Source organism: Euleptes europaea, chromosome 8, assembly GCF_029931775.1.
Source record: "Euleptes europaea isolate rEulEur1 chromosome 8, rEulEur1.hap1, whole genome shotgun sequence".
Lineage (NCBI taxonomy): Eukaryota > Metazoa > Chordata > Lepidosauria > Squamata > Sphaerodactylidae > Euleptes > Euleptes europaea.
The window spans coordinates 48,448,139-48,592,317 of NC_079319.1; positions in this window are offsets into that span (position 1 = coordinate 48,448,139).

Genomic DNA, 144,179 nt, shown 5'->3' on the forward strand with positions numbered 1-144,179 from the left:
GCATCACATTCCCTAAGGTCGAAGACATCTTCAAAGTCCCGGTATACAGCGGGTAGAGCCGGTGGTACTGGGGCAGTAGAGGTTAACGCTGGAACGGGCGGAAATGGCAGAGCAAAGTTTTGCCGATGCTGGTCGCAGGTGGGACTAGCGAAAGAGATAGTGTTTGTTTCCCAATCAATATTGGGACTATGTCCTTTAATCCAGTTAATTCCCAAGACCACTTCAAATCGGATAGGGGCTATAGTGAAGTCTATTTGTTCCCAGTGGGAACCAATTCCCATTGCCACCCCTATGGTGCGATGATCAACTGGACCCCCCTGGAATTGGCTCCCGTCCATTTGAGCAAATTGGACGGGGGCGGGTAAAGCCTCTGAGTCGGCTCTGAGTGCAGCAAACGTGGCTTCGCTTATGAGAGTGCGACAGCAACCGGAGTCAATTAGTGCTTTGACGGGGATTTGTGGACCTCCGTTAAGTTGTTGTAAAACTGCATCTACGTAGACGGTGGAGTCCACTTCTTTGATTTTGGTAGGAGCATTCGGTTTGATAGGAAGATCCTGAGAGGTCTGTGGAGATGCTCCATTCACCACAGACCGGAGCCGTTTTTTGACAAGTCGAGGGGAGATTCCAGGTTTAAGGCTGGAGAAATCCAAGGGTTTTCCTCATCCGAAGAGGGAAAGCTGTCCCCCAATGGGGCACTTGTAATCCGAGACCCGGCGGGGTCGTTGGAAGCAGGCAGGGAGGCTGGGTCCCCGGCATGGAGTGCAGAGGGTGTGGGCCTTCCCGGAGCTGCGCTGCGGGTGGCCGCGGTGCCTCTGCGTGGTGGACGACCTCGGGCGCGGGTTGTCGTGCTGGGACGAAATAATTCCTGGCGGCGTGGGCAAACGGCTGCAAAGTGGCCCATTTCTCCGCATGTAAGACAGGCACCCCTCTGAAATCGGGCTTCACGTTCCTGGAGCGGACGTGGGGGATTTCGTGGGACGAGCAGTGGTGCCTTGGGTTGAGGCTTTTGGGTACCCTTCTCCTTGTGCTTTTGACGGACGAGAGAAATAAAGCGGCGGCGGCTTTCCACTTCCTCGGCTAATAGGATCCAGCCTTCGAGGGTATCGGGATCGCCCCGCATGTAAGACCAGTTCAGAATGTCAGGATGCAAGGCTTCCCTGAAATGATGGATTAGGGTGGTCTCGGGCCAACCTACAATTTTACTTGCTAGTCGCTGAAATTCATCGGCAAATTCCCGAACTGTAGCAGAGCCTTGTTTTAATTGTAAGAGTTCCGTTTTGGCTCTTTCTCCCAGGAAGGGGTCCTCAAACCTCCTTCTCAGGGCAGTCATGAAGTTGTTGAGGGAACGAATCGCACGAGAGCGGGTGTCAAACTGGAGGACCATCCAGTCAGCCGCTTTGCCTGTCAGGAGGGAAGCTACGTACCGCACCCGGCTATCTTCCGTGGGGAAAAGTTGACCTTGTTCTCGCATATAACTGTCCACTTGATGCAAGAAACAAGGCAAAGTCTCAAGAGATCCGTCATACGTAGTCCTCAATTTGAGTTGCTTCCAAGGACCGGGCGCGGGCTGACCCGGTTGCACGGGTGGTCCGGGCGGAGGAGCAACAGGAGCTCCGGGAGGCACGGGTGGAGCAGGTACATTAGCAGGTGGTTGCACGGGTGGTCCGGGCGGAGGAGCAACAGGAGCTCCAGGAGGTAAGGGTGGAGCAGGCACATTAGCGGGTGGTTGTACGGGTACCCCCTGACCCGGTATCGGAACGGGCTGTCTCTGAGCTATCAGGGTTTGTTGTAATTGCCTGTTCTCGTGAAGCATAAGTTCCATTACTTCTTGGAGTTGATCAACACGGTCGGAGAGCTCCCGATTCTGGGCTCGTAAAAGATGAACCTCCTCACTTGGGCCACCAGTAAGATGAGGCTTACTGGTTCGGAAGCTCGTGGCCCATTGAGAGCTATCCCCATATAAATCCTCGTCTTCAGACTCATCTGAGTCTCGACGTCGGTCAGCCAAACGGCGTGCGCGTTGGGTCGCACGCGACGGGACAAACGCCGGGGAAAAAGTTAGACCTGATAGTCCCAGTACATAGTCCTTGGGGCGCGTGTCCACGTTCGCCTGATTCCTTGCTGCAGCCGCCCTGGCTGCTTCCGCCGCCTCTCTCTCTCTTGCGACCCTAGCCGCTTCGGCGGCTTGCTGATCCGCAAGGACTTTGGCGTTCTCAAGTCTTAGGGCAGCCTCTGCCGTAATGCGCGGCAAAAGTTCTGTCTCGAGGAGCAAGAGTATGGGGTCAGGTTCCCCGCCCAGCAGAGGTTGTACTCGAACCGCCAGTGCGGATGCCTCGGCTCCAAACGTCGGGGTCAAAACTTGAGCCAAGGTGGCTACCGGGGTGTCCTTTGTACATTCCACAAGGAGAAGAGCGGTGCTAATAGCGACTCGCTTGGCCTCAGCCTGGCAGCTGGCCGCATCCGGGATCAGGGAAAAACCCTCCGGCGGGGCTCCCGCCATGGTAGAAAGAGTTTGTCGAGAAATAAGATTATCCAAAAGTCCAGTTAATATTTGTAAATCCTCAGTCGCCAATCGGGCATCGTCCAGTAATTGATCCAAGTCCTGAAGATCTAAACGAGCATCAGTATCCTCCGATGTTAACATCCAGAGACGTCCTGTAAGAGATTGCCACTGCGCGTGTACCAGTCCCCTCAAGCGGCAAACCTCTCGGTTCGTCCGGAAAAGTTCAGCGATTAAGTCCTGTAACAGAGTAGGGTCCTCTGAGAAGGGCTCCAGGGTAGTAGATCACCTGGAGAGCTGCACAGCTCCCATCCAAGTGGCAGGCGAACCCCCCCTGGGCTCCAGCCTGGCTAGGAGAACGGTGAAGAGATAGCTGTCATAATGTCAGCCCTTGGCCCACAGAACCAGAAATCACCACAAAGTCTTATAGAGTCCAAACAGATGGCTTTTACTGATCAAATAGGCATACAGTGCAAACGAATAAAATGACAGCTATGAAAGGCTCACTAGCTGGGAGATATTATAAGGCAGGAAAGGCGGGAGATTACACGCAGGAATACAGTTTCCCAGGAGCTGAGTTCCCAGGCTTAGGCATGCGACCTTGGGGGGCAGACAATACAGCACAGAGACAGAGGCAATAACGAAACCGAGATAGCAGCCTGACAATATGTCTAGTTTAACTAATTAAAGAGAATGTTCTTGAATAAGAAGAAAAAAATGACAGAGACTGAGCAGAGCCAAGTAGGACAGGGAGTTCCATTTGTGTGTCAAAAGCTAGGGCTTTATGTAATGCTTTATGCAATATCTTTTTATTGAAGCTGAGATTATAAAGTAACCTATATTCTATGTAATGCTTGTAAAGGTCACTAAAAGCAAATGGACACAAATCTATGAAACTCTATGCAAAGCTATACTGGCATATCACTGGGTCACTTTAGCTCATCTTATTTCAGATTTTTGTAAAATATATGTAAGTTTACTCTTAATATAAATTTATTTGGGGCATGGTATAATTGAATCCAAGTAATATTTCATCAGTTGTACACATTTCTAGCATACAGGATGAAAAGTCCTTTAATGGTTTATATCCTAAGAACACATCATAGGTCTTTGAACCACAAGTAGTTCTGAAAAACCAAGTGTTATATTATGGCCACAATGATCAAAAAACAATATTAAAATGAGGATTGATAATATCTTTCTAACTCTGTATGTTTGTATGACATTTTATATTGATATATGATTCTTCCATACCATGCATATGATCTTGACTTGGATTTTTATGCATTTGTGTAGATTTATGTAACTGTGTATATTATATTTATGTCTTGCTAATACATTGTGGTTTGGCAAATGTGGTATCTGAATGAATAAATAAAGTTCCATTGGTTTTTCCTTGCTGCTGTTATTTACTATTCATATTATTCTAGCACTTAGATTCCTAGACCAAGGAATTTAGTGCAGTGTGGTACAGAGAAAACAACTCCTGCAGCAAGAATATTTAATATTCACAAAACAAAATGGGAACTGGAAAAAGAGAGAAAGAAGCTTATTTATAAGTGTCCTAATGTGTTTGCTCATTTTTTTAGTACTCAGTAAAAGATCTCTTGTTCACAAAATGAACTTGGTTTACAGTGTTCACTTCTTTTTGCTGAGGCATGTTAATTCAACCTTTGAGATACTTTTTGACCAATTGGAAGTGGAAAATGGATGTTATATATACATGCTAATTAACCAAAACCTGGTAGTCGGCATTTGTGGCTACCTGCTTGAACTTTGTGTGTTTAACGAAGGTTTTCCTTATAAAACACTTCTAAACTGAAACTTTCTCAGATTCAGCTTGTTTTTGACAACAACAACAACAATAGTAATCACATTGCAACTGAATTATGGAAACCCTTCATGGGGTTTTTAAGGCAAGAGGTGGTTTGCCATTGCCTTCCTCTGCATAGCAACCCTGGTCTTCCAAGCTGAGTCTCCCACGTAGTACTAGCCATGGCCAGCCCTGCTCAAATTACAAGCTCTGACAAGCTTGCCTAGTCTAGGTTGTTCAGGATGCTGTTTCTGACATAGGCGCTAAAGCACACCCTGAGATTTGAACTTGGGAAGAGGATTATAGACATTTTATCAACTGCAGGTGACAGGGAGAGCATCTTCCTCCCTAGATTCAGCCAATATGGCTATCCATGCTGCTGTAAACTTGGAATTTGACTATTGAAAGGTTGTCCTTGTAGACAACCCAGAGACTTCAGCTGGTACAAAATGCAGCCACTTGCCTTTTGTCCAGAGCAACTTGAACAGGTAATACTGATTTTGAGATCTCCACTGGTTACCAGTCTATTTCTGAGCTAACCGCAAGATGCCAGTTTTCACTTTTAAAATGCTTCACAACCTGATACAACCTTAGGGATTATCTTTCATTGTCAATATCCTCTCATAGTTCCATATTTTCCAGGGTAGTAAGAATAACAGCTTGGTTGTAGACATCTACAGTGGCTTTGATGCTATGTTGCTCCTGGAGGTCATGGGAACGTATAACCTTTCTGACTAGAGCAAGGTATATAAGGCTGTAATTTTAAAGAATACTTTTAAGGTGATTAGTTGGCAGGTGATTTTTAAAAGTTATGTTTATGATGAGGAGGTTTGTGACAAGGTGCTGCCCTGACCATATGCTGTCACTTATTCTTACTGTTCCATTCGTTCCAGAAGAATGCATTTTCTGTTTTGTTGGTGTATATTTTTATTTTACGTAGTTACAAGTAAGACTTGTTCCCAAATGAATATAATATCATACCTCATTTGTTGCTATAAATATCATCGACAGAAACATTGGGAACTTTTAAAAAAAGAGTTACAATTGAAAACTGCTTCAAAAGGGAAGATGTTGCCATTTCAAGTTCTTCAATTACCGTGAAATATTATCTTCAGTGATCTTGCCCGAAAGTCTGTATTTAATTTTATTTTGGAAAAGCACAGCGAGAAAGAACATTGCTTGTCTTTTTGCTGTTATCACAGTTGTTGCATCTTGAGCTTATCAGCTCTGAAACACACAGCTTGGGAAATAGATAACTTCTTCCGATCTTATACTTCTATATGGTTACAAAGGGATTTTTAAAACTGGTATTTAAATATAGACTATGGATGAGACTGTTTTTTTAAGTATTCCTATTTCAGTTGTTATTCTCCCTTGTCAGTAATAAGCCTTTGAGTCTATTATCTGTCCCACTTCAGCAGATGACCCCGCATACTAGTATTATGAGAGAGGAAGAAAAGCTTCTCCCAGTCCACTCTCTCCATACCATGCATAATTTTATAGACCTCTATCATGTCTCCCCTTTAGCCCACTACTGATTGACACATGAACACACATTGGAGGTTGTACAGCCAATAGCAGCATGGTTGCATAACATTTATTTATGTGATTGATGGGAGCTCTGTGACGAGTTCAGGCCTGATTTTATTTTTGACTATATTTGGAGCCCCAATAATAAAATGTTTCACATAAAAACTGCATTGACTATTACATAAATTATGTTATTGGTTGATTGTAGATGTGTGCATACACCGTATTGTGACCACTGAAGAAGGCCTTATGGGCTGAAGCGTGTGTGGTCTTGGTGGTTTTTATAGTGCAGCCAACTGAGCTGTTTTTTGTGACTTTATCAGTATTTACTTTTTGAGGCTTGATTTTTTAACTTGTTTAAAGCACAATTGCCCTTAATAATGAATATATATTTATAATATTATTTTTAATTATTGTGGCTTGAGCTTCTAGGTTCCTTGCCTGCTTCACGGGTTGGGTATAGCTCCCTTTGTTTTGTTGGTGTCTATGAAAGAATAAAACAAAAGCACAGTGGAACATTTGACTAACAACATTTATTTCTGTATAAGCTTTGCTGAGTCACAGCTCACTTCTTCAGGTATGTAAAAGAAACAAATGAAACATCAGCAACATTGGTGGCGATGGCAAGGTGGCCTGAAACCGAGAACAATTACCATATCTGAGGACAAAAAAGAAATGAAACTGGCCATATCAGCTCATCTCAACTCTTCATCTACCTCTTCCAGAAATCCAGTTTGTTGAGGTCTTTTAAAATATAAAAAAGAGCCTTCACAGGGCCACAAGTGTACTGCTAAACAAAGCACCAGCTCGTTCATACCTACTGAGTGAACCTTCTCTTTCAATAATTAGTGGGGTTTACCAGGTCCCTCTTCGTAACCAGCATGAGATTTTGGGGGCGGAGCCTGAGGGAGGCAGGGTTTTGGGGAGGGGAGGGACTTCAATTGCCAAAGTGGCCATTTTCTCCAGGTGAACGGATCTCTATCGGCTGGAGATCAGTTGTAATAGCGGGAGATCTCCAGCTAGTACCCAGTGGTTGGCAACCCTAATAATTAGCAGCTGTTCAATTTATCTGCTGTCAACAGAATTCAGCTACTATTTCATTGCCACAATACACAACATGGAAAGGAAGGCACTGGGAGGGCTAAAGAAAATGAAGCTTCATGTAATCCCCCCCTGGTTTATTGGGATTACCCAATTAAGATTCTCTATTGCTAGGCATCATTTTTCTCGAGCCCAACAGCATTTGAAGACATGGGGAATTGCACGGTGCTTCTTACATAAAAAGGGGGATTATTTTTAGCTGAAAACTCAAGCGCCCTCAGACATCTGCTCTCACTTCAGACATCTGAATTCTTTTTCTCCATAGGTGAGGATGGCGACACACAGATGGAACTCATTACCTGCTGTGCCACACACTGCTCAGGAGGAAGTTTAATGAGAGCCAGAAAAGTAGTTCAGACTTCTTCCCCCCATTGTCTTCCATCAGTGATCATCAAGACAACGATGGGAGGTATGACGGGCAGTGATGTCTCCTTCTGCAAAGGGATTTGCATGCAGGGGATTGCACTGTCTCTTTCCTCGAAAAGGGACTAAGCTATCAAAGGAAGTTTGCCTGTCACAGAAAGCAGATAGCCAAGTATGCCTATAGCATTAGCAGGCTTCAAGAAAAAAAATGGTGTACCTGGAAACCTATGACATATAATCTTCTTAAAGATAATCTGTTAAGAATGGGAAGTGTTATTTCAATGCTATTGCCATCTGAGGGCACCTGCAAAGAATTCTAAAGCACTTTGTGTTTCAAGGCAGCAGGGACTGAATTTTCCTCTACAGGAACCACACGTACTACACACACACACACACACACACACACACACACACACACAGAGTAAAGCCAGCTTTTAAAAAGTAGAAGCAATACTAAGATTTATTTTTAAAAGAGTATCACTAATGTGTGTATTTGGTGGTTGGGGAAAGCTGGATGACTGAGTCAATACACATCATTTTAATAAAGCCCCTTAGCTGTACTTCCAATACACACTTGTTCTTATTCCTTCAGCCACCAGGATTGATAGATTGCAGTAAGTACACAATAGTGTCTTTTTCTCTTAATGTATATTAATCCAAAGTAGAGACATAACAGGTACTATATGTTATGAAATTTCCTCTGGAAATTGAATCAGAGAATCTGGATACACACACGCTAGGGTTGATCATTCCAGTTCAGCAGTGGTGAAACATGGCATCGCAGCAGCCAATTTGGCCAACCTCATCATTTACCAGTACAGTGATTCATTGGATTAAGTCCTTAAATTTTCTGTAAAGGGGGACTCTGGAGTGCTGTGGCCTTCTAGTATGACAGCAAGAAAAGAACAGTGCTGCTGTTAGATATATGGCCAGTTCACCACCAACATGAGAGATTTTAAATAGTAGCATGGGAAGATATTATTAAGCAATGGAGGGTTGGTTTTAATGAACAGTAGAGATGCTAATTGCAGCTTCAGACTGGATTTACCCTGGATTTACTACTTTTCCATTCCTTTTGCCTATTGATTGACCTTGAAGTTACAATCATGATTGATTGTATGGAACAAATCTCCATTACAATACATCAGATCTGTCCTTCAAAACAATGTGCACACCAAAGACGACCTACAGGAGCAAGGGTTGCAAACGTATCTATCACAGGCTAAACTTCCAAAACTATCAGAAGAGGAACAAGAAAGTCTCAGCCAGAAAATAACTACCCAGGAAATTGTAAATGCCATAAATAATCTGAAACCTGACAAGGCACCAGGCCCAGATGGGATTACACTGAAATTTTACAAGCTTTATGAGCAGCAACTTACACCTATCCTGCTATCACTGTTTAATGATGTAATAGAAAATGAGAAGATTCCGACATCTTGGCAGGATGCACATATATCGTTACTACCAAAAGAAGGTAATGATCCATATCTTTCTCAGGCGTACAGACCAATCTCTTTATTGAATGTGGACTATAAACTATTTGTCTCCATCTTAACCAAAAGACTTCAACGGTGCATTATTAAATTGGTGCACCCAGACCAAACTGAGTTTATCCCTAAGAGACATATGAAAGACAATGTAAGATTGGTTCTCAGCGCAATTAAACATATTAAATCAAAATCGTTGAATGCGGCTATGATTTTTTTCGATGCAAAGAAAGCATTTGACAACGTTTCCTGGGGTTTCATTTCAAAGACACTAGAGCAAATGGGCTGTGGAGGCACCTTTCTTAAAATCTACAACACAATATATTCAACCCAGAAGGCCCGGCTTTTAGTTAATGGTTGCCTATCACCAGAATTCGATATCACAAAAGGCACAAGACAAGGTTGCCCACTTTCACCGCTGTTATTTGACTTATCAATGGAGGTCTTAGCAAACTATATCAGAATTGATCCAAATATCAGGGGACTCAATTTTTGGAAAGAAGAACACAAGATTAAAAGTTATGCGGATGACGTAGTACTAATTTGTCAAAACCCAAGGGACACGCTCCCATCTGTTCAGCATCATATTATGGAATTTGCTAAGTACTCGGGTTATAAACTAAACAAAGACGAAGATAATGACATTTAATATTTCAGAAAAGGACGAAATATAAATCAGAGAAATCACAAGATGCCAAACAACAAAAGATCCACTCAAGTATTTAGGTATCAATATACCATCACAAAACAAGACACTTTTCAAAATGAATTTTGCAAGAGTCTGGGGAGAAATAGAAAAAGATCTAAATCGATGGACAAAGGTGAACATTTCCTGGCTAGGAAGAATATCTACAATAAAGATGAATGTACTTCCACTGTTAAACTTCCTATTCCCATTTTTACCAATAAATATGCCCGATAAAATGATAGACAGCTGGCAGAGACAAATAAATTGTTTTGTCTGGGATGGGAAGAAGCCAAGAGTTAGATTTAAAGTACTATAAGACGACAAGAAGAGAGGCGGTTTAGCATTACCGAACTTCAAATTATACTACCATGCCGCCTGCCTGACATGGATTGTAGATTGGATCAAATATCCCAAGAATAGAAATATCGCTCTAGAAAGAGCAGATCTCCTACAAGGCTTTCATAGAGTTTTATGGAATCCTAAGAGCTTGTCGCAACCAAGCAAACATCTTGAAGACTGTGACATCAAGCCGGCGATCCTAAAAGTCTGGAACAGATACAAAAAAAGAATTAGCCCCTCTCCACCATCCTTAATGTCACCACTTGAAGCATATCACGAGGATATTCCAATGAGAAATGAACCACTTCTAACATACCATGATATGGTAGATTCCATAGGAGAGATCAAAAGCCTATCAGTACTCCAAGACAAGTTTGGAGATATGAATTGGCTGACATATCTCCAACTGAAAGTTAACATAAAAAGAGATTGTTTGGAGTCCGGCATGTTCCGACAACTAACGGCATTTGAAACAATAGTAACTAAGAGTGATGGCCGTCTGTTAGGAAATATCTATAGACTACTGTTGAAATACGACTCGGAAGTAGAACAAGTTAAGACAAATATGATCAAATGGATGCAAAACTTCGATGAGATGGTCACAATGGAAACATGGGAAAAGCTTTGCACCCACGAACTGCAATATACCGTAAACCAAGAAGTAAAAGAAAACTGGTATAAGACTTTCTATAGATGGTACATGACACCCAATATGTTCTCTAAAATGGCTCGTTTGAAAGGGAAAAAAAAGGGCCTTTTTGGAGATTTTATGAGACAGACAGTTCTTATTTTCAGGTTTGGTGGACTTGCCCGAAGTTGCAAATGTACTGGAAGAAGATCCAACATGAAATGCAAAATATGTTCAAGCAAAAAATAAAACTGGATCTGAAATACTTTTTATTAAGTATAACGCCTGTTGACCTGCCTACGAAACTTAAAGACTTGTTCAAATACGCTACAACAGCTGTGAGAGTTGTCTTGGCCAGAACCTGGAAACAAACGTTTTTACCTGACGTATAAGAATGGAAAGATAAGATGCTAGAATATGCAAATATGGCCAAAATGACCTTTATAACGAACTCAACTGATGACGATTCTGTGGAGCAATTCAACGAAAAATGGCAGCCGTTTTACACTTATATATTAATGAATCCATAGATAAATATAACATAATATAAGAAAATTAACACAAAAATAATCCGTTTATAGAACTAACCATATGGAAGCATATCTGAATAATAATACATGTCTATTGTAGCAAATGCTTATTGTAGTAAATGTTCATTCACTGTAGTATGATTCTTTAAAATGTTTTTTGAATTTATCAGATAAGACTATTCGTCTGTTGCAGACGGATTGCCCCTGTTCCCTCCCCTTTTTTCTTTTTTGTATCCTATATATTTATAATAAAAATTTCAAAAACAAAAAACAATGTGCACAGGAATGGGCTGTTAGTTTTTCAGGGACAAAGAAATGGGCTTTTATGTTTGTATTATGCTAAAATATTTTTACCTACAGGAAGGAAGGAAAGGGGGAAGGAGAGGGTAAGCTGGGAGCACATTAGAATTCTTGCATCTGCATTGGCTTCTTCATCCTTGTTGCCTTCCAGGCAGAATTCAAAGGTTTGCTTCTAACCGGTAAAATTCTGAATGGCTTGCAGTACCATCCTAAACAGATTTACAGCCTTCTAAATTACAGCTCCTCAAAAGGGCCAAGATATGGGTAATATGGACAAGGTGTGGCAAGAAGTTGTAACCATCTTAGCTAGGACAAATGCTGGCTGTTATGTCAGTTTATTGAAGTAGAATATATAATGGTAGGCAACTTTTAAGAGATAAATTTAATTTCACTTTGTGTTCTTAGGTTGTTAATAAAATATAATGATGGAACATTGGCCTGTTCTTTACTATGCCTGAGTAATGCCAATTTTAACAATTCCTTGTTTTAAAATAAACATTTTTAAATGGTGCTTAGAATGGCACTTTGATTTTCTGTCTTCCATCATAAGCAACCACAGCAAGAACACTTTCTTGAGTTTCCTTTCTGTGGCTCTTTTCAGATGACAGATAACAAGCGGGTAGGGCAGTCACAGAGGGGTCATGGTGGTAGGCCCCATCTCTGGCTATGTAGCTCTATCCGCCCTACTTAGAACCCAGAAGATCAGGTTTTGTAACTGAATGAAGAGAGTCCTGTGCATGAAGCTGTAGATATGTAGCCATGCCAACCTTCAGATGAAAGTTTGTAAGTCAGGAATGGGATTTTCCATAACAACACCACTTCTTTTTCTCCATAGAGTCTACATATATTGATTGTGGGGAAAAGGCTTATGTGTCAGTTCTAAATAGCAAATGCACGTTTAGAGTTATTCTTGTTTGTGGCTCCTCTAAATAATGGAGTCTGTTTTTCTGGAAACTCATTAAAACCTTTTATTTGAACTTAAAAAAATAACTTCCTGCAGAGCACAGGGATGAGAGGGACTAACACTTATTTTAATATACTCTTTTGAAACATTTCCACAAATTATTTGCTCTGAGCTTTTGAAAAAATACAGAAAAAGAACATAATCAACTACTAACATTCCTCTCATACATTCCATCTTTTTAACCCTTCTTCCTGAAGGAACTCATCATTCCATCCTGATATAATTCATTCCTCTAGGGTTACCATTATCCTAACATTACTCATCCTTAAGCTGTAGAAACAAACTGCATTCTCCACTAATGCTGGATGCAAAAGCTTTATGTTATCCCCAACCTTATATGCTCTATTTTCTAATAGCTGCTCACTGAATCTTTGGGGGAATATTGGGTATCATGCTCAATATGTAAAACCGAGAGCCACTCTACCTAGTCTCTACCTGCTGCTAATTTGGACTCCTCTTACTCATCTGCAGCCCCTTTCTAAATAGACTTTATTTTGATCAACAAGTCTTTACAGAGTGTTTGCAAAGACATGCTGAATTATTAAGCAGCAAACGAAATTTCCTTTCATCCACTTTAGTACCTTTGTCACAGTCTCACACTTCAAAGTTCCTCTTTGATAATGAGCCTTTTTTTCTTTTCCTTGTGTCTACATTTAATATATTTTTGTTGTTCAAACTGTATCCCCACGTGAAATTATTTGCCAGATCTCTATAGTTACGTTTGATGTCAACATCTACAAAGAAGTTTCCCCTTTTTTCCTACTGTTTCCAGACCCCACTTTTGCAGATATATATTTTTCACTTTTATTTAAATTCCAGCTCTGTCCCCACCCTGCTCCTCTTTCTAATTAATGGATGTTTTTCATTCATTATATTAGTTCAATATGATTTTAACTGACTGACTTTCTGCCTTTGAAACTCTTCTTTCAAGGTTTTAGCTCATTTTGAAGGCTTACTTCCAAGACAGTTCTGCTGAAGAATTAGGCTTGCCCGAGTTTTTCTTTTGTTAACAGCAGATCAAGCGTTTCTTGGAACTTGGTGTGACCTTTTCCTACTTTTGATGTATTTTTATATTCCTGAGGTTAGCTGGCTTCCTATCTCTCCTTCAATAGGGAGCTTAGATCAGTAAGAATTAGCAGGGGATTGAAATGATATCCCCCCCTTCTGATCAGCTGTCTAGATAGTATAGCATTATTTTTCACCTGTAATGTTTTCATGTTATAGCATGGGTTTTGTAGTTTATATTTTAGACTTTTCTGGAATTTTCTTCACTTTTTATGCTGTTTTAAAACTCACAAGGTCAAGCACTCTGGTTGCTCATGTTCAACTGATGGGAGAGAACGTTATGGAGGACAAGGCTTTCTTCTTTGCACACAGTGCTTTTCCATCAATCAATCTCACATGAAGTTATATCTCCACACCTTCCTGTGATAACAAGTCAAAAAAGATGAAGTGGAAAAGGGCCTGCCACTTGCCTTATTCACATCTGGCCTCCAGTCCAAGGGAAAGTAATATTGCTCAGTTTCCAGGTATTCTTTTTCCAAACAGCTGTATGTGAGAAATGACATTGATGTCTGCAGGAATGTATCTTCTTACCACCAAGAGTGAGATGGCGGAATCCAGGTTCAGTTCTCTATGCTGCTTCATTGTTTTCATCCCTTTCTCTTCTTCTTTCAGTCTTCTGGGGTAGTCCTTGACATTCAATGCTCCCTGTTCTTTGAAAACAGGTGTAAACCGGCTGTGTACAGGCTGACTGTAAGGAATGACTGGGCTGTATGTGCCACAGATGTCAGATGTTATAGTTCCAAAGTAATTTCCAGGGAAAGTGCTGTCCACACTTTCTTTGACAAACCATTACACAGGATGGGGTAACAACAACAAAAAAGGTGGCTCTTTGACAAGTCCACATGAGCGGTGGACTCTAATCTGGTGAACCAGGTTGGTTTCCTCACTCCTACACATGAAGCCAGCTGGGTGACCTTGGGCCAGTCACTGTTCTCTCAGAACTCTCTCAGTCCTGCCTACCTCACAAGGTGTCTGTTGTGGGGAGAGGAAGGGAAGGAGATTGTAAGCCGCTTGATTCTCCTTGAAAGGTAGAGAAAATTGGCATATAAAAACTAGCTCTTCCTCATCTTCCTCCTCTTCTTTTTACCATGATCTCCAGGGACTGGTTCAGCACAACGATAATTGCATCTGGAATTTCTGAGAAATAAATATATAACTGGGTTTCTTCAGGATATTGATTAGATCTAATTCCAAAAATCTACATGATTTCATTTAAACAGTATGTTAAAGAGTATGGGATAAAATAGTGAGCTTGCTGGGAGCCTCCAGGACAATTCCTAAGATGCTGATTCCTCCTCACCCAGGGAAACACTTTGCCATTCTTCAGACATAAAAGATCAAAATCACTGGAGAGTGATACTGTAAGGCCCCTTTCCTCTCCTCAGTTGAGACACCCCAGTTTGAGCCCCAATCTCCTCTTAGTTGTTTTGAAAGCTACCCCCTTGAAAGCCTAGGGTGCAGTGGGAATCCTTGGGATAAGTTTCAGAAAGTGCATCTTGCCTGCCATGTCCACAGTACATTCCCACACGGAGGCAGGATGAAGCATTTACATACCACCTAGCTCCACGGCATGCATAATACGATCATATTCCCTGCTTCAAAGATGTTTAATCAAAATTGGGTCATTTCCAGTTGATGGGGAAAGTATCGCCTCCAATCAATCCGATCCACCTGGGATGGAACATCAAGAGGACAATTTACCTTCATTTAATCCTCCATTCTTTATGTCAGGTGTCAGTTCCTACTCTTCCTACCAAATTTTGATAGCAGTTACCTTCAAACTGCCCAGCCAAATTCAAACTTTATTTCTTGGACCAATCCTGATCCCAGAAATGTTGGGTCCCATTCCAAACTATGGAATTTCCCCCCATAAAATAAATAGCCCAGGTCTGTGGATGTGTATTCTGGCAAGTTCTGGCTCAAGTACCATCAGAAAAAGAGGGTCAGATGTTTAGTAGCAAGGGTGGCCTTGAGTCATCTTTGGCTGACTTTTTGCATTCAGTATGGTGTAGGCAACAAAGCCTTCTTCTTGAAGGTCATGCCAAACAAGTTGGCACATGCTGCTAAAATGGGCAATTTCTTTCACTGAGAAAGTTCTGAAATCTTAACATGGTATTCCTATACTACATTTACCTATGTAATTTGAGGGTTCTAAGACAAGGCTTTGAGTTCTCTTTACTTGTCCTTGGATTTGGGTAGACTACCCTTGCTTAGCACAACAAAACAATTCTATTTTGCTTCTCCTTTTTATGTTGCGGCATCCAAAGCCCAAAAATAAAATAACAAAGTTGAATGAGTCTGAAGTCATTAGCAAAAAGCTTCATTTGATAATTTGAGACACATTTAATTGATCCCCAAGGGATGAAGAGACAGTATTTATTTACCTGCATGAGGCTAATACTGCGATAAATCATACTGCTTGCACATTTTTTCTTTCTTGCACAGCTGTAAACTTAGCTGCATGTTCATTAACTTCTCAAAGTCTCTCTTTATGTATTAGTTTTGATTGCTGGCTTTCCATGAACAATTAATTCCCAGCTCTTGGATCATGAATTTCAATTGTTTTAGGCATTGTGGGATTTAAGGGGGAAAAAACAATTTAGGATTCTAGAAGGTGAACTTCAAATAGCTTAGTAATGGCACCTATGCAGAATGTTCTTTCATAACTCACTCTCATGAAAAAGCAGTGGGGGTTAAAGGGGCAACGGATGATTTGCTGGCTGGTTTGGGCTTTATATTGCGATAATGGTGGTATGAATTATGCCCATGTGATTGGTATTTCAAACAAGACACTGATCATTATCCATTGTTGTCCCCTCCCACAGATCAGTGTATCTTTTTCTGTACCAAGCCATAAAAATATGATACATAAAGCCACAAAATGGAGCAAGGAATAGACTGGGGAGTTCTCTTTGCAAACCTGAAGTAAGTCCTAGGGGTCCATAAAAATCTGAAATCTTAAAACAACAATAAACAGTTGCTTGTTGTCCTCAAAATAACAAAATCAATGCCTGTAGCTTTAAGAAAAGAATGCCAATGGAACTCCCAGTGGATGTTGGGGAATGCTAGGCAACTACAACAATAATGCCAAACCTTCTCATTCATTGGTTTCCTTAAACAAAACCTTGCTGGGGGCAGGGAATGGACTGAGAGGCTGAAACAACCCTGGCAAAGCACCTGCCATCCTACAGTTGCTAACCTCCAGGCATGGCAATCTCCCAGAATTATAACTGATCTCCAGACTACAAAGAGCAGTTCCCCACAAGAAAATGGCAGCTTTGAAGAGTGGACTCTATGGCATTATACCCAATTGATAGGGTTGCCAGCTCCGGTTTGGGAAATTCTTGGAGATTTTTGGGGCAGAGCCTGAGGGCAGGGTTTGGGGAGGGACTTCAATGCCGTGGAGTCCAATTGCCAAAACGGCCATTTTCTCCAGGTGAACTGATCTCTATCAGCTGGAGATCAGTTGTAATAGTGGGAGATCTCTAGCTACTACCTGGCAACCCTACCCATTGATGTCCCTCCTCTCCCCAAACCTCACCCTCCTAGGCTCCATCCTCAAATATCCAGGAATTTCCAACCCAGAGTTGGTAACTTAACTTAAATGGACCCTGATATTAGAAGTAGAAACACAAATTGAAATGTAAATATTAAAGCTTATGGACACCCTAACATTTAGCCTTGACACAGATATAGCAGTATCTTAGGTGGTCATGTAAATAGTCCTCAATATCATCTTGTACAAATAAACTGAGAATGATGGAAATGACCGCCAGGGCCCGCAGTGACTACCAGAAACTCACTATCCACACAGCTTGGCCTGGCCCAATGCAACTTAGCACAGCCTTGTCCAGGACCAGCAACCGTGCAGCCTAGCTAGACTTTTCCTGGGAGAGGTTGTCAGGGGCGGAGAAGGAAAGTCGAATACATGAGGACAGAAAACGGTACATCAGCTGATGGGTTGGAAGGACAGAAGGAAGCAAATCCTGGGGTGGTAGTCATCATGTGACTGGGCCCTACTTGGCCCAGCAGGAGCAGCAACCACACAACTGGACCCAGCCCGGCACAGTGATAGTGACCACTGGGCCATTAAGCCTGGCCCAGCTCTAGCAGCGGCCACCATGCTACTGGGCCTGGCCTGTAGGGTTGCTAGGAATCTCTAGAAATGCTAAGATAAAACCAATGTTTTTGGCGCTTTCTAGAGAGGCATGACTTCTCTTTGAGGTGCCCTCCGGAAGTGACATCACATCATCAGCCTGACAGCCACTTTTTAATTTATTTCTCTCTCTCTGCCACTCCAAGTGGTAGTGAGAAACTAGAGGCGGGGCTGAGGACGCCCTGCCTCCACTGGGAAACTGTTAACCCTACTGGCCTGGCTTGCCACTTGTGGCCACTATAATGCTGGTATTGGCTCAATGCTAATGATCACCATGCAACTGGGCATGGCCCTGCACTGGTTGCCACCACAAAACTCAACCAGACTTTCTTGGGGAGATGCTCCAAGAGGTAGGGGAGTAGGGAAAGCTGAAGACAGGGGAGCAGATAAAGGGAGGTTGGCTGGTAGTGGAACAGAGAAAAGGAAGCATGGAAAAAGGGAGAGGCTATGAAGGCTGCCAGGGAAGGAAAAGAGAAAATAGTAGGGTAGGCAGATACAGGGGAAAATGAGACGAGCACCTGCAAGTCCCATGGTCCCTCACTTGTAATAATGACACTTGTAATAATGACTTGATGACATGTCATATGCCCCTGTTTCTCTTCACCTTTGGTCTGAACACATGAAGCTGACCTATATTGAGTCAGACCATTGCTCTATCTTGGTCAGTATTGTCTACTCAGACTGGTGATACCATTCCAGGGTCTCAGGCAGACATCTTTCATATCACCTATTACCTGACACTTCCAACAGGAGATGCCAGGGATTGAACCTGGGATTGCTTGCATGAAAAGCAATTGCTCTACCACTGAGCCTTAGCCCACCCCCAAATTGTTTTTCAGTTATTTCTGGTCCACCTACTTGAACCCTAAAATTAAATCTTTCCTTGAACCTGCACAGATAGGCAGCTACAGGTTTGCCTTCTTGCTGTCCTTACCCTTAGTCTCTTACCTCCTTTCTTGAGTGAAGAAACTTGCATAGTATTTGGATGCTTGGAATGACTAGCTCTTCTTGTGGGCTTCTAGTACTGGGTGCTGTTATTTTGAAATTTTGAGACTGAAAATTCTCCAGTCAAGGTATTGCTATTTTCACCCTTAATGATTGTTATTTTTTATTTCACTCAGTACATTTTGCAGGATTTCTTCTAAGCATGCACCTCACCACTTTTTCAAAGATCCCAAAGTGGACAGTATTCCCAGTGAAGTATGCCTAGAGAACAGGTATTTCCTGACTACACATGATTATGATAGATTATGAAGTGCTGACTAGCGAGCCAGGTAGAAAATTGGAGTAACTAGCACAGAAAAAATTAGGTTAAAATCCTAACTTGATTATGACACTGAGTGTGTGACTTTGGTCCCAGTTTTTGTACTCACACAAATGCACTCGCACACATGTTCTCTCTCTCTCTCTCTCTCTCTCTCTCTCTCTCTCTCTCTCTCTCTCTCTCTCTCTCTCTCTCTCTCTCTCTCTCTCTCTCTCTCTCACTTGCTCAGCCAATCTCATTAGGTTGTCTAGGGTTAATATGGGAAAGACCCTTGTATGAAGGTGGAGTGAAAATATCGGGGAAGGAACATTAACAATTTGAGATATGCCAATGACGCCACATTACTGGCAGAAAATAGTGAAAACTTGAAACAACTACTGCTGAAAGTTAAAAGAGAAAGTGCCAAAGCAAGACTACAGCTGAACAGTAAGAAGACCAAAGTAATGACTACTGTAAAATTACACAACTTTAAAGTTGATAATGAAGAAATTGAAATTGTTCAATATTTCCTATTCCTTGGCTCCTTCTTCAACCAAAGGATAGACTGCAACCAAGAAATCAGAAGGAGATTAAGACTGGGAAGAGCAGCCATAAAGGAACCAGAAAATATTCTTAAGTGTAAGGACGTGTCCCTGGCAACCAAGAGCAAGATAATATGTCCCATAATATTCCCCATTACCATGTATGGGTGTAAAAGCTGGGTAATGAAGAAAGCTGATTCATTTGAAATGTTGTGTTGGAGGAGAGTTTTACGGATACCGTGGACTTCCAAACAGACAAATCAGTGTATTCTAGATCAAATCAACCTGAACTGTCTCTAGAAGCTAAAATGACTAAACTGAGGCTCTTGTACTTTGGTCACATTATGAGAAAACAAGAGTCATTGGAAAATAATGCTAGGAAAAGTTGAAGGCAGCAGAAAAAGAGGAAGACCCAACATGAGATAGATTGACTCAATCAAGAAAGCCATGGCCCTCAGTTTGCAAGACCTGAGCAAGGCTGTTAACGATAGGATGTTTTGGAGTCACTCATAGGAAACAACTTGATGGCACTTAACACACACACACAAATGTGACAAACAATAATGGTATACGGTAAATCTAATCACACAGTTCCTATGATGAAACTGCATTTCCATTTTCAGAAAAGGAGGGTGGCAATTTCCTCCTCCCACTGCAAATGGGAGTGGCAAAACTTTGCCCCCTATGCGGTTCCTGAGGGTCCACTGGTGCCCAAGAACAAAATTTTGGGGGACTTAGTAGTCTGCAGGCCCTGACCTGGAGGGCCCAGCCTAGCCTGATCTCATCAGATCTCAGAAGCTAAGTGGGGTCAACCCTGGTTAGAAATTGGATGGAAGACCACCAAGGAACACCAAGAGTGCTATGCAGAGAAAGGCAATGACAAACCACCTCTGTAAGTCTCGAAAACCCCAGGGGTCACCATAAGTCAGCTGCGACTTGTCAGCACTTTACCTTCACACAGTAGACTGCAGCAGACGAGAAGTAGATGGATGAACACATATCAATAAATAATAACATAGCAAAGTCTGATGTCCCTTTCTGTTTCAAGATTTATGCAGAAAAAGTCTGCTTTGGTAACATTTTAAAAAGGGGAAACAGGTTCTGTATTCTTTGCCAGTATATATTCACTGTACACAAAGGGAATAGCAGTAATGTATCTTTATTTAATTCTCTTATTTATTCTCTGCAGTGTTCTAGGTTACACTGATATATACTGATTGAACTACTTTGTATCCATTTAATGTTGTCTGCTCTTTTGAAAAATAAAAATAAAATATGGCTATTGCAAGTATCTGCCTTCACTTGATATTTCGGAATCGACTTTCCATGTTTGGTAAATGTAATTGATTTTAAACCAATGAAAGATAGTAACAATGGAAAGTAAAATGTTGTGTATCACTTTATTATATCACAGAATTCAGGCTGCAACAAATTCTCTATGCTGCACAATCTTTCAGTTTTGTAATCTGTCATGCTTGTGTCTGTTGCTATTTTATGATTTACTGAGTACTCAAGTTTCCTCTGTGTCCTGCAATATTTTTTAAAGTATTACTGAAGTGCTTTATCACTAACCAAATCAAATTCAAAAGCTAGGTTTATCATTCCTGTAAGTTAGCAAGTTGCTTTTTAGTAATTTAGAGGTATTTGCTCTGATCCTTTTTTCAAAGGTTGCGCTCTTCCCAGTCAGTTTCTGAAGGACTTAAAGTGCCCTTTTACAAATGAAATAGTGATTTTAATCTGAACCTTTTCTTCCCTTAAAGAGCTGGATCAAGTGGCATGCTGCTTTTAAAAATGTTGCGGGTGCTCTAATAAGTGTTTTTTTTTAAGTTTGAAAACAAGGTCTTTTATGCATGGGCTGGATCTCCCTGCTTGGACCTGGGTTCATCACACATCAAAGTAACCCGGGTTGGGGGAAACTGTGGTGTTTTATGCACGATCACTTTAACCTCCTTTATTCCCTGTTTCAGCCAGGATCATATTTTTCAGTATGCATGATATCTCATTCCTTGGAGGCTCAATGCAAAACGAACCCGGCTTTTCCCATTCCTCTTTTGGCACGAATTAAACCGTCCATCCTGGCTCATTCCGGAGTCACAGAGCATGCATTATCTGTTCTTGGGTTGAGCTTCCCCTCGCCATCATGCCCCACCCTTTTCCAACCCCTTCTTCAAAGCAGCATGCAGGGGAAAACAGAGAATTGGCTTCTCTCACAACCAATCACAAAGCAGTGCGTAAAGGTGGGGATTCAAGTGCTTCCTGCTACCTTGGAGCTCTTTCTGAGCAAAAGAAAGGCTTTTAAAAAATGAGGCTTGTATCCCCCCCTTCTTTCAGATTGCTCCGTTTTCTGTTTTTTGTTCTTAAAATGCTTTTTTATGTGGCAGTTGGGTTTGGGGGGAAGGAGGGGAGCAATGCGAGGTGAGCCAACTACAGAGCAGCATTTAAAGGGGTAGCACTTTATTTGAGCTTGGGAGACTGCTTTTCTGTATTCATGGTTCGATTAGCACACAGTTTCATCCCTGATCATTCAAGCCAATGCATATAGTTTCCCCCAACCCGGGTTACTTTAATGTGGAATGAACCCAGGTCCAAGCAGGGAGATCCAGCCCATGCATAAAGGACCTGTATACATTGGCTTGAATGATCATAACCCCCATAACCTCTACCTCTTTCCTGATTCCTTCTGTCATTATAGAGGTGCCAACCTCTACATGGGCCCTGGAGATCTCCTAGAATCACATATCCCAACTACAGATATTAGCTCCCCCTTACGGTTGCCAGCTCCAGGTTGGGAAATTCCTGGAGATTTGAGGGTAGAGCCTTAGGAAGGTGAGGTTTTGGGGAGAAGGAAACCTTAGTAGGGTATAATGCCAAAGTCTGCCCTCCAAAGTAGCCATTTTCTTCAGAGAAACTGATCTCTGTCATCTGGAGAGCAGTTGTAATTCTGGGTGATCTCCAGCTCCCACCTGGAGGTTGGCAAGCCTAGTTCCCATAGAGGAAATGACTGTTTTGGAAGGTGGAGGAGTATGTGCCATTAGATCCCTCTGTGGTCCCTCCTCAAACCCCATCCTCCTCAGGCTCTACTCCCCAAATTTCTAGGACTTTCCTAACCTGGAATTGGCAACCTTATCTCCTTCCTACCTAACACCCAGCCAACCTTTATCTGCCCATCTGTCTTATGCTTTCCCACTCCCCGCAGGCAGCCTCTACCTAGGAAAACCATGGCCCAGTTGTGAATTACAACTGAACTCTAGACCACACAGATCTTTTTCACTGGAGAAAATGGCTGCTTTGGAGGGTGAATTCTATGGCATTATATCCAGCTGAGGCCTCTCCACTCTCCAAACCCTGTCCTCCTCAGACTCTACCACAAAATATCCAGGAATTAAGCCTGGAATCTGTGGTCGCCTAGCAACTTACACTGAGAGAATCTATTGCTTAAAGCTGCTGGCACTCTGTTTATTATTTTGGGTTTTTTTAAAATTTTATATTTTCCTGCAAACCTGGGACCTTTTTCAGGTTTGTAGAAAGATTTGTCTTGCCTGTTCACAGCTCCTGTCACCAGATTTAAGTATCCTCAGATTTGGCCAACTTGAATATTAGTATATAGGTGATATTGCCAGGATCCTTTTGGAAAATCATAGTGAAACCCATTCATTTGAACAATCCAATATCAAACATTGCAAAAGTACAAACTTTGAAGATTATTCCATTCCCCCGAAACTCTCAGTATGAAAACTATATATGAATTAAAATTCCTTTGGGGGTTTTATTGAAGAAATTCACTCCCCACAAAACATATCATACAGAGAACATGGGAAGTTTGTAAAAGTGTTTGCACATAGCTAGTGAGATGTAATGGACAGCATTTAATATAGGATTTAAAGTAGAGGACTCCATCTCAGTAGGGCAAGTCACAGTTTGTCAAAAGAGAGCAATCCCAAGCAAGTCTACTTAGAATCCTACTGAAGTCTATTCAATGAGGTCTACTTTCAGGAAATTCTTGTTAGATCACTGTCAGTTATTCAGCTGCAGAATAATATTATCAGAATTGCCACTGAACTGACCTTCCCTGAGCGTCAGCCAGGCCAACTCTTGTGCCTTTAACAACTGCTTAGTCAGTAGAAATCAGCCGGGGGAACTTTTCACAACCTAATGAATCATCAGATCAAGCTGCTATTAAAAGCACAAGAACAAGTTTTAAAAAGTTCACAGTACTTTTGTAACCTACTTCAGAAGACAGTTTTTAAGATGATGAGATAAGAATAAACATGAATCTGTCTTATACTGAGAGTCCTGGGCAGCCCCCCGCGGAAGAGCCCAGCGAGGCGCCGGCGGCCGGGCCGGAAGAAGAGCGTGGCTGGCCGAAGCCGCCCAGGTGTGTGTGTGCCCCCCCCTCTCCGCCCTTCCCAGCCTCTCCGCCCCCCACTGGTGTGTGCCAAGTTGCGCCCCCCCACCAGCCCCTGCGCGGGGACACGGCAGCTCCTCCTCCTCCTCCTCCAGCGCAGCGCGGCGCTCCGGCTCCTCCCTGCTCGCCCGCCCACCTGCCTGCGTGCCTGTGTGCCTCTCCCCGCCCCGGAGCCCCACGCCCCTCACCAAGGTGCCCCGCGAGGAGGGGGGAGGGAGGGGGGAGGCTCAGCTCTGGCTCCCGCCACCCCCGGGAGGGCTCCGTCTTCCCCAGACCCAGAAGCTCCGGGGCAACGGAGCGGCTCGCCCGCCCCGCCAAACATTCCCGGGGTGTTGGGGGCTCGGGGGGGCTCAGGCAGGGCAGCCTGCCAGGCTCCGCTGCCGCCCGCCTGCGTGCCTTCTTTGCGTCCAGGAAGCCCCGTGGGGCCTCCTGGGCGCAGGGAAGGCGCGCAGGCAGGCGGCGGTGGCAAGTTCCCCCCCCGCCTTCCCTCCCTCCACCTACCAACTGACCCGCCAACCCACTGCCCAGTAAGGTAAGCCTGCGGGGGGGGGGGGAAGGGCCTCCTTTCCCACCCTCGGCTTATACGCGGGTGCCTAATTTTCCCCCATTTTTGGGGTGAAATTAGGCACCTCGGCTTATACTCGGGTCGGCTTATACCCGAGTATATACGGTAGATGATCTACAACTAAGCCACGGTCACTTCCTAAAAGAAAGCATTGTACATATTCGGATTAATGGGTTGGATCCAGATTGAATTTTTCATCTGCAGAACAGAACTGCCCTTTCCCCCTCTCACACTGCAGCTCACTGTTCTACATGAAATGGGGGCATAGGGGACCCTGAGGAATGACATGAGGGGGATCTGCAAAAGGAAGAGGAACTGGTAAAATTGTCAATTTAATCTAGATCCAAATTATATGATTGATTAGTAGGGTTGTTAGGTCCCTCTCCCACCGGCAGGAGGTTTTTGGGGTGGGGCCTAAGGAGAGTGGGGCTTGAGGAGGGTGGGGACTTCAGTGCCATAGAGTCCAATGGCCAGAGCAGCCATTTTCTCCAGGTGAACTGATCTCTATCGGTTGGAGATCAGTTGTAATAGCAGGAGAACTCCAGCTAGTACCTGGAGGTTGGCAACCCTATTGATTAGACAGCAACTGTGGTGTAGTTGTTAGAATGTCACACTAGGATCTGGGACTCTCAGATTCAAATCCCTGCTCTGTCATGGAAATTGGTTCAGTGACCTTGGACCAGTCATACACACTTAGTTTAACCTACCACACAGGGTTGTTGTGAGGATAAAATGGAAGAGAGGAGACCTCTGTAAGCCACTTAGGGTTGCCATTGGGGAGAAAAGTAGGGTATAAATGAAGTAACTAAAATAAACATTTTATTTGCATAAAACTGCAAATATTACTTAATGTACTTAATGGGTGCTGTCACGTTATGGTGAAGAAAACACCTGATATAGGAAGGTTTATATATCCCTGCACTCTTATTAAAGTGCTGAATGATAGTACTGAATTCTTTTAACTAAAATGATTATTGCAAAGTGTTAATTAGATGTTCGAAACAGAATATCGTCCATGATTCTTTAGACAAAGTGTCATGCTATGCATTTTAAGAACCCCATCACTAAGTTAGTACTTCTCCCACACCTGCATAAATTTTGTTTCTAAATTAACGTTTTTTTTTTTTACCATCAGGTCCAAAAATACTTCTCATTAGGCCTACGTAAGAAAGAAAGAAATAGATTGGCATTCTGCAGTTCCTATGCAAAGGCAGTTATAATGAGAGGTAATTTTGTCTTGCTTACTGATGGCTGCATTTTAGCTGGAAACAAATTCCTCAGTTTGGAAAGTAGCAGTAATCAATTATTGATGTAGAAACATTCCAAAGATTTTAGGCTTTTTGTTTTGGTTTTTAAAAAGGATTATTTCCCACTCATTAGCATTAGCCAGAAGTCATTAATTTTAATATGTATTTGGGTGACAGTATTTAAATTGTAAATAATTCTACAGGCTCCACTGTTTTAAAGCCATATTTAGCATATTTATGACACAATTTAGTTACAAGATGCAGCAGGACACAGATTGTGAGGGTATCTTCACATTCTGTAATTCTGCTCCAGCATTGCCTCAAAGCTTCTCTGATTGCACTTCAGCTCCCAGGAACATGTCACAGGACACATAAGAACAAATCCCAGCTAAATTAAACAGCAGCACACTGAGAGGCTGTTTTTTATATATATTATTAATCTCAATCTGTTATCACAAATATACCTATAAGATTATGCAATTGCTGATAAACATGACCACATATCAAAGCAATAGCAGAGAGATAATCAACAGATAGAATATTCTATCAGCGAACCTTCTTACAGAGTATTGATGATCACATTATATTTCAGAATAGGTTGCCTACTCCCCCCCCCCCGCCCCATGGGATTCTGTGCCTATTTTGGGCCTGATAGGAGGAAATGAATCATTTAAAGCTTCTCTCATTTCAGCCAAAAACTGGGTAAGTTTCATCTGCTGGACCTTTGCCTCTCAGGTCACTGTTGGAACTCTGCCAGAAACAAAATGGCAAGCCAAGATTGGAGGTGTCATTCCCATTATGATAAAAAATAAAAGGGTGGCTTCTGTTGAAGTAAATCTGTCATATGTGAACCATGCAAGCAGGTCCATGTTCCTTAGTAATCTTCATCTGTGTGTATAGATATAGATATTCATACTCTGCTGTTCTCTGCAATGGAGGCTCAAGGCAGTTTGCAGCATCGAGACCCAAAGCAGCTTCCCCCTGCCATCTCATCCTCAGAAGAAAAATCCTAGGTTAGGCCGAGAGAGAGTGACTGGCTTAAGGTCACCCACAAAATGTCTATGATTGAGTGGAGATTTGAACCTGGGTCTCCCAGAACCTACCCTGACACTATAACCACATAGACTACTTTGTCTATTTGTGGACAATAAGGATGGAAAGTAGTGTTCCATGCCTGTCTCTCAAATATATGGGCACTGTTCACACTTTTACATTTATATCCCAGTGTTCTGTGCAATGCTCAGAACAGCATTTTAGCCTTATAACAACCTTGTGATGTAGTTTAGGCTGGGGGATAATGGTTTCCCCATTCTAGCATCCAAACCTGACTTCCCCTGTCCAAACTCAACACTAACTGTTTTGAGAAGTAGAATTGTGACTGGGTAGAATGAAGTATGAAAAAAATAGGATAATATTATTGAACCAATATTATTGATGCTGGAATATAGTTAAGTTATGCCAACCATAAGTAGGGTTGCCAGGTCCCTCTTCGCCATTGACAGGAGGTTTTGGGGGTGGAGCCTGAGGAGGGCGGGGTTTGGGAAGGGGAGGGACTTCAATAACAGAGAGTTCAATGGCCAAAGCAGCCATTTTCTCCAGGTGAACTGATTTCTATTGGCTGGAGATCAGTTGTAATAGCAGGAGATCTCCAACTAGTACTTGGAGGTTGGCAACCCTAACCATAAGGCAGAATGCTTGAAGTCATGAGGAGGTAGAATGTTGAAGAGTAGAGTTGTGAGACTACTCTGATGCAGTGCGATTTTTAAAATTTTTGATTGAGGTGGTGTGGGATGTCTAGATATCAATATTAGGCACCTGATAAGAATAACAAGATTCTGAAACGACAAGATTCTGAAATGAGTCTGGTGATGTTCAAAAGGCTTTCCCAGAAGGCTCTGGGCCCCAGTGTACACACAATGGTGTCACTGAGCAAATGCTTCTGCCTGAATTCCTTCAGGCTTCTTGCATCTCTCAGAAATGTGACTAACCTAAAAATCTGCAAACATTTTGTAAAATGACCCATGACATTATCTGATGAATACTTTTGAGAAGATTTCAGCATTTTTTTCAGATCTATTTTTCTTCTTGGTTACCAGTGACCAAAATAGATCATCACCTAAGAAAAGCTTGACCAAAAAACTCTAATGAAGAATAACAACAAAAAATTATTTTAAAAATAAAGATAGGTTCTTGTAGGTTATCCGGGCTGTGTGACCGTGGTCTTGGTATTTTCTTTCCTGACGTTTCGCCAGCAGCTGTGGCAGGCACCTTCAGAGGAGTAACACTGAAGGACAGTGTCTCTGTGTTACTCCTCTGAAGATGCCTGCCACAGCTGCTGGCGAAATGTCAGGAAAGAAAATACCAAGACCACGGTCACACAGCCCGGATAACCTGCAAGAACCAATGAACTCTGACCGTGAAAGCCTTCGACAATAAAGATAGGGTTAGATCCCCCCCCCCAACCATACAGTGAGCCCATCTTCCTTTCTGGATTGTCACTAAGGATGCTGTTTTTACTTATAAATCAGAAAGCAATTAAACTTCTGCCATTTTCAGCACTAGAAGCTAGAAATGTATCAAAGGAAAAACAAGCTACATTTAAAGAGACTAATTTAGTAATGCTTGTTGTTTAAAATTTCCAAGCAGTAACTATGAGATCAGAGGTGGGCAAATAATAGGAAAAAGCTTTCTTTCATACTGATAACTTTCACCAGTTTTCTGCACAGATCATGCTTGCTATGTAAATTACTGTTTAAGCATCTGTCATTAGGTCTCAAATCATGCACCTAATGTCAATGTGTGAATCACATGTTCTTTGGGATTGTATTCATGCCTTTTTTTTTTAAGAATCATAATTGACCTTTGTAATCATGATTAACATTTGTAAGGTAAGGTTGCAAAGTACATGATCATTCTTGGGAACAATTTACTCAAATAAGTAGGCACGCTAATTATTTTTAAAAACTTAATTAATGAGTAACTGGCAATCTGTGAGTGTGCTGTTACATAGGCATGTGGCCCAGAGGCCAGCTGTCACTCTTTCAAACATTTTCTTCTAAAAAGAAGATTAAGTTGAGATGTATAAATAAGGGGCAGGCTGTGGGACATATCCCTAAATGAGATTGATATATCCTTTTCCCGAAGGACTGCCATTTGTTTGATTCCAAAACAAACAACTGAGAGAAAATTTTGTTACAATTTTGGATCAGGAATTTGTGGGGGGGGGACTATTTACCATGATTGCTTGTTTTTGAGTAAGACATTGCCAGTTTGGGTTTCAAATCTGTGCATTTTTTCAGGACTCTATGGCATTGAAGTTTCTCCCCTCCCCAAACTCCTCCCTCCTCATGCTCTGCCCCAAAAAACTCCCACCGGTGGTGAAGAGGGACCTGGCAACCCTAACTGAAGAACCCCCCAGTGGGATATTATTCACATAAACTTGGAGCCATCCATGGAGTAATCTGGGCACTCACATTTCAGCACAGATTTCTTCCTGGAAATTCCTTCTCTGGGGCTTGTCTCTGAAGGTGATTGGCTGGCAGCACTCACCTCCTGATCCCTTGCAAGGACCTGATTAGAAGGGAGAAATGCCTCTGCCTGGGAAATCCAGAGAATCCAAGAAAAACAATGTGTCTGGCAGCAAGCACTGAGCACAACACAATAACAGGGGTTGTGTTTTTGCAGGGGTTTTTGCCTAAGAATCCTGTATTTATGTTACAGTTTCAGAATATCATGGTACTGACCCAACACAATTTTTCATGTATGCCCCTAGCTGGAGCCCCAAGGATCACAGGCGCATGGGGATTTTATAAGGATACAGAAATGTTTTCCTTCCCACAGGAAGTGATGCATGCATCTTCCTTAGAAATTGTAATGTAGAGGTTCAGAATCAGCCAAGCAAAGTGGGTGTAACTATATTTATTGCTGATGTACATCATAAAGCCTCAGCTAGGCCTCCATCTTAGAACAGCCCAGAAACGGGAACAAGCAAAGTCCCCACACACACACACGCACTAGGACATGCCCAATGGGATTCCCCACCAATGACTAAACTAGGTTGTTAAGTGGCAACAACTAAACATATATTTATAGAAATGACAGCAGAAAGGTAAGTCCATTAGGGCTGAAGAGTTTGGGGGCAACCCCAGGCTAGGCTGCAAGTCCATTACTTTGATACGACTAATGAGACTGAATGGAATGGGATCAGCAGCAGGGTGATCCATATTACAGGTTTGCACTGGGCCCAGAGAAATGATGCTTGGGCCATGACAAATAGTCAAAACAGTAAAAACAAAATAGTCTTCATCAGAGACAGGCCGGGGTCCTGGGTGGTTGTGCCAAATCTAGGCCTGGAGATTTCCATTCTCATGAGATGAGAGCCTCAAAGTTCAGGTGCTAGATAATAAAATGCAATACAGAGAAAGTGCTGATGTGTTGGCTGGGCAATGGCAGAAAGCCAGGATTCTGGGTCGGGTCATCCCAGAGCTTCATAGCCACATACTCCCTTTCTGTGGCTGAGGTTTTGAGACTTGAGTATACACAGTGTTGGTCAGCTTATTAGGCTGGTTGTAGGGTTTCCAGATACCAGGTAACCGCAAGCAATTGCCCGCCAATTAAGGGGGCTGCCCACTGCCCCTCAGCTGGCCGGCTGTCGAAAGCAGGCCAGCTGAAGGGGGGGGGAGGCTATTAACGTCACTTCCAGATTTCCATAGAGTTTTTGGAGGAATGTGCTAGAGCATCTCCATCACTTCCTGGTTTACCCCAGAGGTGATATTATTGCGCTGATCACCCCCCCCCCAGCCCCACCACAAGAAAGCTCCTGCTGGTAACAAGAGGGGACCTGGCAACCCTAGCTGGTTGTCTTCTTTAGGCACAATATTCCTGTATCAAATCCTAACATTTTTGACATTGCCACCCCAACTATCCCCTGCCTCCTCGATTTCCATTTATTCAAGCATAGTAAGGATTCCTCCATGCAGCAAAGCCAAACAAGGGAAACAAAGGGTGGGGGGACTTCACATATTAATTTGAAGATGCTTTTATGTCCTGTTGAAGTTTTTATTCAAAATATTTACAGAGAGCAGTGGCATAAACAGAAGTGCCCCCTATACCTTGAGGCTTTAAAGATAATCAAATGCTTCTTCAATACAAAGCTCTACTTCTAAAAAAGCATTAATATTACATGTAGAGCTTACAGATACAATTTACATCAAAGTACTTCACATCCCACAAGAAGCCTTAGAAGGCAGAAGGTCTGAAATAAATATATGTAGGAAACTTATCTCAAATAATAATCATTTCAAAGAAATAACCTGCTTATGAATGCAGCTTTGTGTCACTCCATTTTGTATTCAGAAAGCAAGCTCACTGTCACCCCTGCCAATCCTGACTGATAAACGTTCAAAGGAGCCTAGAAGAATATTGACAAACCCCAACTTGTGTATGTATTGGAGATAAGATTGCCAAAATTATATTTGCTGATACTCTTACAGTCTGAGCCATCACACTGTAAGACTATGTGAGTCTATGAAGTATTCGGATTTCAGCTGATTTTCAGCAGTGCAATTAGAAGAATGGCGGAGTGATTAACTAAGAAGTCCTTACTTCAAACCTCACATCTGCCATGGATTGATGGACTGAGGCAAGCCACTATGTCTCAGCCTTTCACCATCTGGTATGGGGGAACAATAACACTTACCTACCTTACAGGGTTAATGCAGATTTGGCTGAGAAAAAGCAAAGAGCTTTTGAACACATTGTATAATAGTATGCACGTGTAAAGTACCATCATTTTATCTAAGCAAAATCTTAAATGATTCTACGCATTTGTGATGCAAGCAGACTAAAACCCAATAGTTTACAGAATAATGGTTGGCAAACAAAGGCTTGCATGGGAATTATACCTGGGGTTCGACACTCTCTTGACCCACACTTTTCTGATCCGAACTCTCAAAATCCTATGTATGGTAGTTGTTTGCCCTGAAGAAAGTCCTGGAGTATCAGGAGTACGTTTTTGTACTGTAGAATCATCAGCAAAAATCCAGAGCATCTGAGTCCCTCCCCCTTGAAAGCGCTGCTTTGTAATTCACTGTAGTGTTACTTGTTAGAGAAACATCCCCCGCCAGCTCCTCTCTGCCTCCAGTGAGTTGGAATAACATGGGCTTACTAATAAGTAGACCACTTCCAAGTCTTAGCAGGGACTGGAGAAATATGCAGCCATATGGCAGCTTACTTCTCCAGCTGCCCTCTGCCGGAAATCAGGTGGCTATGTTCCTCCCGAATCTGCAAATGCTGGCAAGCTACTGGGGGGTGGGGGAATCTCTGTTTATCCAAGCCTGCAAACACTCGCTACTGAAACTGACTAGACAGGATGCTATGACAAGGGGGGGGGGGGATCAGGTGGCTATGTTGGTTCCTGAGTTCGCAAACACTAGCTTCCTCCCTGCCCCTTTCCTCCTGGCCTTAGCATTTCACTATTGGGAACCAAACAAGGATACATTGATCAATTATATATATGCTGAACTACTGTTTATCTGGAACATCTGCATACATTACAGTGGTTTTCTTTGCCTTCTGGTATAATTAAATAACTGACCTTTTCTGCATACTCCTGGTTTTATTCGTAGTCATGCCACAAGCTGCCATTTCAGCTTGGCTGCATCCCTTCCACACATTGACTTCCCCTCCTCATTTTTTGCCTCATGGAGTCAGAGTGGTTCTGGTTTATTTCTTTTGCTCACTCCCAAAATAATGAGGATTTTCCACTACTGGAATTTGTCATCATCAGTGGGTTTATGCCACCACCACCTAAAAAAAATTTTTTTTGCACATGCGCGGTTGAGTTACATAACAGTGATACATGGCGCTCTTGCTTGCCTGTAGCGAGGGCATATACCAGTGGGTTTCCTGCAGTGTGGTGGGTGATGTTGGGGTGATTTTTAAATTTTAAATCTTCTATTTGCTACTTTCCACTGCCATTCTGATACCTTTTGAGATCAGAGAATCATGTTATTTTTTTGTCTGTTTTCTGACCACATGGAAATGGAAGTCAGTGCCATGTTGGTGTCTATTGTACACCTCATTGCACTGTGCCTGAAACCATCATTGAATGCTTCGAGAGAGACTTTGAAAAAGAAAAAGGTGCTGCTGTGCTTTGCATTCTGCTGGAGTGGCAAAATGTATATCTGGCCATGCCACAATACTGAGGAATGCTCATCAGGCCACATTGTGGTGGCATACCCTGCAGGCATGTTTTCTCCATCAGTATTGGGCCTACCCAAGAAGCCCGGACTGATGAGCAGTGAGTGTACATTTTCTGTATGACCTGCCAAATTTCTATGTGGGCAGTCTGGCTGCTCTTCCTAGGAATTCCTTGCCAGGCTTCCAGGCTGGCCATAAAGTCCCCTTTCACTCATTTAAATTTCAACCGGCATAGGTCAGGGGTCCAGCTAGAACCCCTGCATTTGGGACAGTGAGCAACCACCTCACAGATGGACCTGTTTTCATGGTGGTGCTTGCCATCAGGTTCCCATCAGGTCCCCAACATGCTCAAAGCGCAGGACAATCTGCAGCAGCATGTCCACTTCCTCCCGCTGCTAGAAGGTTCTATGTCTCCTGGGTGGCATTTTCAGCAAAATAACACTCCAGTGCTGGAAAAGGAATTTATAGAGAAACATTAAATAAACCATAACTAATTGGCACTGTTTAGTAAGGTGGCCAGTGCCCGGCTTGGGAGCAGTGATCACGTGCGCTCGTGTCCGCCCCAATGCCATCGCGTGACTTCTGGTTTACACCCAGAAGCAGCCATTGCAATGGGCCTTTTACCACTCAAATTCCCAGTTTGAGTAATAAAAGGCCCTTTGCGATGCGGCGCTTCTGGGTATAAACCAGAAGTGATAAAATCACGTCAGCATGGCCACACACAGGCAATCCCTGCCTCAGCTCCGCCCCAAAAACCTCCCACCAAAGCCAAAGGGGACCTGGCAACCCTACAGTTTAGGTAGGGGGAGGATGGAGTTTGATACAGAAAAATAGCACTGCTGAAGAGCTGTCAATTCCTAAACATTTGCCAGAAGGTATGAATGTGTCTAATGTTACACTGCTTGATAGTATGATGGCCAAGTGAGATGGCAGAATGTTCTAAGGCTTGTCTGAGAATGATAAGAAATTCACACAACCAAACTGATATATGGAGTGCACCTGTGCTGTGTTCAGTCTGGAAGTAAAGTGGTCACACGATCACTTCCAAACATAAACAGGCATAGCAACTCCAAGAATATGATTTTGGCCAGCACAGTGCCCAAACAGCAAAGAGTAACCCCCAGTGCCATGGTCTCCCAGAAGTATAATTACATTAAAAGTCTCCATCTTCCAGTGATATAATGCTATAAGCATTGCCTTAAAAAAATAATGGTTGGGCACAGGGGAGGGAGGAGTGGAGGGCTGATTGAAGAGGGATGGTGGGCAGAGGTAGGGTGGGCATGCTTTCTTTAAAATGGTTAGTCCCCAAAACCCAAATGACGAATTCTGAGCAAGCAATAAAGCAACTCCCAATCAGTTCAGGAAAAGCCTTGTGCGAAAAGTGCTGCCAGAAAACCCTGGCAAAACTGCAGAAAAATCGAACCAACTGCTAGAGGCACTTGAACAAGTGCAGAAAACACAACCCCCCTGAAGCAGTACGGGGCCAGAGCTGACAGAAATCGCACGCACGAAAAAGGTCTAATGAATCCCTTTAATAAATTACAGTAGCTTTTGCCTTTAATGTTAAATATCACATCCAGCTTTGTAATGAATTACCCAGCAATTTGTTGGACTTCAGAGTCCTGAAATTGCAAATTAGAGTCTTTATTCCTACTAGATATATATTGCATAGAAATCTGAGTTTCATGTATATTTGAATGAAAACTGCACAGGGGATGCTGAAGAGAGCTCTCACATCGAATTTATTTCCAAGTCAATATTCTGTTCCCTGGATGCAAAGAAAGAGAAGACCTCATTGCTGATGTTATTCAAATTTACGCATGGAGTGGAAATGTTCTAATTCATAGTAATGACTTGGAGAACAGTTGCAAATTAGGCCCTAATCTGGAGTTGATACAATTCTTTCCATGTGTGCTTTAGTGGCTTTCGAACTGTCTGTTGCTGTATAACAAAAGAAATAATAAAAGCAAGGGTACTGAGACATTAATTGTAGTGCTGGTTACTTGACAAATGTGCCTGAGCTTTAAAAACCACAGTTATAACTACATACTTTGCAGAACAATGTGCCCCACAGTCTTAGTAATTCAAAACATTTGTTAAAAAATGCTTGCTCTTCATGTCTTTTAAGAAGAGACAATGCTTGCTAGAATGAAAATACTGAAATGCAGAATTCAGCTAAGTACTACCTGTATTGCTTCAACAGTTTGTTGTCGGGTGGGGTGAGTTATAGATCAGGTTTTCAAAGTGTGGGATTTGACATGGAGTGGTGGTTGTGCAGTATACAAAATCTGCTTTGAATATGAAGGAAACACATTGAGGAGGTAGACAGAATGTTCTGGAGGTCCACATCCTGAAGATGGTTCAGGGGAGGGGTGAAAGTGTGCTGAAAGGTTTTGATTTGGGGGAAATGTGGAGCACTTGTTTGATTTTCAGAAAAGTCTAACATATTCTTATGTACATACTAAAAAAAGCAGTCATAGAATGTAAGCCTAAGCAAGTCTACTCAGATTTTATTCGTTATGGTCTCTGTCACATTGTGGGGAAGACCAACCACTGTCCTTTACTGCCACCACCACCACTTTGGGGAAAATCTACCCCCCCATGGGTTGTCCATGTAACCTTACAGGGGTATTGCTCTATAGTGCACCAGGCAACCAAGTGGATGAGTAAGGGCTTGTACAGACTCTCTCAACTTAATCAAACGTTATTTCTTGGAATGGGTTAAAGATACTTTAAAGAAAACCAAAACATCCTCAAAATAACCAGTAATATTTAATAAAAGCAATAGACTTCACCTAAAGAAACTAAGGAATGTATTTCTAGTTCAGATCCTTATCTCCCCTGCCATACCTGTTTAATATTTACCGGATCTACTTTTTCTCCTCAACAACTCAACTTGGGTTAACAATTATTTCTTCAGTGAAATGTCACAAAGGATAGCCCTAAAATTATTGTCATTAACATAATGGAGAGCCAGATAAATAGGATAAATTCTTTACAAGGTTACAAGAAAACAGATGCATGATGGGTATAAGAGCAGTACACACTTCTTTTTTGCATGGGTGAATTACATGAGGCATGCGATGCAGTGGGGGGAAAACAGCTTTGAATCATGAGGAACATCATGATTCTAGCTTATCTGCTGTGTACACACTTCCATTATTTCTTCTATTTATATACCCAGGCATTCTCAGAGATTATTTATTATAACTTGAAATAACACTGAAGTGCACAAAAACATATTTAGCACTTTCAAGCTGAAGTGTCGGAGATAAACTATGGGCTTTTTTGGCTGGTTATTTGTGTTTTAATTTTGATGCAGGTGGTGGAGCTGATTGTGATAACGTATTTGTTGGCAAAATGTACTTCAGAGCATGGCTGAGTGAATTCAGAATTCTATAAAAGTCTCTCTCCTCTTGTCTGAGCCGGATGGAGAAAAGTAAGCAACAGGTTTCTTTATTTCCACTGCAGCTATTAAGCAGAAAGTTTGCTTTGCAGTAGAAGAGTAGGATGATTAAGGGTCAAATTGCTTTTTATTGTTCCCCAAACATGTTTCTTGTGTATTTTTTTTTCCTAAGCTGACTTCAGGTTTAAAAAGTCATGACAGGCAGTGTTAGCTGGAGTGATAAAAAGCTTAGAGTTACTGGCTCCATCTGTTCCCCGGGAAGATCTAATGCTCAAGGCAGAGTGAGCACACGAGCTTGACAGGCATAACTCAGAATGGTAAATCCTTGAGTGCTTCCAGAGCATTTGGGAGGCTCATGCCCTGTTGTTTATGAGTCGGGCAAAAGATGAGTGATTTGGATCACATATAAAATCACACTCTTCTCCTATACCAATGCACAAGAGGACTGACCATTAACCATTAACCATATTTGTCCTGGACCCAGTGGGTGCACCGACCAGGTGAAGGCTCAGCAGCTACATACTGCAGGGCTGGAAAGATGGTTTGGTTCTCTGAGAAACATGTCGTCACCCTGGCCCTTGCAAGTGAACGATGTGTGTTCTCCTCCAAAATGCCACCTTGAAAAGCAATATATTTTAAACTTGTGATATGGAGGCCAGCAGGTGATATGAACCTACATGCCAACTGAGTGCATTTAATTGGCTCGCCATTTCCTAAGCTCATGAAGTTGGGGATGGGACTAAAAGGGTGGAAGCTGATAAGAAGAGCTGCCTCTGCTCCCTGCCTAAAGCTGATAAAGACAGTCCTGTCCACCCATGTACACGTTGGCCTTGAAGGTCACACAGATTGCCAGGAAAATGTCAACTAATTCCAACAAGGGTGGAGTGGAATACCATGGCCACGGCAATAGGTTCTGATGTCTCTGAACTTATTATTTAAGGCAAAGGCATACCAAGATAGATGATAAATTCATAGGTAAAAAAGATACAGAACTGTTTTACAAATTCAGCGCTATGTAGAAATTCTAGGAAGTGTGTGTAGTTTAGGACTGAATTTTGTAGCACCACCATTTAACACGCAGACCTTTGTTTTGATTGCACTTGTCCCTTGTATGAACTGTGTATTTTTGTGCCATCTTCTTTTTTCTTGTGCCAAATTCTTTCTATTAAATTTATACAATTTTAATGTCATTTTATGTCAATCATACATGAATGGCATATGATACCTTCTGGGCCATTTATAAGCATGGGTACTGTTTGGGAGTACACTAGCTTCAGTCCTGCCTGGCACATAGGTCTCAGAAGGTGGTGCTGAGGGACTACTGTTTGATTCCATAAAATACCATCACATAAAAACACACAACCAGGGAGGAGGGCTAATAAGGATTAGTGAGGGAATGCCAAACAAAATAAAAACGTATTCACCTGCCAGCAGAAGACAATGATAAAGGGGAAAAGACTAATCTCTTTTGGGAGGGAGTTCCAAAGATTTAGCACCACAACTGAGAAGCATCTTTCCTGGGTTGCAACCTGTCTGGCCTCAGATGGTAGGGGCACTCAAAGCAGGTCCTGTGAAGATGACCAGAGTGGTCAGGTAGATACTATACAAGACGGATGGAGCAAACACATCCCCAAACTCCCTGTTATGGCTATTCCTGTAGCCATAAGAAATGAAAAGCTTCAATGGATGACTGATGAAACTTAAAATTGCTAAGGGTAGATAAACAAAAGTAAAAGTTGACAGAAATAGAATCAGAGGACTAAATGCAACGTTTCAGCGACAAGCTTGTTGGAGACAAAGTCTTTGTGTTGATTATGCATTCCGTTTCCTACCATCAGAGGTCACCTCGCTCCCCCTGCCTTTCTCCCCGTTTTGTCTGCATTTTCAAATTTGAGATAAAACAGGTCTCTGAAAACACGGGCAAAACTCAGGGAAAGGCAGGGGGAGAGTGAGGCAATGTCTGACGGTAGGAAACAGAATGCATAATCAACAATAAAAACCCGAAGTCATTGGAGGGGTAATGGTGAGTGAAACAGCCATGCATAAAAGACCAAAGAGAACTATTATAATAACCAGTGTAATGAAATAGAAGAGAACAAAAAAAGGAAGAACGAGAGATCAGTTCCACAAGATCCAAAAAATCAAACAGAAATTTAAACCACGCTTAGGCATGCTGAAAGGTCAGCTCAGATATACATTAACTAAACAGGACAAAACAAAGAAAAGATGGGAATAAAACACTGACCACTAAGAAAATGAATAAATTGGTTCTGGATCAAATCAAGCCTGAACTCTCCCTAGAAGATAAAATGACTAACCTGAGGCTATGTACTTTGGTCACATTATGAAACGACAAGAGTCACCGGAAAAGACAATAATGCTAGGAAATTTTTAAGGAAAAGCAAAAGACCCCAAATTAAAGGAAGCTAAGGCCCTCAGTTTGCAAGACCTGAGCAAGATTTTGGAGGTCAACAGTTCATAGCGTCGCATAAGTCAGGTGACTCCGCAGCACATAAGGCATAAACATGTAGGCATTGCCTTCTGCTGCTCCATCATATCTTCTTCCCTTTTCTGAAAGCATAACATGATGCATAAATGTGAAAAACCCAAATAATACTAAATACCGTTACCTTTTTTGTCTTTGGGATTTCTTTTTTTACATTAATTTTATTTCGCTGCAAAGAGTAAATATGCTGTGCTAGGACATAGCTTGCATGACCCGTTCACCTAGCTTGGGAGGCCAGCATGGTGTAGGGGTTAAGAATGGTGGACTCTATCTGGAGAACCAGGTTTGATTTCCCACTCCTCCACATAAGTGGCAGACCCTAATCTGGTGAACCAGGTTGGTTTCCCGACTCCTCCACATGATGCCTGCTGGGTGGCCTTGGGCTAGTCACAGTTCTCTCCGAACTCTCTTAGCCCCACCTGCCTCACAAGGTGTCTGTAGTAGGGACAAGAAGGTAAGGTAATTGTAAGCCGGTTTGAGTCTCCTTAAAAAGGTAGAGAAATTTGAAGTATGAAAACTAACTCTTCTTCTTCTTCCTCTAGCCCTCAACAACCTTACCTGATTTCCCCCTTGCCCTGTCTATTAATTACTAAGAGTCAGGGCTGCCAAGAACCACTCCATGCTCCCAGATAAGGAGGGTTCCCCACAAAATCCAGACTGAATCCTCAAATCATTTGAAAACAAATCACATGAATTCACTAGCCCCCAAACTCCTTAGGGTGGCTGAGTCCATGTGTAACTTATTTCCCTAGGACCCCATTCTTAGTAGCCCTGCAAAGAGATGCTTCATTTGATTGCAATGTCCCCTGAAGTTCTTGAAGGTTTGGGGAATGTAGCATCACGTGCAGCTTCAGCCATCAAAGCCGCAAACACTTTTATCTCAGCACAGTTATTATTATTATTATTATTGGTGATGTCTCACCTGCAGTTTTGTTGAGTAAAAGCTTTCTCCCATTGGGCTAATCACAGAGCAAAAAGCAGAGACACAGTGATGGCAAGCCATTTTTTTCTCTTACCTTTTAGCAGTTATTTATAAACTGATGGCTTTTCCTAATACACCTCCTAAGATTTACTAGCTACTGTAGAAAATGCTCTGTAAATTTTTTTAAAATAATATTACTAATTTAGAGGCTGATGATAAGAAGAGAAACATTTACTGTAATATCTAAAACAGTGTGTCCTAGGCAAGGACTTTAAGTCTGGGCAAGCTGCATGAAAATCTAGTGTCTTCGGCAAATAGTCACTCTTGGACACAATCACTAGCAATCCTAATACCTTGTTGGTCACCTCTGTGTGTCTCAGCACAGGGAATTCCACCTTTCTGTTGAGCAGCAAAAAACATCCCTACCATTGACCTTGCCTTGTATAAACACAGTTGCCCTACTGGATCTTACCAAAGGTCCATCCAACCCACTAACTTTTTTCAATGTGGAAAGCAGTTGTAGGGCTCAGGAATGAGCTAGATATAAAACACAAAAGTGCTTTGCTTTTTCAGTGCACCCATTTTGCCCTAGATCTTCTAGCTACTTCTTGTAAATAAATTAGTTCATGTAACAACAACAACAACCATCTTTAATTTATATCCTGCCCTCCCCTGGCAATGCTCGGCTCAGGGCAGCGAACATCATTTTAGATACATTAAAATACACCCAACCCTCCACAGATTAAAACAATTTAACAATGCTGAATTAATCACTTGAATCACTGGCACCAATATAGTACCCCAGCAGGGAGAGCTGTTACTATAGTAGCGACGATTCAACTTAAAGCCATACCTCAGTGTACTGATGACCTCAGCGTACTGATGACACCCAAGCCTGAAACTCCGGACCAGCTAGACAAGGGGGCACATGTAGATGTTAAAGGGCATTGGAGAGAGGATCACCCCTTGCAGGACTCCACACACCAGTGGATGGCGTGGGGATCAATTCTCCGTAAGATCCATTGAAGGGCTGCCTCACGTACTCCAATAATGGTGAGGTGGTTGGTTAACAACTCATGGACAAACATGCTGAATGCTGCTGTGAGATCAAGTAACACAAGCAACACCAACCCCAATACAGTGGTCTTCAGAGATCGTACGTGAAAGCGACCAGCATGGTCTCCATCCCATGGCCTGGTCGAAAACTGGATTGAAATGGACCCAGAACCGATGTTTCCTCCAGCAATGCTTGCAACTGTTCCGCTGCCATCCTCTCAACTACCTTACCCAGGAATGATAAGTTCAGTACTGGGCAGTAGTTGGTTGGATCTAGGGCTGTTGATTCGGTTCGTCCTGAACTGAAAAACTGCCGAATTTTCCCTGATTCGGCAGTTTCCAGTTTGGAACGAACTGAATTAAAAAAAGGTGGGAAATGGGGGGGAGCAGAATTCCACGACTTCGGGGTGTTCAAGGAATAAATTCGGCAAATTCGGGGTTCAGCTCCCCCCCCTGCGTGCCTTCATGGGGCTTCGCTGAAGGCGTGCGGGGGGCCCTTTAAACAGATCTGCACCTCCCAGCTGGGAGGCTCAGATCTGTTTAAAGCCCCCCCCCGCCCTGCTTCAGGGAAGCCCCCTGAAGGCATGCGGGGGGCTCTTTAAACAGATCTGCGCCTCCCAGTTGGGAGGCGCAGATCTATTTAAAGGGCCCCCCGCGCGCCTTCAGGGAAGCCCCCTGAAGGCGCGGGGGAGAAAACAGATCTGCAGGAAGGCAGGCTGTGGGTTGTCAAGCCCCTCTGTGCTGTCTGCGCAGGCAGCGCAGAGGGGTTTAAAGACCCCCCCGCCCCTCTTCCTGGGAGTCCCGGGAAGGCGGGCGGTGGGTTGTCAAGCCCCTCTGCGCTGTCTGCGCAGGCAGCACAGAGGGGTTTAAAGACCCCCCGCCCCTCTTCCCGGGAGTTCCGGGAAGGCGGGCGGTGGGTTGTCAAGCCCCTCTGCGCTGCCTGCGCAGACAGCGCAGAGGGGCTTGACAACCCACCGCCCGCCTTTCCGGGACTCCCGGGAAGAGGGGCAGGGGGGTCTTTAAACCCCTCTGACCCCCCCACCTTCAGGGGGTTTCCCTGAAGGCGCACGGGGGGTCCTTTAAACAGATCTGCGCCTTCCAGCTGGAAGGCGCAGATCTGTTTAAAGAGCCCCCCGTGCGCCTTCAAGGAAGCCTCGTGAAGTCCCGCAGGGGGGCTGAATTTTCCCCCAAACTCCGGATCTCACCCGAATTTCGGGGATCTGAAGAGGGGAAGTTCGGACTTCGTCACGGCCCGAATTTAAAAGGGCCGAATTTTGCCGAAGCCGAACTTTCCTGAATTTTTTTCAACAGCCCTAGTTGGATCAAGAGGAACCAAACATGTTTTTTTTAAGAGTGGTTTTACCACTGCCTCCTTCAGCATTCCCAGGAAGACCCCCAAGTCAGGGACAGATTTATAATGTCTTCCCAGGAAGCTCGGAAACACCCTCTCCCAGTGCTGGCTTTGACCAGCCAGGATAGGCATGGATCAAGGAGACAAGCAGTTGGCTTCACAGCTGACAGAAGCCTGTCCACATCGGACTGGGAGAGGCGCCTGAAATGGTCTAATGTTGGACCAAAGGGCCTCTAGTTCACTTACTGTATCACAAGTAGGTGGGAGATGGCTACTTCAATTAAGTGTCTCAGATTGTGTGTGCTGCAGATAGTGTGTGCTTGTGGTACTGGGGCTACCCAGGATCCACCAAAGTGACAGAGAACCCCAGAGAGGATGGTCAGGGCACCCAGTGGATGCAGGGGTGACAATGACAAGTACCAGAGTGAGCACTGCTCAGGGTGCGGTCAGGAATCCTGATTGCTGAACAGGGGTGGCTTGCTCATGTAGCAGCGTTGCACAGAGAGAGCACATCCTTAGGGCTCAGGCAAGAATGGGGCTGAAGGCCAGGGGTGGGACACTGGACGAGGTGGGTTGATGCAGGTATTGGGTCAGGATCTTAAGGAGGTGGTTCAAAGCAGTTGGGCGGGATTGGGCTGAGCACAGATTGGGGAAGGATATTACCTGGAGGCGGAGGGTGACGTTAACCACTCTGGTGGATGGAGTGCTGGAACTTCGGGCAACCTCAGCACAGTTTTTAACGAGGACCAATTGGCAATAAATCCCAAAGAGTGATCTGCTGCAAATGAGTCTGTTTATTGAGTATGGAGTCTTGACCTCTGCCCAGTCTGTTGTGGGTGTCAGCCCTCCAAGTGCCATGCCCCACCACCCTCCCAAGGCCCCAGTCACAGTGCTCTTTCCAGTTCCTAATGGGGTTATTTTTTTCTGCATTAATCGTATCTGCTCATTATCTTACTTTCAACTGTAACCTACCTAGAAGATGCACCACTGGTCTGGACTCACCATTCCTTAAATATACATGTATGTTGCCCAACCTGTGATTATTGACTAAGGTGGGAAAGGCACTATGTTTGCTTTGGGTGTAAACTTTAGCACTGAAAAAAAGTTCTAGAGTAAAACGGTAGTATGTCTTGGAACAAATTAAGCCCTAATGCTTAATTACTATTTAAGGCATTCATTTTAACATTATTTTCTACAGATACTTAGAATGGATTACTGCTGTGTGTATGTGTATGAGTGTGTACAAGCATGCACACATGCTGAAAGAGACTGAAGTATGTTTTGTTATATTCAACACATCTAAGCTTATCCTGGGAGTGAGCTGCCTGTTAATTAATTTATATCAAATAAAGGTCTGTCTGCATAACAACAATATACTGCTAATATAATAAGCAAGAAAATTGCATAGCAACCTTAATTGTACCAAGTTGTTATGAATACAGATCTGAATAAGAACAGACACAAAAAGGACAGGGAAAGATCTGAGGGAAAATAAAACAATACTTCTGTGAGTGAATTTAAGTGAACCGCTAGTTCTTTAACCTTGCGCACAGTTACAAACATCAGGGTTGGACAGACTGCATGCAGTCTCGTATAGACCACTCTTCCAATTGAAATGAATTGGCTTAGACTGCAGTAACTCTTTTTAGGATTGCACTGTTAGTTTCCTAACAGGTCCGATGTAACTAACTCTGAGTATGCATGTTTGCTGAAAAACATAGGATATTTTGTCGGATCAGATCAATCTCCACAATCCAGAAGGAGTGTACAGTCAGAATGTTGCTAGTAGAGAGCTGGCAAAAATCATGTACTTTGACGAATATAGTAAATACTCCAAATCCAAAAATAATTTTATCAGACACTTGGAAGTAGATGGATTTTTGACATGACAGTTCTTCTGGTGCTTCATTGTCTGTTTTCATTTTTCCAGCCAGGAAAGATATAACGAGGGAGAAGAATGACTCAGGAGTAGCAGGGAAGTTGTTCAAACAAAACACATTATTTAGGAATTTGTAAATCCTGCAGTTCCATTGGGTCAGGCCAGTTTAAAACAAACCTAAAACATAGTATATACAATAAAGAATCAATATATCTAATACTCAATGTGGATAAAATTCCCATCTGTGGATACTTAAAATCAGAGATGGTGGTCATGGACAGAAAAGACAGATTTTTCTGCAAATCTGAGAAAAGCACCAGGTTTGCAGAAGTAAAACCTGAAATCTTAGAAAAACATGGAGGGTTAAAACCTGTAGCCTGTAGCTTTAAGGAAGAAATGTCCTCAGTGTCTGTTGCTAGGCAAACACAATAATATTGTTAGCCTTGGTTTCTGTCAGCAAAAGGCACGGGGAGGGGTCAAGGTATGGGTGAAATAGGTAGGTTGGTTGGTGAGTGGGAAGGAGAGAAGGAAGTAGGAAAAGGAGAGGTTACGGGGGGGGGTGCCAGGAGGAGGGAAAGAGGCAATAGTGTGGGGAAGGGAATACAGGGGGAAAGGAAGTGCCCCTTGCAAATACTTTTGGGTTTCTTACCATGCACCTGACCACAGTTTTCCCAGGTAAAGGCTGCCAGGGGGAGAAAAGGAGAAAAAGCTGAAGAGGGAGAGGGCAGATAAAGGTAGGTTGGCTGGTGGGTGGGAAGGAGAAGCAGGAAAAGGGTCTGTGATTCAGAACATAAAACTGCAAGGGCTAACATTACAAAAGGGTGCATGGATTTCATTACAAAGAAAAATAAAGAGAAATGACATAGAAATCTCTCTCTTAGAAGAAAAAAAGTAATCAATGGCTACATATAAAAATGAATTTTAGAAAAGAGTCATTCCTAATCTCATAGTAACTTTAGTGCAGATGCTCTAAATATTAAGGATCATGGGTGAGAGACACAGAGCGCATTAGATAAAGTGAGGTAAAGCATGAAACATAGCTAGGTTTAGCTCTCTTCTCAAACAGATTGCACTTTGCCAAAAAACAAACAAACAAACCCTCCACCTCCTTTCCTTCATAATCCAAGGAGAGGAAGGAAAAGCACACAAAATCATGCACTCTTGTGCCATTCCTGAAGTGAGAATTGGGTTGTCTATAGAATGGGAATGTTTTATCTGCCTGAAATTTGACAGGTGGGCTCTTTTGGGTGAGGGAGGCTATCCCTGAGAAGTTCGTCCTACTTGAACACAGGAAATAGTTCTGGCAGACATGAGTTCCTTATTGAAACTGATGGAAATGAACCATCAATACAGTGAAGAGAACCAGCAAGTGTAATAACAAAATAAAGCCAGGCAGTACACATTTTTTTTAATGAAAATGTTATTGTGCTCATCCCTCATATGCAGATGTGTTAATGTTTTACATGAATATATCATGCAATATACTGACAATGATGCAGGAGTCCTCTCAGCTTACATATCTGGGTATTAAGCAAGGAATGAAGCGACAGGTGCATGACTCATCTTGATGAGATAGTTTATGCATGTGAATTGTTCAGTACCACTGGAATAGCTCTGCACTTTTAGCAAGCTATCATTTAACAGTGCTTCCATTTCATAACACAAGGAAATCTTTCTTGGCTTACCAAGGTATGTGCTGTACCTGCGCTGAGAATTCAACAGAGTGCTTCAAAGTCTCTAGGGCTGTTGAGCAAGCATCGTTCATGACTGTAAAATCTACTCAAACAAATCCAAGGATTATTTGATGGCGTGGATATGTGGGACACAGCCTTCCCACCCAGGCCTCTAAATGATTGCCATAAATGCCAGGCAATTGTCAATACACTAAAGAGAAAACTAATGAGGTTCTTGAAGAGGACTAAGGCACTCAACAGGGATTCGCCATCTTCGCATGCATCAAAATGAAAAGCAATGTGGTAGAAGGTAAAAATTGTCTTATAGTGATTTTCTCCCTTCATCTTCATCACAAAAGGAAGTATGTGCCTGAAGGAAAAATAAAGATAACAGAATTACAGCTGAGCTCTATCGAAAGGTAATTTTTAGCTGTGAAAATTGCTTTTCATTTATTCGACTGAAAAATAAAGACGACAACGGTGCAAAGAAACAAACTAGGGATCATCTGCTTTTAATAAACACTGCAGACTTTTTCACATGTTTTTCTTGTATTGTCACATGCACAATTTCTACCAGCTCGATGTAAAATTGTTGGTGCAGCCCAATTTGTGCAGATGTAAATGACAACTTTTGTGGCACTGTGCACATGAAACAATTCAAGCGTCGTGGCTAGAGGTGGAATTCTGTTAAGGTGTTTTGAAAAAAATGAGTAACAGAATCCTTAGCACTCCCACAAAACCACAATTCCCAGGGCCTCTTGAGAAGATTGTGACCTCTGAAATTAGTGACAGTGCTACTTCTGCCTAATCTCACTGAAATGAACAGGTTTAAACTGATATAGCTTTTCATAGGATTCAGCTATTAAATGTTTAGTGTTCATGTGCCTGTAGCATCTATTTATTTATTTATTACATTTTTTACATCCCACCCTTCCTCCAAAGATCTTAGGGAAGTGTACATCATATTCTTCTCCTCACTTGTAACATCACAACAACTCTGTGAAGTAGCTTGATCTAAGAAAGAGTGACTGGTCTAAAGTTAGCCATCAAGCTTCATGTCAGGGTAGGGACTGGAACCTAGGTCTCCCAAATCCTAGTTTAGCATTCTAATCAGTCCTTTGAATCATAAAGTTATTTTCCATATTGGACAAAAAAGGGGGCTGGCAATAAGGCATGGTTTTTCAACAAGCAAACAGGGTTGGTTCACGGCCCAAATGATCCATGCAATCACTTGACGCAACAAACCAGCACAGGCAGGCACCTGTGAGAAGATGATGGCCATATTTTGCGCTTGTCATTATCTCTCAGACACATGCTGCTACAGCCCACTCTTAATCTAGAACATCTGCAGCTTTTTTTAAAGTTGGTGGGGTGACATGGGAGGAGGCACCCCTCCTACTCTCATGCTATTCCCACCATGTCCAAGATGGACTGCTTGTCTTAGAAGCCAGTAGAGGCATCAAAGGAGCATGCCCCACCCACCCACTCAGCCATGCTGCTAGTATTGGGTTTCCTTGAGGAAGCAAGCTGCCTGGAGCTGGTCCTGTGGGCAAGGAAGATCTCCCAAGGGACATGGTTTCAGATGATAGCCAAGTTTATCAACAGTATAACAGTCAGATTTGAGTCCAGTAGCAACCTTAGAGACCAACAAGAGTTTCTGGGTGTATGTTTTTGAAAGTCAAAGCTCCCTTCATCAAACACAGTAGAATAGAAGTGGAGATCTGAGTCCTTTTTTGCTAGTCAGAAAGTGGGAGGGATGTTGTAAAGAATGCTCATAAAGGATGCAAATATACAATCCATATTGTAATCAGCTTGATTAGAGTAGAGTGAAAATGCCTGGGGGCAGAAAATTAGCATCTGTAACGAGATAAAAAAATCCTATGACCCTATTCAACACTGGTTTTTTTTTCATTTTTCTGAACTTGTGAATGACTTCGAGTTTAGCAATCTTGCCCTGTAATTTCCCTTTGAAGTTTCTTTGAGGACTACCACTTGTACGTTAGCAATGGAATGACCTGGAAGATTACAGTGTTCTCTCACTGATTTTTGAGTGTTGCAGTTTTCAATGTCAGATTTATGTCCATTTATTCTTTGGCCAATGCAGAGAAATCTGCCCCAAATCAGAAGTAGCTGTGTGTGAGGACAAACTGACAGAGCTTGGTAGCAAGGTGAGACATTGTGTTGTCTGAGATAGTGTTCCTAATAGCTTGTAATCCATCTTTGGGGGGAGCATGGTGATGAATAGAGACTCAACATCCATGGTGACCAAGTAGTGTTTCCTGCAAGAAGGTTCACAGACCGTATTTTTCTCAGGAAGTCTGTGGTGTCTCTCACATAACTGGGGGCTTGGATGGCATAGGGTCTGAGAATAGATCCATGTATCCAGACACCCCTACAGTGATGGTGCCTATGCCTTAGACAGTAGGACATCCTGGGTTGCTGAGCTTGTGTATTTTGGTCAGGAAATGACACCTGGTCAAAGTTCTTGAGCTGTGTCCGTATAGATCTGTTCACATATGTATGTAACTCCTTTATAATGCTGTTTAGTTCCTTTTGGTATTCCTGAGTAGGGTCTGAGGATTTCCATTTGTAGAAAGTGGTGTTGGAGAGTTGTCTTCCAGCTTCCTGAATGTAGTCTGATTTGTCCATGTTGACAACTGCTCCTCCTTTGTCAGCTTCTTTAATAATGATATCTGGATTGTTTCTAATGAGGTTTATTGCATTTATTTCAGTGTGGGTAAAGTTGTGTTATGAGATATGATGTTTCTTGATCACATCAGTATGGGCTCAGAGGTGAAAACATTCTACATAGAGATTTATTGTGGCACTGCAGCCATCGGGAGTCAATGTAGCATCCTTTTTCCTGTGGTGTTGGGTGGGTGAAGATTGGTGGTCAATGTGTTGTCTGATGGTGGGTGGGAGACATGACAGCTGGTCATAGTTGCTCAAGGGGAAACAACTCTTTATGACACTCCAATTTCACATTTTTGTTGTGTGCAGTAGGTTGGATGTCAAAGACCTGATTTTCTCAATGATCCTGACTATCACTGTGTGTGGCTTCTTATTAGAGCAGTGATTCCCAACCTGGGGTACGTGTACCCCCAGAGGTATGAACCAGGACATTTAGGGGTAAGCGGAAAAAAATTGAATAATGCCGGAAATATAGATTTGAAATAACAGCAATTATATTAATTGCAAATATTTCAGCAATATGAAGGGTACAATTTATAGAATGAGCTGCCAAGGGGGTACGCAAATGAAAGAAGGTTGGGAACCAGCGTATTAGAGCCTTGTGGCTCACAGATGGAACCTGTGGATGAAATAGCAATTGATGCCCAATCCACTCAAGCCATTTTGCTGTATTTGGTTTATTCTGTTTGTTGCTGTTGCACGGTACTTTGTACTCCTCATGGGAAAAGGTGGGATAATTAAATTATTAACAGATCTAGAGGACCGAGTAATGTAAGTCAATGAGGCCATTATTTTTCGTAGTTCAGTTGTTCATTATGGTCTGGTTTATATGTGCTAAAATCACCCATACAGAACAACTATGGAGTTGTAGTTAACAGGTTGTCTCCTGCAGGAGTATAGGACAATGTGTCTCATCCATGTGTCAGGGGTGCTGGGACCATCATACTAACACAAATTGCCACCAGAAAGCACCACAACCACACTGGCTCATATGCTATATTCTCCACATGTTTGGAAGTTGAACCACAGGCCTCACCACCTATAGGATTAGGTACTCTTCTGAGAGAAGACATTATTAGACTTTCAGGTCTATTTTATTAAATAAATAATCAGAATGAGAGTTCAGAATACCAATGAGTAGATGCTGTGATAATTGCCTGTACAGTCCAGAACTACTAATCTTATACAACCAACATGTGAATCAACATGCAGGTCTCTCTTAGTCTCTTTTGCCTTTGTGTAGTGACTTGAGAGAATGACCTTTGCAAATAGTGTCTTGGAATATAAATGGATCCTGACTTTGAAAGCTTTTTCACAAAGTTAACACACTCAGAGAAGAGGCAGCTAGGAAATTAACAGTTCTGCCAGATGGTTTGTACCTGCAAGCTCTGCAATAATTACAAGAATATCATCAAATTCCTGGTCTTTCATCACCTGGAATATTTTTATTGCACTTGTGAAGACATCTTTAAACATTTCAAATCAAACTGGGGAATTTTCATTTGGGTGAGAAATGTCAATCAGAAAGTTGCAAATTAAAGAAATAGGGGGTTTTTTTGTATTAATTATAAGTTCTATATCCCACCAAGCTAATTTCATGATAGTTCGATTGAACCTGTCAGTCCTGCTCAAACCACCAGCAAACCACCAGCATCATTATTAGAGATGTGCATTTGGTATACCCAAGCCAAAAAAAAAATACCCCCCAAATACCTTACCAGTATTTTCTGGGATTTTTTTCAGCCACATACATATTAGACCATTTTGAATGCTAGCCAATTATCCTGAGTCCGAAAAAATCAGGAAAAAATCAGATTTATTCAGGATTATTCAGGAATGCTGCATATCAGCAGTTAAAGGTCTACAAAGTCACCCTATGCCCTTTTCCTGCCCTTGAACTTGTTTCCATGCCTACAGGAGGGAGAGGGGATGAGGCATTTCTCACAGGCAAATAGCAGAGCACCTTAGGAGGAGCTGTACCATTTGCCCAGTCACAGCAGTTATTTTACAGGGTTTTTTTTGCTTCAGATGTGGAGAGTCAGTGATGAAGGGCAGCTACAGCACCAAGGATCCTCCTCTGAGGCAGCAATAGTGTGCATACTGCTGAGAGAAGAGGATCGGGGTGCACAAATATCCCCTCCCTCTCACGTTCTGAGGCCTTTATTGGAGAAGCGATGGTATGTGTGTTTGTCAGTGGATTGCTATTGGTTATGCTGGGCTTACAAAAGTGGCCCCTGTGCTTAAAATGGTTCTGCTGGTCTTCTGTGGATTGCCTTTGGTTCTGCAAAAACAACAACAAAAACTTGCTGGGATTTTCTGGCTTGACATTTGTTCTTCTGGGCTCCCTGTATTTAGTACTGTTCTTCTGGGACTCTCTTGTTCGATATTTGTTCTATTGGGCTTGCAGAAGTTCCCTTCTGTGTTTAAGGGTGTTGTGGTGGGCTTCTGTGGATTGCCTTTGGTTCTTTAAAAAACTGCTGGGATTCTCTGGTTTGGCATTGGTTTTGTTGGGCTTGCACTACCACATTGGCCTTGGGTTCTGCTGGGCTTCTCTGTTACACATTGGTGCTGTTGACTATATGGAGGCTATAATGGAGCAGAATAAATTCCGATTCCCCAAATAAAACCCGAATCTGAATACCAGTATTGGAATTCAGGGATGTTGGGAATACCAGTATTTTTCAGCTTCAATTAACCCAAATAAAAAACAACAACAATTTTTAATGCACACCCCTAATCATTATCTGTGTTATGTCTTTCCATTAAGGTTTTATGCTACAGTACTATTCATTCAAAACCATTCTTATTCCATCCAGTTAAACTTGCTGAGATTTAAAGTGCCTTCATAAATGTTAGTGGACATAGAAGGGTTTCATTCTGTTTTGGATTGCATTGTTAGCCTAACTCACATAGTCCCATTTCTGCACATTGAGATACATCTTAGAGTCTGTACAGGAGACAATTCTATGGGTATTGACACTGGGAGAGTGGGCAGATAGACAGAACTTACAATTCACTTCCAGTAGCGAGTATTCTTCCTTTTATTCCACAAAAAGAAAGTTAACACGGTGAATCCAGAAAGCAAGGGAATCTCTAACCCATGGCCAGCTGATCTGTTTTGCAGTTACCTCCTGCTAGGTTCTGTCTCAGGAGGTAACTGTTTTGCAGTGTTACCTCCTGAGACATTATTTGAAATCACTGCTAGGTTGGACTGCTCCAGGACTGCATTATCTTCTGATGTTGTCCCAGGACAGTGCAGTCTTGTCCAGAAACTTTCCTTTTCGATACAGTCAGCTTATCACAGCTGACTCTATCCAGTGGCCAAGGCACTCTGCACCATGCTGCAACTAAAAGTAGTTTTTAAAGATTTCCCTAACTGAATTTTAAGACACTATGTGGAGTCTCTTAATCACTGTAAGGAAATATGTGTATGCTTTAATGTGTGAAGGCAGTGTTGGTGTTTTTTCTCATTACCAGCAAACTCATTACACTGCTGTGCAATAGGTCTCTGAACATGGGCGAAAACGCATGGTCGCTTTAGGCTCCTTTATTCCCTGTTTCAGCCAGGATTCAGCCAGGATCGAACGCACGTTCGGCGAAACTCATGCATTCGATCCTGGCTGAATCCTGGCTGAAACAGGGAATAAAGGAGCCTAAAGCGACCATGCGTTTTTGCCCCATGTTTCTATGGCAAATGAAACACTTGTGCTGTTGTACATCACAGCAGTGGTTTTCAACTCATGGACCTCAGTTGACTCTCAGGTAGGTCACAGAGCTCTATCTACTGGGTCAGAAGACCCTTTAAAGCTGTACTTTTTTGCTGCCTTTTGGAAGGACCTGCTGCTCGAGCATATACATACAGAGCAAAGGTGTATTTTTGAGGTCAGTGTGCCTCTGTTTTATTGGCATGACTCCATACCATTTTGGCTAGCACTTGGCCAGGCTGCTTCTCTTGGCAAAACTGGTAGTGGACTGAAAGAACGGAATGTGAGGATGGAACCAGCCACTTAAGATGATGGAATTTGAGCTCCCTCAGACAATGGATGGCTCGTCAAGGAAGGAACTAAGTTATGCAGGCCCTTTAGAAGAATCCTGGGAGGCAGATCCAACACAACAAAGGTTGCAGCATGGCTATTATATTGTCTATTCTGACACAATCAAGTAATCAAGGCTATAGTCTAGGCAACAGCTGACTTTATTCCCTTCATCCTAATGATTTCTGCACACCTGCTCTCATTCAGCCAAGCCAATCAGATTCTTCACAGCCAACATTCATTAAGATTGAACAATCAAGCCCCTTTCACACCTCCAATTCCTCCTCTCCTTCTCTGATTGGAAGAGCAGCAAACTGCCACACCATCTTGCCCTTCACTCTTCTGCCAATCAGGAGTGTTACTTCCAGTTTCCCCAGACTTTCTCCCTCCTTCTAGCAGGTCTTCAAATGGTTCTCAGTTCATATAATTGCTCCCCTTCCAATGCCAAATTGCACAGTGTAGCTCATGGCCAGCACACATCAGCCTACACACCATCAGCTATAACATGCTACTCTGCATATATGCCTACTCAGCTGCTTCCTTCCTAGAGAAGAACAGTTGCTTTTTTATATCCCAACTTTCTCTAACACTTAAGGAAGAATCAAACTGGCTTACAATAACATTCCCTTCCTTTCCCCAAAACAGACACCCTGTGAGGTAGGTGGGGCTGAGAGAGTGTGACTAGCCCAAGGTCACCCAGCTGGCTTCATGTGTAGGAGTGGGGAAACAAATCCAGTTCACCAGATTAGCCTCCACCGCTCATGTGGAGGAATGGGGAATCAAACCTGGTTCTCCAGATCAGAGTCCACCACTCCAAACCATCACTCTTAACCACTACACCACGCTGGCTCCTATCTATGTACCCCAACGTTCTGGCATGCAATTCACTCCTTCTTGGATTTATTGTCTGGAATTGCTTCCGGTTAATCCACTTGACCCCCTTGCCAAGCACCTTTCCATGGACCACCTTCCAAGACATAGCTGATGTTCCAGTCTGAGGATCAATGGAACAAGACTGCCCCTATCTAATGCAGAAAGGTAACACCCCCCCCCCCAATATTCTTTCTTCTCAGCTTACTTCTTGCTCCTTCTTCTCTTATTTTGGGAGGGATGTACTGTTCCACGGTGGTAACTACCGGATGGGTACCAGAATTGGGTACTGGTATTGATGAGCTGTGTGGTATCTTGCACTGAAATGTTGTACTGAAATATTGTCTAACTGCTTGCCTGTAACCCTGAATCTTCTCAATAAACTGTCACCGATTATTTCAGTTTATTAGAGCCTCTGCTTTCTTTCCTAAGTCTGTTTTGGAGCTCCACCACTTTTCATTTCGATACAAAACATCTTGGCATGCAGTATTCACTCCTCTCCATTTCAGCCTGGACCTGAGTCCTGTTCACACAGACAAGGAAATTACATGTGTTGCCCCAAGCACATTGAATAACATGTAGTTCCTCCTTGTCTTTGCAAATATGCTGAAAGAAGCAGCAGTACAATAAGACAAAGTCACTCAGTAGCAGAGGAAATTCTACCGTGACTCTAACCCTTGGTTTGTTCCTCACCATGGCACATCTTCCGGTACCTGGCTTGCTTTGGCTCTTTTTGGTCTGCTGCCCACTGACCTAGCCTTGGAACTGCTGATGTCATAATGCCTCACTGATGTCAAAAAGAGGAAGAGGAGGGACTCAGGCCTGCTCTTACATGGGCTTCATCCCCCTCCCCCCAACTCCGTCACAAAAAAAGGAGCATCCTGCTATTTGCTTCATCCTTTTGGTACTGTGGAAAATCTGCTCCTTCCCCAGCCTGCGGATTTAGGAGCTGCCACGTCATTCTAATATCTCATGCTTGCAACTCAGTAAGCTCAGGGCCAGGAAAGATTAAAGCCTACTGCATTATAATGCAATTTTATTTTCCTGTGCAGAGATTACCTTCATTTGCATGGCACTGCAATCTTAGAAGACAATAATATTCTCAGTTAAACTGATAGCAAAAACCTTACTGTTGTGTAAGGTGCAGGGATTTGTATGCTCTTGTACAATATTCTTCATGTCAGCCTCACTTCCACTAAAATATATATCCATAGACCTGTACTGGTATGGCTCATGAGAAATACAGATATGTCCAATGTCATTGCATACGTACAAGTGGGGCACATAAGGTCTTTCAAGGGGCATCTCATCCCTCCCACTATTTCCTCTTTCTCTTCCCTGAAAGCCCGCATAGCCTCTCCCCTTTCCCTGCTCCTTTTGCTTCTCCTCATCTACCAGCCAACCTACCTTTATCTGCCCCCTCCAGTTTCCAGCTTTCAATCCTTCCTTCCCCCAGTAGTCTCTGCCTGGGAAAATTATGGCCAGTTGTATGGCAGGGAACCTGCAAGGAATTGCCAGGAGCACCTCATTTTCTCTTGTATGCCCTTCCCCGCAGTACTTCCTCATTCCCATTTCCTGGCAACCCCTATATCTTCACCTTTCCCTGCTTCCTTCTCTCCTCCCCACGCACCAACCTACATTCTACTTCCCCCCATCTTCAGTTATATTTAATATTTCATTTATACCACACACTCCTCCATAATGGGGACCAAAAGCAGCTTAATCTTTCTCCTCTCCTCCATTTTACCCTCACAACAACCCTGTGGAGTAAGTTAGTCTGAAAATGTGTAACTGGCTCCAAGGTCATCCAGTGAGGTTCCACAGAAGAGTGGCGACTTGAACCTGGGTCTCCCAGATCCTAATCTGAAACTCTAACCCCTATATCACACAGGCTTTTGTGTGGAAGCTGCTGTTAAACAGCAGCAAACAGCCAAATCTCGGTGATGCATGCAAGTCATGTGGAAGCAAGTCACCAAGTGGTTGTTGTTAGGCCTGGCCCTGATGAATCCACCCTCAAAGGTCCTAAGAGCCATGGAAATGGCCCTGTCTCCTCATGCTGCCTTTTACTGACAAAAGCCAAGACTTGAAGGCAGGCAGTACTGTGTAGTTCCCTAGCAATTGCATTTATTTTGAAAAGCTACAGATGCTGCATCTATTATTGGGGGAGGTAACCTCCCAATGTACTTTTTTTTTTAAAGATTTCAGATTTTTTTGCAAACCTGGGGCAATTTTCAAGTGTGTAGAAAGATCCATCTTGTCTATTCATGGATCCAGTTCCCATATTTAAGAATCCACAGTTTTGGCCATGTTGAGAATTAAATGTATTGATTACAACTTTATAACTTAGTAACATTTTCGTTAAAAGCCATAGCAAAATGTCTTCTAATTCCAATGAGGCAAGAATCTGTAATCTATTTTGTGTAGTGTTCTTCATATCCGTTTCTTTTCTGCTGAAATATTCATTATTACAGGTCTGTAAACTGAGTAAATTATTGATAATACTAATCATTTAGATCTGGCTTTTCACAATCTTTGTAGAACTGCAGTACTTTTTGTTTGTGAATATTCGTTTATGATCCAACTTGATGGTTAGGATCTTTAACCTAACATTCTGTTATCAAGATTGTGTTCTTAGTGGATACAAATGTCAGGCCACAAGTAAACCTGAAAGACAAAGCAAACTATAAAGTAGTACCAAGTCTCAGATTCATGTTTGGGTCTTGTTGGAAAGTTTTATGTTATCAATATATCACAAATTTGTATTTTAAAAGTCTTAAAAGGTTAAATAAAGATTCTGTCAGAAAATAACCTGTCATAACTTATGTCAAGTTGACACCATCTAAAGCTTCAACTCCTCTGCATGTTTGACTTGGTTATTTTAAGAAATGTTTTTTCCAAGTAGTATTAATGTTATACATTTTGTTTTTCTAGCAACTGCATCCGTTCACTCCACATTAGGCCATCATAGACTAGTTCCAGGTTGCCAGCAACTTAAATAAAGACAGTTTTATAGATACAGTAAATTGAGCCAGATGGATTTAAGTGTATAAAGAAAATGCTATCCAATTTATTATAGGTGATCATGAAAATGCAGAACATCTTTCTTACTGCCCCACAGTAATACAACATCTTTGTCCATAGAAATGCAACATATAGGAATGTTATGCTGTTCACCCAATTTATCCCAGGTTGAAGATGCTGCAACATCATATCCAGTTGCATAACTGGAAGTGATATCACATGTTGCTGCAACCCTTTAGGAATCCCCCCAAACTCTGTGGGTTTGCCATATAGTTTAGTTGGATTGTCAGAGCATCACAAGAACATGTGCCATCTCTTCTGGTTACACAATCAAAATGATACTGAAGTGGGTCGTGCTGTTGAAGTGACAGGCTCTTAGAAAGGACCACTTCCTGAGAAATGATATGTTATCTTATTCAGCCAGTCATCCACTAAGCAGGACTCAATGACTTTACCTACTTTTAAAAAGAAAGTCTTTTTATTGATGTACTTACAGTAAAAATGTATATATATGTGTATATGCAAGTTACAAAGTCTTCACATTAATAGACAATGTATGCAGTGACAATGTATTTTACAATGCATGCAGTAAAGCAAGCAAGTTCTACATACTATTTAGTTTTAAAATCCAACTTCAAATTATAACAGTCAAATAAGTTTGATTTAGTTCAAAGTATCTAATTCACAATATCTAGAATAATATATTTATAAAGCCATACATACCAATAGCCTTCTTCTTGAGACCCTCTGAGAGAGGTCTGAAGAACTAGCCTTTCTGTGCCTGTATTTATACTGTTTCAAGCACATGAAAAAGTACTGATCCTTGAGAGGATAAAAATGTCCTTCTTACTGCTCATACTAGGTAAATGTCCTTTCCATCTCCAAATATGGGCATCCTGTCTATCAGGTTATTCTGTCTAACTATAAACAATCAATTCTGAGCTTTATAATCATTCTACATATTCAATTTTAACACCATTCTCATCTGTAGCCAAATACACTTTGATTAAACTTATTTATGAATCAATAGCATCAAGTTAACATATCTAAATCATAAAACACAATTATTGCTTACATTGCATTTTCATGTCTTGGTTTGTATATCTCAATCAGCATATTATGCCATCTGGATAGCTGCTTGGTAAAAATTACTCCTTCATGAGAATTAAAGTTATCTTGAAAACTGTTTTCCTTTCTCCAGCTGGCAATGAGTCATAGAGAAGGGGAAAAAAATCACATCTGTGCTGACTTTGCAATTGTAAGAATACAAATCCCTATCAATATATAAGCAGGCTTTTCTGTCTTAGAAACCTCTGCTGTATTCTGTTTGCAGTTCAGTTTGTGTAATTTGTATGTGTAGTTTTAGGTTTTACAATGAGTAATTGCTGCATATGTCCAACACAATCTTATAGTTCATGTGCGGATATATCAAAGCCTATGACAATATGGCATTGCATGCCCCATCCCCAAAGATCCCAGGGGTTGCCAGCCATTGGCTGGTAACTGTATATGTATAGTAGAGCAGAGGTGAAAACAACATCTAGTTAAACAAGTAAACAAGCCACCTGGATCGTGACCACTTGAAATGGTTCATGAATCAACACAGTAAGATTAATCCGAAAAGTGGATATAATTTGAAAGGAGAGACAGAGGTCCAAACCACTTCAGTGCATTATCAGGGATCTATAACTGTGCTAGCAGAGAGGGACTTCACTGACAGAATTATCAAGATAATACAGAAGAAGCAAAATGACTTTAAGTAATTTTACCTTCACCTTCAAGTAAACATATTTCTGTTGAAAGGAGAGGGGGAGAGTGATTTTTGTTTGTAATCCAAAATGGACAACTGATAACTTTCAGCTAATAAAGCCTGGAGTTTATCAAAGGGGACATGGGACAAAGGCAAAGAAAATTGTAGCTAGACTATATTATTCATGATGGGGGGCATTCAGGTACAAAGGGTGTAATTAAGGTTTGCACTTTCAGGAAGTATATTCTGCAGTAGATCCATTTGACCTATCAAGCATAGTATGTCACTGTGGCTGCAGGGGCAGAAGCCACATTCTGCTTCACTATACCTATGCAAATTTATCAGATAGACTGAAATTTATAAGAAGACTGAACCTGGTCTTCATTAAATGTTAGAGTTTATGGTTTTTTATGCATGGGTTGGATCTCCCTGCTTGGACCTGGGTTCATCGCACATTAAAGTAACCTGGGTTGGGGAAAACTGTATGCATTGGCTTGAATGATCAGAGATGAAACTGTGTGATAATCGAGCCATGAATACAGAAAAGCAGTCTCCCAAGCTCAAATCAAGTACCACCCCTTTAACTGCTGCTCTGTAATTGGCTTACTATGAGAGAAGATTTCTTACCCCCCAAAACCCAACTGCTGCATAAAAAAGCATTTTAAGAACAAAAATAAAAAAAACGGAGCAATCTGAAAGAAGAGGGGGGGGGGAGAAATCCAAGCCTCGTTTTTAAAAAGCTTTCTTTTGCTCAGAAAGACCTCCAAGGGAGCAGGAAGCTCTTGAATCCCTGCGTCTTTACACTCTGCTTCGTGATTGGCTGTGAGACAAGCCAATATTCTGTGTTTCCCCCTAATCCAGTATTCATGCTCTGTGATTTTGGAATGAGCCAGGACCCACTGTTTAATTTGGGCCAGAAGAGGAACGGGAAAAGCCAGGTCCGTTTTGAGTCAAAACAGCGTTTAGCTTCCAAGGAATGAGATAGCGTGCATACTGAAAAATTTGATCCTGGCTGAAACAGGGAATAAAGGAGGTTAAAGCAACCATACATAAAACACCTATGATAGTGTTTAAGTGTGGTGGTTTGGAGCGGTGGACTCTGAACTGGAGAACCAGGTTTGTTTCCCTACTCCTCCACATGAGCGGAGGAGGCTAATCTGGTGAACTGGATTTGTTTCCCCACTCCTACACATGACCTTGGGCTAGTCACACTCTCTCACAGGGTGTCTGTTGTGGGGAGGGGAAGGGAAGGTGATTGTAAGCCGGTTTGATTCTTCCTTAAGTAGTAGAGAAAGTTGGCATATAAAAACCAACTCTTCTTCTTCTTCTTCTTCTTCTTCTTCTTCTTCTTCTTCTTCTTCTTCTTCTTCTTCGTGTTATACCTGTTTTGTTTACTACTTAATCAGGCCTAAGCATCTAAGGAAGTAAGCTCTCATTCATGAGAGCTCATGCTACTAGATACCTATGTAATTTTACTACAACAGACTAATCCTAGGTTCTTGTAGGTTATCCAGGCTGTGTAACCATGGTCTTGGTATTACACAGCCCGGATAACCTACAAGAACCAATGAACTCTGACAGTGAAAGCCTTCGACAATATTCTAATCCTAATCGTATTTTGTGTAATTAAGTATAGTTTCTTATTTACTATCGATTAAATTGTAATTAGGTACAATTTCAAACCATAGATTTCATTATTTCAAATTAACCATAATATAGTAATTGTAACTATTAATTATTAGGTGTTATTTGTAATAGTAAAAGATGGATTAGATCAATGAATAACCTTTGAGCATCCCCATTTGAAATTCATTTTCACAGTAAACCCTCACGCCTCCCATTCACCCATAAATTGTACATTGTCTTTTTGGTTTATCAATGCAATAAGTTTTGCCTTTTCCATCAGTTCTAACATCTTTTGTATCCAGTCTCTTTTGTCTGGAGTTTCCATTGTCTTCCATTTAGCTGTATATTTTAATCTTGCAGCAGTGGTGGCATAAATCAGAAATGTTCTTTGAGTTAAGATAGAGTCTGGTATCATGATTAATAACATCATCTCAGGTGTTTTAGGTACATTGTTTTGAATAATCAACCTTATTTTATGGTAAATCATGTCCCAGAAATTTTTTCGCTTTTTCACAAGTCCACCACATATGATGAAATGAGCCTATTTCAGTATTACATTTCCAACACTTCGGGGACATTGATTTGTAAGACGTTGCCGGTTTCTTAGGTGTTAAATACCACCTATACATCATCTTGTATGATTGAGATAGTATGATAGTTGTATAATGATTGAGATAGTATGGTTTCATATCTCATGACCAAAGTCTTTCCCATTTACTTAACAGTATATCATGGCCCAACATCTGTGCCCAACTAATCATAGTGGGTTTTATTCTTTCCTGTTCGCAATAAAGTTCTAACAATAACTTGTACATCTTGGATATTAAATGATCATTTGTATCCAATAAAAGTTTTTGAAAGATTGATTTGTTTTTAGAAAATCCTGTTTTCAGGTCCTGAAGAAAAATGGAGTTTATCTGATGATACTGAAACCAGGTCAAAAGGTCCTTAACTTCATCGTAGTCTTTTAGCGAGCATTTATTTCCATCCCACTTTAGAAGGTCTTGATATGTGATAAACTGAGCTGGCCTTAATGGACGTAATGTTAATATTTCTTGCGAAGAAACCCATAATGGAGTCTTTGGTTCTAAAAGATGTTTATATTTTTGCCATATTTTAAATAAGATTTAACCCTATGTTGTTGAAATGATGTATGTATCTTGATTTTGTCATACCACAAGTATCCTCTGATGTTTTCCACAAATCAGTCCTGCTCGTTAACAATGTTTAAAAGCAATTTTGTCTGCTCTGAATAAGTAGAATCTACTATCTCAATGAAAAAAAAGGTCTCTCTGGAGAGCCATGAGTGGGCCACTGACTGCATTCTGGAGACATTTCAACTTGAAATGTTAGATTTGTGGCAGTCTTGCGTATGTACATTATATCTAGGGTTGCCAGCTCTGGGTTGGGAAATACCTAGAGATTTTGGGGGTGGAGTCTGAGGAGGGTGGGGTTTGGAGAGAGGAGGGACTTCAATGCCATAGAGTCCAATTGCCAAAGTGGCCATTTTCTCCAGGGGAACTGTTTCCTATCACCTGGAAATCAGTTGTAATAGCAAGAGATCTCCAGCCACCACCTGGAGGTTGGCAACCCTAATTATATCACTCTACTGCTCAGAAAGTAACAGCCCTTTCAACATAGCTCATTCACTCTTCTGAGAAATTCAGGAAGGCACAACGTAATTTGCTTTTTTCACCCGTAGAGTCCTTTGCACAGAACACAGCAAAATGCATTGCAGACAGTGGCAAAATAAAAGCAAATGCTTTGTAGAGTGAAGCGGAGTGTCTCTGACATAGTCAGCAAAGGAGCAGTGCCGGATTTACGTATCAGCTAAACAAGCTGTAGCTTAGGGCCCCACTCTCTTGGGGGCCCCCAAAAAATTTAAAGGAAAAAAAATTGGATGTACATTTCCAAAATAAAAGATAAAAAACAAATAAAATAAAACCTACATACAGCAACAGTGTTTTGTGTTGTGCAGGCTCCTATGATGTAAGTAATGGGCCCCACCTGCTAGCCTGCTCCCTAAAATATCACTGGTTATCTTAATTGTATTTCAGTTCAACAATGACTTTGATAAAATACGTATTTTGTTATGTGCTTTAGATACCTATTAGGTCCATAAATTACCATATAGCATATATTCAACACAAAAAACAGCGACAATTTGTTGTTGACAAAGGACAGCTGGACATATAAAGGGCCCCATTACCTTCAATAGCTTAAGGCCTCATCAAACCTAAATCCAGCCCTGCAAAGGAGGGATGGAATGCTCTGTAAAGAATGAATTGGGGGGGGGGGAGGAAAACAGGGTGGAGATTTAAAAGCATTGTCAGTAATTCTTCCATAGACCTAAGTGACTATTCAGTGTGAGGGAGTTCTGCTTAGTATAGTAATGACGGAAATGGTAAGCTGAAATGACTAAAAGGAAGGTTGAAAGGAGTGAGATATGAAGGAAGTAATGTGGTGGGAGGAGGAAATCTAGAGTGATGGGCTGTGCAAGTTAAAGTAATGACCCACAATTGCTGTGATTCCTAAAGGAAATGGATGGGAGTTTCAGGTTGATTCCCATACTCCAAATTAATGCTAAATGGCTCCTGGAAATTTCAGTAGCTGTTCTCCCTGGACTCCTGGCTCACTCATGTGAGATGAAAGGGTAGAGTGACAGAAGGCAACCTGCAAATTTATCTGAATATGGGAAAACAAAAAGGCAAGAAAGGACTGAACTTATTAATAGTGGCATAAATTCACTTGTTCAAAGCTGGGCAGCTCATTCCTCAGCCTTTCAGCAGCCGGGGACAGCGTAGCCAAGACGCCGCTGCAGCGCCTCCAAAGAGGTTCCCTGGCCGCCAAAAGGCTAAAAAAGAGGCCTTTTTAAAGTAAAAAAATATTAAAAATGGGGAATTTTGCTCCAATGAGAATAGCGAGGCTGCACCAGGAAAAACCTGGTGCAGTAATGCTGTTGTTGGAGGGGGTGTTCCCAGCCAGGTGGGGCTGTGGAAGCTAACATCAGTTCTGCCCCCAGGAACACCTCAGGAAAACCCCCCGACCATGCCGGCGTGGCACGTCTCTTCCGGGATTTATGTCCCGGAGAGACTGCGCCACCAGGGAAGCGGCGTGCAGCTCTGTGGTGCCCAGGGGCCGCCAGAACTGCCCTTGCCACCAGTGTAAGTGCCTGTTATCATGGAATAAGAGGTACTTATGCTTGCAGAGGGGTCATGCCACCTCCTGAGCGCAATTGGCCCCCAGGTTCAGGAATGAGCTCACAGACTTGAATCCTACACAGCCAATCCTATACAGACACTTTGTCTGTATCAGTGCAATTCAAATTACCCCGGAAGGAGCTCAGGAACACACTGCTGTATTGGACAATGGCATGACAGAATCTGATGCAGGTTCCTTGGGGTTCACAAATGTTCATTACACTGACAACTGTCTGTGTAGAAATTCCTGCAAACATGCATCAAATGTACCTTTAGTGATCAAAGCACACTGTGTTCATCCCTGGGCAACTATCGGAAGCTAAATTAATTATATCCCATTTATATGCACTTCTGTATTGTAAGCATACGGGTTGCCAATCTCCTGGACTGGTCATGGCAACCCCAGCAGATGTGTGCAGCAGCCTCTCCAGACCAAGCGGCAAGCCTGTGCCACCATGGAAAGGACTCCTCTTCATCCCGCGAAACCGGCAGTCAAAGAGCAGCAGCCAAAGTAGTCCCTCCAGCGAACCAGAGGGAATCCATGTTCCTGTGTATCCTGCTCCAGTGAAAGCCATATTGCACGGAATACGTCCAGGCATGTAGCCTGCACCAACACCCCCCCTTGCAACATCGGACTAGTTCAGCAAAGCCATTCAGCAGACATTGAGATAACAATGACTCGCTCTTCAGCATCCATCTCCAGACATTAGCAGCGATCGCACCTTTTGTTTCAAGCCATTAAGCCAATCAGTGAGACTCCTGACTTCTCCTGGGGTTGCACAAGCCATTGGAATCAGAATAGATTTCCAAATTCTCCTCACCCCACCAGGTAGCAGACTTTTGTCACCCTTTTGTCACCTGGGAACCTAGCAGGGTTAATCCAATCATCCTGCCCCCAGAGAAACAGTATAACTGGGGTAGCCCACACCCATAACTTGACCCTTAGGGCTTCCCATTTCATACAGCCTGCCACTCTGCCGGAGTGAGCAGCCATGCTAGAGTACGCAGGGGGTTACCCCTGCCCCCTATTTATTCCCCATGCCCCCCCCCTATTTATTCATCTTGATCCTATGGAACTCTGGACTACAGGAAGGTATCGTATATCTCCGTAAAAATATTCCCAACTGTCTTACGGCGGCAAATGTCTTTGTACTCCTCTCTCTTATTTCTTAGATCTCTCTGTATGTGTGTATGCAACATTGAATTGAATGAAAAAGACATAAACACTTTTAATTAGAAATCTATTGCCTCTGTCTTTATTTAAAGGTCACAGTTACGGGCTCTGGTAGACAAAGGTTGCGATACCGCTATAAAAATAAATATTGTAATTTGCCATCTTGCTTGCTAATTCCCCAAGTTAAAGAGCAATTTGGCTAACAGTATATATAAGGTTATAATGTGTGTTAAGTGCCATCAAGTCACTTCTGACTCATGGCGACCCTATGAATCAGTGTCCTCTAAAATGTCCTGTCTTTGCATACATTTAATAAGAAAAATTCAGTGTAAAGATTCGTGAATTCAGTTTACACAAGGGAAAAGTGAAAACCAAATGGGGATACTTGAGATAAAACAATGGGGTTATTGCAATTCAGTAGCGTCTGTGCTCCTGGTAGTTTGAGAGGTAGGGGGTATGCTTACATATAATTGTGGGTTGTGAACCTGAGTATCACTTTTAGGATTCTGATCCCCATATCCATCCAAGCGAATCTCCAATCCACACTTGGATTCTATGTAGCACGTCATCATATGTCAGTTTTATCACATACTCGTCAGGGTTTGTTACCTATGAACTTGTGATAGAAATATTTGTGTTCGTGGGGTTTAATATTGTACTGTATACACAGTACTGTCGGCTCTGGCTCTAATACACTTAGATTCTGTGAAGGCATGTAATTTACAATTGCTTTGGGAACAGAACAGTATAGAAGGCATTTCTGGGTGAAGGCAGAAGTATTTAGGACAGTAAGGTGACTTCCAAAGTACCCTTAACCGCATTCAGTCCCAAGCATATGTTTTGGGGGTTGAATGAAGCCTATTCCAGATTAGGTCACAAGGAGTTTGTCCATTGTTTGCATTACATAATCAAATGACAGCAAGATTGTCAATTCAGGGTCTGATTAGATGAACATGAGTTGGGTTGGGGAAAACCTCAACCCAAATCATGTTTAACATGTGACCAGGGGGCTCATCTTAAAAATAGGGTGTGTGTGTGGGGGGGGGGATTAGCTCCTGAGCACACATGGCAACAAAAAGGCTTCATCATTCCCTCCCTTCCACTCTCCCATGAGGGCGGGCAATTTGTCTTATGGCCAGTTCCATGTGTCTTCAGGGTAGGCTCAATAGCTTGCTTCCTTAGCTGACAGAACCCATAAAACCTGTCTACACCATTTGGATCCTAGCTTTCTTTCTTTGATCTTTCTCAGAGCAGAAAGTCTTCTTGCATACATGAATGATTTTTTTCCCCTACTGGCAACGTGCTGCACATTATTGTAAGAGAGATAAATGTTGAAAACAAGCAGGCAAGCAAGCAAGCAAGCAAGCAAGCAAACAAACAAACAAACAAAAAAGACCATTCCTGGCATCAAACCAATTATGCAGAGTGGATCCCATCTTATGTTGCTTCCTTTAAAAATATGAAAGGTCAAGGTAGTCATTTTTAAAAAATCATGGCATAGCTTCAAGAACAAAATGGATTTTTTTCATTAAGGAACGCACTGGTACTACATCCTTCAGCCACATCTGGACAATAAGGTCTGACATTCTATATGTTATAATGAGTGCTAAGTCTAACCCCCAGAAATGGATTGTTGGGCATGAAGTAAAGCTCAGTGATCACAGTACATGGCTGCTGTGCATGTGTATGATTAAAACATATGCTACATTGATGGAAATGTTCCCTAAGAGCCAGAGCAAAAGATATAAAGACTATTTCACAGTGTAGTGCATCTTCTATAAATACGTACAAACAGATGGTTCAGGGTAGCCCACACTTCCTAAAACATCCCTTCTCAACCTGTGCAATAACAGTAAATGCAGTCTGGAAAAGCTGCACTAGAGATTAGTTTTACTTCACAGGTGCAGTTCTAGTTGCTTTGGCATAATTTATTTGATTGAAAATTATAACCCCAGTGCTTAAGACTTGTTGGGGTAGGTCAGAGCATTTTGAAACAAAAGCAAGAAATAACATTTTGAAGGAAAGCTTACAGAAATACAAATGTAACTTAAGATCCCCTCCACTGTGGTTTATTCCTAGTATTTCAAAAAAGATAATCAGATGAGTAACTACTCGCTTGGAGCAGAAATATAATATTAAAAGGGTGTGAAAGTATGCTTGGGACTCTTTTATACATATGAAGTAATACAAATCAGGAGAATTGGGTCTGCAATCAGATCTTTCAACCATAGCATAGCCCAATAAGTCACCCAACAGAAGAGGTGCTGAAATCTACAAATGCACATTCAGAGCACAATTATATATCCCACGGCTATCACTTTTATTTGCTAATAGAATTTTCCATTAAACATAAAATAGTTTTTCTTAAAGGCAATTGCAGAGAGGGCTACCAGAAAAGAGTGCAGAGAGTACTACTAAAGCATATGTGCCAATTCTTCATAGCCCATGATTTCAACCATTAGCCGTCCCCACACTTTCCCAAGTGAACACAGAAGTAAAAAATTAATTGAGCTTCTCTGCTGTCTCCCCATCTTCTCTTAGCAATCTCTTGATTCTTTGGTCATATAAAGGCCCAACTGCTTCTCTGGCTGGTTTCCTGCTCTGGATATATTTAAATAAATGTTTATTGTTTGTCTTGATGCTTTTAGCAACCTGCTTCTCAAATTCTCTTTTTGTATGCCTAATTATTGACTTACATTTCTTTTGCCAGAACTATGGCCCCTTCTGTTCAGTTCATTAGAGCAGAGCTTCCACTTTTAGCCTCTTTACTTTTTATAGCTTTCTTAATGTGCATTGTTAGCCATGCAGGCATTCTTTTAGACTTGGTGGTAATATTCCAAAAAGGGGAGAGGTTGCTCACTCTAAGCTTCACAAGATGACCCAAAGTTATCCAAGGCTCATCCTCACAGCTGGAAAACTCCAGCACAAGCTTCTCATGGCAAAAAACTGCTAGGAAAGGGCAAGGCTTGGAGGTAGGTGTGTGTGTGTGTGTGTCTGCGTGCGCACAAGCGTGTGTGTGTGTAGCCTCTTGGTTCCACGTTCTTATTGAATGACTACTATTCAGGTGACCAACTGCTGCCTTGTACCTTATTTGAACAGTAGTTGGGGCAAATCATTCTACAGCTTTACTGCCATGACTGCTTCTTTTCTGAAATTTCAGAAGAGAAGGAGCCAACCACTCCTCTTTCAGTAGGGGGTTCTCTAGTGGTAGGTGAACAATGGAAAAGGCACAAATACCTGGAAGGGTAAATGGTGAGGACCCCCTTGACCAGTTTTACTGGTGCCTGGCTTTAGTCTCATGCTGCAGTTTTAATGCTTTTGTAATGGAAGATGTTGCTTAATTTAAATTTCCTTGCTTCATTACATTTAAACCGAGTCAACATTTTGCCTTTATGCTATACTCGGTGAAAGGTTTTTATTTACATTCAATAGACATTTAAGGCAAACTACAATTTTTACACTAAGATATTCAAGAAGTTAAACAAATGCTTAGCTATAAATTACAATTGATGTATTCCACTCCACTGAAATGTTGTTTTAAAATGTCCTTATCTGGGCCTATACTTATCCTAATCTCAGAAACTCTCAGGGAAAAACAGACAAACAAATCTCTTTGGCTTATTTCCAGTTGTTATTTTACATAGGAATGATGTATATATTCGCCAATAAGAATTAATTGTATATCCCAGCATAGAAAATAGCAATTGCCTGACTGCAAGCTGCTGTGCTGTCATGAAGGGGAAATGAGGATAAGATGGACCAATGTGGTAGATGGAATTGGTGGGGGACATCAGACAGAGACTGGCAGACACATTAACACATGAAGCTACTATACTGAGTCAGACCATTGGTCCTTCAGTGTCCGTATTGTCTACTAGGGCTGATGAAAAAAAAATTCGGTAAAGTTCGGCTTCGGCAAAATTCGGCCCTTTTTAATTCGGGACAGGCCGAAGTCCGAACTCCCCCTCTTCGGATCCGTGAAATTCGGCGTGAGATCTGGAGTTTGGGGGGAAATTCGGCCCCACGCGCCTTCACGGGGCTTCCATGAAGGCGTGCGGGGGGCTCTTTAAACAGATCTGCGCCTCCCAGCTGGAAGGCACAGATGTTTAAAGAGCCCCGTGCGCGCCTTCATGGAAGCCCCGTGAAGGCGCGCGGGGGGGGTGCGAACTCCGAATCTGCCGAATTTATTTGCCGAACACCCCGAAGTCGGCGAATTCGGCTCCCCCATTTCCCGCCTTTTTTGAGTTTGATTCGTCCCGAACTAAAAACAGCTGAATCGGGGGAAATTCGGCTGTTTTTCGGTTCAGGACAAACCAAATCGACAGCCCTATTGTCTACTCTGACTGACAACAGCTTCCTAAGGTCTCAGGGGTCTTTCACACTACCTGATCCTTTTATCTGGAGATGCTCAGGATTGAATTGGAGACCTTCTGCATACTAAGCAGATGCTCTATCTCTGAGCCACAGCTCCTCCCAAAAGTGTTGATGGCAAGAAGAGACGCAAATATACAAAAGAAGTGAAGAGGCAAAGCAGAAACACACTGAGACAGGAAAGGAGTAGCCAGGAAGACCAAGGAGGCAGAAGAAAGGTGGACTGAATGCCACTAACTAATTTCAAATAGCAGGACCACCTCTCCTGGTATGCTCCCAGGAGAGCTTTATGCTCAGCAAACACAAACTTACTGATGGTCCCTGGCCCAAAAAGTGTCCGGCTGTCCTCAACCAGGGCCAGGGCTTTCTTGGTTCTGGCCCCGGCCTGGTGAAACTCTCTCTCTCTCTGATGAGATCAGGGCCCTAGGGGATTTAATGCAGTTCCGCAGAGCCTGTAAGACTGAGATGTTCTGCCAGGCCTAGGGTTGAGGGCAGCAATGGTTTCCATCGCAGCTGGCCTCCTTGTCTTGCCCTTCTTTGCTTTATATTTTATTAAATCGTTTAAATAGCGGACCCTGGCTGCTTTCTTCAGGCTGGCTATGGCCCTGTGTGCCAAACTGAGAGGCTATTCAATTTTAAATTCTGAACCATTGGCTTTAAATTAGTATTTAATTGTATTCTGTATATTTTATTGTATTTTATGATATCTGATGGCTGTGAGCCGCCCTGAGCTTGACTCGGGCCACAATAGAGGGTGGAATATAAGTCAAATAAATAAAATAAAATAAATATGTTTGATTGCACATCATGGTTCTCTCTCATTCTCTAGTGGGCCCACCTGGGAAAGGCATCAGATTTCTTATCGGCACTGTGGATCAACTCAAGCTGGAGTGGAACCTCAGTGCAGAAGCTGTTTAACAGGGAGCTGTCCACAACTAGTGTTATTAATGTATGTGGAACTGAGCAAGTTAAGAAAGTAGACAAGAGAAACAACTCAGGGACACAGGGGAAAAGAGTGTGAGGGAACAGCTACAGGAAGTGATATCAACAGAGATGCAAACTTTTCCTTATGACTCTTGGAACAACTAGCACCAGCTAGGTTGGAAAGCTGACAAAGCACCAAAGGCAAGAGCTCATCTGAAGCCTCATCCCTTCTTGTAGCCAGAATTGCATCCTGGGTCCTGCAAACATCTAGAAAGCGGTGCTTTCCTCCTGTCTGAGACAGGAGTGTGGAGTGCTAGGTGTTAGGTAGAATGCTAGCTGTGGCTCAGTGGTAGAACATCTGCTTGGCATGCAGAAGGTCCCGGATTCAATCCCCGGCATCTCCAGTTAAAGGGACCAGGCAAGTGGGTGATGTGAAAGACCCCTGCCTGAGACCCCGGAGAGCCGCTGTTGGTCTGAGTAGACAATACTGACTTTGATGGACCAAGTGTCTGGTTCAGTATAAGGCAGCTTTATATGTTCATATGCTAGATTTGTACTACTTCACCTGGTCCAGGCTTCAACTCTGGCTCTCTACCTTCTTTGTTTCTGAGGTACTGGAGGAGACTCTAGAGGATCTTGAGATGGATGGGTTCACACAGGGGGTTGCTGGTGCTGATTCCATTGGCTTTTGAACAGGATCCTACTGTGGTAGAGAACACAGGGGGTCTTCTCCTGAAGGTCCTTGGGTACAGGGAGTGTACAGTATAGTGGGGACCATAAAAGGGCTCCTTAGCCCTTAAGGAGTCTTCTTAATTCTCTAAAGAGTTCCATGTCAAGGCTGGGCCAGGATAGGTGTTGACATCTTTAGTGCTTTCTTCTGCAGGATCTGCTGCATCATTTAGCTTCTAAGCATGTCACATCAACCCTTAAATGTATTTCTCTTTATATCCTTGAATGCACCAGAAACAAGTATTAGTCACTATGGGTTGTATCCTATGGGCTTATTCTGGTGGAAGCAGATCTTTTTCCACTTGCTTTTTCCTTTAGCAGCCTCCAGTGACCCTATAAAAGGTTTTGTTGCAGGACACTAATAAGTAAAAAAAGTCAAGTCAGGTGCCTGTAGTGAAAAGGGGAATTGGGTTAAACTCATCTGTCTTACTTTTGTAACTTACAGTACTATGTATCTGGCAACTTAGTTTTCTTCAAAATTGGATAGTGGGTGTAAAATAGGGAATATCAATAAAATTTAAGAACCTCTTGTGGTTTTCACTGAACAGATAATAACACCCAGCAAGGACCTATGGACATGTTATAAAAATGCAAGGCCAGGGACAAAGTGGTCTTAGGAAGGGGGCAATACTGTTGGTAATTCCAGGATGTCTCCACTCCTGCCTTTAGGCCAGGGGTGGGGAACCTCCAGCCCGCTGGCTGTTTATGGCCCGCGGGATCATTTACGGCCAGCAGGATCATTTCATCCGGCCCCCGGCCCACCTGCAGAGGGCCACCTGCCAAGCCCCTCCCCGCTTGAACCCCGGGCTGGCGTGCGCTTCCTGAGCGGCTGCCGGAGGGCCCCCTGGCCAGCCCCTCCCTGCTGGATCTCCCAGATGGCACGTGCTTCCTGCGCAACAGCCAGAGGGACCCCTGCAAAGCCCCTTTCCGCTTGAACCTTCAGCTGGTGCATGCTTCCCAAGCGCCCGCCAAAGGGCCCCCTGGCCAGCCCCTCCCCACTGGATCTCCCAGCTGGCACGCGCTCTTCCTGCGCAGCAGCCAGACAGCCCCCTGCCAAGCCCCTCCCCGCTTGAACTTCTGGCTGGCACGCGCTTCCTGCGCGGCTGCCGAAGGGCCCCCTGGCCACCCCCTCCCCGCTGGATCTCCCGGCTGGTGCGCACTTCCTGTCAAGCCCCTCCCTGCTTGAACCTCCGGAGGGAGCGAGCTTCCCGCTCAGCCACCGAAGAGCCCCCTGGCCATCCCCTCCCCGCTGGATCTTCTGGCTGGCGTGTGCTTCCCGCGCGGCAGCCAGAGGGGCCCCTGCCAAGCCCCTCTCTGCTTGAACCTCCGGCGGGAGCGAGCTTCCCGCACAGCCGCCCAAGGGCCCCCTGGCCACCCCCTCCCCACTGGATCTCCCTGCTGGCGCGGGCTTCCTGCGCTGCAACCAAAGGCCCCCTGCCAAGCCCCTCCCCACTTGAACCTTCAGCTGGCGCGTGCTTCCCGCGTGCCTGCCAAAGGGCCCCCTGGCCACCCCCTCCTGGCTGGATCTACCGGCTGGTGCACACTTCCCGCACGGCAGCCTGAGAGCCCCCTGGCCACCCGTCCTGGCTGGATCTACCGGCTGGTGCACACTTCCCACGTGGCAGCCTGAGAGCCCCCTGGCCAGCCCCTCCCTGCTGGATCTCTCGGCTGGTGCTCTTCAGTAGAGCATCTTGGCAGGGGCTGTGGATCAGTGGTAGAGCATCTGTTTGGGAGGTGCTGTGGATCAGGGGGAGAGCATCTGCTTGGGTGGTGCTGTGGATCAGGGGGAGAGCATCTGCTTGGCAGGGGCTGTGGATCAGAGGGAGAGCATCTGCTTGGGAGGTGCTGTGGATCAGGGGGAGAGCATCTCCTTGGGAGGGGCTGTGGATCAGGGGGAGAGCATCTCCTTGGGAGGGGCTGTGGATCAAGGGGAGAGCATCTGCTTGGGAGGGGCTGTGGATCAGTGGCAGAGCATCTCCTTGACCGGGGCTGTGGATCAGAGGGAGAGCATCTGCTTGGGAGGAACTGTGGATCAGGGGGAGAGCATCTCCTTGGCAGGGGCTGTGGATCAGTGGTACAGCATCTCCTTGGCAGGGGCTGTGAATCAGGGGGAGAGCATCTGCTTGGGAGGTGCTGTGGATCAGGGGGAGAGCATCTCCTTGGCAGGGGCTGTGGATCAGTGGTACAGCATCTGCTTGGGAGGGGCTGTGGATCAGTGGCAGAGCATCTCCTTGGCAGGGGCTGTGGATCAGAGGGAGAGCATCTGCTTGGGAGGTGCTGTGGATCAGGGGGAGAGCATCTCCTTGGCAGGGGCTGAGGATCAGTGGTACAGCATCTCCTTGGCAGGGGATGTGAATCAGGGGGAGAGCATCTGCTTGGGAGGGGCTGTGGATCAGGGGGAGAGCATCTCCTTGGCAGGGGCTGTGGATCAGGGGGAGAGGGGGAGAGCATCTCCTTGGCAGGGGCTGTGGATCAGAGGGAGTTCAATCCATAGCATTTCTGGCTCAGGCAAGAAATGAACAGAGGTGGGTTGCCATTGCCTTTCTCTGCATAACGACTCTGGTATTCCTTGGTGGTCTCATATCCAAGTACTAACCTGGGCCGACCTTGCTTAGCTTTTGAGATCTGATGAGATCAGGCTGGGCTGGGCCATCCAAGCTAAGTTCCAGGCAGCATGTAAAATTTCTCAATAAACAAAATGTACTTCATAGTTTCTCTGGGCCAAAATGGGTAGGTTGCCAATAGGTTAAGATCCTAGACATCTGCAGGACAAACCTACTAACACTTTCCAATGAATAAGCCCTGCTGACTGGACTTGAGTAGGATTTAGAGTAGACCTGCATAAGATTGCACTGCTGATCATTTTTTGTTTTATATATATCCATTTTATATATATAAATTTTGTATGGCCCCCGAATAATGTCCAAGATATCCAAATGGCTCTTGGCAAAAAAAAGGTTCCCCACCCCTGCTTTAGGCAGTGATTTGAGTAGGAATTATTTCAGTGTGGTTGCTTTACATCCATTACCAACTTAACACTAAATGAAAAATAAAGAGGATTGAAAAGCAGCTGATGAAAGGAATGAGACTTCAGATTCAGAGTTTCAGCTGACAACAGAGAATGACTACAATTTGTTTTGTCTCCTTAAAGTATGGATATTAATAACCACTTAAAGTCTCCAGAGTTGATAAACATGACTTTTCCTTGGACCTTGTAAGGTTACACTTTTGTCTTCTTCTAAAATCAGAGCCATTTATGGGAGTCAAGAGCCCTTTGACTTGTCAAGCTTACTTCAGAAAACAGGAGCCTACAAAGACCATAATTTAATCAGCGATCATCACAATTGAGTTAATCAAAATGCTGATGCCAGTGAGTAATGCTGCAAATATGTATAGTGTTATCTTTCAGAGTCAGAGTCAGATTTATTCATGTTGGGAGGCTGGGAGGCTTGAACTGTTATTCCTAGGTACTTATAGGACCACTCCTGGTTAATTTTATGCTTTCCTATTGCCCACCTGTATAACTTCCTCCTGTTCCCAAATACCAGTATCGTGGTTTTATTATAATTGATGTTTAGGGATTCTTTCTCATAGAATTCTGCCAATGCTTTCAATCTTTCTTTTAACCCAGTTCTTGTAAGCACCAAAATGATTTATCCCTATTTTTAAATAACTAAAGTTTTTGAACTACATTCAGGAGCACCCTGATAACTCATTACAGTAGTCCAGCTGAGGGGTTAGTGCCCAGTACACAACAGTGATACTGTCTCCAGGGCAAAGACGGAAAAGACGCCTGTACCTTTAATAGTGGGTAGCTTCAGCCTGTTCAGCTCTTTTCTGCCCTGAACTTTGTGAAAAATATGTTCAGCAGGCAAACATGCCATGTTCAACAACTATGATCTCTTACATGCCAGGCCTCAGATCTTTTTGCCTCACGACAGCTCAGCAGCTGCTGAACGGTTTTGAGGCTGCAGAGTAGGCGTGGTGATGGAGTTTCACTTCCTTCTGCCTTGCAAACCAGGAGAAGTCAATTCTTCCCCAGGGTTATGGATTATTGTAGTTAAATGATGTGGGAGGTGGTGGTACCACAGTTCCCTAAGGCTGTGCAGAAATGGGCAGATGCAAAATAAATTCAATGATAGCACAGACTTAAATGAACACAAAAAAGAAAGGGTTTATTAAAAATGAAAAAGCACAATTATTTACAATAATTGACTGAATTTATTAGCTCTGTATTAATTTATGTGATTGGCTGCTGAGCTGTATCCAGCAATGACAGGCCTGTGCGGGAGGGGCAAAGTAGGGCTGCCATCAGGTTGTTTGAGAACACACGTGCATGAAATCCTGCTAGTTGCATTGCACTGTTTGAATATGTACAAATTAACTCGATGAACAGGCTTGAGTTGCTTGTGAACAGCTGAACAGCTCAACAACAAAATCAGCTCTCTGCTTCCAACCAGCAAGCAGAATGAGAGCCACATCTGCCATCTTACTGGGTGACCTTGGGCCAGTCACATGCTCTCAGCCTAACTCGCCTCACCAGGTTGTTGTGAGGATAGAATTATGTCAGCCACCTTGGATCCCCATTGGGGGAAAAGGTGGGGATAAATAAAGCAAACAAATAAATAAATAAAACCAGCAGGTATTCAAACAGGTATTGAAGCAGGTATTCAAACGTGACAAACTGTAACAGATTCCTTGAATCTACAAAACTATTAAAGGTACAGGGCTCCAATTTTCTTTGAATTTGCTTTGCCTTCTTGCCTCTAAGGAAGTGTGACTTTAAGTGCTTTGATAAATACCAATGTCTGTCCTATCAGAACAATCCAGATGCCAGAGTGACGATCAGCAGCACCTCTAGTGACACCACTGAAATTAATGCATTGATTTCCTAATTTTTTAATCAGGTAGTGTGTTGTGTTGTGTTCCCTGGGGATATCAACTTTTTGTGCTTCACCTATTTTACACTTTAACTGTCCTTTTGAAACGGGTGTATCATGCAGTCTTCTAATACCATGAAAAATCAATAAGACAAATTTATTTTGTACTCAGTATCCCTCTTTGTCGTAAAGTCTTTTTCTGCTCTCTGTGTGCTGAGACACTGGCCAGGTTTCAGTGCACTGATGAAGATTGCATTGTTTAACCTGGACAATGTAAGGTATGTGTGTGTGTAAAGTGCTTTCAAGTCGCAGCCGGCTTATGGCGACCCCTTTTGGGGTTTTCATGGCAAGAGACTAACAGAGGTGGTTTGCCAGTGCCTTCCTCTGTATAGCAACCCTGGACTTCCTTGGTGGTCTCCCATCCAAATACTAACCAGGGCTGACCCTGCTTAGCTTCTGAGATCTGACAAGATCAGGCTAGCCTGGGCCATCCACGTCAGGGCAATGTAAGGTATAGGAACTGACTAATAGTGATCTTCTGATTTTTGCAAATAACATCTTCAAAAATTAAACTCACTCTACTCCCAGTGCCCATTTTTCTTCAGGTCAAGCATTCCTTGTCCTGTGGTTGCTGATTTTTTTTTTTTACATTTTACAATGAGCAGTATTTTGAGTGTGCTTGACAACTTTCATAATCACATGGGCAGCCAGCCAGGAGCTATTGTCAGGGATGTTTGATAACTCATCGTTCAGCTTGCATTTGAAAATCTGGTTCCTAATTTGCCCCAGTGGTTGAACACTGACCAGTAAGGAATACACAGCCTCTATAATTTGACTTAAATGAATGAAATTGGCTTACTAGTAAATAAAATAAATGTATAAAGAGCACAGACTGTGAAAAGGAATCATAAGGACAAATAGCAAATAATTACATAGTAATAAGGTATAAAAAGCCTACCCTCCTAGTCACTTCTAGCCCATCAACTCAAAAACTAAGCCAAGCCATTAAAGTTATTCTAAATTTCAAGCATTTTATAACTACTTGTTCAGGGGGATGTGGAGACAGAAAGGAAAAAGGGAAAAAAAAGCATAATTAAAGAGGAATCAGGGTTGAAAAGGGGGAAGGCTTCTTCAAAGAAAGCACAGTAGGTTGCAGTTGTAATAGAGAAAGAAAGTGAGAAAGGGGGAATTTGTGTAGCGGAGGCATCAAAAGCTATTGTAGGAGAAAAAGGCTTCCTCTCCTAAATTCTGATCTACTCGGCACTTTTTATACCTTTTTCATTAATCAGAGGGGTCCCCTATTCTTAAAAGATGTGACACACTTATCCTGCTTTCCAATTATCACACTTTATTATCCACATCTTTTCTTATTGGGGGGAATAATATGACTGGTATCTTACAAGTAAACTTATTTTCTTGTCTATCACATTCTAATCAAAGGGACTTTCTTGATTGGCCATTCCATTTTCATCACCATGCATAGGTACAAGCAAGACATTCTGGTTCTTCATACAATAAAATCTGCTTCATTTTAACTTTATAATCACATGTGAAAGAATGGTCTCACAAGCCCCATTTTTTCAGGTTCGGAGAGATCAGAAAAGCCCCCTGGCCATCTCTGGTCCCTACCTGGCAATGCCACCCCTTTCTTTTAGTCCTGGGAGGTAGTAAACGCCAGGTAGTAAACACTGCCACCGACAAATATGAGAGTATCTTCTGCTAGATGGACTTGTATATCTCTGACTCTGTGTCTGCATTGCAATTTTAAGACTCTGCCTCATTGCCACGTCTCCTGCTTTGCTATTACTAGCTAGTGTGGGATGATCTACTGCACTCTTGAGCTATTGCGCTCAAGGGATGGTGAGCTCACCCACTGTGCCTCCACTTTACTGTTCTTTGGAAGACCAAAATGAACAGGCATGGCGTGTTTACAGAGATCAGGCTTTTTGCATTGCAAATATAAGGAAGTTTTATAAACAAAATTAAAAAGTGTATGCGGGATCTGTTCAAGTATCAAGCTGAACAAGGCTGTGAAGAAAGGGTGAAAACATACAATCCTCTAAAACCTAAACTATATACTATATATATAAACGATATACTATATCCCAAACAATGAGGACAGGCTAGTAATTCTTGAAGTTGCAGCAGTCCATCCTTACTTTAGTTAGAGTTGGGACTTTACCCCATTGTCCAGCAGCATGTAGACAAGATGGGAGTCCCTAGGTAAAGATATAATCCTTCATTGCTTGTGTCCATCCAAGGAAGGTGAGCAAGCAAAAGAGAGCTTATTTCTAGTGTCAGGAGAATTTAAAATCTCCCCTTGGGAGTGTATTCCTGACTGGAGTCAATCCTGGCCTTTCTGCCTCAAGAGGAAAAAAACACTATACTTTTGGCAATCCTAGTCATTGTCCCTCTAGTTGTGACATTTTAGCGTTACACCTTTTGTGTTTATTTTGGCCAGAACTATTTGCATGAGCAAGAGACAGAGTACTCTACCTTTGGAAGAGAGATGACTCATCACCTGTAATTTTCTGCTTTTCTACCTAGAAAAGTCAGGTCTCAGTTCATGAGCAGAGTGTAGTCCCATGTTTGAATTATTGGGGTGAATTCTAGGGTAGTGGGCATTTCTCCACATCATACATCAATTATACAATATGGTATCTTTGCCCTCTCATCAATCAGACTACTACATTACAGTCTTCCCATGGTCTTCACTAAATCTCTGAGCTCCTGAGATAACATGGTTAGGCAGAGCCTGGTTGAATAGGATTCTTCTGTTATATAAGTTGGTCTTGTGATAGGCCAGGCTCAGAAGCCTTGGGATAGTTAGTCTGAACTTCTTTGGAATTTAGAGACAAGGCTTGGGGGCTAGATTAACAGTAGCCTGCTCACTGGATCTATTACCCAGGTGTTTCCCAGGGCAATTCTATGCAGAGGCACTCTAGTCTAAACATACTGATTTCAATGGGTTTAGATTGGAGTAACTGAATAGAATCACACTGCTGGTCTCCCTTTGGTGTCTTCCCATGAACCCTGCTAATGCATAAGTGGCCACAAATTACAACATAAATGTGTTACTTATTATCAAGTCATGACCTGGGCCTGCAGCATAAGCAGTTACTTCACTAGTTCAGACCTTTTGGGATGGAGCTCAAAACAAATTTCAATGGAAACTTCAGAGCCAAAACACTGAAGAGGAATTCACTTTACATGTAAGCAAGGATGTCCAATGAAAGTGATTTTGTTATCTTGGTCAATCTTGTTCTAGCAATCTTGTTATAATTTTCAGTATCTCTAGTTATTGTAATGCAAGCTCAGAAACTGCTGGATTGCAAGATTTGATGGCAATTGTATTTTTGTTAGCCTTCAAAGTCTACTTGGGAGGCCATAAAAACAATCATCCCCATCAATCCCACCAGGGAGTCATGCTGAGAAAAACTGGAAGGAAAAACTTACAGGAAATACAGAACTAGTTGAGGCATATTCTTTGATTAAAGCACTATCAAAAAGTCAGTTTACTTACCCACCCCATCTTGGAAAGGTAAACTACAGTCCTTTATGCATGGGTACTTTGACTCACGTTCACCTCTGTACTGACTCGGTTGTTCCTTGGAGTTATGCATGAGTTTTCCGTCCCTCAGAGATTACCTCACACCCAGCCCTTGCAATGTCTGGGTCTTCCCAATGCTGTTAAAACCCAATTCTTTGATCTCCCCTAAGATCAGCCTGGGTCAAATTGTCCTCATCTCCATGCATAAGCCAAAGCATGGGACAGGGGAGCTGGGGTGTGTGTGTGTGTGACATTTTTCTCACCATAAGCACTACAGTCAATTACAAAGCGGAGTTTCAAAGGTTGGGGACTCAAATGCTTCCTGATTTTTGTTTCCCACCTGGAGTTCTTTCAGAGCAAACATTTGTCTCACATAAAAATGGATTTTAAAATTATGCTTGGGTTTCTCTCCCCCCTTTCCTTTTAAAGAGCTCTGTTTTGAGAAATGGTTTTTAAAACGGTACTTGGGTTTCCCCAGAGGGAGAACTGGAAGTCTTTCTCACAGTAAGCACTACAACCAATTACAAAGCAGCATTTTCAAGGGGTGGGGACTCAGACACTTCTGGATTTGAGCTGGTGATTTTGCTGTGAATAGCATTTGCAAAGAAAAGTGTGGGTCGAGTGAGCAATGAGCATCGAACCCCAGGTAAAACTCCCATGCGTAAAAGACCTATGAGAAAGGATAAGTGCTGTATTTTGCTGCTACACACTCATAGGTAGTCATTGAGCATTTTAAAATATCTGGCAGAGATGCTTAAAAAATGCAAATGATTTTGAATCAAGCATGAGTACACATCACTGATATTGATACAACTAAGGGCCAAACCATTACAGATGTTTAGACACATAAAGAACCTGAAAGTTATTTAATCAAAAACAGGTTTCTCCTATCCCCACACGTAATTCCAGAAGTAGATAAAAGGGAAGTCCAAGATAAATCAGGACAAATAGATCATCAAAGGGAGAAAGTTTTGGGAGACTTGGAATACTTTTTGTGAAACAATTATGGTGACTTTTAGAACTGCTCATCTGCCCTTAACACTAAGAGAATATACAGATAACCTATTTAAGCTCAACAATTGGGTTTGAAGCATATTGAACCCTGATATTTGACTTTAATTCCTTTGCAGTGAACAAATGACAGAAGGTCTAAATGAGGGTTATCTTATCTTGTAATATCAGCTTATTTCAGAATCCCAGTATTCGTGGATGACTTTAAAACTAGAAAATACACTCACCCATGCTCTGTAGTAATAAGAAAGTTGAGAAGTACTAAAAAATATCTTCCTCAGAACCACTCTGTGTGCCCTAAGACATTCCTCCAGCTTTATGAGAGGAACTTATCCATAAGCAATTCATGTATTGCTGGGAGAAGATTTAAATGAACAAATTACTTTGTTTAAACGATGTAGGTCAGGCTAACAGAATTGGCACCATTGTGAGAGGACAACTCTGATAGAAAGCATTTTCTTCCCATGACATTATCCCAGACTTGAATGTTTTGTGACCCACCAGTCACTTTGCCCACTTGCTCCCAAGGCCCTCAACATTTTGCCGTCCCATGCCGAAGACAAAACTTAGATTTCCCAATCTGGAGCTGGCAACCCTAGCCAGGCCTGTCCCCAAAGTTCCCTCCCTCAAAGGCCAAAATAGCTCTCGAAAGGGCTCTGCCCCCTCACCCTTGCTTTTGAGGTTTTTTTTAAAAAAACCATTAAAAAAAATTCACCTTTTCCTGCAAATCTGGGGCCCTTTCCAGGCTTGTAGTAAGATCTGCCTTACCCACTCACTACCGCAGTCACTGGATTTAAATATCCTCAGATTTGGCTGATGTTGCTATTAGAATATAAGATACAATACAATACAATACCTTTATTAGCATCTTGAAGTGATAAAACATGCCAAACAGCCGGCGAAGATAGGTTAAAATCATTCTTATGATTCATTAGTAATGATAATTTATCGATTAAAATTACAGTTTTCTCTTAAACTGGATGATCTGTGGGGAGTCTCTCAGAGAGGGCTGTAGCTAGAATACAAGATGTTGATACATTATCCATGTAATATATATATATATGCAAAGAAAAATGCACAGGTATAAATACTATAGAAATTGTGAACAAAAACTACATCATACAAATGAGTCTTTAAAACTGATTGTGAAAAAGTGGAGAACTGAAACCGCTGACAAAAAATAAATATATATAAAGAAAAATCCAAAGAAGGAACATTCAATCATGCCTCCATGAAGGTATCTGTATCTTCCCTGCTTAAGAGATTGCTGGTTCAGCCTATTTACATCTCCCATTGACATCAGAACAGATAAAAGGAGAGATTGATCCCACACTGTGTACAACATTCTGTTAATTTTCTTATTTTCTTTTTGGAAAATGTAACAGGAATTCAAGCACCACACTGTTTACTCAAAGCACAATCTGTATTTTCCCTTCCGTCCTCTTTTTTTTTTTACGCTACCAGATACAGCATAAGGTCTTCTCTAACTTCAGACATTTCCTTTCATAAACTCTTGACTTTTCCTTCAAGGTTATGATATGGGGTAAATCACCTCAGACTTTTATTATGAAACTTCCAGATCATTTTTACAAGTTCTGCAACCTTGATAGTTCTGAGCTGTGCATATATTCCCCTTCTAAAGGTTTTAAGGATTCTGGGGTTTATGATCAGCTTAAAGACTTAGGCATCTATCTATAGCTATCTGTCTGTGGGGAATGTCTCTGCACATTTCAAAGTTAATTTTCCTTTTTTGTAAATAATAATAATAATCAAAAGACAGGTCATAATATATTGGCTAAGTAACAACAGTACATTTTTGTATTTCATATTGATTTGTTGCATCTTGAATATAAATTTATGAAATCTATTGCCTGAAGTGGAAGAATGATTCAGGTAATTCAGGTAATTACAGAAATGGATAAATATGAATATGTGAAGATGCCTGTTCATCATAAATATGCCATTGTTCTAAAAGTACATAATGGTAGGAGTATTTCAACATTTTTGAACCTTCTGCTTAAGTTCATTGTTGCCTCAGCATTTCCATCGCTTATATTTCCCCCCTGAATGTCGCATAGGAAGCAATATAAACAGTTTTGTTTTTATTATGGATTCATAAGCCACTCACAGGGCTCAAATAAACAAGATGAAGACCATGTACCTTGTTTCATCTTGCAGCCTCAATTTGCCTTGAAGCTTGTAGGCAACAGAGAAGATGTTTAACTCTTCTACCTCCACTCAGTTTTGTGATTCAAAACTGACTCCCACATTCCATTTGACATTTTAAAGGAGAAACAAACACATATTTTCTTCATCATCCTGTTTGTTAGAAGCCCCTGCTGTTGGAGGCTACCACAGCATGCTTGCAGAAATATGCCTGGGCCTCATGATTTGGGAGAAAGGGGATGTAGGAAACAGAGGTATGGGTTTCAGAAGTGCAGGCTGCTGAAAGGATGTTTGAATGAGCTTGGGAAGGCAGAAATGGTGTGGGATCAAGAATGATACAAGGAGAAGGGCAATAATTATTCAGATTTTTCGGGAATTGCCAGTTCGGCTTCAGTCAGATGCCCAGGTTTTGGTATTTGGTCAACCCAAAACCTGAATATTGCAGAAATGGCTAATTTCCGATTTATTTTTGGTTTGGGTATATCAATATGCACAACCCTAGGAAATGCCATGTGTGGAAAAGTTCTCTCTGCCTGCCCAGACAAAAAGGACAGAGACCACTGAAAAGCTGATACCTCTAAAAACAGCTCCATATTCTAAATGATATAATAAAGTGGACATCAAGTGTGTCAAAGGCTGTCAACAGATCTAACAGAAACAACAAAGATGGATTGCCTTTATCAAACTGCTAATGAAGATCAGTGCATCAACCCATTCTCATCTGATACCTAAGAAACAAAAGAGGGACATAAAAACCCCACATCTCTCTTACTTAAATTAGATGTCTTTGACATAATGCCATGTAAAACCAGTTATTAAACAGAAGCATACTCTTCAGGAACACAATGTAGAACTCATCTGTAGACTATATCCCAATTAAATCTTTTGTTATACATCCTGCAAAACGTTTGCCTAGTCTTGGCAATTAAACAAGTAGCTTTTAATTTTTTTTATAACTATAGGTATTAATTGCTATCCCTAAAATAATTTACAGTTACAATTTAAAATCATAATAAAAATCAACAGAACACTTATTAACCAATTAAATATTTTATATTCATTTGAAATATGATTAATCTTAATTTTTTACAGCAGTATCCTACCATCTGGGAAAGGTATGAAAGAAGTTCCTGGTCCAGGGTCAAAGGAAAACCTGGACTGGGAGGACTTTCAGGGGAGACAAGAGAGGAATCCTAGAGCATACAATTAGTTAAGCTAGTTTGTTGAATAAAGTTCTGTTCTGCTTTCTGTTACTGGCAAGTGTTGGCTTCTCTCAGTCTAGGGTGACCAATTGCTCAGAGGCATATGGAAATTTCCCACATTCCTCTGCATCGCAGCAGTTCTTTCTGACTCCCGAAAAGCTCATTCCTGGGATTGCAGGATCCCTGCAGTGAGGGGTGGCAGGCTGGAGTGAGGACAGACAAATAGATGACATTACTCCTTCCCCTCAGCAGAGATGTATTTGTGGAAGGGGAAGGAAGAGAAATTTCAGCTACTTCTACTCCTCTCATTCCAGCCCCACCCCCATGCAACTGTTTCTTCATGTGAGGCCCATGACCCTGGGGTTATTTCCAGAGTACAGAAAGAGCTAATGTTTGGAAACTACAACATCTGCACATGGTAGGATACTGCCCTCATGTATGATCTAATAATTTGGGATCAACTGAAGCACCTTACCCTTGTAATTCCCTCTCCACAGCTATTCTCCTGGCACTAAACTTATTGAGCTTTAGGTGCCAGGCAAAAACTTTCCTTCTTTCCCAGGCAGAGGATTATTGATCTTTGTTTCACTTCCATTATCTGTTCTGTTTTTGTCTACATGCATCCATCACCATTTTATTGCTCCAAGCAAGTAGAACTTATTGTGGCATAGCATTAACATCAATGGTTTTAGAAAGGTGCAAAATCTGCTTAGAATTGCACTGTAAGTCTCTGTTTTAATCATTAATGGTTTTATCACTCTCTTTTTGCAGAATGCTATGACTTTTCTTAGAACTTTTTAAACAATGCTAATCGTTTTAATTCATATGTTGTTGTTTTGGGTTTTAATTGCCATGAGACACCCTAGGATCTTTTCGAATTAGAGTGCAGGTTGATAAAAAATATTGTCATTAAATAAAGAAGTGTTCTTCCTTAAGATTAATCATTAAGGTTGAATACATAAATATAAAAATATTTTTTTAAGATTTACTAGCAAGTTCTTGAGAAGAAAACAAGTAATTCTGAAAGAATCCTTTTCATCAACTGCCCAAGACAACTGAACATGTCAGCATCCTCCTCTTTGACTTGGAGCCACAATTAAATTACCTGAAGTCAGGAAGAGGTTAGAACATTTATTTTGTTTTGGCTTGCAAAGACAGGCACATTTTGTAACTCGGTGCCAGAACATACACATCTATGAGCTATTTATTTTTTATGTCAAAAGCAAGAGAGATGAGAGTTTACAAGAATTTTGTAATGAATTGTTAAATTATCCATTTTTTCTCTCTCACCCAATTTCCTGTTTTGCTAATGTTCCCACCAACTCTCTTTTATTCTTATGAACTTCTTTCTGAAGACATATCAACTATGTTTGAAGATGGGAAAGGGAGACTGGGTGTTCCTTGAAGGCTAATATATGCTGCTGGGCATGAAGGCCAAACCAGACATGGTGGCAGCATACACGTTTGTATAATTTCTTTATTATTTTTTTATTAAAACATCTTTACCCTGCCTTTCCTTGTGGTTCAAGGTGACTTACAATAAAAGTTTAAAAACATCTCCAATTAAAACCAAATTAAAACAACAAACCTCAAATCTCTCCCTCCCCCTTAAAAGATGCCTGCTGTTTAAACCCTGTCAAGGTGCTAGCAATCAAGTCAGCCTTGAAGTGCCTCCTAAAGATGTCAAAGGAGGAAGCTTCCCTCACCATGTTACTCAAACTGGATGGGGGGGGGGGAATTAGCTGTTGAAGGGCTCCAGAAGGCTAAACAAGAGATTTTTGTCCATGTATACATAGGTTTTATTCCAAAACAATATCCCGAAAGGAAAAGGGGCAAAGACCAACCAATTCAATTAAAGATTTATTTACTAATAATCAATACACTCCACTAGGAGTGATCCAAAACAACAAATCCTTAAGACCATGAATAAACTATCCTCTCCCTCCCAATACACGCTCACACACATACTACAAGGATAGGGTAAGGAAGAGAGAGGACATTCGAACAGGTGATACTACCTAATATAGAGGGGATAAGAAGCAGAGGATTAAGGGGAGTCCGTCCAGCAGAAGTCCAAGGAAAGAGAGTGTTGAGGAAAGGAGGGGCCTGTGGAGCGGTTGCAGGGGTAACCAGGTAGTGAGTAAGACCTGACACACTTTCCACTGACTTAGGATGGTTTTTTTATGGGGAAGAGTCACATAGCTAGGCATGAGGCCCCACTTTCCCAGGATTGGAGTTGGTCCAAGATAAGAAGTTTGAATTTAACTGGGCAGTTTGACTATAACTAAAAGATTAGGAGGGAAATACCTGACATTCCAAGGTGGGGTGACTGTTGGACAGTTTTAGCATATTGATGAAGGACCAAGCATGAATAATGGGTCTGATGGATCATCCTGGATGGATTGGATGTTAAGATGTCTTTATCAAAGGCTAGGTTGAATTAATGATACTTAAGGGTTGCCCAACTGTCTATAGTAGGAAATGGTTCTTAGTGCCTTGATGAAGTATCCCTTGGAACAAGGGATAGGATTGTATCAGGCATGCCTTGGAGCTGGAGGAATGTAAATGCTTTATGTTTTCCAGTGACACCCTCCTTCAGTGATAGAATTTACCTTGGTCATGGCAGACCAGGTGTGCTTTTTAAACATTCTCAGGATCCCCACTGCACTTAGATTTCAAGGGGGATGCCCTTCAAAACAGCTAGTTGCTTGGGAGGCCTGACTAGAAAACAACCCCTGTAAAAACCAGACCTCATGCCCTGCTTTGTAACTGATTGGTCAGATTGAGATTTCTGCTTCTGTAACATCTGGTTTTCCCACATCAAAATTCATATCTGTATGAGTGTCATATATAACAACCTGTACAGAAACTTTGTGCTGATTTCTACAGTAACCTTTCCATGTAGGACATAGGAAGCCGAAAGAAGCAGAAAGGTTTAAGCAGGGACTGTGTTAATTGGATTACAAATAGTCTATCTTTGCTGAAAGGAATTATGCCCTCCCCCTGCCCCCAGACAAAGCAATGAAGAAGGCTCAGTAAGAAACTATTTTTTTTAAAAAGCTAGACTGCAGGGCATATTTCTGTCTCAAGTGTCAAACAGCCTCACAAGTCCCTTGTTATCTGTAATTTTTATGTTAGGTGCAGCTTCCTATTGTGAGTAAGTGCTAGAATCTATCTGTAGCATAGATTCTTTTTCATCCCTTTCATGTTTCTGCTTGCCTTCTTTTAAACTCCCTCTTGCTCCACTGAAAACATAAAATCACCATTATATAATGTTCTTATTTCTTGTTTTTCTTGTCTTATTAGTGAAGTAGAAAAAAGCTATTTTGGCGGGGCTGCCTTCAGGAAGAATGACTTTCTCAGAGGAAAAGCCTCCCAGTTCTGATGCTACAATGATCAGTCAAATAATTGGGATTGCAGCAGAAGCATCAAAGATGAAACAGACTTTCCAGGATGGGAACGTTGTCTTTCACTTAGATAAAATGTGTGAGTGCAGTAATAGTAAAAGTGTTTTTAGACCTTTCTAAATTCAAATGTACTGTATGCTAAGATGTACCACTCAGAAATTTTGTTATATGAATATGTTTGCTACTCCATCTGTAATTCAGACATGGTTGGTTGCATTTTACACATTATTTAGTCAATAATATGTTAGATACCCAATCTGTACTTTATGGATATGCACTTCAAAACTTTTAATTTCATTTCAGTATTTCAGAAAGGGCATAATTATTTATTTCGGTAAATTTTTTGGGTTTGGGAATATCAGATATTGGTAGAACTAGCCTTTGTTTGAATGCCAACTCTACCACCTATTGGACTTAGTGGAAGTATACCTGGCTTCCAGAATCTGGAAACCAGGCCCACTTCTACTGTTTTCAGTGGGTGATAGACCTGGCATTTGAGTCAGGACTCCAGGTCTCAATTGCACTGTTTGGTCTATTACCCGTTTAAAACAGTAGAAGTAGTCCTAAAATGAGAGGAAGTAGACTTGGCCTCCAGAGTCCAGAAATGAGGTGTACTTCCATTTTAAATGGGAAATACTCCTGGCATTGAAGTCTGGACACCACGTCTGTATCCATTGTTTTTAACAGGCAGTAAACCTGGCATCTGGAGACCAGGTCTACCCCCAAGGATTCCAGTGGGTGGTAGACCAGTGTCTGGGTCTAGATGCCATGTCTATATCCACTGTTTTCATTGGTTGGTAGATAGGGCATCTAGACTTGGATGCTATGTCTACTTCCCACTGAAAACTGTGCCCAAAATAACCCCAAAAGAATCCCAAAAGGGTTCCTGAATATTAAAGAACTCCCAAAGACCAAAAATGTACAGGTTCATGCATCTAAAAAGGTATCATTCAGAAAACTGGTAGATACTTTCATTAAAAATGAAGCATCTCCATCATACAAAATTGATCAGGAGAATCCAACTATCATACTTATGCATCATGCATTATATAATTTACCATTTATTTGTGTTCTGTTTATATGCCCAGATGTCTTCCTTTTTGTAGTGTGAGGTGAACAGATTCTAATTTCCAAGTGCTTCCAAGCAGTTTTCCCGCACTGATTCCTAGCAGCAAAATTAAATCTCATTTGCTAACATTGTTGTGGCCTACATTAGACCAAAAAAACCCAAAAAAACTTTTCCCATTAGAAGTGCCAGTTATGAAAAGCAATCTAATTATAATGAAACATGAAGCACTACAGGTAACAACACATGATTATTGATTCATCTGTTGCCAACCTTCCCCCCCCCAAGACACACACACACACACACACACACACACACACATACAGAGAGAGAGAGAGAGAGAGAGAGAGAGAGAGAGAGAGAGAGAGAGAGAGAGAGAGAGAGAGAGAGAGAATCCATAATTTTTGGCATCATCTGAATACACTCTGTATGCATTTGGCTTTTATGTAAACCCATTCAAGAGCAGAGGAACATAAGAAGTACATGATAAATTGGAAATATATATTCTTTTTACATTTTGCTTTAAGTAAATAAACAAATAAATAAATTATATTGCAAAAAGATCATATGGCTGAATATTATTCTGATATTTGTTATTCAAACGCATTACACGGTATGTCCAATTTTCAATAAATTGAACTAGTGTATTAATTGTCTAATCTTCTAGAATACATTAATTTAGACATAAATGCTACGTCCCCAAACGTTCTGAGAAACAAAAAATATAGTTCAATGTGAAGGTGACCATTAATTTATTAATATTTCTACCTATTACTAACATTAGAACTCATTCATAGATTTCAGAAACTAAGCAGGGTCGACCCTGGCAAATATTTGGATGGGAGACCTCCAAAGAATACCAGGGTCAAGTCACAGAGGCAGTCAATGGCAAACTAACTTTGAATGTCTCTTGCCTTGAAAACCCCACCAGGGGTCACTATAAATCAGATGTGACTTGACGGCAAAAAAATAAAATAAAAAATGATTACCTCTGAAAATCCCCAGATTGATTTCATTTTTTTCTGTAGGCTGTCCATTCACAACCATGAGCAAAAAACCATTTAATCATAAAATCATGTGAAAGTATAATCCAGAGTTGCACATAGTTATAATGTAAACCCAGTAAGACTCATGCATTGTTAATGAATTAAAGTGCTTGAAAATCTGGTTTGGGTTTTGAAGCCTTTGCTTAAACACAAGAAGAGAACGAAGGATCCTGTTGTTTTGTTTTTACTAAGTGTTTTGCTTGTTATGGTAAGTAAATTTAATCTGCATTATTAGTAACTGTCAACATCATACTTTGAGCAGAAGGCAAATACAGCAGGTGGTAAAAAAAAAGAGATGGCTGAGAACAGAAAAGCAAAACAAATTATTGCCTAGAACTTTTAATCTAGCTATGAATAAATTTAAATTAAATTAATATGCATGTGTTGCTTTTGCTGAAGGTGAACATTGGGCAAAAAAGATAATACATTGACCAACTGTTGTTGTAAAACAATTTGTCAAAGAGCTAAAGTGTTAAAGCTTCTTATATTCTGCTAATTGCTTTTATCTGATATCCATAAACATGACCTATGAAACATTGAGTGATTGCATTGACTATGTCCTCAGGACACAGAGAATCTCTTCTCTGGTTTGCAGCTGGATTCCTTGAGCCATAATATCAGTAATAGGAAACATGTTTGGCTGGTGTTGATCTACAGCTCTTAGGTAGGTTTAAACTGTCCGTAGTAGAATGAATTAAGAGTTTGAGAATGCTTAAACAGGTCAGCAGTGTTGTGAGAACCACTTTCTTTCAGTTACATCTCACTTCTAAAATGGCCCCTTGTTTAGACACTGCAGATTTAGCAACGCTAATCCATGTTACAGTAACCTCCACACTGGACTACTGTAACATGCTGTATGTGGGCCTGCCTTTGAAGATATCCTGAACATATAATTCCAGTTAGGGTTGCCAACTTCCAGGTAGTAGCTGGAGATCTCCAGCTATTACAACTGATCTCCAGCTGATAGAGATCAGTTCACCTGAAGGAAATGGCCACTTTGGCAATTGGACTCTATGGCATTGAAGTCCCTCCCCTCCCCAAACCCTGCCCCCCTCAGCCTCCGCCCCCAAAACCTCCTGCCGGTGGCGAAGAGGGACCTGGCAACCCTAATTCCAGTGCTAGGCTTCTGGGCCTAGTGCAAAGTGCTGGTTATGCATAAATGACCAAAGTTTTGAGTGCAAGCGGGCTGAATCAGTGAATGTTTGGGAGACCTTACGGAGGGGTTGGCTGATGTCTCAGTGTCTGTCTTTTACGATAAAATGAGATAGCATAGTGAATGCTTGACGAAGAGACTGCAACTGTCTCAAAGCCCAGTTACTAGGGAAATATTTGTGATATCTGATATATTTATACTGTGAGAATCCTGAGTTGAAGGAAGACCAATATTCACCTCCAGATTACAACCTTGGGTATGCATCTTAGTTGACAAATGAAACATTATAAATTAGTGTGCCCAGCAAAAGCTGTGTGTTGTCTGTAAACAGTTCTAAGCATTGTTACTGAAACTCCTCATTTCTATCCCTGGCAGTGAATAAAAGCAATATTTAATCCTGTTCCCCTGATGTCTTATATGAAATAACTGCATTTAGATGGTCACATGGGTTCAGTTTATCAGTAGGAGATTAGGGCATAGACTACTCTGGTCAAACTGTGCCACATGCTATCTCTTTTTAAATGCCATTAAAAACCCAAATTTTCACAGAAGCCCATCAGCAGAACTGTATGGACGCACAAGATTGGACACAAGCAGCCTTTCCACTGATGAAAAAGGGAAAAGATGATGCTGTTTGCCCACTAAAAATGCCTTGCATTTTGGATCTGTATGACCAAAAGTCATGTGCTATTGGGGTGGTGGTGAAATAAAAAGGAGAATTAAGTGAAACTGAGTGGAAAAGATGATTGAATCTAATCAACAAATTCCAACTGGTGAGATCAAGCCCTACCTTTATTTTTCATCTTGATCACCTCCTATAGTCTTGATGCTTTCCCAATCCTTGCGTCATGATGACAAATGTACATAGATGAATAAAAACTCTATCTAGATTCCAGACATTTCTGAAATAATGGAGATTGGCAGCTCTTATACTTTGGGAATGTTTGGGACTCCCATCATCGATGGCATTTAGATTACCCTGATCTTTCTCACTCAGCGCCTCATGACACTCTAAATTCATTAATGTTCTGAATGACTAATCAGAAATACTTTCTACCCATGCAATCTGCTAAAATAGCTGCAGCCTCTTTCTTTCTCAATCAATCAAGATTCATACCTCCCTAAACATGAGGTTAGATTATCCTAATGTATTCGATGTAGTATTGCTCTTGATGCCAGTTTGGAAGACAACTGGAGCAGATAACTTTATCTGACAGACTGAGTTTTTGAGAGTACATTATATCAGGGCTCCAACATCTATGCTTGTTGTCTATTCCCTTCCATGTTTGTTGATTTCAATTTATTCTGTCCCTCCTGTTAGGAAAAGATAGATGTGCTTCTAGAACCACACTGCTGTGTTCATTGGAATGTGGGCAATTAAATCCTAAAGGTATATTCCAGGAAGGAAGGAAGAATTATATGATGATTGATTGAAATATGAAAGGAAATTGAATCTTAGTCTCAACTATTTTGTTAATCTGTCAATGACTCTTGAGGGATTATTATTGGTTTCCTCTTTGGCAGGCTGAACTTCTTTAAACCAGAATTTTGCAGTGATTGGACAAGATGTGGCTTGGATGGAAATTTTGAACCTGCACCCTAAATTCTGGTTGGCTTCAGGAAGAAACTCTCAGATTACAGGAAAGTCTATAAATATGTTATCCTGGGAGGCATTTATGTGTCAAGACTTACATATCGAAAACAGTCCCAATCTTGGTCCCATTCCCAGAAAAGGAAATGCAGAATATGTAAATAGAGATTAGCTAGCTATTTATCTTTTGATTCTTTTCTAAGTGTTCTGCCTTATTTCTACTTAGCTATAGATAGTTTCCAATATCTGTGCTTTCTAGAATGTATGCTTAGTTATTAAAGTTTTATTATACCCATGATATTTAGATGGCTTCCAAAGACCGCTTGGAAAGAATCTCACACATGTTTCACCTTCAGCTGCTTGGTTAGACGGCTCTGGGTTTGAAAGACAGCACTGACAAGGAAAATACAGAGAAATACTGAGAAAAGAAGTGGAAGGGGAAGCCCACGTGCCTTCATTTTGCTCTCATGAAACATCCACGCACAGAAATATTTCAGCAAAAAGATGAAGAGAATCCCATTATCTGGAGTCATCTTGTACCCAAGAAGATCTTCCAAACAAGGGAGAGGGAGTTCCTTGTTCCTTTGGGTTGGGGGTTGGGGCTGGAAAGTAAGGTTTTAAACACCAGACCTCCTTGGTTCTTGGCCAACTCCAGTGTGCAAGACAACGTACACTGGGACAGCACAGGAACATCGAGCCATGGAAGGCTCGTGACACCTTCAAGGCTCAATTTGGGTTGAATTTGGGGTTCTGGTTTTGACATAAATCCAAAAACTGCTGGGACACAAAATATCAGAAATAAGTGCCTCCATCTTTCCATCATCATGGTTTTACCACAGAATGAGAGCCCTATCTTAAATTTGCCACCTGCGTTCCCAGCTGTGACTGGATTGGGCATACAGAGAGACATCCCTGATGTTTGCTCCAACATGAATTCCTTTGAAAATTCACCAAAGCCCAATCCTAAACATTAGGGATCCTTCTAATTTTGGTCTGAACACATTTGATGGTTGAACTTATTGTGTTTGAAGGTAGCAATCAGATGTACGCTGATCACTCAGTCTGTTCGGTTCATGATGAGCAGCCACAAATGACTGCTGAACTGTTTTGCATTGGGTTTTATCAAAACTGTGCATATGCAAGGATGTTGCTGATTCAAACTTATCTACAGCCATTAGCATCACTGAGGACTACTTAGCCCAATTCTGAAGCGTAGGATTGTATTGAAACAAAGCACTTATTGATGACTGATTTATATGATTTGTGTGTGATATGAATTAGTTTGCATTGGGTTTTCCCAAAACTGCTCATTCACAAAGAGAGGCTGCTGATTCAAACTGATCAGCAGCCATTAGTTTTGCTAAGGATTACTTAGCCAAACACCAACGGGTACAATTTTATTGACACAATGCATTTATTGATGACTGATTTATATGATTTTTGAGTCATCTAATAGACCATTTAAACAATTGCCTGCTGAGCAGAACAGTTATGCAGAAAGGATGGGGAAGTAGTAGACATCAAGGAGAAGAGATGGTTTTTATATGCTGACTTTCTCTGCCTTTTTTTTAAAGGAGAATCAAACTGGTTTACACACCCCTTTCCCTCCCCACAACAGACACCTTGTGAGGTAGGTGGGGTTGAGAGAGCTCAGAGAACTGTGACTAGCCTGAGGTCAACCAGCTGGTTTCATGTGTAGGAATGAAGAAACCAACCTGGTGCACCAGATTAGAGTCTGTCGCTCATGTGGAGGAGTACAGAATCAAACCCAGTTCTCCAGATTAGAGTCCACTGCTCCTAACTACTACACCCCGCTGGGTACTTACCACGCTGGCTTCAACTGGGCTGAATGAGAACCGGCATGCATGAAAAGTCTATTTATCTGTACTGCATGGTTGGGAAGAAATACAGTGAAACAACTTGTTGAACACCCACAAACAAATCAATGAACTAGCAAACTGATCATCAAAAATAATGTTTCTGTTTGCAACTAGCAAGCAGGGCAGTAGCCAAACCAGTGGGTGTTTTTGCTTTACTACTAAACATTATTTGGAAGCAGTATAAATCTTTTAAGATTCAATTGGCTTTTAGTGGCTTGGTACATGGGTTCAGTTGAGCTACTAACAGAATGAGCAAATAAAATAGAAAAGGGCTTACTGTCAAATAAACCTGCTCAGGATGGCAGACTAAGGCTGGAACCAGATATTACAGTAGCTGCTTGATTGATGCTGAAGTCTTGCATCTCATACTACTCTGGCTCCCATTAATTTTTGGTGACATCACATCAAACATTTTGGTTTGTATTTGTTGTTGTTTAACAAAAGAGAATTAATTACCTCCAATCAGAATGGATGTTTAAAAAAATTCTGCTGTGCCCCAAAGAAAGTGGCTAACCCCAATCAGCCAAACTACAAGGATGGGCGGGCAGGCAGCTCCAGTTATTACAGGGAAGCAGAAAACTGATAAGGCTTGTTTGCTCCTTGTTCTCACTGGCTGGGAGCCTACTTTGCCTCCCCTGTTGTCCACCCTAGAAGCTCTGTGTCTTCCTTTTAGGGAAAGGGAGGGAAGGCAAAGGAAGCTCCGGCATCACAAGGGGGCAGAGCTGAAGCAGGATAATTTTCTGAACCAGGATCAGAAGTTAAAATTCACAGTTACATTTTGGGGAAAAAGCCATTTCTTTCTACCTTGATAGGCACCTTATTCCTAAGAATTCTGAGAACCATAGTCCATTGAAGTCAATGTCATTTACTTGTAAGGAAATACATGTAGGCTAAGGTTTTTAGCAGCCAGACCTCAAAGATAATATTACAGAAAAGTGCTAAATGTCAGCATTGTCACCAGATGGGAATTGTGAGCTGAGCTCTTTTAAAGAAAGGTTGAAGAGCAGTTAAATGGTATAATATTTTTGCTAGTGCTGTCAACAACTACACCCCTGATTCCTTATTATAGCGTAACATTTATTTGAAAAATTAACTAAATATAAGAATACTGTTCTTCCCAAAACCCATAATCCTAGTTTCTCAACACCAATATTGCTGGATACAGAAAGTCTTTGTTATAACCATGCAGAAATGCTTAGGTGAATATCAAAGCCTAGACCTCCAGTTATATTCAGGGGAGAGCCATTAGCACCAAGCCAAATAGAATACACAGCCTGCAGGATTTAAAATATGCAATATCTATGTAAAAGGAATAATTTGATTTGGATTAGGATCCATGTTACTTTGTCTTTTGTGTTCAGATACACATAGTTGTTGGGAAAGGAAGGTGGCATGGTAAAGGCCGATCCTGCAAGATTTTGGAAGCCAAGCAGGGTCAGTCATGGTGTGAGAGCCAGTGTGGTGTAGTGGTTAAGAGTGGTGGTTTGGAGCAGTGGACTCTGATCTGGAGAACCGGGTTTGATTCCCCACTCCTCCACATGAGCGGTGGACTCTTATGTGGTGAACTGGATTTGTTTCCTCACTCCTACACATGAAGCCAGCTGGGTCACCTTGGGCAAGTCACACTCTCTCAGCCCCACCTACCTCACAGGGTGTCTGTTGTGGGGAAGGGAAGTGATTGTAAGCCGGTTTGGGTCTCCCTTAAGTGGTAGAGAAAGTCGGCATATAAAAACCAACTCTTCTTCTTCTTCTTCTTTATTGGAAGGGAGACCACCAAGGAAGACTCTGCAGAGGAAGGCAATGGCAAACCACTTCTGCTTTTCACTTGCTTTGAAAGCTCCTTGCTGAAGTCGCCATAAGTCAGCTGTGATTTAATGGCACTTTACTCATAAGTGTAAACATCAGCAATACATTTAGTTCCCCCCCATCATGCCTAAAGAAAGACAATGTGGCATATTGGTTAGAGAGTTGGACTAGCATCTGGGAGACCCAGATTCAAATACCCACTCTGCCATGGAAACTTGCTGAATGATCTTGGGCCAGTCACAAACTTTCAGCCTAACAGGGTTGTGGTGAGGATAAAATGGAGGAGAAGAAAAGGTTGTAAGCCACTTTTGGTTACCATTGGGGGAAAAGGTGGCATATAAATCAAGTCAGTAAGTAAAGAAATCAACATACCGTATTTTCCGGCGTATAAGACGACTTTTTAACCCAGGAAAATCTCCTCAAAAGTTGGGGACCGTCTTATACGCCGGGTATATAAGGGCGGGTGCTGAATTCCGAGCCGGACTGGAGAATGTCCATGTCCGCCGGAAGAGGGAGGGGAGGCGAGCCCGGCGAGGGCGGTCGCTGCCCGGCTGGGAGTCGGAGCCAGGCGCGCCGGGGCGCACGGAGGGAAGCGCTCGGCAGCGCTCCGGCGGCAGCGCAAGGCAGGCAGGTGGCTGGCTGGCCGGGGCTGGGGCAGCCGCTCTCCACCTCCTGCGTCCTCCACCTCCTGGCTCCTGCCCACCCGCTCCAGCGTCGCAACTGCAGCCGCACCATGCTCCAGCCTGGCGATCAGCAGACTGTCCCCTGCCAATAAGCCGCTTTGAATGGCGAAGAGGGGCGTTCTGCTTTCTCTCCCTCTCCTCCATTTGCCACGTGCAAGATCCCAAGAGCGGGGGGGGGAAGGGGCCGTTAAGCCACGAAGCGCCTCTCCTGAAGGCTCCAGAACTTTTTTAACAGGGGGCCAGTTCACTGCCCCTCAAACACTGTTGGGGGCCGGACTATAGTTTGAAAAAAAATATGAACAAATTCCCCGCGTGTGCAAGAGAGGAGGAGGAGGAAGCGGCGCGAGGGGGCTCTCCTGAAAAGCATCCTCCTCCCGAGCCCGGACCTTCCCCCTTCGCTCTGCGGCAGACGCAGCCTCGCCCCTGCCCCAGCCTCCCTTGCCCTCTCCACACGCACGCACAGAGGCGAGTTAATGGGGAATAAAGAGGCTGGAGTCTGCGGCAAGTGCCTGTGCCTTACAAATGTAGTGGTTAAGAGTGGCGGTTTGGAGCAGGGACTCTGATCTAGAGAACCGGGTTTGATTCCCCACTCCTCCACGTGAGAAGCGGAGGTTGGTTTCCCCACTCCTACACACGAAGCCAGCTGGCTGACCTTGGGCAAGTTACAGCTCTGTTAGAGCTCTCTCAGCCCCACCTGCCTCACAGGGCATCTGTTGTGGGAGGGTATGGGAAGGGGATTGTAAGGCAATTTGAGTCTCCCTTTAGTGGTAGAGAAAGTCGGCATGTAAAAACCAAGGCCATTTATGCACGGGAGGTTTTGCCTTGGATTTGCCGCTCTCCAGATGCACATTTTCCCCATCTGAATTCTCCAAACTCTGCCCTGGGGTGGGGGAGCTTACTTTTGAGTTCTGAGAATTCGGATGGGGAAAATGTGCATCTGGAGAGTGGCAAATCCAAGGCAAAACCTCCTGTGCATCAATGGCCACAAGTCTTTTTCTTCTTCTCCCTGGAGATATGCCCAGCACCCCCCCCCCCCAAGGGGCCCTTACAATTACCTCCAGGCCACAAGGATACCCCCGGGAGGAGAGAGAGCCCCGAGCCGTGAGAACGCTGCCTGAACCAGCCAAAACAGGAAGGCCAGGGCCATGTTGGGCTGCATCGTGGAGGGCCCCGAAAGACCAGGCGCCTCTGCATGGAGCTCGAGGAGGCCAGGCCCAGCCACAAAGCTAGGCAATGGGAGAAGTCTCTCGGTGGGGCGTGCTGCGGAAGAGAAGGGGGCGACCGGGCCCAGGAAAGGGGATTTCGGGCCTGGGAGGGAGAGGGCGAAGGGTAGGGCTGTTGAATTTAAAAAAATTCGGTATGGTTCGGATTCGGCCGAATTCGGCCCGTTTAGATTCCGGATGGGCCGAAGTCCGAATTCCCCCACTTCGGATCCGTTCATTTCGGTGGGAATTCAAAGTTCGGAAAAAAAATTCGGCCGAATAAAGCCATTAAAAACACAATCGGCCCTTTCCGCGGCTCTGGGGGGGCATTTTTGGGGTTAGAGCTCCCAAACTTTCAGCAGAGCTTCAAAGGACGTTTATTAAAAGACTCCCCAAGTTTTGTAAAGATTGGGTCAGGGGGGGCTGAGATATGGGCCCTGAAAGGGGTCCCCCCCACCCTTAATGTGCATCTCTCAGCAGAGCTTGCCGCCCACGCACAAAGCTCCCAGCCCCGACAACAGTTTGCAAAGCAACTCAACCTTGTAAAACAACACCTTTGCAACGGAAAAACCAGAAGACACACAACTGAAACCTCCCCCCTCAAACCAGGGAGCGAGAGACTCGAGGGGGAACACACACCCCAGGCAGAACCAACGACAGCCCCCTTTGGCTTCTCCCCCCACCCACAGAAACTGCTCCCTCCCCCCCCACACACAGACTCTGCTTTCCCCCACACACACACACATACACAGGAGAAAAGTTATAGATTGAAGTCCCCAAAGGGGTCTTACTGTGGCTGTCTTCTGTTCCATCAGGAGGGGCTGGGGAGGACTTGTAATCCAAGATGATTCCAATTAGGCACGGGACGTTTTGCTCTGGAGAAGATGCACACAGTATCGGCTCGCTGATCCATTCATCCCAATAGGGAAAAGGGGAAAGGGGAAAGGGGAAAGCCCATATCTCGGGACCCCCTGACCCAATGTTCACAAAACTTGGGTGGTCTCTTAAGAACACTGGTCTGAAACTCCGCTCAAAGTTTGGGATCTGCACCCAAAAAAATGCGCCCCCTGCAGCCACGGAAAGAGAAAAGGGGGGGAGGCGATATTTCTGCCCCCACTGAACCCATCTTTACAAAACTTGGGTGGTATCTTAAGAATAACTGTCTGAAGCTATGCTAAAAGTTTGGGGGATATATCCCCAAAAAAGCGCCCCCTGCAGCCACATAAATGGAAAAAGGGGAGAGGGAAAAGGGGGAGAGCCCATATCTCGAGACCCCCTGACCCAATGTTTACAAAACTTGGGGGGTATCTTAAGAAGCTTCATCTGAAGCTCCACCAAAAGTTTGGGGTTTGTACCCCCCAAAATGCGCCCCCTGCAGCCATGGAAAGAAAAAGGGGGGAGCCCATATCTCGGGACCCCCTGACCCAATGTTTACAAAACTTGGGGGGTATCTTAAGAAGCTTCATCTGAAGCTCCACTAAAAGTTTTGTGTCTGTACCCCCAAAAATACGCCCCCTGCAGCCACAGAAAGGAGCAAATGTGCACAAGCACCCCCCCCCACACACGAGGATTTCGCTCTCTCTCTCTCCCTGGCCGGGCCGCACATCAGCTGATTCCTCCAGTACTCAATCCTGACTGATTGGCCAGAAGAAGACCCAGCTTGCCCACCGATTGGCCGGGGAAGGAGAATGCTGCTTACTGACGGTTATGCTGCTTACTGACGGCTGAATTTGCTGAATTTATTCGCGAACTCCCGAACTCGCTGAATTCGGCCCCCCCGGTTGCCCGCCAGTTTTGAGTTCGGTTCCTCCCGAACTAAAAAACACCGAATCAGGGGAAATTCGGCTGATTTTCAGTTTGGGTCGAACCGAATTGACAGCCCTAGCGAAGGGGGCGACTGGGCGGTGCGCAAGGCGGCAAGACGTCTCGTGCGCCCAGGAAAGGGGGTTTTGGGCCAGGGAGGGTGGGAGGGAGAGGGCGAAGGAGGCGACTGGGTGGCATGCGAGGCAGCAAGATGCCTCACTCGCCCAGGAAAGGGGGTTTGGGGCCGGGGAGGGTGGGAGGGAGGGAGAGGGCGAAGGAGGCGACTGGGTGGCATGCAAGGTGGCAAGATGCCTCGCTCGCCCAGGAAAGGGGGTTTGGGGCCGGGGCGGGTGGGAGGGAGGGAGAGGGCGAAGGAGGCGACTGGGTGGCATGCGAGGCGGCAAGATGCCTCGCTCGCCCAGAAAAGGGGGTTTGGGGCCGGGGAGGGTGGGAGGGAGAGGGCGAAGGAGGCGACTGGGTGGCATGCGAGGCGGTAAGATGCCTCGCTCGCCCAGAAAAGGGGGTTTGGGGCTGGAGAGGGAGCAGGGAAGGGGGCGACTGGGGCGGGAGGGAGGCTTCCGGCTTGGCGCACACGGCCAGGAAGCCCAGAAAAGCTCTGGGGAGGGGGGCAAGGGGGGACTGGCTTTTTCGGTTCCCTGGCTGGAAAAAAGCCCTTTGAGGACCCCTGCTCCAGAAGCTAGGGAGGAAAAGGAAGGAGAATCCCCCCTCCCCGCATGGGCGCCGCAGGAACCCCCCTCCTCCATACCTGTGACGGCCGCCGCGCCTGCCTTTGTGCCTCTCCCCCCCCATCCCAGTCCAAGCAGCCGCGCGAAGAAACCCTTCCCGTCCCCTCCCACCCCCCGTCTTTCCGGGGAGGGGGAAGCGGAGCAGGAGGTTATTTTTAATTTTTATTTGGAGTGCGTTGGAAGAGGGGTAGTCTTATACGGCGAGTATATCCCAAACTCTATATTTTAACTGGAAAAGTTGGGAGTCGTCTTATACGCCCAGTTGTCTTATACGCCGGAAAATACGGTACTCATTTTGTGATGTCATGCTGTTCTGCATTTCCCTCCTTCCACAAGTAGCAAAGATGTTGAACAGTGGTAAGGAAATGTAGAATATGCTTGTCCCGTTCAGGCATTCAAAGCCTGTACTCATTCATAATACACACACAGAGGAGAGTAGGATTATGTACTGAAATCCCACCCCAGGATACCTGTATGTACAGCCAAACATCTGAAGTGAGATGTACATGCATGTAGGCATTATATTTGTGTTTAAGTATGTTGCAGAGTCCTGCTCACATGTATAAATCTATATGCACATAGGACTTAAGCAAATGTTCGATTGTAAGCATAAAAATCCTAAGGCAAGATCAGTTGGTATGATCCAGTTGCCCTCTACATGTGTGTAGTATACATGTTTTTGATGTCTGAGCAGAGCTTATGATGCTACAATACAGCATAACGTTCTACTAAATGTTTTGTGGTGTGTGCTAATTAAACATGCAGTTACTGTTTTAGATGGAAGTCATATATTTAATACATCACATATAGCCCTGACCACAAGCCTAACAGAGAACAGTGACACCAAAATGTATGAGGAGGTTATAGAGAAAAAGGTCATTGTTCAAATTCTGAATTATGGAATGGAAAGCTCCTAGCTCTTTAATAATATGGCATGTTGGAATTTGAGGTCTATGCAGTAAAAAGTGATTTTGCTGTAGTTGTGAATATCTTACATACACCATTGATTATCTGTTTTCCATCCACCACCAACCTCCTTCCCAACTATGATGAACCTCCTTCCTAACTATGATGAAGAGCATTCTTGCTGAACCAAGATAGAATTACTGATGCTTTGTGGAATGTTTACGATTGGTAAGTGTTCATCCATCAATGACTGGAATGCCCAAAGGTTTGTTTTTAAATAATAAAAAATCAAAAGCACAAATTTTCTGTCTTCCCAATCTCTTGGTAAATTTGTCTGAGATAAAAAATGGATGAAGCTTTTTGTCTCCCCTCCCCACCACATGCATATTGATAACTGTAACTTTATGGGATAGCTTTATGGGTGAGCTATCATGAGATATTGGTGAGCTATCATGGGATAGCTCACTAATATGTGTAACATTCATAGACTGCTGGATTTATGGAAAAAAATATAGCAGTAGTGTCAGGCTGCTATCTCGGTTTCGTTATTGCCTCCGTCTCTGTGCTGTATTGTCTGCCCCCCAAGGTCGCATACCTAAGCCTGGGAAAACTCAGCTCCTGGGAAACTGTATTCCTGCGTGTAATCTCCCGCCTTTCCTGCCTTATAATATCTCCCAGCTAGTGAGCCTTTCATAGCTGTCATTTTATTCGTTTGCACTGTATGCCTATTTGATCAGTAAAAGCCATCTGTTTGGACTCTATATGACTTTGTGGTGATTTCTGGTTCTGTGGGCCAAGGGCTGACATTATGACAGCTATCTCACATCTTCACCGTTCTCCTAGCCAGGCTGGAGCCCAGGGGGGTTCGCCTGCCACTTGGATGGGAGCTGTGGAGCTCTCCAGGTGATCTACTACCCTGGAGCCCTTCTCAGAGGACCCTACTCTGTTACAGGACTTAATCGCTGAACTTTTCCGGACGAACCGAGAGGTTTGCCGCTTGAGGGGACTGGTACACGCGCAGTGGCATTCTCTTACAGGACGTCTCTGGATGTTAACATCAGAGGATACTGATGCTCGTTTAGATCTTCAGGACTAGGAATTACTGGACGATGCCCGATTGGCGACTGAGGATTTACAAATATTAACTGGTCTTTTGGATACTCTTATTTCTCGACAAACTCTTTCTACCATGGCGGGAGCCCCGCCGGAGGGTTTTTCCCTGATCCCGGATGCGGCCAGCTGCCAGGCTGAGGCCAAGCGAGTCGCTATTAGCACCGCTCTTCTCCTTGTGGAATGTACAAAGGACACCCCGGTAGCCACCTTGGCTCAAGTTTTGACCCCGACGTTTGGAGCCGAGGCATCCGCACTAGCGGTTCGAGTACAACCTCTGCTGGGCGGGGAACCTGACCCCATACTTTTGCTCCTCGAGACAGAACTTTTGCCGCGCATTACAGCAGAGGCTGCCCTAAGACTTGAGAACGCCAAAGTTCTTGCGGATCAGCAAGCCGCCGAAGCGGCTAGGGTCGCAAGAGAGAGAGAGGCGGCGGAAGCAGCCAGGGCGGCTGCAGCACGGAATCAGGCGAACGTGGACACGCGCCCCAAGGACTATGTACTGGGACTATCAGGTCTAACTTTTTCCCCGGCGTTTGTCCCGTCGCGTGCGACCCAACGCGCACGCCGTTTGGCTGACCGACGTCGAGACTCAGATGAGTCTGAAGACGAGGATTTATATGGGGATAGCTCTCAATGGGCCACGAGCTTCCGAACCAGTAAGCCTCATCTTACTGGTGGCCCAAGTGAGGAGGTTCATCTTTTACGAGCCCAGAATCGGGAGCTCTCCGACCGTGTTGATCGACTCCAAGAAGTAATGGAACTTATGCTTCACGAGAACAGGCAATTACAACAAACCCTGATAGCTCAGAGACAGCCCGTTCCGATACCGGGTCAGGGGGTACCCGTACAACCACCCGCTAATGTGCCTGCTCCACCCTTACCTCCTGGAGCTCCTGTTGCTCCTCCGCCCGGACCACCTGTGCAACCACCTGCTAATGTGCCTGCTCCACCCTTGCCTCCTGGAGCTCCTGTTGCTCCTCCGCCCGGACCACCCGTGCAACCGGGTCAGCCCGCGCCCGGCCCTTGGAAGCAACTCAAATTGAGGACTACGTATGACGGATCTCTTGAGACTTTGCCTTGTTTCTTGCATCAAGTGGACAGTTATATGCGAGAACAAGGTCAACTTTTCCCCACGGAAGATAGCCGGGTGCGGTACGTAGCTTCCCTCCTGACAGGCAAAGCGGCTGACTGGATGGTCCTCCAGTTTGACACCCGCTCTCGTGCGATTCGTTCCCTCAACAACTTCATGACTGCCCTGAGAAGGAGGTTTGAGGACCCCTTCCTGGGAGAAAGAGCCAAAACGGAACTCTTACAATTAAAACAAGGCTCTGCTACAGTTCGGGAATTTGCCGATGAATTTCAGCGACTGGCAAGTAAAATTGTAGGTTGGCCCGAGATCACCCTAATCCATCATTTCAGGGAAGCCTTGCATCCTGACATTCTGAACTGGTCTTACATGCGGGGCGATCCCGATACCCTCGAAGGCTGGATCCTATTAGCCGAGGAAGTGGAAAGCCGCCGCCGTTTTATTTCTCTCGTCCGTCAAAAGCACAAGGAGAAGGGCACCCCAAAGCCTCAACCCAAGGCACCACTGCTCGTCCCACGAAATCCCCCACGTCCGCTCCAGGAACGTGAAGCCCGATTTCAGAGGGGTGCCTGTCTTACATGCGGAGAAATGGGCCACTTTGCAGCCGTTTGTCCACGCCGCCAGGAATTATTTCGTCCCAGCACGACAACCCGCGCCCGAGGTCGTCCACCACGCAGAGGCACCGCGGCCACCCGCAGCGCAGCTCCGGGAAGGCCCACACCCTCTGCACTCCATGCCGGGGACCCAGCCTCCCTGCCTGCTTCCAACGACCCCGCCGGGTCTCGGATTACAAGTGCCCCATTGGGGGACAGCTTTCCCTCTTCGGATGAGGAAAACCCTTGGATTTCTCCAGCCTTAAACCTGGAATCTCCCCTCGACTTGTCAAAAAACGGCTCCGGTCTGTGGTGAATGGAGCATCTCCACAGACCTCTCAGAATCTTCCTATCAAACCGAATGCTCCTACCAAAATCAAAGAAGTGGACTCCACCGTCTACGTAGATGCAGTTTTACAACAACTTAACGGAGGTCCTCAAATCCCCGTCAAAGCACTAATTGACTCCGGTTGCTGTCGCACTCTCATAAGCGAAGCCACGTTTGCTGCACTCAGAGCCGACTCAGAGGCTTTACCCGCCCCCGTCCAATTTGCTCAAATGGACGGGAGCCAATTCCAGGGGGGTCCAGTTGATCATCGCACCATAGGGGTGGCAATGGGAATTGGTTCCCACTGGGAACAAATAGACTTCACTATAGCCCCTATCCGATTTGAAGTGGTCTTGGGAATTAACTGGATTAAGGGACATAGTCCCAGTATTGATTGGGAAACAAACACTATCTCTTTCGCTAGTCCCACCTGCGACCGGCATCGGCAAAACTTTGCTCTGCCATTTCCGCCCATTCCAGCATTAACCTCTACTGCCCCAGTACCACCGGCTCTACCCGCTGTGTACCGGGACTTTGAAGATGTCTTCGACCTTAGGGAATGTGATGCCTTACCCCCCCACCGGGCCTCAGACTGTGCGATTGAAGTAGTAAAGGACTGCACATTAACCAAAAGTAAGATTTACCCTATGAGCGCTTCCGAGCGCACTGTCCTCCGGGACTTTTTGGACAAAAACCTCGCCAGAGGGTTCATTCGCCCTTCGAATGCCCCAAACTCGGCCCCCGCGTTTTTCGTCCGGAAAAAAGAGGGCGACCTTCGCCTGTGCATTGACTTCAGAAAGCTCAATGCGGTTACCCAGACCAACGCCTATCCTATCCCATTAATATCGGATATTTTGGGACAATTACAGGAAGGCCGTGTGTTCTCTAAATTAGACTTGGTGGAAGCCTACTACCGAGTCCGTATCCGCGAAGGAGATGAGCACCTCACTGCCTTCTCTAGCTGTTTCGGAATGTATGAATTCCTTGTAATGCCGTTCGGATTAAAAGGGGCCCCGGGGGTCTTCATGCAACTCATCAATGAAATCCTACATGACCTTCTATATCGTGGGGTGGTGGTCTACTTAGATGACATTCTCATTTATTCGAAAACTATGGACGAGCATGTGACTCTGGTCAGGGAAGTTCTACAACGCCTGCGTAACCATCAACTGTTCGCTAAACTAGCTAAGTGTGAATTTCACCAAAGCAAACTCACGTTTTTGGGATACATCATCTCCCACCAAGGTCTTCGCATGGACCCCGCCAAAGTCCAAGCCGTCCTCGATTGGACTCCCCCCACCAACCGCAAGCAAGTACAGCAATTTCTGGGATTTGCAAACTTCTATCGGGGATTCATCCCTAACTTCGCCCAAGTGGCTCTACCCATTACGGACCTGCTGAAAACTAAGGGGAAAGTAAGCTCGGCTACCTTGCCCTCCGCAAAAATCCTATGGACTGAGCAATGCCAAGCCGCCTTTCTGGCCCTCAAACGCCTTTTCACTTCGGAGCCGGTGCTACGGCACCCAGACCCAAATCAAATGTTCATTGTGCAAGTCGATGCTTCCGATGTAGCCATGGGAGGGGCTCTCCTCCAACAAGGACCGGACGGTCTTCTTCACCCTTGCGCTTACTTTTCAAAAAAATTTGCGCACGCTCAATTAAGCTGGCCCATCTGGGAGAAAGAGGCCTCTGCAGTTCATCATGCACTGACTTTATGGCGGCAATTCTTGGAAGGGTCTAAAGTACCCTTTGAAGTTTGGACCGATCACAAAAATCTAGCTGCCCTCACGGGGTCCCATAAGCTATCGGCGAAACAACAACGGTGGGCGGAGTTCTTTGCTCAGTTCCGTTTCACCCTGAAGCACGTCCCTGGGAAGCAGAACGTTCTCGCGGATGCCCTCTCCCGTTTACCACAATATCCGGTAAAACTCGAAAGACCTACCAACTCTCTGTTCACCCCTATGCAACGTGGGGCCCTACCTATGCTGGCTGTGCAAACCCGATCCCAGCATCAACACACCTTCCCTAACTCGCAAGCTCCGCCAGCCCAACCGGCTGCCCAGCCGCCACCGCAACAGACCGGAGTTCCCGCCCCTCCTACCCCTCCGACCGCTCAGCCGCCTGCAGTCTGCGCGCCGCCGCACGTAAGCACTAACCCTATAACTGTTTCTCAGATCTCCAGGACCGACGGGGGGGCTCCCTCCAAAATCCCCATCTCCGAATCCTTTTTAACTGTCCTTCGGGACCAGTGCCTTTTAGAACGTTCCGCTCATACCCTACCTCCTGGTGTGTTGGAACAAGGGGGGTCCTGGTACAAAGACTCAAAATTGTATGTACCCAAAGCTCTCCGGAAGGACGTTTTACATTTAGCTCATGGAGCCAAAACAGCTGGGCACTTTGGGTTTCTGAAGACCCTTCACTTATTGCGCAGACAGTTCTGGTGGGGGGGAATGCGTTCCGACATTGACTCCTTCATCCGCAGCTGTCCCGTTTGTGCCGCTGCGAAACGATCGCAGGGCAAACCCCCGGGACTGCTACAACCTCTTGAAACGCCCAGCAGACCTTGGGAAGTAATTGCTATGGACTTCATGACTGATCTCCCTCTCAGTGGGGGTAAAACTGTGTTGTGGGTTGTTACTGATTTGTTTTCTAAGCAAATACATTTGATTCCATGTGCAGGGATCCCTTCTGCGCAGAAACTGGCCCGCCTCTTCGTGACGCATATATTTCGTTTACATTCGTTTCCGCGTAAAATAATTTGTGACCGCGGAAGTGGTTTCGTTTCTAAGTTTTGGAAAGCTTTCCTCAAGTTGGTGGGGGTGGAACAGGGATTGTCTAGCGCATACCATCCTCAAACTGATGGTCAAACTGAACGTGTCAATGCTGTACTTGAATGTTATTTGCGTTGTTATGTTAACTACCACCAGGATAACTGGGTGGAACTGTTACCTTTAGCAGAATATGCCTACAATAATGCCATGCATCAATCCACAGGTTTTAGCCCGTTTTTTGCTGTGTATGGACAAGATTTCAGTCCCATCGTTCCTACAAATGATGTAGAGGGGGAGGGGAACCCCGACATTGCCTCCTGGGCACACGCCCTCCGTACCACTTGGCCCTGGCTCGTTAGCAACCTCGACCGGGCCAAACGTAAATACAAAGAGCAAGCTGACAAACATCGCTCCCCCGGGGGTGATCTGCAAGTGGGTGCTTTAGTTTACCTTTCCACCAAAAACCTCCGTTCCACCCAACCGTGCCATAAACTCAGCGCCAAATTCATTGGCCCTTTCCCCATTACTCGGGTCATAAACCCTGTCACAGTGGAACTGGCTCTCCCCAAATCCTTGCGGCGTGTGCATCCTGTTTTCCACATAAGCCTTCTCAAACCCCATGTTGCTTCTCCACGGTGGCATCCGGACCCACCGCCTGCGCAACCCATCATGGTGGGGGGGGAAGAACACTTCGAAGTCTCCAAGATCCTTGACTCCCGTATTCACCATGGCACTCTCCAGTATCTAGTTCGTTGGAAACATTTCCCCCCTGCCTATGACGAATGGGTGCGCGCACGGGATGTCTCCGCCCCCGACCTCGTCGACGCCTTTCACATTGCTTACCCGGACAGGCCAGCCCCCTTGCGAACTGGGAGGGGGCCTTGAGGGGAGCAGAATGTCAGGCTGCTATCTCGGTTTCGTTATTGCCTCCGTCTCTGTGCTGTATTGTCTGCCCCCCAAGGTCGCATACCTAAGCCTGGGAAAACTCAGCTCCTGGGAAACTGTATTCCTGCGTGTAATCTCCCGCCTTTCCTGCCTTATAATATCTCCCAGCTAGTGAGCCTTTCATAGCTGTCATTTTATTCGTTTGCACTGTATGCCTATTTGATCAGTAAAAGCCATCTGTTTGGACTCTATATGACTTTGTGGTGATTTCTGGTTCTGTGGGCCAAGGGCTGACAAGTAGTGACTGATACATCTATGGGATGCATAGAAATATCCTCCCCCCCAACTCACCCTGTCTGCTATGAACTATGATGCAGAGTAACCAAGGCAAGATCCACGCATTGTGTTGTCATACTATGCTACATTCTTCTCTTGTATACTTGTATATTCCTGAGAATGGGGCTGAAAGTTGAAAGGAGGTGGTGTAACCTCGCCGCCAGCGTAAATGCGTGTAATCACGCGTTTACACACATTCACGTCAGCGGCGAGGCCAGTCCCAGCAGCGGCCAAGCACTGTGGGACCCCGCCTCCCTCCTTGGCTGGCGCAGCCTCTCCGTGGCGCCAGCCACGGCGTGGAGAGGCCACGCCGGCGCAGGGGGTGTTCCGGGGGTGGGCTGGGGAGAGGAGCCGCCGCTTGGTCGGCTTCCTCACCACTTTTGGCCACTTGCGCCAGTGGCCGGAAGAGCGTTGCTGTGCCTGCTATTTAGCAGGTGCAGCCTCGCTGTTTTCAATGGGGCGAAAATGGGGCATCTTTTAGCCTAACCTGATGTTGTTGTTTTTAATTTCCACTCCATGGAACCCAACTGAAATTGTTTCATGTGACTATTCCCTGCCAACCCTGTTTCATGTGACTATTCCCTGTTATGTGCCCCTTTAGGGTTTTTTTGTGGACTTATTTTTTTCAAGTGACCTACAATGCACAGGCATCCTGCCATACAAAAAGCTTGCTGTGATTGTGACAGCTGCATAGAATTAGCTAGCCATGGGTTAGCCAATATGCATGTTCTCATTTCCAGTCACCACTATGAGGCTGAATGATTGGGAAAACTTAGGAAGTTTTCTCTTCCTAATCTTCCGGAAATACTAGTCAGACTATTAAAAAGGTAAAGGTCCCCTTTGCAAGCACCGGGTCATTCCTGACTAGGGTTGCCAACCTCCAGGTGGTGGCTGGAGATCTCCTGCTATTACAACTGATCTTCAGCCGATAGAGATCAGTTCACCTGGAGGAAATGGCGGCCTTTTGCAATTGGACTCTATGGCATTGAAGTCCCTCCCCTCCTCAAACCCCACCCTCCTCAGGATCCGCCCCCAAAACCTCCTGCCGGTGGCAAAGAGGGACCTGGCAACCCTATTCCTGACCCATGGGGTGACATCACATCCGGATGTTTACTAGGCAGACTTTGTTTACGGGGTGGTTTGCCAGTGCCTTCCCCAGTCATCTTCCCTTTACCCCCAGCAAGCTGGGTACTCATTTTACCAACCTCGGAAGGGTGGAAGGCTGAGTCAACCTTGAGCCGGCTACCTGAAACCGACTTCTATCGGGATCGAACTCAGGACATGAGCAGAGCTTGGACTGCAGTACTGCAGCTTACCACTCTGCGCCACGGGGCTCTTAGTCAGACTATTATTATGACACAAATATACACATCTTGGAAAACAGTTGTTCCCAGACTAGATCTTAACAATTGTTATTAGAATAGTTGAAAGCTCATTGAAAGAATCATTGGCTTTGTATGACAGCAGATAACAACCTCAATAAATAGCAGAAATGGTTATAGCTATTGATGAACACTAGATGTAATATTTGTAACTGCAAAGCTAATAAATAAATAGATAATAAGGCAAGCAAGGCCAGGAGACTGAAATATGAAACAAACAAATCTTTCTTAACACACTGAAAAACTCACAGCAACATCACAAAATGTTTCTGGGCATAGAAGAGCTTGAGCTTTACTTATTCATTCTTTGTATCTTCCACTTCTTCATCTGAGGGCGAACACTTCTTTTTGCCTACTAAAGCTGTCACTGGGCAAAGAATTTTCTGCTGCTGCTTTCCTTCTTAGCACCATGTTGCTGCCCTTAATAGGCTAGAAAGGGATCCTATACCTTTTATACCCAAGGAAGTTTGAACCACTATATAATTGGTAATAGTATATCAACAATTATACAACTCATACAAAAGGAGTGAATGCCACCACATATGGAAGGTAAGAATGCTATCAACAAACAACCTTATACAAAAGGCATAAATGCCCCAAGATTTGAAAGATAAGAATAATATCAGCAAGATGAGCTCATGACTCATTTTGATACAAGTTAAGGTACTTTCTTCAGTATGCAAATGTGTTACATAAACAGTTGTGTCTTGTGGGAAAACATAGTTGTTTTTCTTGGGATTAAGAGGAGGGAGGTCAGGAGATTGAATGACAAATGGGACCTTTTAAAGCCATATAGGACCTTTTAACAGAATCTCTCCAAACTAAACAATGTTTTGTGATACAAACATGTTGCAAGTGATTGACTGCATCTATTGTGTCTTGTGATAGTTGACTCAGAACAGGCTTAGCTATTTTCCATTTTCACTCCCAAATTCAGATCCCATTACACTGTTGATGACATCATTGGGAATGCAATGTTTACAGTTGCCAACCTCCAGGTGGTGGCTGGAGATCTCCTGCTATTACAACTGCTCTCCATGTGACAGAGATAATTTCACCTGCAGGAAATGGCTGCTTTGGGAGGTGGGCTCTATGGCATTATACCCCATTGAAGTCCCTCCCCTCCCCACCTTCACCCTGTACAGGCTCCACCTGCAAAATCTTTAGGTATTTCCCAGCCTGGAGCTGGCAACCCTAGCCACATGGTACTTGAATGCCACACCCCAGTCCCCATATCCAAGCCCCATAACCTCTGTATATGAATCCTTGTGCCCTGCCCACTATATATTTCCTTCAAAATTTACCAGGAGGAAGCAAAGACAGGGAGCAGAACCTTTATTTAGGCCTCCCAGGCATTTGGGATGCTGAAAGGTCAGTGTGTGGTTGTGGAAAGTCAGTTTCACGGTATATGTCCAGGTAGGGTTGGCCCAAGGGCTTTTCATGTCCTAGGTTAGCCTGCTACCCCTGCCTCCACCAGCTGGCTTCTCCCACAGCCAGCCAAGGTGCACTTCTCTGAGCTGCCTTCAGCTGGAGCACACTCCAAGCCCCCACTGGCCAGGGCACTATCCTTCAAGCTGCCAGCAGCCAGCCTCTGAGCCTCCACACACCAGAGAGTACTCCTCCAATTTCCAACAAAGAGGGGAAGAGAATGGGCCCTGGTGGCAGTGGAGCTCACGGTCTCCTGCTCTTCCTTCATTCCTTGTGGAGGCAAGGCAGGGGAGGCAGGTTGGGCCTGCTGCTGTGCTCTGAGCTCCGAGCTGCCACAAAGGAGGGAGAGAGAAGAGCCAGGGGTGGCAGAGCTGGTGGCCACCCGCTAGTCCTCCCTTTCTGCTTTGTGGGGATGAGGCTGGGAAGGTGAGTGGGATGACCTGGGCTATAGTGCTGGGGGCAGGGTGCTGCTTGGAACTGCTCCCTCTGGCACCCTAGGAAATAGCCTAGGTCCACCTAGCAGGTGTGCCAGTCCCGCATACATCCACTGGATCTGGAAATGGCTGAAGATGGGTAAATCTAGCATTTTTGTGGTGATCAGCATGTTACCTCATATTCTTGACTAGCAGCTGCAGTTTATCTCTCTGATCTAGGCCATGGCTTACCTGACCAGCATTAGTTTCAGCAGCATAACGTTCTGCTTGAGTTGCAGCATCTGAAGCAGCATCATAGAATAAAGCTACCATACTGGATATCTTCTTATCCTTTAAGTTCTAGAGTTCATGTGCTTCCAAACAGGAAAAAGAGTGATTTAATAGAACTGAAAAGTACAGGGTTTTTTTTTTTTTTTTTTTTTGATGAGTCATTTTATTGGAAAAGTCCCTGCTGAAAAACTATTGAAACTCACATACTAGGATCCCTCATGTTTTTCCCCAAAGGATTTTAGAATCTCTAGAATCATTTGATGTTATAGTTCTACTGACAAGCTGTGCTGTGCTTCCCCAGCAGAAAGAGCAGAAGGTCTGAAGCAGCCAGCTTCTCTTTCTGATTACTCCTAGAGCTATCTTAAAGTTGCTTTATTCAAAATTCCCAGTGAGCTGCTGTCATTTTTAGCTCAACCTTTGAGTACATTCAGAAATGCGTTCTGTTCTAGCTGGTGTGACTAGTTTTCACACGGAATGGACAGTTCCATCATTTAATTTTGGAAATAACCCTTTTTCTGGTAACAGAAGTGAGTGAATGAATTTGTTTTTTTTAAACCACAGAGTCTTCTTTTCTCTTTGGGCAGGCCGATCCTATGCCCTTCGCATCCTTGGCCACTATACTGAACCTAATGGCTGTAGCACAATATAACATAGACCTGACACTGGATACTCTTGACAATAAAGTATAAAGTACAACAATGTCTGTAGAAAAAAAGAGAGACAATGCCACAACACTGAAAGGGTATCCCATTTTAGATCTGATAACTCCACAACCCCCTACCAGCTAGAAGACTGAAACACAAGCCAGTTGGCACTGAGAAGCTGTTGGTTGACAGTAAGGCTAATTGGGGTTTCCTAAGATAACCAGTCCTAGAGATGGGGTTGCACACTCCTTCTTAAGGAGTATCTTTCCTATGAGGAAAGACTGTAAAGTCCTGGACATTTTAGTTTAGAAAAAAGACAACAAAGGGAGGATGTGCAAATGAGCGGCAACAAAAAGGGGAGGATTATAAAATTATGAATGGGATAGAAAAAGTGAATAGAGGGAGTTTTTCTCCCTCTCCCATAATAATAGAATGAGGGGACACCCAGCGAAGTTGATCGGCAATAGGTACAGGACAGAGAGGAGGAAACACTTATTCACTCAACAAGTAATTGAATTCTGAACTTCCATGTGGAGGTATTGATGGGTAAATTAGTATACATCAGGGTATTATCTTTTCTTTGCTTGGAAACTTATGGAGATTTCCAAGGCAGAATATGATGACTGTGAAATCATGGTCTAGAATGGTAAATTTTATGTACCAAGAAATGAAAATGTTGTCATTCTGAGTCAGAGAGAAGACAAATTATTTGTCTTTTTTTTGTTTTAGGTCATTCACCAAACCACTGAATAACATAAAAAGACTTGGAGCTGTCCAATGAATCATACACTTGCCAATAATTTAATACTGATTTGTGTATGGTTTGGGAAAATAAGGGTATTTTCCTCTCATATGAAGTAGGATTAAAAAAAAACTCAGAAGGCAACATCTTGTTAGTGTCTATTAATTTATGTCAGCAAACTTCAGATCATCCAGCACAAAAATCTTATATCCTCTTGCTTGAGTGCATCATCTCATGGATTTTTGTTTCACAGATTCTTAAAACTCCTGAGGCTCTTTTTCCTAGTTTTTTTTTAAATCTAACCTTTAGTTTTTTTCTTTATTACTTAAAATATGGATTTTCATTTTCCCTTGTCCTAGTGCCTGTTATGAAACTATACCATGTATTTCAGGCTCTGAAAACTTATTAAAAAACCTGCCTTGTCTGATATAGACAACATCAAAGTTTCAATTCATTTGCCATTTGGATCTGAGTGTAAAAAGATATTCTCAGAATAACAAAGTAATTGTTGGATATCAGACTCAAAGCCCATTCCTGAGCTGATGACGTAGGGGAACGGCGGGGAAGAGGCGCAGCAGCGCCTCTTCCTAAGCCGTTTCTCCTACACCGTTAAACAAAAAAAGTGTTGCGTACAGGCAGGTCTGAGTCTCTGCTTTATTTTTTTAATTTTTTTATTATATTTTCAAACATAAAAATAATAATAATACAAACAACAAAAAAGGTATAACAATATAGAAAACTACATAATAAGAATGATATATATGTAAAAAAAAATTTAAAAGTCCCCAAATACATTCATTACATTCTTATTACATTTGTCCTACCCGCTTTTATTCCCACCACCCTCCACCAGTGTACCCTTAATCCCTCCCACCACCGGCTTGAACTTCCAGAGAAGTGTCTAAATAGTTTATTAATACATTATTTTAACAATAATCTGAACTACTAAAAATTGAATCTACCACTCGTTCACTATATTAATAAAATTCATTTTTGCCAGCTTGTCCCAATATGTGAAGGCTTTTGACCACATAGTTTTAAATTCTTCCACATCCTTCCCATTAAGGGAATCTCTCCAGTCCTTAATTAGAGGTCTATTTACTAGCTTCCAGGATTTTGCAATAATAACCCTTGCCGCTGCAAAGCTATATTGACATATGACTCTATCATTCCTATTCATATTATTTTTAGGAATTCCTAATAAACAAAAAGCTGGATCCATATTTATTTTGATATTAATCAAATTGTTGGTCTCCCTTACTACCTTTCTCCAAAACGTTTTAATTTTTTTACAAACCCACCGGGCATGGATTTTTTCCATTCCACATTCCACATTTCCAACATAAATCAGAATTTCCCACTTTAAATTTACTGACCATCACTGGTGTAATATACCATCTATAAAACATCTTATATAAATTTTCTTTTATTTCATTAGTGATTGTAAATTTAAATTCTGTTTTCCGTAATCTCTCCCAAACCTCAAGATTAATATTATACCCCAAATCTCTCTTCCATTTTATCATAACTGGTTTAATCCTCTCTTGTTCTAAATTTGTTTCAATTATAAATTTATACATCCTTGCTATCTGACTGTTATTACCCATATTTAATATTAATTCCAATTTAGATTTATTTCTATTAAACCCTATTAATTTATCTTTATTAAATATATCCTTTAATTTATAATACATAAACCAATCTCTGATCTTAAGTTCTTCTCTTGTTTTAAGAGTCCAAGTGTCACCATTATCCTCGATAAAATCCCTATAATTACCTATATCTAAATTAAGCTGAGTTCCCCTTTTCATAAATGCTTCTATAGGATGAATCCACCCTGGTGTTTTAATTTCCCAGCAATGTATCGGTGCTGAAGGAAGCAGAGCCTGACGCGTATTTTAGTCTTGCTGGGAGGGGCCGGCAGCTCCTTAATAAGCACAGAAACAGTACACACACCATACAGGAACAAGGTCACAGACAGACACAAGCTCCTCGCCCTTAAGGTCTTGGCTGCAGGCCACGGCTTTCTTCTAAGTTCAACACCACGGCAAACAGGACTCTAAATGAAGCTTCTCAAGATAAGAGATAAATCTCAGACGAGGTTGTCAGAGACAGGCGGCATGCAATAGCATTTTCTCCCACGAGGCACTTAATGGTCAGTCTTGCTTACATTGCCTTCGTGACTCTCCAGGTGTTTCAGCTCAATTGTCAGCTTCAGACTCTAATTCCTCCTGCGCCAACTTACGTATTTTGTCCAAAAGCCAGGCCGACTTTCTCCTTTGCTGCAGTGCCATTCTACCTTTTACTCTTCTTCTCTCCACTGGTGGAGGAAACCCTGAAGCTGAAAGGCTTTCTCATCCCTGTTCCTGTTCTCTTGTTTCAGATGGCCAGAGGGAGTGAGGGCTTGTTCTGCCACCTCCTCTTCTTCTAAGAGTAACTCTCAGGCTGACTCACGACAAAAAGCCATTTTGCGGCTTTTAAAAAATTTAACTGGGGCTTTTCGCCCCATTGAAAACAGCGAGGCTGCGCCTGCAAAACAGCAGGCACAGCAACACTGTTCCAGCTGTTGGCACAAGTGGTCGAAAGGGGGTAGGAAGCCGCCAAATCAGCGGCTCCTCCCCCCAGAACACTGCCGGAATGCCCCCCTACACCAACACGGCCTCTCTATGCCCTGCCAGCACCATGGAGAGGCTGCACCGGTGGAGGGGAGAGGCGCGGCTCCGCAGTGCTTGGGCGCCAGTGGAGCCTCCCTTCCTGCCAGCGTAAGTGCATGTAATCTTGTGATTACATGCACTTATGCCAGAGGCGGGGTCAGGCTGCCTCCTAAGAGGTTTCACCACCCCCCCTTCAGGAATGGGCTGTCAGTGTCTCAGCATTTTGGTCATTTCATTTCATTAATGATGCTGGAGAGAGAACACATACTTATTTCCTTGAATGTGTTTTGAAAGCAAAAAGATTTTTCTCATCTTTCCTCAAGGATGTACACATTGGCAGGTCTCACCTACGTTTATATCACAAGCTTAAAATAGTTAACATGTGCAGTTTTAAAGTTTTTGTTCTATCATTGCTTTATTTTTTTTACTTTTTTGTGCTTAGACCAGCAGATTGTCCTGGATTTAAAATAAAGAAATGTCTAATAATTAATACCCTGTGAGGAGCAGACTTTTTAAAATGGTAATGTCTGTGAAATCTACCGCACCTTTAAAGGGAAATCCTCAAAGTGGACTCTGGAATCTGCAGATCACAACCCAGCTTGGTGTTGTATGCATTTAAACCCCATAGATTGCAGTGAGACTGAAGTAAACTCAGCTGTGCATGGGAATGTGGTCAATAAATGTGTGAGATAAGGAATAATAGTAAGGCAAAATGTTGCTATAAATAAAGAGCACAATCCAGCAAAAATTAGTCATTGAAAACAGTTGGATGGCATATACAGCCTTATTTGGAAGTAGAGTATACTTTATTCAGTGGCATTTTCTCCAACATGGGAGCATGGACATGATTGCAGCCAACAAACCTAACGTCTTTCAGTAGGTCTTGGCTGCAATTAGTGATGTTTTGTGTTGCCCTGTTGAGCATCCAAAAGTGTTTGGTAAGCATTAGTAGCTGTTTGGTGGGATTGTACTTGTGTCTGTGCAATTGACAGCATTCATCATAGCACAGGTAGCCAGGTAGTCACATGGTGGCACATGCTCAGAACTTACTGGACAGGTGGGGTTTGTGAAAATTGTAGCTCTCTGCTTTCCAATTCCACCCCATCTCCTGTATTGGGTCCCCCTCCCCCACTGCCTTCAGAAAGACAAGGTTTGTGGCTTGGAAAATAGAGAAAGAAAAACTCAAAAGTACAAAAAGGAGATTGTATTTGTACTACATAAATACAATGAGATTCTGAGATGGTAGTGACCAATTAATAACATCTCAGAGGAAATTTACTTGGTAGAGATGATAGTTTTGTATATTAAGTGCTTTCAGCATGAAATGGAGCCTCTTATGATTGAGAAATTCTAGTTTCCTCTCAAGAAAATAAAAGCAGTTGTCTGATGCCCTGGATGGAAAATGTCTAATAAATAATCTTGACAGCAGTAAATGTAGATTATTTTATTAAAATATAGCCATTTATAATCAAGTCTGGTGGAAAAGATTCAGCTAGTTGGTTGATTAATTTTCAAACCCAGAGTGCTGAAATTGAAAAGGGGCCAAAATTTAGCAGCAGAATAATACCCACAATAATGAAAAAGAAAAGAAAATTTTATGCATTCACAAAATGAACAAATGAGCCATGTTGATGAAGTGCTTGATTTAATGGTCATAGGAAATTAAGCGAGATAAACTTCATCATCTACTTGTTATATTGTAGATATGTGAATGCACTACAGGGTTTCTCTGCATTGATGGCAAAAAAGGCATGCAGGCTGAGTTTACCACATACAAAAGAAAGCCAAAAATGCACCCTTCCCTTTCCACTATGGAAACAGAAGTTCAGCAATCAGAATACATTCTGAAAATTAGATGAATATGCGTATCATTAATTTGCATAGTTTATTTTGTGCCTCACTTTTGTGAACAAATGAGGTGACATGAGGAAATAGACAGGGGTGGGGGTGGAACCAGTTGGGATTAGAGAGGATGTCCAGTTGGGATCTATGATAGTGGTTTGGTGATGTCTTTAATTGTATTGGGACAGCTAATGTAATTTTTTGTTTGTTCTTTGCTAGCTGGCTCTGTTTAAATGAATGTTGATTATGTATATTTTGATTATTTATTGCACGTTTCTGCCATATTGGCACTTGAACCCTTGGGAAAAGGTAAAATGCAGATATTTTGATAGACAAATAGAAAATGTGGTCTCCAGTGAGAGAATTATGAAAGAATTTGGATGGGAGTAGAGATTTGATTTGGGAATATAATGGGTCAGAACTGAAGCTGAACACGCTTTCTTTGCTAACATTTGAAGGGAATTAATTGGAATTAAATTTCCATTGACTTTCAGGTCTGAACCAACCAGGCTACTTTCTCTGGGGCTGCTGCACTCTGCTTTCAGTTTCCGTTTCCCCCATGCCATCTATAAGTTTCCATTCCAAAGAACAGAGAAGGTTAGGGAAGGGGCGGCAAGGAAAGAGAGTGACTTGGCAGATATCTTCCTGACAGGCATGCTGTCCAACAAGAACACTCAACCCTCATAGTACCATGCAGCTTTTTCCCTGACTGGCAATTCTGTGTTCTCTCCAGTCAAGATGGCTTACCTGGTGAGGGATTTCATTCTGTGTAAAGAGAAATGCTCTTTAGTGGAACCATTTCAGCAATCTGGTGCTTCTACCTGTTTGCAGAAGAAGGCAGATGCTTTACTTGAACAGAACAAAAGTGGGAGCAGAGGCAGACACTTCCACAAAATGTTCCAAAGTTTTAAAACTGCAATATTCTTAGGGGACAATTTCCTTCTTCTTCTCAGAAATCATTCTGCCCTCTCTCTTCCTCCTTAGCTAGATAGACAGCTAGAGGCTCTGTCTCTCAGCTTTTCTGTCCTAAAATGTAGTTCCCTCAGTAAAGGCAACTTTATCTTTAATCACTGAGTCTGACCCTTCTCTGTGTACTTAGCATACTCTGCCAACATCTGTTGCCCACACCAACAGCAGCAAAAATATCCACATGTTTGTCATCACTCCACCAAAGTGTAATAAGCTGAATATGTATGTATGATAGCTTTTGAGATTAAGAAAAGGCCAGAAGAAATAAAAGAGACATATTAAATCTGGGGAAAGGGCAATATGAAATTACTGGAGAAGATCCAAACTAAACTCATTCACACCCTCAACCTCTTCACATTAGAATCCATATTGAAACCTAATTTAGAAGTAGTCCAAATTAAAAAAGCTCACTTAATTCCTTCAATTTGCAGAACAATTCCATTCCATTAGGCAACTAATTTCAACCTGTCAGAAATAGAATGAAAGTGGGTCCTCTCAGGAGGGAACTTTTTTACTCATAGTAATTAGATATGGGGGACCCCTGAATGATGCCTAAGCTTTGATAGTTGGCTCCCTTTAACTCTCAGATCATGAGAAAAGGCAATTGAAGTGTCCGTTTCAGTGGCTCTCTGCTGCAGAAAGTTCAAAAGAGGTCACATGTTTCATAATTAAGTAACAAAATGGCTTTAATTTTTATTAGAGAACCATAAAAGATTACCTGTGTGACACTCAAGAGCATAAATCCCCTTTGTTGATCTATTATTCTAATAAGCTCTTCGAGACACTATGAAGAGGTCTTGATTACATTTTGAAGAGAAGAGCCAGGAGAGAACAAGTAATGAAGCACATCATGGCCATAATAAACGTGGAGATGGAGAAACGGTACAACAAAATCAAATTGCTTTTTTTGCAATTCCCCTTAGATTGCTCTTCCATTTATCTATCTACTTCTTCCCCAAGAGCATGTACTCTACTAGATGCGGGGGAGGGGGAGCACCAATGTACAATTTGGCAAAGAAAATGAAATGCTACTCTTGTCACTTAAAATCACTTTTTTAACTTTCTAAAACACTTTAGAAAACCACTCTAGCACTTCATATGTATTATTAAACATTTCTTTGGGAAAACTTTGCTCATTTTATACTTTTCCTTCTGTTAAAGATCCAAAATAATCATTGCTTGACGTGGAAATGAGAATAATGCCTTCCATTATCTTATATACGATCTGCCACAGGGGGGCAAGGACAGGGAGGGGGAAAATTACACAGTGCAATCCTAAAGAAAGTTCAAGCATTCTAAGTCCACTGAAGTCAATGGGCTGAAAAGGGTATAGCTCTGTTCAGGATTGAGCTGACATTTTTTGAACTGCCTTTTTTCATTCAATTAACAGAAGTTCTCCATCTCTCTTTAATGGTCCCATTTGATAACACCATTTCTTCCCAAACCCTGGAGGTTTCTGTAACTACTGGAGGAAAAAAATAGGTTCTTGGGAGAAAAGGAAAATATGTATACAAGAAGGACTGGCTTCAATTTTGGAAGCTTATATTAGATACATACATATACAAGTGGCGACCTGCAAGAAACTTGCAAGAGTGGCCATTAGGGCTGTTGAATTTTAAAAAATTCGGTATAGTTCGGATTCGGCTGAATTCGGCCCGTTTAGATTCGGGATATGCCGGTCCGAACTCCCCCGCTTCGGGTCCGTGCAATTCGGCGGGAATTCAAAGTTCGGGAAAAAAAATTGGCCGAATAAAGCCATTAAAAACACAACCGCGCCTTTCCGCGGCTCTGGGGGGGCATTTTTGGGGGTAGAGGTCCCAAACTTTCAGAGGAGCTTCAAAGGACCCTTCTTGCCAGACCCCCCAAGTTTTGTAAAGATTGGGTCGGGGGGGCTGAGATATGGGCTCCGAAAGGGGTCCCCCCCACCCTTAATGTGCATCTCTGGGCAGAGCTTGCCGCCCACACACAAAGCTCCCAGCCCCGACAAACAGCTGATGAGAGCAAGGGCGGGGCAGGTGCTAAGAACTTTGCAAAGCAATACAACTGCAAAGCAACACCTTTGCAAACATGCAAAGGGCGGGGCAGGTGTGAAGAATTTTGCAAAACAATACAACTGCAAAGCAACACAAGCACGCAATGCAACAGTGCAAAGCAACACAATACAACTACAAAGCAACACAAGCATGCAATGCAACAGTGCGAAGCAACACAAGCACCTTTGCAACAGTGCAAAGCAACACCTGACACCTGGGAGTTTGCAAACCATGGAAAGGGACAGAGGCAGCTAGCTATGCATAATGAGCAGGAGGGGGTGGAATTTCTCCTTTTGCATTGGACTTGGGACCAGGCAGATGCATTCTTTAAGTCACCATTTGAAAACCAGTTTTGAGCAAGCATCAAAATAACCTAACTGATCTTATGAATGAGGGAAAACCTGAAGACATAAAAATGAAGCCCCCCCTCAAACCAGGGAGAGAGAGACTGGAGGGGGAACACACACCCCAGGCAGAACCGGCAAAAGCCCCCATTTGGCTTCCCCCACCCACCCACAGAAACTGCTCCCTCCCCACACACACACAGACTCTGCTTCCCCCCCCACACACAGAGAAAAGAAAAATTACAGATTAAAGCCCCCAAAGGGGTCTTACTGTGGCTGTCTTCTGTTCCATCAGGAGGGGCTGGGAGGCTGGGTAATCCAATATGATTCCATTTGTATCCAATATGAGATCCATATGTATGCATCTCTCGAGGGTGATCCATTCATCCCAATAGGGAAAAGAGGAAAGCCCATATCTCGGGGGCGCCTGACCCAATGTTTACAAAACTTGGGTGGTCTCTTATGAAGCCTTGTCTGAAGCTCCGCTGAAAGTTTGGGATCGGCACACCCAAAAATGCGCCCCCTGCAGCCACGGAAAGAGAAAACGGGGGGAGCCGATATTTCTGCCCCCACTGAACCCATCTTTACAAAACTTGGGTGGTCTCTTAAGAAGGATTGTCTGAAACTATGATAAAAGTTTGGGGGCTGCACCCCCAAAAAAGCGCCCCCTGCAGCCACGGAAATGGAAAAGGGGGGAGAGGAAAAAGGGGTGGAGCCCATATCTCGGGACCCCCTGACCCAATGTTTACAAAACTTGAGGGGTCTCTTAAGAAGCCTTGTCTGATGCTCCACTGAAAGTTTGGGGTCGGCACACCCAAAAATGTGCCCCCTGCAGCCATGGAAAGAAAAAGGGGGGAGCCCATATTTCGGGACCCCCTGACCCAATGTTTACAAAACTTGGGTCGTCTCTTAAGAAGGCTTGTCTGAATATCCCCTTAAAATTTGGGGTTTGTACCCCAAAAAATGCACCCCCTGCAGCCACGGAAAGGAGCGAATGTGCACAAGCACCCCCGCACACACACATGAAGATTTCCCTCCCTCTCTCTCTCTCACCGGCCGGGCCGCACATCAGCTGATTCCTCCAGTACTCAATCCTGACTGATTGGCTAGAAGAAGACCCAGCTTGGCCACCAATTGGCCGGGGGAGGAGAATGCTGCTTACTGAAGGTTATGCTGCTTACTGACGGCCGAATTTGCCGGATTTATTCATGAACTCCCAAACTCGCTGAATTCGGCTCGCCCCCCCCCCCCCCCGGTTTCCCACCATTTTTGAGTTTGGTTCATCCCGAACTAAAAACCACCGAATCAAGGGAAATTCGGCTGATTTTCAGTTCGGGCCGAACCGAATCAACAGCCCTAGTGGCCATCCCATTCCTTCAGCGTTTGCTTCCTCTCCCTCTTCCCCCACACCTTCTTACCTTTTCTAGGTCTTTCTCTTGGTCTTTGTCCCCTCAACCCCTGCTGTTATAGTTTCTCTGTCTTTCTTGCTCTGTCCTCCAATGTCTTCTGTCACACATACTCTTTTTCTTGTTCCATTCCCAAATGTGTTGTCGCTCTCTCCCTCCTCTCTCTCTCTCTCTCTCACACGCACACACCCTTTCTTCTTCTGTTCCCAAATGCCTTGTTACTCGCTCTCTCACTCTTGCTATTTCTTGTTCCACTCTGTACAAGGACTCCAGTACCCCCCTGCCTGACTTGCTCATTGCTGCCTCAGCAGGGGAGTAGCAAAGACTCCTGCATCCCCTCGCCTGACTCCCTTGTTCCTGGCTTAGTGGGGAGGGGTGGTGGAGAGAACTGCCACATCCCCTCACCCAACACCCTCATTGACAGCTTAGCGGGGTGGTGGTGGTGAAGAGAACTTCTGTATCCCCCACCTGGCTTTGCAGAGGGGTGGCGAGGAATCCTATGGGTCCCTGCCTGACTCCCCTATTGCCCGCAGCAGGATAAGTGCCTCTGCACCTGCCCAGACAATGGTATTTTCTTTTGGGGGATTTAACCCCCCACCCATTTTTTTAAGTGTCAGGTTTTTCTGCAGACCTAGGGGGTCCCCTTAGTCTGCAGAAAAACCTGTTTGGGGGAAGTGTGCCCCCTATCTGAGGGTTTAAATATCTGCAGGTAGGTGGCATACTTCAGAACTAGATATATAGATCATTTTTTTTGCTGAAAACTGACATGGTATTCAGATGAAATACTGTCTTTGGGAGAAGATGGTCCATTCAGATTTTGAAATTAACTTCATGATCTGGAAGTTAGGGGGGGGGGAAAGCAGCTCAAATTCTTTGGCAAAAAAGGAAGATTTGAAAGTGGCATATTTAAAGTTCAGCTCCTATTTTCCCAGAGAAGGCTTTTTCAAAAGTAGTCTGTCCACAGCCTCCTTCAGTGATATGACAAAATTTCACTCTATCAATGCTATATTAATCATCTTACTCAATGATTTTCTTATCTGTTCCTAGCATGATTTCAGGAACCAGAAATGGCTGTAGATGTGTATTGCACATGACTTTCATGACCCCAAGGATCCTGCCCACATCTGGTATTTTCAGAAGCAACAGGAAGGATGGAATATAGAATGATCTTTTCACAATCTTTACCAAAAGGAAAATCTAAAAATACAATGCTGGACCCAAAGATGCCTTTTGATCTACTCATCAAAGAGTTTTGCGCTCGTGAAAAGGGTTTACTAAAGAGTAAGAACTATTCCTGTTCACCAAAGGAATTTTGTGCCCATGCAAGCAGAAGATGCCTCTGTTAGTGGAGGAGTACCTATGGATCTAAACCCTAATTGCTTAAGTGTATGCATTTCTAAGACAAAGAAGCCATTAAAAGAAAAACAAACAACAGCCCCCACCCAATCTAAAGCATGATTGGCGTTACATATCTTCTTCTCAGAACATCTCTATGGAAACGCTGAGCAAGTGGGAAAAGATGAAGCTGGCAGCTGAAGTCCTTATAGTTGAAACAGAAGAAGAATTGGTTTTTATATGCCGGGCCGGCTTTCTCTACTTTTTTAAAAAGGAGAATCAAACTGTCTTGCAATCTCCATCCCTTCCTCTCTCCACAACAGACACCTTGTGAGGTAGATGGGGCTGAAAGAGTTCTAAGAGAACTGTGACTAGCCCAAGATCACCCAGCTGGCTTCATGTGGAGGAGTGAGGGATCAAACCCACTTTTCCAGATTAGACTCCGCTGCTCCTAACCCCTGCACCATGCTGTAGTGGTTAAAAATTGGTTAAAGATGAGCAACACATATGGTTCTAAATCTCAAAGAAGATGCCTACTTCTCATAGTCTAAAATTCATTACAAGAAAATAAATGTATGACATTTTACAGATTATGCTGAAGAGGATCATGTATGTGAACAGAAAAAAAATATGATGACTGGTAGCTTGTTCATGGAAAGGACCAATGGAAAAAGAGATAATAGTATGCAAAAACGCAACAGATGTCTTCTTGAGGTATTCCTCAAGAAGAAGACAATGAACAGTAGTATTCATAACTAGAGCAGGATGGGGCAGATTTAAATGATAATTTAATGAGGATAATTTAAAGTATGTGTACACATTGGGTGCTCAGGTGTGGCTTGTGAGTATATATTTTAGCCATGCGTTCGCCTAGCCAGGGTTTTGCTTAGGGTTGCCAACCTCCAGGTATCCCGCTATTACAACTAATCTCCAGCTGATAGAGATTAGTTCGCCTGCAGAAAATGGCCACGTTGGCAATTGGACTCTATGCCATTGAAGTCCCTCCCATCCCCAACCCCCTCCTCAGGCTCCGCCCCCAAAATCTTCAGGTATTTACCAACCTGGAGCTGACAACCCTACCTTTACTGCTGGCTGCTGACCCAGCCACCCTTTTTTTAGACATCATTAGGTCACCAATGGGGCCAAGCAGGATTTTTTGAGGCTTCCCTGTATTGGCCATAAGGGAAGCTTTTTTCATAGTGAGCCCTTGCATAGGAAGCCCTTTGCCATAGTGGAAGTTAGTTTAAATAGGCCTGGTCTTTTCACTATTTAGGCAGTAATTAGTTTGGTAGGGATAGGGTGGGCTGCTCATGATAGTTAGGGATGATGGGCAAGCACCCTGAGGCATCAGGAATGATGAAGGGCATGCCCAGAACAGACAACATTGGTTGTACCACAGAGTGAGGCTGGGAAAGAGGGCCCTTGGTACTGAGCAACATTTTTACAAACCTGGTAGTAGCTGTGTGGCACACCAGAATGGAGAGCGGGGCTCCTCTCAGCACATTGTGTGAAGGAAATGATAAATGAGGCTGGTGGAAGATGCTGCCTGAGTTTGCGGTCAGAGTGGGTCTACCCATTGAAGGCAGCCATGGTAGGTTGCCTAGCTAGGGTTGCCAACCTCCAGGTACTAACTGGAGAACTCCTGCTATTACAACTGATCTCCAGCCTACAGAGATCAGTTCCCCTGGAGAAAATGGCCACTTTGGCATTGAAGTCTCTCTCCTCCCCAAACCTTGCCCTCAGACTCCGCCCCCAAACCTCCTGCCAGTGGTGAAGAGGGACCTGGCAACCCTATGCCTAGCACAGCTCGCCAATTTAAATATGTTAGCATATTCAATAGTATATTGAACAGTATGACATAGAACAGTTTATTTAAATAAATGAGTTAAACTCAAGCTGTTGTCTTGTGTCTTTATTTGCATGATGCCTGGGGCAAATGCTGCCACACTGGAATATTAAGCTGCCATAACAAAGCAACTTTATGAGTTGACATTCATGGAATTTGCTCAAAAATCAGTAATTCTAATCTAGTGACTCCTTATTGACACAGGTACTCCTCATCTACTCAGAACATCTTTTCCAGACATTTAAATTAATGAAGAAGATTTGTACGCTCATCCCTTTGTGGGTGTGGATCTATTCCCACCATTGAAATAAACGAGGCAACCACAAGTCCTTCTTGATTGGCTATCTGCATTGGAGCAAGTGTGATTAATAGCAGTAGATAAGTTGAACATTTCTTGGACCATCTTGTGCATTTACCAGCAACAAGTCAATTCAACAACAACAAAATACATTTACCATTTCTATTTTGTACCATTGCACGAAAGAACAGAATGGAACTCTCAGATCTTTGCGGAGTTTGTGAGGCTGGCAGTTATAAAACATCATAAAAATTACTTATAGAGTACATCTGAAATAGAAAACACTAAGAAGCAACAGGCAGGCACAGCTATCCAGAGCCTGAATCCTTCACTCAATAACTGCAATTCAAGTGAATTTGAGGACAAAAAGGACAGGCTAAAAAACTTTTTTTATTATTCTTTTTAGTGGTTGATATCATCACAGCTGCCTCAGTCAGCTCTGGAAAATGTTTTAATGATTGTTTGAATTTATTAGCACTGATTTGCATATATATATATATATATATATATATATATATATATATATATATATATATACACACACACACACACACACACACACACACACACTAATACATACATACATGTATGTATGTATGTATGTATGTATGAATGTATGTATGTATGTATGTATTAGTAGAACTTAAAATTCACATAATCTTCCCTGAAGGGATTTTTGCAAAAAGCGTAGGTATTTAAACAGCCATCTTTTTTAGTTTAAAATCATGCTTAGAAGCTGAGGTTAGGAACTCTTTTCCTATAATCATTACAAGCTCTCCTGTAATCATTTGCTGTCAATGTGTCTATAGTAAAAAAAATCCTCATAAAAATTCATGGAGTGAGTTGACAGAGCATGCAAAGGAAATTTCCAAGGTATCCATCCACAGCTAATTGTACATTTATTTTTTAATTAAGTGATTTGTTGAAATATATTACACCCATACCATTGATGCATTTTAATAGTCAATGTCTTTCTTATACTTTATTTTTAAACTCATGATTCAAGTAATTCTCTTTAATTTACACTGAGACCCAGAAAAGTTTGGTGCTATCCAGTACTGTATACTTGACTTCTGGCACATTTACCAAACATATTGGCCACCACTTGATTACATCATTCAGTTGAACACAATGACATATGAAAGGAGTAAGCTGTTTCCTATATGAACAAATAATGGGTTGGGTCCCATGATCTGCAGTTGAATGTATATTGAGAGTCATGGATCTGTCCCACATCCCAGTCCCCCAGCAATCCTTTCTGACCCTGGGAAAGTTAAAGTCAAGGGGTCGTGGCACCCACATCATTGAACAGCCTCGTGGGTGACATGGCTACAGTGGGGAGAGGGAAGAAAATGAAATTGCCCTTTCTGACTGTTTTATTAGTGCAACACCAGCACTGACAAAATAGCAAGGAGAGGGTGATTCTGCCCTCTCTCTTCCCCCTACTGCAGCTTCCTGATTTCATGGTTTTTGGACTTCATGGTTTTTAGAACACAAGGGTCCTATGATACTGGGAATAACCTTTCCTGAGATTAGAGAGGACCGCTTATGAGCAGGGAAATTAAGAAAGATCCATATTCCTTGTGTCTGAGGATCATGGGATCCAGCCCAATGTAGACTAAGACCCACAACAGTTTAGTTCAGTGAGGATTTGAAATCTAGGCCTGATATATGTACAGGTGTCAGGTTAGGGTTGCCAGCCTCCAGGTGGCACCTGGAGATTCCCCGCTATTACAATTGATCTCCAGACAACCAAGATCAATTCCCCTGGAGAAAGTGGCTGCTTTAGAGGGTAGACTCTATGGCATTATACCCTGCTGAGGTCCCTCCCCTCCCCAAACCCCACCCTCCCCAGGCTCCATACCTAAAATTTCTAGGTATTTCCCAGCCCAGAGGCAACCCTATATCAGGTGGTACAAGACTTACTTCAAAAACTGTATGTGCAATTGGGTTTTTAATTTCAAAAATGTGATAGGCTGGATTGTTTCCTCCAAAATCTTTGCTTTTGAAGTATCATATACATGTCAAGAAACACTGGTTTATTCATCTCTCACTTTGGCTGATCTGAAGCAGATCACAGTCAGTCAGAATACTATGGTAATATTCTGGGGAATCTTTCTGAACATTTCAACAGTGCTTCGTCAGCTAAATAGTAAATTCTTGGAAATACCCTAAGCCACCAGTGTTCCAAAATGTTCTATGAATAAAATTTCACCAGCTATAACTCTAACGTTCATTTGATTATGTTTCTGCCCCCAAGCAAAATTAAATTGCCAAATTAAATATCTGAAAAGGAGTACTTATAAACAGCAGTGTTATCAGCACCTGCACTCTAGTTGTGCAAAGAGCTCTGATACAATGCATGTTATGGATGCTAAATAAAGCATGTTCTGTGTCCTACCCCAGCATTATATCAGAAATCTGTGTTCTAGTAGTATTGAAAATATTTAACGAAAAGAAGAATTGTGAACCACCACCAGCTCCCAACTTTATATTTTGGTTTGTTCTGGAAAATACAAACTACATTCTTTTCACATACATGAAATCTAATTCAGACCAAAATTCAATCATGCCAAAATTAATGCTCTAAAATTCTTCCATAATTATTGTAAAGGAAGCACAGGCACACACCAAGTGATAAGGGAGCCAGAGATTAAACTGTGCATAAATTCACTTGTATGGGAAAAGGTCACAGGCTGATATTGCTGAAATTTGATTAGACTTAGGAATTGTGTGCTTGAAATCGATGTTTTCTTGGCTTTGGCATTTCTGTTCTTGAGTCAGCCAATCTCTAGGGCCCCGGGTCTAATCGCAGGATGTAGCAATGTTACATCCTTTCCGGAGCACAAAGACAGCAAGAAATTAGAAAGGATTTACAGGTCAAAACAGACAGACTTCTGCAATTCCTACAGCCGAGTAGCTTGCAAAGCTGAAAGAGAAAATCTACAGCTGCAGCTGGGAAGCTGAAGCAACTGTCATGTTGGTCAAAGCCCACAGGAAAGGTAAAGTGAAGGCTGGCTAGTTTACAGCTCTCTGATAGCTTCCAAGAGCAATCTAGTCAAACTAGGACGGGTCCACAAAGGGCTCTGGTCGGAAACGTGGCTGCAAAGTGACTACAAAAATGGAACTGATGACAATAATTTAATTCCACCAAAATAAAAAGGCCCCCAAAGCAGGATTTAGACATACAGTGTTTCCAGAATGTGAAACCTGACACTGACAGATAAGGGGAAATAATGAAAGTTTCTTAACTCTTACTTGATCCCTCTGTTGGCCTGAGCTTAACTGTTCAGCAGATAACACCTGCTGTAGGATTTGGGTTGGCTTGATGCATTCCCCGTATAGGTTAAGTTCACAGCAAAATGTACAACACCATAGGAATGTTTTTTTCCCCTCAAGGGTGGAACAAAAATAATGTTATGAAGGAAGGGAAGGAAAGAAAGAAATACAGCATCTGTTCTTGCTGAAAATAGTTTGTCGAATGAAAATGGGCCTGAAATGATGCCTTCTTCCTCCATTTTTAACTAAACATAAAATGTCTTTAAATCTGTTGCATGATTAATCACATATTTTCAACTGATCAACTGTTTTTTATTGGTCAGGTGAATGTTGGGTTGCCAACCTCCAGTTGGGGGCTGGAGATCTCCTGGAATTACAACTGATCTCCAGACTACATAAAATAACTTTTTAAAATGATTTGTGTATTTAAAACATTTAATATACTTCTCCTGGAGAAAATGACTGCTTTGAAAGGGGGACTGCATGGCATTATACCAAGATCCCTCCCCTCCCTAACAACCACTCTCCCAAGCTGCACCCTCAAATCTCCTCAAATTTCCAAATACAAAGCTGGCAACCCTAACTGAATGTGCTAATAAACCAACATCAGAGCCTTAATCTGATCTCCTTTCCAAATGTGGAGAAGCAGGAAGTTTGTTATCTCACCAATATTTTTTTTAATTTCGTGCAAGTCCCAACCTTCTTTTATCTTCCTAACTCTTCAGGTAGCCATGCCCTGGAGCAACTAATTAACTTTCCAAAGCTTTCCCCATGGGACACAGAGATCATTTTACATTTCTAGACAAACTCTTTGTGACAGGCCTTTTCTACCTCACACAGGGACTCAAACAGGCTCCTATGATTTTGGGAAACCAGGTTTGTTTTCAACTGTAAACCTTCCCCTCAGTTACCAGGTGTTCTTAAGGTAGCAAGTGTATTCACATGTGTTCCCTGCAGTGAGGTACATTTGGTGGTGCACAAGTAGAATACAGATATCACGGAGACAGGATCTGTATATAAACATCACAGAAGACGGATTTATTTACAGTTGGTTTCAAAGAACAGATCAGCAGCACAGGTCTCCAGGTAGTCAAAGCAGAAATCTGGCGGAGGCATATACATGTAAGCGAGTTATGGCTCCCGAGAGTGGTTTGGATTTTCTTCAGTGCTTGCAGTGACAAACAGGCGTTTACTGACTAGCCACTAGGTTGGATCCTCTCTCACCCACAGGATCCCACCCACAACAGCCTGCCTTTTCCCAAGAGTCAGACTAAATGGTGCAAGGTCTGCTCATTACCAGAGAGAAGTCGAACAAGAGGATACTCTATCCTCGCCTAGAGGCAGAGCTAAAGCATTCTGCCACACTACAAAGCAGAACTACCCTTCACTCTGTCTGCTCTTTTGCTGAGGCAGATCAAAAACTATCAGTGCACTCTCCCTGAGGCAGACCTGAATTCTCTCCTGCTGTGCTTCCCGCCATTCCCTTCCCTTCCTGAAAGGTGATGGGATGCTCCAGCAGCACTCTCATAGGCTCAGCTGAATGACTATTTCCCCCTTCAGGGGCAGGACTGCTTCCTGGCTGTCACAGAATTAGAAAGCCAAGCTGTGAACTATTGCTTCCTGGTGGAAGTAAGGACTAGGTAATACCTCTTTGTTCAGTGGCTGAAGGAGAAACTTTGATCCAAAAGATAAAACTGCCTGAAAGGTATCAATAGGATTGCCCATAGTCAGGAAGGACCTCCCTTCAATGAAGGACTTCAGTAATCAATCTCCGATTTCCAGATCGCCTTGCTACAAAAAGGCAGATGTCAAACAAGGGGCTGTGCCACCATTATGTTTTGTTCCATGTGCTCAAGCATCCCGGTATGACACAATCAATACCCAAAGATGTATCCTCTAAGAAACAAAGACGCACACAGTGAAGCAGAGCAAGTATTGAGGAGGAGAGTCTGTACAGAGGAAAGCCAAATTACTTTATGACAGGACAGGTTTTTAATCACCTGGAATTCTCCTATGAAAGATAACAACTTCTCTCAGAGTCAGGCTGATCTTGCAGAACAGAACACTAAAATTATGTTGTTAGCACAGGACTAAGAAGTAAGGCAGTGTTGAGTAGGCCAACTATTTTACAATAATTTTGGTAAGAAACTTTTACAAAGGTGATTTAATTAAGAAACAGGAAACTGAAATACGATGGCAGAAAACAAAATACATCCACTTCTCTACTTGTGTCTGATCCTAATTAGGGCAGGCTACAATGAGACATGATTACATTACCAGAGGGGGTTCCTGGACCTGACCTGACCTTCAATTAGGAGGAGAGACCTCCTGACAGGGAACCCACCACTGCTTCAGGCTGGCAGGGGGAAAAATCAAGAGGGTTCCTTAGTATCACATAGGGTTGCCAGGTCCCTCTTCACCACCGGCAGGAGGTTTTTGGGGCAGAGCCTGAGAAGGGCAGGGTTTGGAGAGGGGAGGGACTTCAGTGCCATAGAGTCCAATTGCCAAAGTGGCCATTTTATCCAGGTGAACTGATCTCTGTCGATCAGTTGTAATAGCAGGAGATCTCCAGCTTGTACCTGGAGGCTGGCAACACACCAATGTGTACATCGCTTCTGGTCACTGCCTGAGGCTCCTGAAGGGCAGAACTTGAAACCATTAATAAAGGTCCTATCAAACTGAAGTGATGTCATATCTTCTGCTCAGAAATGATGTGCAGAAAGCTCACCACATTCAGTGGGCTGATCCCCCAAATGCAGTGCTTTTCAACAAAAGTGGCTAAATCCTGGTGTTGTCAAAACATCATTACTGTCTTCACCCTATGGTTTCTGAGCTTCTGAGAAGAATGTTAGAGTGATGTAAAATCTTTTTTTGTGTGGTCTCCTAGAGTTTTTTTGATATTGCAAGCCTTTGTTGCTATGTATTGGAAAACTCATTGCTCAATGGAAACCCATTCCTTGGAGAAAGCATCTAACAATCCTTGAAAGGTGTCCAGTAAGGGCTTTTTTTGAAGTCAGCATTTCCTGAAACAGTTTGTTGTGATTCAGGATCATCAATGTTCACATCACTACACAAATCAGTAACTAAAACCAAAGAGAGAGGAGCTCCGCTGACCTCCTGTGTCAACAGGATAGTTTCCAATTGGAAACTCCTGTGTTTGAATGTGCATACACAGACACACATTCCTTTTGGTCGCTAAAAAAGGATTTTGAAAGAGAACTTATTTTCTTATTTTTCTCAGTAGCAATCCCTTTAACTTCTCCTCAGACAAGAAGCCTAAGTTTGGCTGTGTCAGGCTCAGATGCATTTTCTGCATGGTTTTATTATTCATATTGGCTATTTGCAAACTCCAGGAATGACATTCTAATTTATTCAATTAGTGATTTTTTTCCAGAGTGCCACAGACAAAAACTTTTAGGTTTTGCCTCACAAGCACTCAGTGCATCTTTGATCTGCCCTAATTGCTTTTTGCCTACTCTCAGTATTTTCTAAACAATACATTAAAAGAAATCTTGCCCTAATGAACCGCAAAGGGTGTACTCTCTTGGTATTATAATGCCATTTATACAGACCTGACATGAGCTACTCAGGGAGAAGGGAAGAATACAGATTAGTGGTCATAAAGTAAACTGCTCTTTGAGAGAACTGGTTTCCTCTATACACTTGTGACAGTGCTATTTAGAAATAGCAGGTGCCAGGTAGTAGATATTAATAATAAAATGTTAGAAAAATATTCCAATAACTGCTTCTAATAATTTTGTTCTACCTAGATGTGCTGTACCTCTAGATTAAATGTAAAACAATTAGAACTTATTTTCTGTCTTCTATGGCCTTTCTCCTCATTAATCTAGCCTGCAAGTAGACATGGTTATCTGAGCTTTGCAATAGCACACTAAGGAATTCATAGTTTGGAGGGGTAAAGGCAACCAGGGAAGCTTAGTCTTCTTAACATACTTGCTGGTTTTCCTTTCAATTCTGGTACCCCTTCTTATTTTAGTTTTGGAACATGTGTCTCCACAGTTTACTACATCAGAACCTTGCCAAGGGAAAAACAGAGCCTGATGGTGGAGCACCACCGAAATATTCGACCTCTCTGTGTTCTGGCAACCATAGCTGCAGCTTCCCCAACATGACTGTCTTCAGCATACTAAGCTTAGATTATCCTCTTCTTCCTTAGTGACTCAAATCACTGAGCTCTGTGAGGCAGACCGGCAGCAATTTATATTTATAGATCCTGTTTGCAATCCCTCCATGGGGACCTCTGGCAAAGATTGTAACATATCATTCCTAACCAGACGTAAAGAGGAGTGGGGGAATATCTCTGATAAAATATAGACATCATAAGTTAATGTTCACAGCTAAAAGAGTGTTCCTTTACCAGTTTCACATTGTTAACATACTTCCTTATCCAAAGTACTGTGTAGTTTCAACAAACTACATTTAAAGAATTAGTTTTCCTTTAACGGTATATTAGCACATTTTCAAACATAGCTCAGAAGAGAAAGTCTTCCTTCAAATTACTCTTTTTTTCTCATTACACTGAAAAAAATTAGTCCCAAACATTGTCACAGTAAGTCTCCTGGAGTGATTTTTCTAAAACCCCTTTTAAACTGTCCTCTGGTGTAACTAACACAATAGGCTGTCAGATGGACTGGCTTATGTTGCTTTCTCTTTTGGGTCAGCAGCCTCATTTAAAGCCCACAAGAGAGAGTTGTTTAGAGCAACAAAACACACACACAGAGAGAGAGAGTATCTGGTATTATCATCAATGCCCAAGTTGACAGACAAGTGCCTATCAATAGGGTAGTGAAATGGTGCCATCCATCAACAGGCATTCTCAGAGGGTTCCCCACATCTGCAGAAACAATGTTATTTTTCTTAAATTTGAAGAAAAATTACCCAGTTATTACTTAGCATTTGCATATTGCTTTCAGAGCTCTGTATTTATGATCACAGTGATCCTTACGAGAGTCATGTAATTTCTGCCAGTATCCACCTAGTGAAATTATGGTTGAGATGAGATTGGAAGACACTCCAGATCACAGTTAATTCTCTTACTCCCTGTGTTACACCAGCTCCTAGTGAGGACCAAACATTCAGGATACTGAAGGCAGGCACGGGATACTGAAGACAGCTAAAGGGATGAAAGTGGAAGAAGACTGGGGAATTAGTTCACAGGATCTTGGACAGGAAGATTTGAGTTGGGGAGAAATTGTCAAGCATTCTTAGATATCATTTTAAACCTTTTCCTTTCTCCGTGGTGCTGTGAGTGGGGGCCTGGGTAGTAGGCAACTAGCTTGTTCTTCATCTATCCCCCCCCCCCAGCAGTGGGGGAAATCTTCCTCTTAAACAGCAAAGCTTAGTATTGGGGCTTGACAGGTTGTTGCCTTCCAATTTTCAAGATAAGTGCAGTGCTATAGAGACTGTCGGGAGTCAGCCTGAGAGTTACTCTTCAGAAGAAGAGGAGGCGGCAGAACAAGCCCTCACTCCCTCTGAAGAGATAACACTGGAACAGCAAGACGGGGCCTCTGAGCCAGAAGACCGGCCAGCTGAAACAAGAGAACAGGAACAGGGAAGAGAAAGCTTTTCACCTTCAGGGTCTCCTCCACCAGTGGAGAGAAGAAGAGTAAAAGGTAGAATGGCATTGCAGCAAAGGAGAAAGTCGGCCTGGCTTTTGGACAAAAGACGTAAGTTGGCGCAGGAGGAATCAGAGTCTGAAGCCAACAGTTGAGCTGAAACACCTGGAGAGTCACGAAGGCAATATAAGCAAGACTGACCGTTAAGTGCCTCGTGGGAGCAATGTTATTGCATGCCGCCTGTCTCTTATCTTGAGAAGCTTCGTTTGGAGTCCGGTTTGCCGTGCTGTTGAACTTGGAAGAAAGCCATGGCCTGCAGCCAAGACCTTAAGGGCGAGGAGTTGTGTCTGTCTGTGACCTTGTTCCTGTATAGTGAGTATACTGTTTCTGTCCTTATTAAGGAGCTGCCGGCCCCTCCCGGCAAGAGGAAAATACGCGTCAGGCTCTGCTTTCTTCAGCACCGATCCATTGCTGTGTGGAAAGCAGAGACTAAGACCTGCCTGTACGCAACAGAGACCATCACCAGATACATATACAATTAAAAGTATTTCATAACAGTTTGGACCTTGGCCATGCCACCAATATGCAGATGACACCCAGCTCTGTTTCTCCTTATCATCTTCATCGGGAGGGGGTGTCCTGCTATGGTTGCCAACCACCAGGTACCAGCTGGAGATCTCCCGCTATTACAACTGATCTCCAGCCGATAGAGATCAGTTCACCCAGAGAAAATAGCTGCTTTGGCAATTGGACTCTATGGTATTGAAGTCCCTCCTCCTCCCAAACCTTGCCCTCCTCAGGTTCCACCCAAAAAACCTCCTGCCAGTAGCGAAGAGGGACCTGGCAACCCTAGGTCCTGCAGAAGTATTAAACAGGTTCATGGAGAAGGTAATGGGATGGATGAGGGACATTAAACTGAAGCTCAATCCATTCATGACTGAAGTAACATTGGTCAATGACAAAGCTGTCCAAAGACTGAGGAGTCGCCCTGTCCTGGCGAGGGTTGGCACTCCCATTGAAGAAGCAGGTTTGTACCTTGTGGGTACTGTTGCATACTGGCCTATGGCTGGAGATTCAAGTACCCTCTATGGCACTTAGCACCTTTTACCAGCTTTGGCTAGTATGTAGGGTTGCCAATTCTGAGTTGGAAATTCCTGGAGATTTTTGGGTAGGGAACTTGGGGAGAGCAACATTAGGGTGGGAGTTCAGCAGGGTATAATATTGTAGTCCGCCCTCCCAAACAGGCATTTGCTCCAGGGGAACTTATTTCTGTTGTATAGAGATGAGTTATAATTTCCTTTCCTTTTTCCTTTTATCCCTTAGAAGCTCCTTGATCAATTGATCTTGAGCAGCAAGCATATATCTAGTGTTGGAGGGATATAAGGACTGAAACAAATCTTGCCACTGACAATGTAGGCTTGGGGTCCCTATCGCTTAGTAAAAAAGGCATTATGTCAGTCACAGAGGCATTGGATTTGTATATTAAAAGGGGGGAAATATAGTGCGATCGAAGTTCCTCGTACAAGCGGCATTCCAAAAGGGCATGGGCTAATGAGTCAATAGAGCCAGAAGAGCAAGGGCAGATCCTGTCTGAGTATGGTATATTCAGAATTCTGCCCTGCATTACCATAGAAGGGTTATCATTCAATCTAGCCAAGCAAAAAGCTCTACAGAGACGAGGAGTTGTCAGATAATATGTATAGGCAGGCAGACCACGTGGAGGGGGTATTCCGAAGAACTGGGATGAACAGACGCGACGAGCACGAAAAGTAGTGCTGTTATAATCGAGCTCTTTAATGTGCTTTTTAATTTTGGTAAAAGCTTCAGTTTTCCCAAGGTCTAATAACATATCTTGCGAGAAGCCCAACAACGCCAGTTTCTCATCTAAGATTTTTTGCCATGAGGATTTAAAAGGGTCATGCTTCAGAGAAGCTAGGAACCCGAGTTATAATTTCAGGATATCCCACCTGGGGACTAGCAACCCTATAAAATAATTATGGCCCTTCCTTGAAAAGTGTGCTCTGGTTACAGTGATCTATGCTCGGATTACATCCAGCTTAGATTATTGTAATGCACCTTATGTGGGGCTGCTTTTGAAATCGGTTCAGAAACTTCAGTTGGTCCAAAATGCAGCAGCCAGTTTATTGTCGGGAAATGAATACACATTTATCCTATCGCCCCTGTGCTGAAAGATCTGCATTGACTGCCTGTCTGTTTGTGTGCTCAATTCAAAGTATAGGTTCTTACCTAAATAGCCCTAAATGGCTTGTGACTAGAGTACTTAAAGAACTGCTTCCACCTGTATTGTCCATCCAACCAATTAAGATCCTCTTCTGAATCCCTGCTCTCTGTGCCCCCTTCTTGAGAGGCGAGGTAGCTGGTGACCAGAAACAGGGCTTTTTCAATGGTAGTACCTTTTCTCTGGAATGCCCTCCTTTGTACAGCTCACCTGGCACCTACTTTAATTTCTTCTGGTGCCAGGTTTAAGCATTCCTTTTTACCCAGGCTTTTACCTAAGTGGTTTTTATCTTTTATGGTCCGTTTCTGGCCCAAGGATCGTTTTGTTTGCATCTTTTCAGGCTGCTCTGGACTGTTTTAATAGCATTGACCTGTTTTTTAATGGTTGTGTTTTAATGGTGTTTTATGGATTCATTTTAATGACTTTGTTTTTAATGCTTTTTTAATCATTTAGTGTTATTATCTTAGCTGTAATCTGCCTTAAGAAGGTCTTTGGAAAGGCAGAATATACATTTTATAAACAAAGAAATAAAAACTAAATAAATTCATGGCTGCTTTCTCTGTGTAGCTTTGATTGCACTGCAAATGCACAGTGGCAGTAGAGCAACTACACAGCAACCCCCCCTGCACTTTTCTTGTCTTAACGCTCCCCCTTTGCCTACCATCATTCCCTCTACAGCTTGAACAGGTTATTTTTCTGGACTTCTAAAAAATCAGTAATTGACCTATCTCTATGGCATTGTAACATTTCATTGATCGATCTGCTAGGTCCTCTGATTTCCCAGCTTTCCTTTTTTTTTTTTTTTTAAAGTAAGCCTCTAACCCCTTTTTTGCAGATATATAAGGGGAATGAATTTATTTATTTATTACCTTTCTCAATGAGACTCAGAACAGATTACAGAATTATAAAACAACACAATGAAAAGCAGTATGATATATACAGTAAACAATGCAATAAAACTGGATTACGTAAGTAGAGCACAATGAAATAAAAAGATTATAAGAGTGCCCTTTGGCTTTTGCCCTTATGATAGTCCAAATGCTTACATCTCTAGAGATAGTCTGCTTTTAAGCAGTCCAGATCTGTACCTATGTGATGAGAAAAGAAGACACCAATCACAAACAACCCAGTCTAATCCACAAGCAGATGTCTGCCATTTCCAATCAGGCCTATTCCCTCACAGCCTCTCCTGTGTCTTCTGGCACAATCCTTGCTTTAAAAGCAGCTCAGATCCATATGTGTGCCATATCTCTGCAACAAAAAGCATTAGAGACTTTTTAAAAAATTAAATCAGGGAATTCAGAGAAAATGATAGAGTATTATAATATTGTCGAAGGATTTCACGGTCAGAATTCATCAGTTCTTGTAGGTTATCTGGGCTATGTGACCATGGTCTCGGTATTTTCTTTCCCGACGTTTCTCCAGCAGCTGTGGCAGGCATCTTCAGAGGAGGAAACTGAAGGACAGTGTCAGTGAGAGACACAGTCCTTCAGTGTTACTCCTCTGAAGATGCCTGCCACAGCTGCTGGAGAAATGTCAGGAAAGAAAATACCAAGACCACGGTCACACAGCCCGGATAACCTACAAGAACAGAGTATTATAACTTTATCATGCTATACTGATATGTCAACTGCTGATCAGGAGATTACTTTTAAGGTGGCAAAATTTGGCTGACTGGTCTTAAATATCAGGAAATCTTGGGCAACTCTGGTACAGGAAGGATCATAAGCAGTTATTATTATATATCTTCCTTTACCCATTTTAGTTTTTTAAAATATTATTTTATCTTATATTTCAGTGGTGACGAATGATTATCAATCATATGGAGTCTGACTGATGATATGATATTTATATTTATAACCTATGTTATACTTTTAACTCTGTGTATATAACAGCATTCTGGTCTAGGACCATAATAAATATTTACTTACTTACTTACCAAACCATGTTTATGAAAGATCAAGGCAAAGGGAGAGGCAACTTGGAAAGTTCTTGATTGGGATGCTCCTCCCCACAAAGGACCTGTTCTGGTTTCAGCACCAAAACAGAGCAAAACCTGCCTGTCAACATAGCTCACATCATACATAAAGTTATCACTTTTAGGTCAACCATTGCACAGATGTGACAAAGATCAGGGTTTCCCATCAACCTATATTGTGCATGTGCATACCCACAAATTAGATCAGGGTCAAACAGGGAGAGGAAATTGGATTTATCCCCTTAACCCACACTCAATTTCACAAAGAAAAACTGGATTTCTTGCACTATTAGCATTTTAAATAGAAAAAAACATGAGATTTTTAAGGACACATTTCCCCACTCTTATAATACTTAACATAGTGTGGGGAGCTCATAGTCTATTAGTGAATCACAGCAGGGTCTGGAGGTTTAAAACCTCTTTAGGCACAGCTCTGTGTGAGCGCACATACAATTAATCTTTTACGGATTGATAGAGACTTATGATCTTTGTCACAGTCCATGAAACAGAACTCTTGAGGTTTTGATAAAACCCTTTTAACTGTCCTTTTATAATTCCATTCTTCTTCCAAGGAGCTCAGGCCATTTAAATGATTCCTTTCCCCTTTCATTTTCACAACAAACCTGTGAGGTAGGTGACAGTGATTGGCTGAAGGTCATCCAGTAAAATTCATGGGTGAATGGGGATTCAAATCCATGCTTCACTGTAAGTCCAAACTCTAGCCATTATGCAACACTGTCTGTCAATGTACGCCATTCATTAATGCATTTAAGAATGAGGCCTTCTTTCTGCGGCAAGGAAAACAGAAACTTTTTTTTACTAAAGGCAGAAGCAGAGGTCAGCTATAATAATTAATTCTGCGGACTCAAGAGAGCTTCTAAAATACTAATTAAGGTGTTATAATTAGCAATAACATTAGGAATATTGAATTAATTCATAGTTGCTGGGCTTTTTTGCCTTTTGCTCCTCTCTCTTTCCTGAATATGTATTGTATAACAATAACAGTTTAAAGCCACTGTAATGGTTTTAATGGCTTATTACTGGGTACTTTCTCTTAACCTTCTGATCTTTTCTCTTCTCTCCCTCCTGTGCCATCACTTTAGATCGATCCAGAGGGAGTACAAGAAGGAACAATGGTTTTCAGGAACACCAACTACTTAATATATGCATGAAGTCAGGGCAATGTCGTCTGATTCATGAGGAAGGGGGAAAAATAAGGAATAGGAAACCTTTTTTCCCCTTCCAGGTAAATTTTACACAAAATATTTGTATTTTGAAGCACACTCATCACTTTTTTAACAACAGAATGAGAAGAAGGTAAATAATCTATAAAAACATACAGAGCTGGTTTGGTGTACACAAGGATGATGCTTCACTGATGTATGCTGCTTTGGCAGATGGTTGCTGGGAAAGTGGGATAGAAATCTAGCACATAAATAAATATAAGATTAGTTCCTACATTAATTAGAAGCAATTTTGATGCTCTCCTTTTTAAAACAAAAGGCATCAGACTACTGGATGGGTGGGACACCATAAATATTCAATGTAAAACCAAGCTATACATATAAACTACAAACTATACAGCAGAGGCTTATATTTCCTTTTAAAAGGAAAGAAAGCCTGGATATTCTTTGCCAGAGGCTTGTGTTTCTGAATTACTCTGTCAAAGATTTCAGCGTCAGTGCAGATTTGCTAGCAGCATTTTCTGCCTTTTTTATGACCTTTCCCAGCCTTTTCAATGGCTAGAGAGCAAAGCTTTGCAGCATCTCCCACACTTTTTAGGCTACAGAGCGGAGTGCTAACTTCCTGCCTTTCCAATGACTTCAGGTGCTGAAATGCTCTCCATTCCAAGGGTATTCTATGCTGACTAAGATGTAACAATGTAACAATGTAACAATGTAATGTAAACAATATATAGTATTTTAAGATTTAAACATAAAAACTTGATGCTAGAACTTAATGAATAGGTTCAATCTCAACGTATTTTTCTGGAGATGAGAATGATGATAAAATTGATTATATAAAGTATAACAAAACTCAAAACTGACTGTTTAAGGTTTAGCAAAATAGCCTGGTGGAAGAGGAAGTCCTTATTTGGTAATCTAAAGAGAAGCCACTGAGCATGTGCAGTACAACTGTCTCCTGCTCAAGCTCTAGTTTCAAGCTCATTGAAGGTGACTGAAACAGTATAAATACAGGTAGGGAGAGGGCTAAAACTTCAGACCTCTAAAGGAGGCTCAGAAGATGATATTGGTATGTATGGCTTTACAAATATATTATTCTAGAATGTGAATTAAATATTTTGAACTAAATCAGACTTCTCTAACTGTTATATTTTAAGTATTGGATTTTAAAACTGAATAGTATGTAGAACTTGCTTGCTTTACTGTATACATTGTTACTGAATTTTAAGACTTTGTAATACTTGCATATACACATATATACATTAAATTACATTGGAGCACATCAATAAAAATACTTACTTTTTAAGTGAGTAAAGTAGTTGAGTCCTGCTTAGTAGGTGACTAACTGAATAAGATAACATACCACTTCTCAGGAAGGGGTCAATTCTAAGAGCATAGTCACTCGAAAGGCACTGACCCGCTTCACAGGCAACAGCAAGTGAAGAGCAGCTAGGTAGGGTACTGGGATTAGAGCTGTGGTGGGATTGCCAAACACTGGTGAACCCATTGGGAAGCCTTTTAGGGTCCCCGCATAAATAAATAGTTTACTCACTGCAGTTCAGCTGTTTAAATAATTAGTAAAGCCTTTGTTTAATTCAGTCTCGCTGTTTGTGTGTTCCTTTTCAGCTGGGGGACCAAATAAATGGTTTACTATACACTATATTAGAATATATAGAGCCAGTATTGAAAATCACTGATGGTTACAGCATGGGACTAGGATGGAGAAATCTAGATTCAAAGGTGTCATTTTACCATGGAAGCTCTCGATGCGACCTTGGGCTAGTTGTACTTTCTGATCCTAACCTACCTCACAGAGTCATTGCAGGGGAAAAGGAGGAAGGAAGAACCATGGAAGCTGCCCTGAGCTCTTTGGCAGGGGACGCAGTTGGAGGCAGGTCTCCTCATCAATAATAAAAGACTTTCTTTGAATGTGTTCAGAAAGACTTTTTGTCTCAGCAGATGGCAATGAGATCGCCTGTCAAAAATATCTACAACAGTTTTCACATTGGATGCCTCCATATCCCACCACCTGTGAAGATATTAATGTTCCATTTCAAATATGATAGAGTATCTTCTTATTTGCATCTTCTTCATGTCTGCTTTCTCCACTTGTCTTAATAGGTCAGAGTCTTGCTCGTTTGGGCATATAGATCTTGTCATTACTTGATCAATAGATGTAGTACATTATCCCTGCTCCCTTCATGGATTTACACTGACACCCCATCACCCCCTTATACCTGCATAACAAAAACCTTTAAAATGTGATGCCAGGAAAGAACTACTTTGTTTAGTAATGGGATCATTTATTACTGTGCTTCTCTAAAGCCAACGTGATAAAGGACTTTGATTCTGACCTCTTTACTTAGAACTTAAATCTCATTGATTTAAAGGAAGCACATGTCCAACTCATGTGTTCACTGTCTTTTACTGAAAAGTAGGTTAATATGCTTATCTGAATGCAGGAAGGACTGTGTTCTTTGAGTAATGTAACCTAGGAAATCTACCTGCAAAACAATGCATTTGCACAATTATAAAACCAGTTCATGGTTAACTATGCATCAATTATTTAAAGATATTCAGCATTTCTATGGTAACTGCATATGTTATCATGATATATTATTCCCTAATGAAACACTACAGGATTAGGAAGAGGCTTTGCTGGGTGATATGAATTAACTAATCTTGTGACTACTTGAAAGTGTGCCACCAGATTTCAAATACAAAGTACTGATTATTAACATACAGAATTACTCCCAGCTTCGACTGCAGTGGTGGTGACAGAGCCATGTCACTCAATGCAGGTCTGCTTCCATAACATCCAAAATGTGGCATGTGGGTCAAATGGGTACACTTGTGGGAAGGTGCTGGAGCCTCTGCCCATCAACTCTTCCCCCACTGCACCCCCACAAGCACGTTTCTGCCAGCTGGGCTGTGGGAGGAAAGGGTCTTTGGGTACAGCCTGTGTGCTTTAAGTTGCACTCTACCACCACTTTTAAAAGGCTGGGGTAGGCAAATTTTAAAGACACACATCTAAGCTTAGGTCTGCATAATCCAGTTCAGATCTTTCAAATGATTGTCACATGGGCAATGTAGCCATCTTAAAAAAAAAACAAAAAACTCTTCTCTGGGCCAGTTAGAGAGACTCACCCAAAAAATTCTTGTTCAATTCTGAACTTACTGGCCAATCCCACATCACTCTTCTGAAGGCTGGGCAGTTTCATTGCAAAAGCCTGGTGCAAAGGCGATCAATAAATAAGCTCCCTCATCCTTTACTGTTAGTTAGGTGTCTTAATTCTGCCCCCCTGCAGCCTTGCATTTTATTTTTCAAGAGAGGCAGTGTATACATCTATTCCAGGGGGTGGGGGGCTAATATGTGAACATCTGTATGCAAATACTTTCCAACAGCAAACACATGATCAAATTTGATATGATAAAAATGGGTTGTGTTATGCAGTGGATAAACAGAAAGCTAGGTTCATACCCTTGCCAAAACATACAATTATCTGAGTGGCCTTGAGCAAGTCACCACCTCTGAGCCCAACCTACCTCACAGGGCATGTGTTATTAAAATTAAAACGGACAGCACCATGCATATTGGCATGAGCATTTTGGAGGAAGGGCAGGAGCAACTTGGATAAATGAAACAAAATAGATTTGTAAGAGCAAAGGTACCCACACTGTGGGGTTTTATCGATAGCTAAAGCACTAACTTACTATTGGAAAAGGGCACTTGTGAATCAACATTTTATATGAAATTATTTCTAGTAAAGAACATATAATAAATGAAAGAACATCTGATGGATGCCCAGCCAGGCACTGTCCCAGATACCTTGGCCATGTGCCTGGAGACCATGGTGAAGTGGTTAGAGCAGAGTCATATGAAATTGAATCCATCAAAGACTGAGGTCCTGTGGCTGGGTTGAGGAGGCCCCGAGCAGGGGATTCAGCTTCCGACTCTTGATGGGGTTAAGTTTACATCAGCTTCCTCCATCAGTTTGGATGTGGTTCAGGATCCTTCCCTCTTTTTGGAGGCCCGAGTCACACAGCCAGGATGGCGATTTTTCATCTTCGCCAAGCCAGGCAACTGTTACTTTACCTGTCCCACCTTGATCTAGCCACAGTGATCCATGGAACAGTCACCTCCAGACTACTGTAACTTGCTCTACGTGGGGCCACCCTTGAGGTTGCTCCAGAAACTGCAACTGGTCCAGAATACAGTGGTGTGGGTCCTTACAGGGACCCCACAGAGAAAATATATACAATTGGTGCTCCACCAGCTGCACTGGCTCCAGACCGAATACCAGATTAAGTTCAAGATGTTGGTATTGACCTTTAAAGCCCTAAAAAAAATCAGAGATCATCATATCTATGGGACCGCCTCTCCCAATATGCACTCCAAAGAGTGCTGCGCTCAACTGGAAACAACCTACTGGTGGTCCCTGGCTCTGGCCTGGTGGAACTCACTGTCAAATGACACCCAGGCCCTGTGGAATTTGGCTCAGTTCAGCAGAGTCTATTAGATGGAAATGTTCCACCAGGCCTATGGTTGAGGGCAGAGACAACCAATTGGTCAATTGGCCTCTTCTGCTAGACCCTATTAGAGTGTTTACATCCCCTGCTGTTGACAACTTGTTCACCCACAGGAGAATGGATCTCTTTGGATAGGAATAATAATGTAAGGGGAAATGTATTCTTATGGCACCATTTTTAAGTAGTTTTAAGTAACTAGGTTTTTAACTTTTATATTGATATATATTGGATTTCTGTTTATGTTAGCAATGTGTCCGAATGTATTGTCATTAGCTGCTCTGGGCCTAACATCATTGGGAAAGGGCAGGATATCAATCAAATCAAATTAAAATAAATACAATAAATAAGTTTTGTACTTGGGATGTGAGGGAGAGAAGTGTAAAATACATGTGTGAATGACAAGTATTCTATGTGTTTTGTGAAAAACATCCAGTGTTCATCCCTTTGAAATATTTAGACATGTGGCCCAAAATGTTTTGAGTCACCTTCAATTTTCTGAACAAAAACAAAAACTGTACACATGCACAGATAACCAGTTAATATGTATTTGGATATACTTACCCCTTTATAAATGCAACACATGAATCTCCCCCTCTGTCTGCATTGGTTTCCAACTTCATTTCATTCATCCTTATTCATGACCTTGCATTATGCAGCTGGTAGCTCTACTTTTAATGTACATGAATAAATCCTGGGATCTGAA